The following is a 137,264-nucleotide window of genomic DNA, read 5'->3' on the forward strand; positions in this document are numbered from 1 at the left end:
AGTTCACATGCTGTAGTTCTCATGATTCTGTACTCGGCCCTACAGTTGAGCGTGATACAGTAGTTTGCTTTTTGATTTTCCACGAGATCAAGGAAGCCCCAAGAAAAACAAAATAACCAGTTAAAGATCTCCTAGTATCCATATAAGTAGCCCAGTCTACATCGCAGTATGTAGTTAAGTTAAGATCACCATTTGCAGGGAAAATAAACCTCTGCAAGCTGTGCCCTTCAAATATCTGACAAGATGAATAGCTGCATCCTAATGCTGTTTGCAAAGATGCTACATATATTGACTTAACTGTTGCGTGACATGACAGATGTCAGGCCTACTAATCCCCAGATGAAGAAGCCTTCAGCAATTTTAAGCCTCTGGATTGGCTATCTGTTCCCTGCATTTGCTGTGAACTTAATGCATTGAAGGTAATGGAATGTTTGCTGCCTTGGCTTGACTAAGACCTGTGTCTACTACAATGTCTTTAATGTACTTGGTTTATGTGATAATATGCCTTCCTTCTGATGATGTGGAGTTTCCTAACCAAATCAATCGAAAAAAACTATAATTATCACAAACTTTAAAATTTCAAAATCAAATTATAAATTTTAATTTCAACAAAACCAAAATAACCACTCCTAACTTACATAATTAAAATAGCAACTTCTTCTTTCTATGCATCTACCGCACAAAGTTTCTTGGTACATACAACATATCAATAATCGATTTTTTTTTTAATGTTCATAAATAATTATTTTTCTTGAGATGGAAATTACAAGTTCAAAAACATATTCACTTCTTTTATCAAATTAACCATTGAATGAAATCTTTTAAATTATTTATCCAAGTTCACTAATTAGTATAGATAAGTAGGTGCACCAATGGGCATGGTAAAAGAAAGCTGAGCTGCTCATGATGGTAAACTATTTTCAAGCATGTCGCCAAACTAATAACTCTCTTCTTTTCAAATTAATTACTAATTTTGCATAAATAAATTGACAAGGCAAGAAATTTAGCTAACTTGAAAAAAAAAAAAAAAAGAATTTCATTAATCTTCGTATGAATTTTCAAGGGGAAATGACAACCAAAAGTTTTATGATTTTCTTCAAACGTAACAAGACTTCCAAACATTGTCTTCTTGTGGGAATTAATTTTTACATTTCATTTTTCTCCTAACTCAAAATATTGGTTAGAATATTACAGGTCATGGAGAAGTTAATTCTTGAAACAAGATTGTACTTTTTGTGAAGTTAATTTATTAGATTTGTAATATATATATTAGTGATACACAATTGTTGACTAATTGTATTATTCAATATTGGTACAAATATTATTTGTATAATTATGTGCATGTTATTTTATGATATTTTAAATATATTGATAATCCAAGAACACTTTCAATTATTAATCTAAATAAAATTAACAAAAATAAAAAATATCGAAAACAACGACATGATATTTATTGTAAGAAATACAAAATTAAATTCTAATTTTATTGCTACAACAAAATGGTCGTACTAAAGTTAATGTAACACGTTATTGTTACAACTAGAGTTCCGTAGCAAAATGTGATGATTTTGTTAGTTGTTTTTTACTATGAATTTGTTGTTGTAAGAAAAGTTATTTTTCAGAACAAACACCGAGTGATGGCTACCACTCGACCAATCATCGCAAAAGATGATTATTTTGTCACTTTTCTACTATGAAAATGGTACCGTAGCAAAAGATCATTATTTTTACGACTTGACAACCGTAGCAAGCCAATATTTCCTATAGTCGGAATTCGTAGAAAAAAAAGATTTTTGTTATGAATTTTGGCCTTCTGCTCATAAAATACTCTGAAATTCAGCACACAGAGCAATCGATAATGCATAAAAAATCCAATCATAAAATACTCTGAAATTCCAACTTGTTCTTTTTCTCTTTGTTGTTTTTTTTTTTTCATGATTGTGCTATCACACAATCACTAGACATTGGAGGAATCCCTTGTTGATGTCTAAACACATTCAAGGGGTCAATCATTGTCTTAGCTCTAACCAACCTATCATAGTTTTTCAAGAAGTACTTCTCCCCCCATGTCCTAGCCATCTCCACAGCATCACCACATGCTGCACTGCTGATGTTCGGCAACTCCATAACTCCAAGATCATAGTCCATGTAGTTCACATAAGCTGCCCTCGGACCCGACGAGACGTGTGGTGCCATAGCATCGTAAAAGCCTCTTATCCACTCTATGTAGTCTCGGCTTTTGAGGTTGTCTTCTTCTTCCCAGTCAACCAAGTACTGGATTGCGAAAAGGTTGCCTTGTCTGTGAGGGAATGCGATCGACTCGCTGCTGATTCTCCTCATTTCTCCACCGTAAGGGTCTAAAATGACATACCCCTTAGGCTGTTTTTCGAGTATTTTTATAGCTGATTTTAGCCCTGTTCTTGATATAGGATTCTGCACGTAGTCTGATTTTGCCTTGAAGTAGTTCTTGTGTTGCAGATTCCGATCGTTCAAGCCAGAAATGGAGCTCCCGGTTTTCAAATCTCCGAAGTAGAGAATGGACTCAATCCAACTCATTTCCTTGCAGTCATCTTCAAGGATTCCTAATTCTGGAAACACTTGATTCAAGATTGAGACAGCTTCTGTTTTCCTGCCTAAGTAGAACCCCTTAAACGTAGCCGAAATCCCAATAGTTGTCGTTTGTGGCAATCCGGCACCAACAAAGGCCGACAGGTAGAATTCATCGTCTAGCTCCGGGGCTACGTGCTGCCACATGTCGACTAGTTTCAAAATGTCATGTTTCGACCCTGGCCTGGAAACAGTGAAACTTGTCACGGTTTCAGGCACTCTCAGCAGACGGATTTTCCAGGCATAAACGATGCCCCAAACGCCTCCTCCGCCTCCACGGATGGCCCAAAACACCTCCTCTCCCATTTCTGCCCTGTTCAGCAACCTGCCATCCGCATCAACAAGAAGTGCGTCGACCACATTATCAGCAGCCAGGCCGTATTTTCTCGACAATAAGCCAAATCCACCACCCGCTACGTGCCCTCCTATCCCGACGGTGGGGCAAGAACCAGCTGAAAATCCGTGCACACGGCTCGCCTCAGAAATGGCATAATAGGTCTGGCCGAGTGTTGCTCCACCTTCAACCCAAGCAACTTCCGAGTCCATGTCCACAGAAACTCGACTCAGGCTCATCATGTCGATCACAACAAACGGTGATCCATCACCGGATACATACGATGACCCCTCGTAGCTGTGCCCACCACATCTAACTCTGATCTCCCATGCTCCTCTCCTGCAGCATACAACACTGTCCATCAGCTGCTCCCTGCTCTCTGGCACGATAATGGCCACCGGCTTAGGCGTCATGGGATCCGAAAAACGGAGATTTTGGATAGAAAAATCGAGTAAACTGAAGTAAACAGCTCGATCATTTCCAGAACTCGGGTACAGAGAGAAGTTATTCACACCATGATCAACCAAGCAAGATTGAAGCACGTCTACATACTGATGACAGACTGCACAAACGCAAATCGACATGCAAATGCTTAAAAGAACAAGTGCATTTACGCTGAACGCCTTCATTGTTCTGTCAATTTTTTTCTAGCTGCTGCTGCAGCATTGGGAGAAAATGGTCCTTATTAAGGAGAAGATCAGAGAATCGTTGCGCCGTTTGAGGACAAACGATGGAGCGATCATCGTCGCCGGCCTGGCATTTCTTTAGTGAAACATTGTAGAAAAACAAACAAACAAAACACAGAATCTTGTCAATTGTTTTTTGAGGTTGCTTAACTAAACCAGCCAAGTGCTACAAACAAGCCATGTCTTTATCCTTACTATTTTTTGAGTTTGGCTGCAAAGTCGTCCATAATGCAACGTGTGCAGAAAATACGAAAAAATAATTACAGCCCAGATACAAAAATTTACACGATTTCAAGAAAAGTCTTTAGTAAACGGTCGCTTATGATCAATTTCACTGGTTACAGCACCCCTTGAATGTTGTAAAATTATACATTTACCGTTTACATTTTTGCATCTTTTTAATTTTATTTTAATTTTACTTCCATCAATCAGAAAGCTGAACTCCGATAAGAAAAGGATTAAAATCTCCAAAATTGAAAAGATGTAGGGCTAAATGTCGCTTTAAGAAGTTAGCACAAAAATGTTGGCAGAAATTGGTTAATTGGAATAAAAGCCTCAATTCGAGATACATGCATTATTCCTGCGAGAATGTTGAACTCAGGCGATAAAAAAAATAAAACGTGAAAATTAAAAAAATGCTAACTTAGAAAGTTAAAGAAAGAAAACGCCGAATGGCCAAAAGTTACGCGACCAAAAGTGCATTTTACCGCCCTCCTCTGAAGTTGGGTGTAATTATATATAGATCCCATGTAGATTGAAAAATTCATCTAGCACTCCTAATATTTGTTTTCATATAACAAATAAATCATTCGCTAGTCAAAATTCATCGAATGTGCAAATATTTGCAAAAAAAAAAATTAAATAAAAATTCATATTTACTTATTACAGGTCAAATATATCTTTTCTAACGAAACTACCCTTATAAGAGTGGAGATATATACATTAGCATGTGAAGACGGATAAGGGTATTTTAGTTAGAAAAAAATTGTTTGATGTTAATAAGTCAGTAAAAGTCCATCGGGCTAAATATGGATTTTCATTCAATTTTTTTTGTAATATCAACAAACTCGGTGAATTTTAACAAAGGGCATATCTAGTTTATTAGATGAAAACAAATATGAGAAGTATTATATAATTTCTCAAACCACATTAAATTTATGTGTAATACATCAAACCTCAAGAGAAAGCGGTATACTTATTCCATTCTTTTATGGGCCTAATCTCAACATTGGATCTGCTTTGCTGCAACAACAAAAAAGTTTTATTTTTGTAAAATTTATTAATAATAAGTGTACAATTTAAAATTTTGTGCTGCAATTGAGCATATTTTTATCCTAACTTTTTATTGCATTAAAATTTTAAATTCTAAATTTAAACATTTAAGTTACTATATGAAGTGAGTCAAATAATTCATTCATTTTAATCCTCAAATTAGACTAAAAAAATAAAATCAAAGAGGAATAAAATAGACACATTTCTGTATCCTTGGACTGATAATTTCCTGTTTGGCAGTTGAGCAAAGGGATCAAGAACAACAAAAAAAAGACCAGAAAACACACTGATTGGACTGGCCAGCAGCGACCATCCTCATCAGCAGCCAAACGCATCTTTCATAATATTTCCAAGAAGAAGAATCCAAGTAGAGACGGATGGAAACTAATTGACAAAAGCTACAACATAAAATACAGAGTAATTCAGGTAATATATACTATTGAGATTATAGATTGAGGTTCAGTTTGGCTATCGATTTTATAATTGATAATGAGATAATTAATTATAAAAAATTTATATTTTAAAATAGTTAATTTAAAAAGATATAATTATAACATTAGAATTCACAATTTAATAATTAATTACATAAATGTAAATTGTAGTTAAATTTGAATTAACGTTTTCTAAAATTACGAAATTATAGTTGACTTCACTCCAACCCATTTTAATTTGGCTTACAGGCAATTTTCGTCCCCTAACTTCAAGCTATTCTCGTTTTAGTCCCCTAAGTTACTAGGGTTTAATTTGGTCCCGTAAAACTTAAAAATTCTCAATTTTGGTCCAAATTTTGCCGGAAAAATGAGGGGCTTGCCGAAAAAAGTCACATGCCAAGCATGTGATTTTTTAAATGGGAGCTGGATTGTGATTGGCTGGAAAACATGACGTGGCGCAAACATGGCGCCTAGTTGGAAATTAAAAAAAAAATGACTAACGTGGATATTTAATCCACGTCAGCTGTTTGCGTTGCTGCTGTTCCTGATGCATGACCGGGTGAGTCAACTCAGCCGAGTTGGCTGAGTTGACCATGTTAGCTTCCAAGGAGGCCGATTCTGTCGAGGCTCCGGTGGCCACTTCTGATCGGAGAGAAGGTCCGCCATTGTAGGGCGAGCACAGTGGTGGTTCTCCACCGGAAATCCGCTGTCATACGACGGAGAATCGAGCGCGCGATCGTCGGCGAAGGCGGAGGACGACTTTTGTTGGATCTTTGCACAGAGGTGACCAAAATCGATGGGACTGGTCTCAAAAGATTCGCCAGAACAAGAGGAGTTCAACGGTGGTCGTCCGAGCCGGTGGTTCGTTCAGACGAAGGAGAAAACGCCGACGGAAGGTGCAGTCCCATTAGAACTGCAGTAAGGAGACGAATCCAATAGTGTTAAAGTGTATATCATATTAAAGTCAAATTGATTGATATATTTAACTATGAAGGTGTTAAAGTGTATATCATATTATTTATTTCTTTTAATTAAAAGGTTATCGGAGGGTAATTGAATGTTACTTTAATATAGAGAATAATTGATAAGGATGGTATACTTTAAAGTATAAAATGTATTTAATCCTTAATTTTATACATGTAAAACTATTTCATACTTTCACAGTTATATGACTTCTTATGACAGCATTTTCTCATATTAATGAGTTGAAACCTTCAAAAAGGAACTTCCCACCACATCTATTCTCATTGATAATAAAATTAGTTTCTCATGGGAGAACAAAACTTAAACTCCTCCCGACAAGTGTGGTTTAAGATGCCAAATGTACTCATAAGTCGACCCCATCTACAACAACGGTTACTTAAACCTAATCACAAAAAAAAAATGAGTAAATATTATAATTGATTTCTTAAGTTTGTGTTCAAAATTATTTTAGTTTTTCAAGTTCATTTTTTTATTTTAGCATCTCTAAACTTTAATTTTAGTCCCATACTTGTTTCCTTGATCATTTTTTGGAAAGAATATGGCCGCCATTTTGCCTTTAATTTGGAGGATAAAATGACAAATTTAGTTTTTTTTCTCATTTTAGTATATATTAAATTTGTAAAATTGTCAAATTAGTCTTTTATAATACCGAAAAAGTGCTATGTTGTGTACTTGAATTTGTGATGTGGAAAAAGTAATGAGAGGGCTAAAAATGCAGATGTCGTACTAAATACATGTCGTATGTGAACTAACAATTGCTGTAAATAATGTATATAGTGTAATCAAATGAACGTATTTCAACTAAAATAAAACTTTTCTCTTAAAAGCATATAAATCGTCCTTAAATAGCTAGAAAGTTTGCAAAATCAAGATAGGAGGGGGATTCTAGTGGAACCTGACTTTGAAATGAAAACACAGTCTTGGAGGTAGAATCTGGTATGGGTATGTTCTTATCTGTTTTTGCGTTGAAGTTTTACTTTGAAAAATACAACTATTTTTTAACTTTCGATTCGATGCTGAATATGCTTGTCAAAGAAACACGTGTGTCTTAAATATGACTTGACCATGTTTAATATATTTATTTTTTTAAATAAAGAAAAATAATAAAATTGTCCCTATAAATGACGTCATGCATCGGTTACATAACCATTTTCCGGCCATATTCATCGATAAATAATCAGAGGGACCAAACTAAAATAATAATTTAAAATAAAAAATACTAAAAAATCAAAAAATAATTTAAATACGAGTAAAATAAGTTTAAATAAAAACTTAAGGAAAAACTATACTTACTCACCCAAAAAAAACAAAAAAAAAAAAAAACAAAAAGCTATGAAATCAAATCTAGCCAACTGCTAAGAAAATAAACCTAACCATAATAATAATAGATAAATAAATAAATAAATAAATAAGCCAAGCCTAACTAAATATTTAGTATCATTAATGTTTTCCCCACTATAATAAGGCGATATAATTTAAGTCTACGACATAAGTTTTGAAATTCGTATATCAAATAAATTGTTTCCTAAGCTATATAAAATACTTGTGAGCAAATCAATTTAATTTAGCTTTTGTGAAATTCAAGAATTTGATTTCACTATTCAAAATTTAATAAATAAATAAATAAAATTCTTCTATTCAACGATTAATTAATTTGCAACTAAATCTTTGATATACCATTTTTTGGAACTGCTTATTTAAATTTTCATAAATTATGTTAACACTTTCGAATTATCTCTAATTAGAAAACACCCCTTACTCTTTTCATAATCACAAGTATACCCTTTGAATTTGTATTCATAATTGCAAGAATGCTATCTATTTAGTGGCAAAATTTTATATAAATACCGTCTTATATGTATTATACTGAAGGGGTGTACATATAATTTTACAAAAATAAGAAATATTAAACTAACATCCCTTAAAAGGTATATTTGTAATCTTATAAAAGTACAAAATATTTGCATAATTAGATTTAATTTAGAATTACAAATTATGAAATATTTGTGTATTTAAACTTGATTTTAGACAACGTGATTGCAATTTATCCTTTAAAAAATTTAAATATTTCAATTTGGATGTGATATAAATAATTATTTTTTCCTCACATTATGGAAAGTTTTGGTATAAAATCACAAAAGATAATATTAATTTAAGCATGAATCGATTAAAAGAAGTGAGCATTGGGAGATCAACAAACCTTATCTTGTAGTTGTAGTCATAATAATCAAATAATTTCACCTTGTTCTTGTCAGTCGTCAGCATATACGCTAGAGTTGATCATACATTTCTTGACAGATCAACGAAACAGAAAACGAGCGACAACGAATTAACCAAAGCTTCTTCTCGTTACAGTTCAATTCCTGAAAGAGCGAATACGACAAGTAGTAATTCTTTGTTTTTGGTTCTTTCAAGAAGTGAGATTGACCAGGTTGAAGAAACTGGTGAGAAATGGCGAGCCGCACATCGGAACTTGTGGGTCGGGTCGACCCGGCTCAGAGCTTCGATGTTGATGCTTTGCTCCGTTATGCGATTGCGAATGTTGATGGGTTCCCACAAAGTCCTTCTCAATTCACTGTTTCTCAGGTTTTTCTTTTTTCTCCTTTTTGTTTTTTCCCCCTTTGTTTCTTAGTATAATTATACACATATCTGTGTGTGTGTTCTTCGGTTGTGCTTGGAGTAGCTTTTGGTATAGTTATTGTAGTTGATACTACTAAATTTAGATTGTGGTTGGCTGAAAGTTCCGATTTTGTAGCTCTGCAAAAATTACACACTGATTTTTGTGGTTGTACATCTTAAAATGTGGAAAAATGATTTCCATTTAGCTGCCAAAGTTTTATGAAATGGGAATTAGGATTCAGTATGAAAGGTTTTTGCTTCAAGAAAAGTATTTGGTTTCTTGGACTGCTAAGTCCGTAAAGTGGGAAAGATGAAAGAAGTTGAGTGAAAAAAGAAGTGTATTCAATTTATTTGGAGAAAAGCTGAAAATTTTACGAGTTGCGTTTTCTGGTTGTAAGGGAAGTTTTTGTAAGCTGATGGTGTGAAGTAATTTGCTTATATAATTGTAGACTGCAAATCTTATTACTGGTGTACTTTGCTATTCTATAATTTAACGTCAGTTTGGGCATGGCCAATCAAATCCAACATTTCTCCTGGAAGTCCAAAGTGGATCGTTAAAGAACTGGTATGTGATGAGAAAGAAACCTCCAGGAAAATTGCTTGAATCTGCACACGCTGTCGAGAGAGAGTTTCAGGTAATGTTCTATATAATTCTCTCTCCATCACAGATTGACAAACGTTTTTATTAATATTCTGAGTGTATTCAAGTGGTTCCATTGTTTTCTTTGTACTTGCTGCACATGCTGCTGAGAGAGAGTTTCAGGTTCTATATATATTCTCTCTCCATTGTAGATAGGCAAACATTGTGTCAATAATTCGAGTTCAAAATTTACTTTAAGTGGTTTGGTTATTTCTCGTTTAACTACTTGTCCCTTCTTAATTTGGTGAATCATTTTGGACACTGCAGGTTTTACATGCCTTAGGTACTCATACATTGGTCCCTGTGCCTAAAGTTTATTGTTTGTGTACTGATTCGAGTGTGATTGGGACACCATTTTACATTATGGAGTACCTTGAAGGACGCATATATATAGATCCAAAGCTTCTAGTAAGGGTTTTAGTCTTCTGATACCATCTTTCTGGTCTTTTGACAACTGAGCACCGGAGGTTTTATTATTTCTTGTCTCATTCTTCAGAATGTAGCACCACGACAGAGGAGAACATTATATCATGCCACTGCTAAAGTTTTGGCCTCTCTTCATTCTATTGATGTGGAAGCCATTGGTCTACGCAGCTATGGAAAACCGAACAATTACTGTAAGCGGCAGGTAGGCAATTGCTGTTTTTCTCTTGAAGGCATTACTCCTTACCACCTGCTTTTGTACTGTATTGTCGCTTTTGTAAATGACTTAGATGCTATAACAAGCTAATGAGATATGTGCACTTCCTTAGGTAGAGAGATGGGCCAAGCAGTATCTTGTTTCCACTGGGGAGGGCAAATCTAATAGAAATCCGAGAATGTTAGAACTTGCTGATTGGTTGCGCCAGCACATTCCGCTTGAAGATTCTTCGGGAGCAGCAGCTGGTTTAGTACATGGCGACTTTCGGATTGATAATCTTGTATTCCATCCCACTGAGGTCAGTACTTCAGAAGCATTATACATTTCAATATGCAATGTTCATACGTTGATGCAATCCAATGCTCCACTACAGTTTTTCTTGAGAGATCATTGAATTCTGTTTGGCTAACTGCAGGATAAAGTGATTGGCATTCTTGATTGGGAATTATCCACCCTTGGGAATCAAATGTGTGATGTTGCATACAGCTGCTTGGTACTCAATTCTATTGCAACTCTTATAAGTCTCTTTTATGTTTTTCCATCGAACTTATTTGCATTTTTCCAAGATAGAATTCAAATACTTCATTTCTTAAAACTAATTATATTTTCGTGATGCTTGTTTTCTCATGTCATGCCAGCATTACGTTGTGGATATTTCTTTGGACAAAGTGGAAAAGAATGGAGGTCTTGAGTTAACTGGAATACCTGAAGGAGTTCCATCATTGGCCGAGTATCTCGCAGATTATTGTGCTGCAGCTGTAAGGACAACTTGATTGATAGTTCTGAATTTCTACTTTGCTTACATGAGTCAATATTGATAGAAATAAAGCAATTTCCTATTCGATGCTTATCTGGGATTGTCTGGCTAATTTTTTAATTTCGTCCGAGCAAATTCAGATAAATATTGATGCCTCATCTGTGGGAAAACAATTATAGGTCAAGTAGGAGCTTGGTGCACTTTCATAACTGATGTTTTATTTTAGTTTTCTCTTAAAATCAGTCTGATTTTTTTTATCATTGGAATGTTTCAAACCTTAAAGGGTTCAAGTTTGCTAAAACACAGCTATTTGAAGTGTTGGTATGGCTTTCACTAGGCATGGTATTAGATGCAAGTGAAACATTCAGAGATGGACATTTCCTTCACCAGTTTTGTTATCAGTGATTTGGTTCTAAATATTAACAGATGTCATGAATTTCTATATTTTGCTAAGCCCTTGAGAGCTTTTACGTCTAATGATGATTGCAATGCAGGGAAAACCATGGCCGGCCAGTCAGTGGAAGTTTTATGTTGCCTTTTCCTTGTTCCGTGGAGCATCTATCTATGCAGGAGTACATTGTAGATGGATTTTGGTATTAGCTATTAAGTTAGTTTACTTGTGCATGTTAGATGATTTTGCTGGTTTGCAAGTCACGATTTTCTTAGGACCTTACTAATAATCTATCTTTTTGTAAATATCTCTTTCTAGGGAAATGCTTCAGGAGGAGAGCGTGCCCGCCATGCTGGAAAGAAGGCTGATGCTATGATCGAAACTGCATGGGCATTTATCCATAGGGATTCAGTTCTTCCCCTGCAACCCCCACAGGGTAATGTCAATTTCTGATATATTCCCTTGAGATTTGATAGTCGGAGAAGATAGTCTGTGTGACAATCCATCAATCTTGACTCAATTATCTAATAGGGAGGTTACTACAATATGATCTTTTAAACGGCTATAACTCTTGGCATGCTTTCCGCCGATTGACTTTTCTGTCAGATATGCAAACAAAATTTAACCTTTTACATTGTCTTTCATGGTCTGTTGAGGTATTCATAAGTTTTCCTTTTCTCAGCTTTTTCCAAGTGAGTCAGTTGTAAACCTTTTTTACAAATAATAACTTGTAAATCTTTTTAAAAATGAAACAGTTAACCATCCTATCTATCTGTATGACCCTTGCATCTGTAGCTGGGCACAATCTGTATGCATCAAAATATAGTACTCCTAAAGTCGCTGCCCATGCTTCTAAAGAAGAGTTAGATGTCCTTGGACATTTTATCATTACGCATGATTTTGTTAAAGTCCATAGAATACACAACTGGTTGCTTTGTGTGATAACATGGGCTACATTTAATTTCAGTAAAGAGAATTGGTATAGACTCTGATATTAATTGTAGTTGGAAGCTTATTTTGTTTACTGAAATTCAATCCTTCCTGAATTTCTTTATTGCTTTCTTTATATCAGAGTCAAGTCCTGAACAACACGTGCAGCAACTTGGAAAAGAAAGCAGAAATAGCCTCCATCCAAGTGGAGGAAGATTTGTTCCAAGTCAAAAGGTTCAAGAGTTGAGAAACAAATTGATCAAGTTTATGGAGGATCACGTATACCCTATGGAACACGAGTTCTACAAACTTGCTCAGTCTAATGATCGTTGGTCCATTCACCCTGATGAGGAGAGGTTAAAGCAGTTAGCCAAGAATGAGGGACTCTGGAACTTATGGATACCTGTACATCAGTTGTCAATATGTTTTTTTTTTATTATTTCATTTCATTAACCATGAGTGCTAAATAATACTTTCATAGTCCTGGTGCACTTATAGCATATAGTATAAACTGTAAGGTTTAACACCTTGACTAATGTCTAGATTTTTGTATGCAGTTTGACAGTGCTGCTAGGGTTAAGCAAGTCATTTCTGATCAAAGAAGAGACAGTCCCGTTGACAAGGCATTTGATGAATTACTAGGTGCTGGTCTTTCGAACCTCGAGTATGGGTACCTTTGTGAGATAATGGGCCGTTCGGTGTGGGCACCACAGGTGTTTAATTGTGGAGCTCCGGATACTGGAAATATGGAGGTTAGCAGAAATTTATTGTTCATATATAACAAGCTTCGAAGAATATGAAATATAATTTTCTATCCTCTGGTAGAGAAATCACCAGATGACAAGCCAACCATGTTTAAGCTGGCTTTTGAATTTATTCCATCGTATTCCTTTACTTTTCTAGAATTGAACAACTATTTTGTTAAGTCTACTTGCAAAAAGGGGGGAAGGGACTCGCAGGACTTGCAGCTGAAAATGATCTACTGTTGTGTAAACCTCGACGATTTTGAAATTTGTTTCTATCACCATTGCAACTCAGCATACAATCTTTTGCTTTGTTATCAAGAAAGCAGTCTATTTGCCTTTAGGATATGTTATTCTGCAAATATCACGATGATTTCTGCTCTGGCATATAGGATTACATTATATAACCTCTTGTTATTCTCTTCTTCTTACAACTTCTTTCTTGTAGGTGTTAATGCGCTATGGAAATGCTGAACAAATACGTCAATGGCTTGTTCCCTTGCTTGAAGGAAATATCCGGTCTGGATTCGCAATGACAGAGCCACAGGTGGCATCTTCTGATGCCACCAATATAGAGTGTTCCATCACAAGGTACACAACCACAACTTTTAAAAGTGACCTGCTGTGCAATCACACATTTTGGTTTGATATTTATTCTAAAAAATTTTATGATGGTTTCAAGAAACGTGAGTTTGTTAATGAAGATGGAAGAATCTATTATTGTTAAAACAAACTAAAAAAGAGGCAAGTGTGTTGGTTTATATTGACATAGGATCTAAGCATACCTCTCCACCCTGTATGATTCTAAGTGGATTTAAATTGGACTTAAATTAGCGAACATGGTGTTTTGTTTATACTCTCATTCTTGTTGAATTTTTACATGTTTTTAACAAATGAATCTTTCTATGTTACATCATTAAACTGGATTGATTTACCTGAAAAATTGTTTAAAACACATCAAATGCTAACAGACATGGAGATTCATATATTATCAATGGGAGGAAGTGGTGGACCAGTGGAGCCATGGATCCTAGGTGCAAAGTCCTTATAGTCATGGTTAGTTGTGCTTTGTTATATCTCATTGTTTGAAAGTCAACATTCTTACTCGAAACATATGTAGGGAAAAACCGACGTGAACGCCCCCAAGCATAGACAGCAATCCATGATCTTGGTAGACATCAATACTCCGGGTGTGAACATAAAGAGACCATTGATGGTGTTTGGATTTGACGATGCCCCTCATGGACATGCAGAAATATCATTTGAGAATGTGTGTGTACCATGCACTAATATCCTGCTCGGAGAGGGTCGTGGATTTGAAATTGCACAGGTGAACAGTTACATTCTCAAAAGCCCAGCTCGAAATTATTGTTGCCAATAATGTCAGTTTAATGGATCTAGTTTTAAGGTATTGTTGTCATGCGAGATGGGGTTCTCAAAATGGTGCTTTTTCATTTGTTTGTTCTCTTTATCAGGGTCGGCTTGGCCCTGGAAGATTACACCATTGCATGAGGTTGATCGGCGCTGCTGAGCGCGGCATACAGATGATGATTCAGAGGGCTATAAGCAGAAGAGCATTTGGGAAATTGATCGCAGAGCATGGATCATTCCTCTCAGACATTGCCAAGGTCAGTGCAGAATTGCTTCTGGTTAAAAATAGAGATTAGGATGTAGGCAGTCCTGGGGTTTTGGCAAATAACAAAAAGAACCCGATTTGAGAAAATTACATTGACATCTCTGCCACCATGGCATCTAGCTCGGCCAGTATGTTTAGGGTTTAGTCGTGTGAGGTATCGCCACTTCAGTTTGACCCTGAGAGTTCAACTATCTTAGATCATATCACATTGAATTTGTGTGACATGGTTTGATATTGATATATCATCATTTGTTGCGTCTAGCATTGATATTTCTCATGCTGCAGTGCCGGATAGAGCTAGAGAGCACTAGATTGCTGGTTCTAGAAGCCGCAGACCAACTCGATCAACTAGGAAACAAAAAGGCCCGTGGGACTATCGCCATGGCCAAGGTATTATTAGCATTCGTCTGTGCTTGCCTTTACGAGCTTATACAATGTCTTTTACTCGCGTCTTGGCTCTGTCTGCATCCAACGGAATTTCTTGCTCTGAGCAGGTTGCAGCTCCGAATATGGCCCTGAAAGTGCTCGACATGGCAATGCAAGTGCATGGTGCGGCTGGCTTGTCGGGCGATACCGTTCTTGCTCACCTCTGGGCTACTGCGAGAACTCTGAGGATTGCAGATGGCCCTGATGAAGTCCACTTGGGGACTATTGGGAAACTTGAGCTAAGAAGAGCTAAACTCTGAAACGTTTTCACAGTTAACAGCGAGAACTATTGTGTTGAATTGTGCAAAACAAGCTTTGAGATGGTTGATAATAAAAGAATACAAGAACTATTTTCATTGCCATGTATTGTTAGTAAAAATATACAGGACAATTACACTTGCACTCATTTATGATTCATTTGCACAATTACCCATAAATTTTTTAAAAGTTATACATATACTCATCAGAAACTTCAATACATATCACTCATATTTTTTTTAAAGATTACACTTCCCAAAAACTTCAACTATATTTCTATAAATTATTCTTATTTTTTATTATTAGGAATGATTATATAATTATGTAAAAGACTAGTAATTTATATAAATAAATTATTAACTTAAGTCTAAATGCATCGAGTAATAATTTAGTTTTAAATTAAAATTTATTATAAATTTAGGTTTTACATATTTTTAAGATGACTAAGTAAAATTTACGTTAGGTGTGCGTGAAGCATAAATTTTTTAGAATATATATTAAATTTATGTAGGATCTCATAGAAAATTTAATAAAGTCTTCTATTTTATCTTTAAAATAGAAGATTTACAAAATAAGAACTGAAAGTAAATGAATTCATCAGTTAATTTTGAAATAATTGCAATATTAATATATGTTTCATAGTATCTATAAAAATATTTATGCTTCTTTTAATTTTTTATAGTACAACTTTTTGTTTTTTCCATTTTTAAATTGTATTATGTACACTACAAGAAAATAAGAATGCGAAGGGTTTCAGTCACCTAAAAATGGGAACCGGCTGAGATTCCCAGCTGAGATAATGGGTGGGTCGAATCAGACCTTCCAAGTGGTGGGTTGGAGCTGTGGGTTTGGGTTCACTAAATTTGATCGTAGGCCAATTTTCCAACATATTCACCCTTAAACCAAGACCTAAACGAACCTAGTCCAAGGAATAGATCTGGTAAAGATCATCGCCAAAATGAACCTGCAAAATAGAGATGTTAGCAATCAATGCAAATTAATATAAACAAAAGCAAAATATTAACTAGTAATATTTGCACATAGCAGATAAACTTGCATACGACAGGATTTACGGATTTCAAAAATAAACATCAAGCACCAATCACATAAATCGCACAAAGAAAAAAAAGTACAGAAATCTCACAAAGTGTAAAGGAACGATCTTACCGATCACCAGAAGAAAAGAACCGAAAGCCTCTGATACCATATTGGGAACTTATCCCTGCAGTAAGCCCACAAAGAGATACAATTATTATAACAAAATACAAACCAATATAACAACGATTACAAATTAATAGGAACAATGAGAAAAAGCAATAACGAAATGATTTCGACTTAGGGAGTCAGATCTGATGGGGAAGTCTACAGCCACAAAGACCGAAAACCCAACCACCGGTGCTAACCCACACCACCAAGGCGCACACACACAAAATACAATTATTACTGATTAATTGTGGTATGACGTGATATCTGTTGTTGGACATGGAGTTTAAATATTAATATTATTGAGTTGTATTTAGATTTAATTTGGATATAGAAATTTAAATTGAAAAAAATAAAAAAATTACTAGAGACAGAATTAACAAAAATAAAATTGGCCATTACTGAAAAGGTACTTAGGGACGGAATTGCTATCAATAACTAAGAAATAAAATATTATAACCGACAGAATCGAGATGAAATATTTTTGTTCTTTGACTCTTAGACGGAGATATTCCATCCTAAATATTTGGCCGTGGAGAAGCTACAAAGTATGACAACGGATTTTTTTATGGCTATTAATTTATAGTGGAAAGTTTGGCTGCAAAGACGTAAAAAATTATCATCTCTAATACCCTTTGTAGTGTTAAGAGTGAAAACATTAACTTCTAATTTGCATGTCACACTTTGGATAATTTTAAGATACTCAAACAGTAGATAAAGAAAAGTGTGGTAATATTGGAGCAAGGTAAGCATCACCTATAATTTGTACAATTTTTCTTACAAAATAGAGAATCTATGCTGTGAACGAATCTCCAAGAAAGGTTTAAAAATCATACAAATTGTTACTAGAACATAAGGAAGAGCTCTAGTTGCTAGACGACGAAAACCTGCAAAAATTGTTAGGAAATCAACTTATTAGACTTTCATCATGGTAGGTACGTATGGAACCCCAGAGTTCCTGATCCACTCATCCCCTTGATACATTTTCGCTCCCGTCCAGCTCTCAGCCATTTGTGGACTGAAGTGTTGGATCCCCGGCCACTGCACCCGGTTCTTCGTATCCGACCCTGGCCCGCGGTTCTGGTACTCAGCATAGTACAGTGTGTTCAGAGCGAAATTTCCGTCCCATACCGACCAACCTTCAGGTAAAACGAACCCGCCAATGTTGGATTGCATGATAATGGTCCTTGAGAGCTGCTTCCATGGGCGGCCAAGGTAAACCTTAACGGGTGGTGCAGCCTGAAGCAATGCTGGCTCAGCCACGAAATCGCCATTCTGGATAACGGTGGCGCCCAGACTGTGGCGCTCGACGCGGCCTTGGGCGGTGACCATGCAGGCCTGGTTGGGCCCTGGCTTCCGGACCACGAATTTGCAGTTCTGGAAAAGGGCTTGGGCGTCGCCGAAGATGAAGTCGATGGTGCCCGAGATGGAGCAGGCGCGATAGTACTGGCGGTAGGTGTGAGCGTAGAGAGTGTCCTGATAGCCGTCAATGTGGACATTGTGGAAGATGGCACGATCGCCAGAGACGCGTAGGGCCACGGCTTGGTGTCCCTGGGGACCGGCTGTGTTTTCAAATCCGATGTCCTTTGCGAAGAATTCGTCAGCATTAACAGCTGAAAGCGAGAAGGAACTTTCAATTTTATCTCTACATTTAAAGGACTGTGATAATCATAGTGTCAGCAGAATACATTTAGAAAGAGATGAAGGTCAAAGAAACTCACAAACAGTGGCAGTGTGGAAGGTCTTAACACCTTCAGCATAGTTCTTTCTCCCACTAATTCTTGTCTTCAATGGACCATCTCCGATCAGTACAATTTTGTTCACCTTCTTGGGGATTTCGACATACTCCTTGTACACACCAGCCTTCACATGAATCACGAACGGTTGGTTATTCTTCTGAGGCACAGATGCAATGGCGGCGCTAATGGTCTTGAACTGCCCGCTTCCATCTTGGGCCACCACGGCATTGGGCTGCAACCCCATGAGACTCCTTTGTTTCATGGATATGAATAGGTCGGCTTCTTCCTCGGAGAGAAGCTTCCGGCTGGCAGAGCTCCCCACCTGTAACGACGTAAAGATTGATGACATATTGGATACCATGGCAAGGCCATTGCTCGACATCTGCCTGGCAGTTTGCAGCACGTTCTTCATCTTTTCCCCAGTGTCGCCTAAAATTCAACAAAATATGTATATATAAGAATTCTGAAACAGTGAGTGACCTGTTGATAGAGATTGCTGAATCTTTTTTGATATACATGCATACCTGTGGTGTTCTCAAAGGCATCAATGCAAGTTTCATGGTTCGTGATTACAGCACTAAGCCACGTCTTGAGGTCCTCAAGGTACTCATTGGCCTTCAAGGCGTCGAATTCACCAACCTTGTCGAATGACCTCTTGAGATCATCAATGGCTGTGTCAAGCACTTCTTGGCAGATAGCCAATGCTTGTTTGGTGCCATCATCATTTGCTGCTTCTTTGAACAGAGGCGAGTTCTTGATCACGTCGCCTATATTTTTCTCGGTAAATTCAAATGCGGCCTTGATCAGCTCCTTCGGGTCTGTGGTGTTGGCATTGGAAAGGCTCTGTTCACAAGTGTCTTGGTAGTCAGTGGGGGCGCAAATGTTCTGCACGGCCTTGGTAGAGCCGGCACTGATGGAGCCTGATTCACTTTCTCTCTTTGTAACACCAACTGCCACAGCGACAACCATCGCCACCACGAGGATGGCAGCGAGCCCGGCAACCGCTGCTTTTGCAGCCATTTTTATTGTACGTCTCTACCCTGGAATTTATTCGAGGTTTCCAGAGTGGAGACAAATCTCTAGATTATTATTATTGAATAAAGCTTAGAACTCTGAGTGATGGAAGATGTGGGGGTAAGCCAGGGTATTTATAGCGTTGAGGTAGTTAATTCTACTCAACATTAGAGACAGTGCGAGGTTTTCGAGGCCGGGAAGAAAGCTGGCCATGCATGCAAATCAGGGGCGCCCGTGAATGGAGGATATATAGTTTGAACTCTTGTTTGATCTTTTCAGCATGAACGAATAGATTAATAAAAACTTTTATATGTTTAATTTGAAGGTACAGTACATCTAGTTGAAAAATATGTTTAATTTCAGCTAGTAAGATTGAAGCGTATTTCGAATTTCGTCCCATTAATTTTAAGAATTATAACTAATACTTAAGATTTTAAATCTTAAGTGAAAATTTTGTATTGTTAAGGTGATTTCTACCAAAACGGGCTGTTTGATAATTGAACGTACAAAAACTTTGTGGAATGAAATAATATCCGGTTGTTGAAATTATCAAAATTAATTACTGATTCTAACAATTGTAATAATAGTGGAATCAGGTCAAATCTTAAAGTACGGGGAAATGATAGAATTGGTCCCGTAGGATTGCGGTAGTTCTCACTTTTGGTCCTTTACTGTTCGGGCCAACAGTTTTAGTCCCATAGGTTTTATGAAATTGGCACGTTTATTTCCGCTTCATCTCTAATTGGATGCTAATGCCTTGCCCACGAAAATGGTATCAGAGCCTAGGTTTATTAAGAAAATATATGTTTATATTATATTTAGATATTATTTATCCACTAATAGATGAGACTATTTTGATGTTCAATAGGTACTATCAGGAAATGCGGTGAGGCGTTTACACTCCCCTGAAGTCCATGGTAGAATCTCAGCCAAGAGAAGCAGAACGGGTAAATTCCTGCATAATTGCAGTTCTAAAAATTATGATCAAATGAACTGATTGGAAAGAACTCGAGTCGAATAGATCGAAGATCTCCTAAGATTTGAGAGAAATACAAAAGACAATTCAAGAGTAGGAACATAGGTTAATTCATATACCTATAAAAATAGAATTTTTGAGCCAGAAGGTGGACGAGGTCCTTAAGATCCTTCCCGATCTACACGAGGACCTTACAGATCTAAAGGCAGAAATTGCAGATCCGAAGAGAAGCCAAAGGGAGAGTCCTGAGACATCAAAATTCAGACAATAGGGATGTCCTTGGGACAGTACATGTTCTACATCAGAAGGGTAAGGCCACGAAGATTCCAAAATCGAAGACCAGAGAAGATCTGATCATCGCATCTATCAGATCTATAAAATAATGGAGGTGACGAGAGCAGATTTATCAGATTTATAAGAATTGGAAGAATCCTTTTCCCAACTTGAGATTGTGGATTTAGTCAATATCCAAACCAATGAAATCACTCCAGCACTACTACTGCTGGAATGCACAGGTTCTATGATCCTCTACTGGATCATCCGATGAGAAAGTACGGATTTCCACACTAATGTCACTCCAACGTTCGTGGGAATCAGGCTAAAAGAAAATCCAGAAAGAAATCTGAGAAAAGTGCGTGAAAATAAACCTTGGGCGAGGACCATACTCCAGCCCTTGCATCCATATGGCACTATACCTAATCTGGATGTTATCGATTTTTGAGATACTGAGAAGTTGATAGATGAATGGGTTGCAGGCATCAGGATAACAACAACTACCTTAGAACTCGACAAGAAAAATTTCATAAAACTTGTGGAGTTGAGCTTGGAGAGATATATGAAGATTAGATGAGATAATAGCCCAGATAGGAAAGACAGTATTTTTGCTGGAGATTCGACAGGCGCAATAGCAGACCGACTAATTTTCAATGGAAGTTATGACCACTTGATAATTTTTTGTGACAAAATATAACAATTATGAAGATATTTGGGCTACCCTCCAATGCATACTGGGACACTAATGAGTTCAAGAAAAAGTAGGCCAACGAACCATCTACCACGATGGGTCCTCGGGTGGCATGCATAAAAGAAAGCTTGTAAGTAAAATTTAACTTTTACAACTTTAATTGTTTTCAGTAATATTGTAAATTTATAAATTTCTAAGTTATTCGTATATCTGTGCATGAGGTTTAGCTCGATCGTCCACTTTGATTGATTATTGAAATCGTCAAAATTAATTACTAATTTTAAAATTGTAGCAGTAGAAGATCAGGTCGAATCCCTAAGAAATTATGACTTCATTTCCTAGTTTGGTTGTGGTAATCAGAAAAGGAGATTTGAATTGAGAATTAACTACTAATAAATATAAACTAAATAGACAGGAGAAATAATCTAGGCTAAACTCACTGCACAAGGATTTCAATCCAAGGGAGAGTATCATTCATTTTTTATGTCAATCTGATCACAAAATATTCATTTCACAACCAAACATTCAACTTTAATTCTATTAGGATAGTCATAATAAAATCTTATTTTTCTACTGCAATTAATTTTATTCAAGCATCTAAATCAAAATCTAGTATCTCAAAGATTGGACAGGATAGCGTTCAGTATCAATTTAGTAATGGAGCTTGCATAAGTGAAAATAGTTAAATTTACATCAAACAGTTGAAATAGCTGCAATTACCTAACTTAGTTTTCTTATCCCTACAAATAAATCATACAAAATGTAAAATTAATTTGCTTGCTACTCATACCACTTATTCATGACAATTACGGATTACTCAATTTATGAATAATAGTACAATAATTAATATTGAGTCAAATTGTCGAATTTATCAATAATAATAATTAGATTATAAACAATAAACCAAGATGAAAGTACTTGACAAAATCAGATAAGTTAACATCTCAAACCATAACAATTAGGTTCGACATTTTTCTTGAATCATAAATGGGATTACACATGTTCATACAAAAACCAAAAATCCTATTAATTCCAAAACATAAAACTAAAGAGAAGGGGAAGAAAAACTGATGGATGTAACCGACGTCCTTCAACTCCTTCCTCCAAACTTGCTGAATGAATGTTCTCTTCTCATCTTATCCCTCAATATGCAACGAAGAGGCTCCGAATTTCCTTCATTTCACATTATTCCCAGTCAAAAGGAAAGATAGATTGCCTAAAAGCTTTTCGGGAAAAGTATTATTTTAGTTCGCTAAGTATGCCTAATTTTAATTTTAGTCGAATAACTATGTTAATTTTTGTTTAGGTCCAGTAACTTACGAAATTACTTACTTTTAGTCGTCTGGTAGATTTTCGGACAATTTTACCTCTATGCAACTTTCAAAGACAGTTTTAGTCCATATGGACTCATAGGGGTAAAATTGGGGTAAAATCTGCCAAAGGATTAAAAGTAAGCAATTTCGTAAGTTACTAGACCTAAACAAAAATGGACATAGTTATCGAACTAAAATTTGAATTAAGGATACTTAGCGGACTAAAATAATACTTTTCCCATTTATTTATTTTAGTTGGATATATTTATCATTGTACAAGTAGATTAGTGGTATTAGAAGTCTTAAATAGTCTTCTTCTGATAGAATTCTTATTCGTTTATAACTAATTTTGATTTATTATTAATAAGATTAGTTACGCAAGGAGAAGAATTCAAACCCTAGAATTCGAATTCTCTCTCTAGATTTTCCATGGGAATCACCGAGAAGCTGATGCAGCAGATCATGGATCTGAAATTAACCTCGAAGATCCTGCAGCGTCAGGCTCGCAAGTGCGAGAAGGAGGAGAAGGCGGAGAAGTTGAAGGTGAAGAAAGCGATCGAGAAAGGTAACATGGACGGAGCGCGGATCCACGCTGAGAACTCCATACGCAAGCGCAACGAGCAGATGAACTATCTCCGCCTCGCGTCGCGGCTCGACGCTGTGGTAGCGCGTCTCGACACGCAGGCGAAGCTGACCGCGATCAGCAAGTCAATGGGGAGCATCGTCAAATCGCTCGAATCGTCGGTCGACACTGGGAACTTGCAGAAGATTTCGGAGACGATGGACCAGTTTGTGAGGCAGTTCGTCAACATGGAAGTTCAGGCCGAGTTTACGGAGAGGTCTATGGCTGGAAGCACTTCTCTCTCCACTCCTGAATGCGAGGTCAACAGCCTTATGCAGCAGGTGGCTGACGATTACGGCCTGGAGGTGTCTGTGGCTCTGCCCCAGCCCGCGGCTCATGCAGTGTCCGTGAAGAACAGTGAGAAGGTCGATATGAATGCTTTTCCACGCACCATGGGAACAAACACATCAGAGATATTCACATTTTTCTATAGAGTATAGATTTGCGCTGGAAAAACGTACATCATTTACTTTTTTTTACTTATAATTTTATCGCACAAATTATTATCTCCAAAATTTTATTTTTGATAAAATATTAAAAAAACAAAATTATTTTTTTTTGTTAATACACAATAAATATTTAGAATAGATTTTGACACAGATTTTGGGACAACTGTCGGAAATGCCACCCTAATAACATTACGTCTCATACTACTTTGGGACAAATATGGGGCGTCATCCATAGAAAATTACACAGAATATTTTTGGATGTCAATTGTGATGAATTCCATCATAAATTCTATCTCAAATATATTCCAACACTCAAAATTTTTGGCTGATTTTTCGATTACATTATATAAATTTTTATGCCCAAGATTCGTTGAGAAGTCATTATTTTTATCCCAAATCAAGCATTAGTTTTTCATCCTAGAGACAAAAGTTTAATGATAATTATCCAACTGTTGAAAAATCATTACAAATATTTCGACCACAATGCTTTTCTGTTAGGACTTTTTTTTATAGTGGTATTTTGTCTTTTATTACCAGAGTTATAAACTCCACTTTCGTTAGCCAATTATCAAGATTTGTAGCTAATGTTGCTATTTTGAGAATATTCTGGGGAAATTGTCATGGAACAGTTTGCATCATTGTGGAGTAATATACATGTGTATTATAAAATTGTGAATAGTTTGAAATGTTTAATTGTTTGTTATAGCTAGTACTCTCATAGAATATAAATTATTGATTTTTTTTGGTACTAATAAGTAGTTTAATCAGCATTTTATGAGGTGTTAAACACATACGAACTTGGGGCAAAATGCTCTTTTAATCCAATAAAATAAGGGTAGAATTTTTTTTAATATCACAACTATATGATAGGTGACGGTTTTAGTCCCATAAAACTCAAAATTACATTATTTTAGTTCCAAAATATGTGATTTTGGGTCTTTTTAGTTTTAAAATTACAATGCCTTTTTAATCCAAAAGCACAACGCGCGTAACTTTTTGAGACTAAAATATATAATTATGAATTTTATGAGACTAAAAGCGATACCTGCCATAGTTATTTTATGAGACTTAAAAAAAATATTTTGCCCTATAAAGTTAAATGGTGGCGGAATTCTAACAGATATTCAGATAAATTATTTAGAGTATATACATCTACTATGTATTACTAATTTGAGATATTTTTAATTTTTAATATTTTCTGCAATGACTAAATTATTCTTATAATTAAAATTTACATCATAGAAATAATTTTATATGGATAATAGATATATAATGGTGAAATTAAAATCGAGGACTGCAAGAAAGGTAAATGGACGCTTACCTCTTATTTGATTTTTTTCGAACCTTCTTTTGTTGATTTGTTCACATGAGATTCCAACGTAAGACATGTCCACACCACATCGAAAATAGGGATCCTTTAATTCCCTTTACTAGAAGAGAATAAGGGAGAAAACACACCAAATGTGTTTAGAGAGGGGGACGACCGAATTGGAGTTCTAGGATAGGAGGGTTATTTTATTTGTATTGTGTAATAATTAGTTATTTCAAATAACCAATTCGAATATATATATATGTACCTTGTATGAATGTACTAGAATGTGTTTAGGTTCATTCCATTATCCATAAGGCAATATATTCTTTATTCCAAATAAAGAATGACCTACAAGCACTTTCCAAAAGTGAAAATTACTAGTCAATTATTTTCTTCCCTAGAATTATCCAATGTGTTTAATTAGGGGGTGCTTGACATTTTATTGAAATAAAATACAAGGCCTAACTAATTTTAATTAAATCTAAATTAATTAAAAACCCACCTAATTAAGCCCATCTATATTTAATCCAATTAAATACATGAGCCCAATAAATTTTTATTAATTAATAAGTCCAACTTATTAGAAAATAAGGGCAAGCCTAATATAAATTAATCTAACTTATCCAGATGCTAAGTATGGGTAATTTGCGACATCGACTTGGTAAGTGGATCCGTTGTGTTTTTTGCTGAAGTGACTCGGTCCATCCTGACATCACCTCTACTCACCATCTCTTTAAGCAGATGGTAGCGTCTAAGAATGTGTTTGGAACGGTGATGAGATCTCGGTTCCTTTGCTTGTGTTATTGCCCTGTTGTTATTGCAGAAGATAACTACGGGCTCAGCTATGCTAGGTACCACATCCTTTTAAGCTCCTCATTAGTCTTGGAAGATTGTTTCTTGGACATCTTAATCCCATGTCTCATTGGAAGGAATCCTCGTTTGGAGTTCTCCATCTTGAATCTCTTCAAGTTTTCCCAATATACGAGGATTGGGTTACTTCTAATATCCTTCTAGATCTATCCCTATAGATCTTGATGCCAAGGATGTAAGAGGCCTCACCCATACCCTTCATGAAAAATTATGTGGACAACCATGTTTAATGCCATCCAATATCTTGACATCATTCAATGAGCAAGATGTCGTCTACATAAAGCACAAGGTACAAAACCGTGCTCCCACCGATCTTCTTGTATACACAAGGCTCGAATTCATTTTTTATGAAATCATAACCCCATATAACTTCATCAAAATACATGTTCCAGCTTCGGGAAGCTTGTTTAAGGCCATACATAGACCTTTGAAGACAACAAACCTTCTGTTCTTCTCCCATGAAAGTGAAGCCCTCCAGCTGATCCATGTAAATCTCTTCCTCAATGAAACCATTAAGAAAGGTCGTTTTCACGTCCATATGGCATATCTCATAGTCATACCATGCTGTTATGGCAAGCAGATTACGAATGGACTTGGCCATGGTTACGGGCGAATAGGTTTCCTCAAAATCAACCCCTGGTCGGTGAGTGTATCTTTTGCTACGAGCCTAGCTTTGAAGGCTGTAACCTCCCGGTCAGCTCCAAGCTTACGTTTGTGGACTTATTTGCATCCAATAGGTTTAACACCTTTAGGTGGGTCTATGAGGGTCCAAATTTGATTTGAACCCATCGAGTCCATTTCGGATCTCATGGCCTCAAGCTACTTATCCGAATCAATGTTTAACATCGCTTCTCCGTATGTATTTGGATCATTTTTCAATTGACAAGTCAATCCCAAAAATCCATACCTATCAACCCAATGTTTCTAAAATCCCATAATTCCATAAAAAAAAAGACACCATTAGCAAAGTCAATAACTATGCACAATATTATAATTTCTATAATAACTAATATCCAATGAAATATAGAATTTTGCCCTTTTTTTTTTAACAATTTGTATAAGAAAATTTATTTTTTGTATTTCTAGGGGCTAAAATATTTATTTTTTCATTGTAACTCGAACTTTCATTTGGTTTATACTTTGAAAACTCCTTTAGTGGTTAAAATATCTAAAGTAATATAAATATTTTTTTAATAAATCTAAACTATGATAACATTATAAGAGAGCATGTTCAAGCATGTGCATTAAAATGCAAAAAAAAGTGAAGATGAACTAAAATGCTCATTTTAAAGCTATAAAAGGGTAAAATCATTCAAAGTTCAACCTTTGCTTGGAGGACTAAAATTGCAGCTTTTATGAAATTTACAAGACTTAAAGTTACTAGACCAAAAACGTCACTGTCCTTAGTTACAGGACTAATTCTCCAATTTTCTTATATATATTTAGTGACAAGAATGTTTACCTTGTCACAATAATGAATTTCATGATTTTTATAATTATTATTATTTTATAAAAAATGTTATTACCAAAAATTAGTGACAAGAATGTGCACAAAGTGATAACTACACAAATTGTCATGATTTTATGGTGATTTCACCCTCCTTTTTGGAGTAAAATATTCTTAATCATGTGGATTTATTGCATTTTTAGCTAAAAAAGTTTGATATGGAATAAATATGGCAAAATCAAGCTAAAAATAGAAATTGAAGGCACCAAAAAGGAAGAAAAGATTTCAAGACAGTTTCGCAGAACAGACTGAACGTGCCTACGCTCAGTGCTTCAGTCAACACTGATAAAGAAAGGACATATGCGATTTTTACAAGAGAAAAAGGAATGATTTGCTGAATCTTGGAAAGGATCCCTTTAAATATGTGATTGATATAATGGATTGATTTGTTGACATTTTAGGAACCAATTATGTACTTAACCCCCACCCTATGTATAGATTCGTAGGAGGCTTTTATTATAAATAAGGGGGTCTCTCCATTTGTGGACACACTTTGAATTAAATAGACAATTTTATTTTTATATTCCCTCTTTAATTTTAACTCATTGCCTAGAGTTAATGGAATTCCACTTTCTAGTGTGTTCTTCCATTAATATGTCCGACTAATTTCATCATTTTCTGGTTAAGGTCAAGGTGATTGTTTGATTCGTAAATTTTTGTGAGATCTAATCTGTGACGTCCCAAAAATTATAATACATAATTGTAGGATTAATTGGTAAATCCTTATGATACCTAGTGATTAGTAAATAAGTTATAGATCCTAATTGGAATATAATAAAATTTGAACAAATTAAATTGGAGTACGATATAATATTTGGGGGCAACTTATATTAATTAAGAAAATTTAGGAGGGACGTGATGGGTATTTTAAAAAAGTCTAATTAAATAAATAAAATAATAAAAAATTATATATATACTATATATATATATATATATATCTCAATATATACATAAACACAGGAATTAGTTTAAGTATAACGTTTAGAGAAGATATAGCCTAGTAGCGTTAGAGGGTGCTACATAATCTGCGCTTTTTACGCTTGTTAAATAAGTATTCATGTTGTTCTCTATGCCTTTATTAGAAACATCTGATTTAGGAATAATGTGGTTAATTGTTCATTATCAAAAAGGTTTGCTTAGCTAATTAAACTTTAGAAATCCGTATAATTGTTTGTTTAGTTCAACACTCAGTAGCAACGTAGCATAATTAATTATGTCAAAGTAGTTAGTTATGTTATGGGGAATGCATGATCTAATTTAAACGAATTATCCTCATAAAAATTTAATTTAGTTTTTTCTTTATTATTCTTCTCTACAATCAAAACCCCCCAACTATTTTCTCTTTTATTAAAATCAACTTAACAGCAGTCCCTATGGAATCGACCATACTCCCACTTTTACAAAGTGTTTGTAGACATTATTTTTTATGGTATCGACACCCATCACAAATTTATCACTAAATACAATCAGTGACACATGTATAGTGACGACCTAGCAACGACAAATAATAGTTATCTAATCGTCCAAAAATAAAAAAATATTAATTTTAGGGTACGGGTGCGGTGGCGTAGCTGAGCTTAAGGCTTCAACAATCTATCTTTTAGTAGTAGGAGAAAGAGGTTGACCTCCTTGCTTCTCTCATGTACACGCCGAGCCCCTTTTCTCCTCGGCCCACAGAGAAAAAATGTAGGACTGGTGCCAACAGTCGTTTTGTGAGACGGATTCGGCTAAAGCTAAACTCAATAGGATAGTGGAGGAGAAGATTTTGCAGATGGGCTTACTGGCTTATTTTCTTGCTGGCTCGTTAGAGAGGGGAGTATTTAAACCGTTTAGCTCCTTGAGCCCATTAGCTCTCGGAAGAGAGTTCCGGCACCTCTCACTATATTGTGTTGTCACTAAGTTTTCACTATAGATGTGTCACTAATTTTATTTAACGACAACTTTTACATACGATTGATGTCACTAATAATTATATATACAGTAACAAGATAAAGAATTTGTCACTCTTTATATATTTTTAGTGAAATTTTTAAAATTATCATTTGATATTTTACCACTAATATCATATTTTCTTCTAATAAATTTCTTTTTCCCGACAGTATCATAAATTCCTCTGCCTTTCAAATGCAATGAATTTTCTGACTATTTTTGGCTGTCCAAAAAATTCATCCTAATAAAATAATTTTTTCGTAGTGTTTTAATTTGGCCAAATATTCTCAAAACATGTATTAAATCCCCAATTATTTTCATAAAGTGTAATCTAAAAATCCATTTTTTCAGAAAAAGGTGATCATAAAGAAATCTTAATCCAATATTTCTCTAAAATCCCAAAATTCCATAATAAAAATTCAACATTAGCAAAGTCAATACTAAGTATTGAGAATATTATAATTTTCATAACAATTGATATCCAATTAAATACAGAATTTTGCCTTTAATATTAATCCATTCAATCCACGCTGAAATGATCAAACAAGACTTCAAACAATTTACCCTCCATTCAGGGGCGCTCCTAATTTGTATGCATGGCCACCTTTCTTCTCAGCCCCGAAAGCCTCTAACAGTCCCTAATTCGTAGTAGAATTAACAACCTCCAGCTGCTTTGATGGCTTCCAACGTTGTTTCTCTAGCTATAAATACCCTGTCTTACCCCCACATCTTCCATCACCCAGAGTTCTAAGCTTTACTTAATAACAATCTAGAGACTTGTCTCCACTCTGGAAACCTCAAATAAATTCCAGGGTAGAGACGTTCAATAAAAATGGCTGCAAAAGCAGCGGTTGCCGGGCTCGCTGCCATCCTCGTGGTGGCTATGGTTGTCGCTGTGGCAGTTGGTGTTACAAAGAGAGAAAGTGAATCAGGCTCCATCAGTGCCGGCTCTACCAAGGCCGTGCAGAACATTTGCGCCCCCACTGACTACCAAGACACTTGTGAACAGAGCCTTTCGAATGCTAACACCACAGACCCGAAGGAGCTGATTAAGGCCGCATTTGAATTTACCGAGAAAAATATAGGCGACGTGATCAAGAACTCGCCTCTGTTCAAAGAAGCAGCAAATGATGATGGCACCAAACAAGCATTGGCGATCTGCCAAGAAGTGCTTGACACAGCCATTGATGATCTCAAGAGGTCATTCGACAAGGTTGGTGAATTCGACGCCTTGAAGGCCAATGAGTACCTTGAGGACCTCAAGACGTGGCTTAGTGCTGTAATCACGAACCATGAAACTTGCATTGATGCCTTTGAGAACACCACAGGTATGCATGTATATCAAAAAAGATTCAGCAATCTCTATCAACAGGTCACTCACTGTTTCAGAATTCTTATATATACATATTTTGTTGAATTTTAGGCGACACTGGGGAAAAGATGAAGAACGTGCTGCAAACTGCCAGGCAGATGTCGAGCAATGGCCTTGCCATGGTATCCAATATGTCATCAATCTTTACGTCGTTACAGGTGGGGAGCTCTGCCAGCCGGAAGCTTCTCTCCGAGGAAGAAGCCGACCTATTCATATCCATGAAACAAAGGAGTCTCATGGGGTTGCAGCCCAATGCCGTGGTGGCCCAAGATGGAAGCGGGCAGTTCAAGACCATTAGCGCCGCCATTGCATCTGTGCCTCAGAAGAATAACCAACCGTTCGTGATTCATGTGAAGGCTGGTGTGTACAAGGAGTATGTCGAAATCCCCAAGAAGGTGAACAAAATTGTATTAATCGGAGATGGTCCATTGAAGACAAGAATTAGTGGGAGAAAGAACTATGCTGAAGGTGTTAAGACCTACCACACTGCCACTGTTTGTGAGTTTCTTTGACCTTCATCTCTTTCTATATGTATTCTGCTGACACTATGATTATCACAGTCCTTTAAATGTAGAGATAAAATTGAAAGTTCCTTGTCACTTGCAGCTGTTAATGCTGACGAATTCTTCGCAAAGGACATCGGATTTGAAAACACAGCCGGTCCCCAGGGACACCAAGCCGTGGCCCTACGCGTCTCTGGCGATCGTGCCATCTTCCACAATGTCCACATTGACGGCTATCAGGACACTCTCTACGCTCACACCTACCGCCAGTACTATCGCGACTGCTCCATCTCGGGCACCATCGACTTCATCTTCGGCGACGCCCAAGCCCTTTTCCAGAACTGCAAATTCGTGGTGCGGAAGCCAGGGCCCAACCAGGCCTGCATGGTCACCGCCCAAGGCCGCGTCGAGCGCCACAGTCTGGGCGCCACGGTTATCCAGAATGGCGATTTCGTGGCTGAGCCAGCATTGCTTCAGGCTGCACCACCCGTTAAGGTTTACCTTGGCCGCCCATGGAAGCAGCTCTCAAGGACCATTATCATGCAATCCAACATTGGCGGGTTCGTTTTACCTGAAGGTTGGTCGGTATGGGACGGAAATTTCGCTCTGAACACACTGTACTATGCAGAGTACCAGAACCGCGGGCCAGGGTCGGATACGAAGAACCGGGTGCAGTGGCCGGGGATCCAACACTTCAGTCCACAAATGGCTGAGAGCTGGACGGGAGCGAAAATGTATCAAGGGGATGAGTGGATTAGGAACTCTGGGGTTCCATACGTACCTACCATGATGAAAGTCTAATAAGTTGATTTCCTAACAATTTTTGCAGGTTTTCGTCGTCTAGCAACTAGAGCTCTTCCTTATGTTCTAGTAACAATTTGTATGATTTTTAAACCTTTCTTGGAGATTCGTTGACAGCATAGATTCTCTATTTTGTAAGAAAAATTGTACAAATTATAGGTGATGCTTACCTTGCTCCAATATTACCACACTTTTCTTTTATCTACTGTTTGAGTATCCTAAAATTATCCAAAGTGTGACATGCAAATTAGAAGTTAATGTTTTAACTCTTAACACTACAAAGGGTATTCGAGATGATAATTTTTACGTCTTTGCAGCCAAACTTTCCATTATAAATTAATAGCGATAAAAAAATCCGTTGTCATACTTAACCCCCCTCCCCCCTGATGTCTAGATTCGTAGGAAACTTTTATCATAAAAAAGGGGAGTCCCAAACACACTTGGAATTGAATATAATACTTTGAATTCAATAGATTACATCACTTTCGTACTCTCTCTTTTAGTTTTAATTCATTGCTGTGGTTAATGAAATTCCACTTCTTACTGTGTTCTTTCATTAACTTGTCTGGCTAAATTCATTATTTTCTGGTTAAGGTTATGATGATTGTTTGATTTGTATATTGTTGTGAGATTTAATCTGCTCTTTTTACACTTGTTAAATAAGTATTCATGTTATTCTCTATGCCCTTATTACAAACATCTGATTTATGGATAATGCGGCCAATTGTTCATTATCAAGAAGGCTTGCTTAGCTAATTGAACTCTACAAATCCGTGTAATTATTTGTTTAGTTCAATACTTTGTAGCAACATAACATAATTAATTATGTCAAAGGAGTTAGTTGTGTTATGGGGAATGCATGATCTAATTTAAATGAATTATCCTCGTAGAAATTTGTTAACTAGAATCAGGTCTTTCTAATTCTTAATGTTGTTAATAGATTAAAATCTTGTGGATGTTTCTAGGATTGTCTGTTAATTAGCGATCTAGCCAACGATCGTATCTTGGCTGACGAAAAGATAAGAAAAGGTGAGTTCGTTAGGTCATACCAATTAACATAACTGATTTATTTGTTTATATAAGTGTTATATTTGCATCAATTATCAACTCACAGAATCAAGTATGAATCTAACCTTAACCGGAAAAGTACACTCTCATAGCTTCACCTCGTAATTTTAATTGCTCTCTAGTTCATTTTATTTTTTTTATTATTTTTCTCTACCATCAAACATCCCCCCAGCCATTTTCTTTTTCTTTTAAAGAAATCGACATAAACCAGTCCCTATGGAATCGACCCTACTCCTACTTTTGCAAGTGTTGTCGGAATTATTTTTTGTGGTTTCGGCATCCATCAAATTTTGGCGCCGTTGCCGAGAATTGGCGTTTTTAAGAAGATTTCTTTTCTTGTTACTTGGTTTAATACTACAGTCTTCTCATATAGGTGAACTTGAATCTGATTCGAGTTTGAGAAGGCTAGACGGAGATTTCAATAGGAAACCAAATAACAAGTTGAAAGGATACCCACTTCTTCCCAGCTAGAGTAGCACAAGAGGTATTGGAACTTGGAGTGAACCATAGCACACAACGTAATTACAATCATGTGGTCCAACGCTCAACAGTTTGGGATTAGATACGATAATCCGCCAGTTAATGACGTAAACGAATCTTCCATTTATGATCGTTTAGATAAACTTTTATCCCTCGTTGAAAGAGTTGCCGAAGAAGAATTCCAACGAGTGAAGGCTTGTCGAATATGTAATTCTATGCCACATCCCATCGATTTATGCCCTATGCTTCAAGAAGAAACCGTCGAGCATGCCAATGATGTAGGAGGACTTTTTGGACCACCACAAAGAGAATATGATCCCCATTTCAACATGTACAATCTAGGAAGGACAGATTACCCCAGTTTTAGCTACATTTCACAATTTCAAAACTGGCCACCACCTCGATCCGTCTCCAAGCCAGGTACGTCTCTCGGAGATATGATGAAAGCACTTGTCGCTAATAATCAATAATTTCAACAGAATACTTAGCAATTCCAACAGCAAACTCATATGAGCATTCGGAATCTAGAGTTTTAAATTAGTCAACTAGCGTCATTTGTTAGTAAATTGGAATCCCAAGGTAAATTACCTCCCCAATCTATTGTTGACCCCAAACAAAATACTAGTGTTTTGTCCTTCGCAGTGAAAAGGAGTTGCAACCAAACATGGATGAAAATGACACTAAGCATGAAATGTCCAGCACGGTGAACCAGACCAAAAGATGGAGATTTCTCAAAAGCAGACCAACAAGCCCAAAACAACCAACAGTGAACATCACAAGATGTTGATGGCCAAACCTCCATTACCAAAAGGATTTGCCGAAAAGGAGGAAGGAGAGAAGAAGAGAACACTTGAAACTGTTAGCAAAGTGAGGGTAAACATTCCATTGATCGATGCAATCAAAAGAATACCTCACTAGGCAAAGTTCCTCAAGGGATTGTGCACCAGCAAATGCAAATTGAAAGATTTTATTGATCCATTGGTGCAGAAAAAGTTAAGTTCGATGGTTACAAAAACTTCAGCTCTGGTCTAAGAACTTATAAGAACAAGGTATTTCATGACAAAATAAGTTCGAGGAAGAATTCTCTCATGAGCCTCAAAGTTTACCTTGGTCCACACCATCTCTGGGTGCATTACGAAGAAGAGGAAGTGGATTTAAAGTGCCTAACTTATTCAAGTTGAGGCACAATAATGTCTAGCCAAAGACATTAAAGAAAGGCGCTACATGGGAGGCAACCCATGAATTTCTATCCCTTCTCCTCTTTTTCATTTCATTTCATTTTAGTGTTAGTGTTTTTATTGAGTTTTGTGAAGCGTGCCGACGTTTAATGAAGCATTAAAATCTGTCTGGAATCCCAACTTGAGGAGATTTATTGATTTTATTACGCGTGCCCACGTCTAAAGGATCATCCTAATCTGTCAGGCTCACCCTGCAAGAACACATTTGTTGTTTTCTTTAAACATGCCCACGCTTAGTGAGACGAAGTGGGCTGTCAAAAACACTTCCACACACCTACTTTTATTTATTTATTTTAATTAATCAAAAAATAAAATTGAAAAATAAAAAAAAATCAAGATAAAAAGGAGAAAGTGGGTCAAAACCCTTGATCAAGTCTTCATCTTTTTCAATTGCTTTGACCGAAATTCCTTCTCTCTCACAGTTGCTCTCCCCCGCCACCAAGAAACCTCTCCAAAGCTTCCACCATTCCACCGCCGGCGTGACGCAAAGACAATCCACCAATGCCTTGACCACTTGATAGCATGCACTCAGGGACGTTTTCTTAACCTTCTTAATTTTTATTTTATATATTTTTGAGTTGCATGTCAATGTCCATATTAGGGCAATGTGGATTTTAAGTGTGGGGGTTTAGTTAGTTGTTGTTGGTTTTGTTAGTTGTTGTTGTGCTCGTTGAATATACTTGTTGAATGTGCTTGGAAGGATTTTTGTGCTTAATGAAAAATTTTGATATGCTTGATGAAAATTTTGAGGGACGAACTTAGTGAAAAATCTTCCTTTTCTTTTTCAAGTTGACTTGAAATGAGGAGCTTTTTTACAAGTTTTTGTGCAAAATCTTGGCATGATGAAACCCTTTCAATTTTGGACTATTCTTGGCTTAATGATGAAACCCCTTGATTTTGACCCTTCCAAGGATTATTAGAGCATCAAGGAAAATGGGTTTATATTCAAAAGAATAAGTTTTCAAAATGGAGGAATGACTATTGTGATTTTTGTAATATCTCGAAATAAGTGTGGGGGTTCCAAAATTGTGCTTTTACACTATGTGGGAGCTAACATTGTTTCCTTATTTTATGCCTATCACAAAAGAAAAAGAGGAGAAAAAGAAAAGAAGAAAAAAAACCCAAGTGGCAAAAAGAACAAAAAAGAAAATAATTTTCTTGCCACCAAAAAAATGAAAGAAAAAGAAAAAGAAAAAGAACAAAAATGTATCAACTCTTCAAAAGAAATAGAAAGGCATAGTTCAAGGAATTGTCAAAAATTTTGAGGGGAGAAATGGGTAAATGAGTAAATTTTGAGAGCTTCGATTTATTGTTCACTCAATTTTTTGGTGTTCTAATTGGTTTTTTGGAATTTAACCTCGTTACCCTTAATATCTTACCCCCAAACCAAAGCCCCATTAAAATCAAAATCAAAGACCTTTTGATCCATGTATGTGCATATTTCAAAATGGCAGAGATGTGGTGTATAAGCAAGCCTATGGCGGAGCATTTTCGTAGTAAGTGTCGAAGGAAACACTTGAGCCATATATACACTTGAGAGAATGGAAAGCGCAAAAAAAAAATTGTCCACTAGTTTTATATATGATTGGTTTTGATAATAGTCATTATGTGAAAACTTGTTTGGATACATGTTGAAATTTATTTTTTTTTTTTATGAAATAGGTCATTTACTTTGTACATAATTACAATTTGCCTTGAGTATGTTCAAGTTTGGAGGGATTTTGAATGCATAATTGATTTTGATCTTGCTTGAGGACAAGCAAAAAGCTAAGTGTGGGGGTATTTGATAACTACACAAACTGTCATGATTTTATAGTGATTTAATCTTGCTTTTGAGCCAAAAATATTCCTAATCTTGTCAATTTATTGCATATTCAGCTAAAAGGGATGATATGGGATAAAGATGAAAATATCGAGCCAAAAACGGATATCGAGGACACCAAAAAGGTAAGAGAGGATTTCAAGACAGTTTTGCGGATTCACTAAACGTGCCCACGCTTAGTGATATAGTCAACAAGGGTGAAGAAAGGAAAGATGCAATTTCCGCAAGAGAAAAAAGGGAATGATTTGCTGAGTTTTGAAAAATGACTCCTTTAAATACGTGATTGATGATTTGTTGACATCTTTTGAACCAATCATGTAGTTAACCCCCCCCCCCCATGTCTAGATCGTAGGAGATTTTTATTATAAATAGAGGAGGTCTCCCCATTTGTCAAACATACTTGAAATTGAATAGAATACTTTGAATTCAATAGATTACATCACTTTCATACTCTCTCTTTTAGTTTTAATTTGTTGCTGGGGTTAATGGAATTCTACTTTTTAGTGTATTCTTCCATTAACATGTCAGGCTAAATTCATTATTTTCTGGTTAACGTTGTGATGATTGCTTGATTCGTAAATTGTTATGAGATCTAATCTGCACTTTTTACACTTGTTAAATAAGTATTCATATTATTCTCTATGCCCTTATTACAAACATCTGATTTATGAATAATATGGTCAATTTGTTCATTATCAAGAAGGTTTGCTTAGCTAATTGAATCTACAAATTCGTGTAATTCTTTGTTTAGTTCAATACTTTGTAGCAACGTAGCATAATTAATTATGTTAAAAGTAGTTAGTTATATTATGGGGAATGCATGATCTAATTTAAAAAAATTATCCTCGTAGGAATTTGTTAATTAGAATCAGGCTTTTCTAATTCTTAATGCTTTTAATGGATTAAATCTTGTGAACATTCTCAGGGTAGTCTGTTAATTAGAACAAGTGTTATATTTGCATCTTCTCTACAATCAAAACCCCCCAACTATTTTCTCTTTTATTAAAACAACTTAACATCAGTCCCTGTGGAATCGACCCTACTCCCACTTTTACAAAGTGTTTGTAGAAATTATCTTTTATGTCTCGACACCCATCACAAAGTTATCACTAAATACAATCAGTGACACATGTATAGTGACGACCTAGCGACAACAAATAATAGTTGTCACTAAGTTTTCACTATAGATGTGTCACTAATTTTATTTAATGACGACTTTTACATACAATTGATATCTCCAATAATTATACATACAGTAACAAGATAAAGAATTTGTCACTCTTTATATATTTTTAGTGAAATTTTTAAAATTATCATTTGATATTTTACCACTAATATCATATTTTCTTCTAATAAAATTTCTTTTTCCCAACGGTGTCATAAATTCCTCTGCCTTTTAAATGCAATGAATTTTCTGACTATTTTTGGCTGTCCAAAAAATTCATCCTAATAAAATAATTTTTTCGTAGTGTTTTAATTTGGCCAAATATTCTCAAAACATGTATTAGATCCCCAATTATTTTCAAAAAGTGTAATCTAAAAATCCATTTTTTCAGAAAAAGGTGATCATAAAGAAATCTTAATCCAATATTTCTCTAAAATCCCAAAATTCCATAATAAAAATTCAACATTAGCAAAGTCAATACTAAGTATTGAGAATATTATAATTTTCATAACAATTGATATCCAATTAAATACAGAATTTTGCCTTTAATATTAATCCATTCAATCCACGCTGAAATGATCAAACAAGACTTCAAACAATTTACCCTCCATTCAGGGGCGCTCCTAATTTGTATGCATGGCCACCTTTCTTCTCAGCCCCGAAAGCCTCTAACAGTCCCTAATTCGTAGTAGAATTAACAACCTCCAGCTGCTTTGATGGCTTCCAACGTTGTTTCTCTAGCTATAAATACCCTGTCTTACCCCCACATCTTCCATCACCCAGAGTTCTAAGCTTTACTTAATAACAATCTAGAGATTTGTCTCCACTCTGGAAACCTCAAATAAATTCCAGGGTAGAGACGTTCAATAAAAATGGCTGCAAAAGCAGCGGTTGCCGGGCTCGCTGCCATCCTCGTGGTGGCTATGGTTGTCGCTGTGGCAGTTGGTATTACAAAGAAACACAACGAAGGTGAATCCGTCAGTGCCGGCTCTACCAAGGCCGTGCAGTCCGTTTGCGCCCCTACTGACTACAAAGACACTTGTGAACAGAGCCTCTCCCATGCCAACACCACAGACCCGAAGGAGCTGATCAAGGCCGCATTTGAATTTACCGAGAAAAATATAGGCGACGTGATCAAGAACTCGCCTCTGTTCAAAGAAGCAGCAAATGATGATGGCACCAAACAAGCATTGGCTATCTGCCAAGAAGTGCTTGACACAGCCATTGATGATCTCAAGAGGTCATTCGACAAGGTTGGTGAATTCGACGCCTCGAAGGCCAATGAGTACCTTGAGGACCTCAAGACGTGGCTTAGTGCTGTAATCACGAACCATGAAACTTGCATTGATGCCTTTGAGAACACCACAGGTATGCATGTATATCAAAAAAGATTCAGCAATCTCTATCAACAGGTCACTCACTGTTTCAGAATTCTTATATATACATATTTTGTTGAATTTTAGGCGACACTGGGGAAAAGATGAAGAACGTGCTGCAAACTGCCAGGCAGATGTCGAGCAATGGCCTTGCCATGGTATCCAATATGTCATCAATCTTTACGTCGTTACAGGTGGGGAGCTCTGCCAGCCGGAAGCTTCTCTCCGAGGAAGAAGCCGACCTATTCATATCCATGAAACAAAGGAGTCTCATGGGGTTGCAGCCCAATGCCGTGGTGGCCCAAGATGGAAGCGGGCAGTTCAAGACCATTAGCGCCGCCATTGCATCTGTGCCTCAGAAGAATAACCAACCGTTCGTGATTCATGTGAAGGCTGGTGTGTACAAGGAGTATGTCGAAATCCCCAAGAAGGTGAACAAAATTGTACTGATCGGAGATGGTCCATTGAAGACAAGAATTAGTGGGAGAAAGAACTATGCTGAAGGTGTTAAGACCTTCCACACTGCCACTGTTTGTGAGTTTCTTTGACCTTCATCTCTTTCTAAATGTATTCTGCTGACACTATGATTATCACAGTCCTTTAAATGTAGAGATAAAATTGAAAGTTCCTTCTCGCTTGCAGCTGTTAATGCTGACGAATTCTTCGCAAAGGACATCGGATTTGAAAACACAGCCGGTCCCCAGGGACACCAAGCCGTGGCCCTACGCGTCTCTGGCGATCGTGCCATCTTCCACAATGTCCACATTGACGGCTATCAGGACACTCTCTACGCTCACACCTACCGCCAGTACTATCGCGCCTGCTCCATCTCGGGCACCATCGACTTCATCTTCGGCGACGCCCAAGCCCTTTTCCAGAACTGCAAATTCGTGGTCCGGAAGCCAGGGCCCAACCAGGCCTGCATGGTCACCGCCCAAGGCCGCGTCGAGCGCCACAGTCTGGGCGCCACCGTTATCCAGAATGGCGATTTCGTGGCTGAGCCAGCATTGCTTCAGGCTGCACCACCCGTTAAGGTTTACCTTGGCCGCCCATGGAAGCAGCTCTCAAGGACCATTATCATGCAATCCAACATTGGCGGGTTCGTTTTACCTGAAGGTTGGTCGGTATGGGACGGAAATTTCGCTCTGAACACACTGTACTATGCTGAGTACCAGAACCGCGGGCCAGGGTCGGATACGAAGAACCGGGTGCAGTGGCCGGGGATCCAACACTTCAGTCCACAAATGGCTGAGAGCTGGACGGGAGCGAAAATGTATCAAGGGGATGAGTGGATCAGGAACTCTGGGGTTCCATACGTACCTACCATGATGAAAGTCTAATAAGTTGATTTCCTAACAATTTTTGCAGGTTTTCGTCGTCTAGCAACTAGAGCTCTTCCTTATGTTCTAGTAACAATTTGTATGATTTTTAAACCTTTCTTGGAGATTCGTTCACAGCATAGATTCTCTATTTTGTAAGAAAAATTGTACAAATTATAGGTGATGCATACCTTGCTCCAATATTACCACACTTTTCTTTATCATCCAAAGTGTGACATGCAAATTAGAAGTTAATGTTTAACTCTTAACACTACAAAGGGTATTAGAGATGATAATTTTTTACGTCTTTGCAGCCAAACTTTCCATTATAAATTAATAGCCATAAAAAAATCCGTTATCATACTTTGTAGCCAAATATTTAGGATGGAATATCTCCGTATAAGAGTCAAAGAACGGAAATATTCCATCTGGATTCTGTCGGTTATAATATATTATTTCTTAACTATTGATAGCAATTCCGTCCCTAAGTATTTCATCAGTAATGGCCAAATCTATTTTGTTAATTCTGTCTCTAGTAATTTTTTTGTTTTTCAATTTAAATTTCTATATCCAAATTAATATCTAAATACCACCCAATAATATTAATATTTGAACTGCATGTCCAACAATAGAAATCACATCATACTAGAATCAATAATATTTGAGTTGTTATAATATTAACCAATCATTTCTTACTATCTATAACAATACAAACAAAGTATAAAGTATCATCAAACAACTAAATTTGCAAGTATGTCTAAACATTCAAACCAAACTGTTATAGGTAATGCTTACCTTGCTCCAATATTACCACCCGTTGTTTTAAATATTGTTTGAATATCCTAGATGATAGGGTGTTGGCCCTCGAGCGTCTACATCAAAAGCATTTATCTCAATTGGCCCGATCGTCTAGCATCCGAGCCTCTAGACGGGGATGAAGACGATGATGAGCACACGGACGCTGGGGATAATAATTTAGATTAGGATTTATTTTTTGTATTTTTATAAAAATACAATTTTGTACTAATATTTTTATTTTTATAATTAAATTATGATTTTTTTATGTTACATTATGTGTTTTTTTTATATAAATATTAAAATATATTAAATAAAATAAATATTAAAATATATTAAATAAATAAATAATTTTTGTAACTGCATTTGTAACGGGTTTTTGTAATACACCAAGAACAGATGAAATCGTCACGCCGTTACAAAGACTGTGCCAAAATAGTTATCGATTTTGAACGTGGCCATTCAAAAAACAGTAAAAACATCAGCGAATTACAAATACAGTGGCAAAAACAATTACAATATAATTCAAAACCATTACAAAGAGTATTATAAAACTTGTTCCAAACATAGAGCATAATCATACCTAAACGTGTTATAAAGGCCGTACAAAAATAACTAAATCAAATTCAATCAAGCTGTTACAAAAGCAGTTTCAAATTTATTTGTTTCAATATGACTAGTTTTGTAACGGCATACAGTGGCCGATACAAAGACCTTTACAATTTCTGCTAAGCCGTTACAAATAGTTTGTAAGCTCCATTTAACCGCGGTAGGTCAGTCTTAAAAAATCATTACATATTAATAAAAAAGTCATTCAAATAAAATAATTTTTTTGTAGTGGTCGGCTGGCGAGGAGGAGGCAACTTTAGGATAAGATTCTTTTATTTTTTTATTCCTCAATTTTAAAAAAAAAAAGCTGAATTTTGTTATGTTTTTTATTAATACATATTTTTTATTTATTAATTCTATGTTTAATTTAATTGCATTCCATTTTTACTTTTAAATTCAATTTAAAAACACAATTAAATAAAATAATAATAATAAATTTAATATATAATTGCCATGGTCTTAGTGACGACCAATCCGTCAAAAAGCCAAAAATACATAATAATCTTGTCATTGAAAATCAAGAGACTGTTGCAAAAGTTTATCTCAATTTGTGATAGGAAGTATCGTCACTAACCCGTCCCTGATTTTGCCACAACTTCCGTCTCCAACATCGTCTCCCGAAATGTGAAAATTGAGTTTTTTTTTGTTATAATTGTTTATCTTTTAATTTTTAGAATAGTATTTTGGCCCTATATTTTATTAATTTTTTTACGATTTCAACTCTTTTATAGAATCATAATAATGCAGTTAACATTTAAATATATGATACATTTAGTAGTGTTGCAAGAAAAAGAATTATTATTAACTATAGTATTAATCACTATAGTTGAAAATTATGGTAAATAATTATTATTAATCATAATTAAATAAAATCGATTCAAAATAAATTAATTTTTCATCATGAAAAATTATGTGTAACAGCTAAGAGTTATGATAAAATACTTGTCATGACTTTTAACAATGACAAATATTTTAGTCACCCTTACAAAACCAAGACCAATAAACATTACTTGGCCATAGTGAATAATTATTTGATACGATTATTTATTATTACCAATAACAATTAATAATAATTAAATATAATATTTCTTGCGATGTGTCATTATAAAATTAAATAGTACGTATGTACTTACGTTTTTAATAGTATTTAATACTTACCTTTTAGTTATAGATATTGTATTTTACATTTAATATATTATTTTAATTAATATCTAAATGAAATTCCTAAATCCACCAATTAAAGTCGAGTTTCATGCATGGCCAATTTTGCCCTCTAATATTAATCACAGGCACCCCTGATTTGCATGCATGGCCACCTTTCTTCCCAGCCCCGGAAACGTCGAACAGTCTCCAATTTTATAATAGAAATAACAACCTCTCAACCTGCTTTCATGGCTCCAACGTTGTTTCTCAAGCTATAAGTGCCCTGTCTTCCTCCCACATCTTCCATCACTCAGAGTTCTGAGCTTTATTTAATTAAAATCCAGAAATTCCTCTCCACTCTGGGAACCTTGAATAAATTCCAGGGTAGAGAATTAAAAAAAAAAAAAGGAAATGGCTGCCAAAGCAGCAGTTGCCGGGCTAGCTGCCATCCTCGTGGTGGCGATGGTTGTTGCTGTGGCAGTTGGTGTTACAAAGAGAAGTGAATCAGGCTCCGTCAGTGCCGGCTCAACCAAGGCCGTGCAGTCCATTTGCGCCCCTACTGACTATAAAGAAACTTGTGAAAGCAGCCTTTCCCATGCCAACACTACCGACCCCAAGGAGCTGGTCAAGGCCGCATTTGAATTTACAGAGAAAAATATAGGCGAAGTCATCAAGAACTCGTCTTTGTTCCAAGAAGCAGCCAAGGATAATGGCACCAAGCAGGCGTTGGAGATCTGCCAAGAAGTGCTTGACACTGCCATCGATGATCTCAAGAGGTCGTTCGACACGTTTGGGGAATTCGACGCTACCAAGGCCAACGAGTACGTCGAGGACCTCAAAACGTGGCTTAGTGCTGTAATCACGAACCATGAAACCTGCATTGATGCCTTTGAGAACACCACAGGTATGTACATACATATATCATAAAAGCTTTAGCAATCTGTCTGCTGGATTAGTCCTGTTTCAAGATTTTTATATACACGTGTTATGTGTATAAAGATATATTTTTTTTAAATATGCAGGCGATACTGGGGAGAAGATGAAGCATTTGATGAAAACTACTAGGGAGATGTCAAGCAACGGCCTCGCCATGGTGACCAATATGTCATCGATCCTTGCATCGTTGCAGATTGGGGGGCTTTCCAGCCGAAAGCTTCTCTCGGAGGAAGAAGGCGCTCTATTCTTATCCAACAATCAAAGGCGTCTCCTTGCCGCATCATCATTGAAGCCGAATGCGGTGGTGGCCCTAGATGGAAGCGGGCAGTTCAACACGATTAGCGCAGCCATTGCATCTGTCCCTCCCAAGAATAACCAAACATTTGTGATTTATGTTAAGGCTGGTCTGTACAAGGAGTATGTCCAAATTCCCAAGAAGATGAACAAAATTGTATTGATCGGAGATGGTCCTTTGAAGACAAGAATCAGTGGCAGAAAGAACTACGCTGAAGGTGTTAAGACCTTCCACACGGCCACCGTCGGTGAGTTTCTTAATTCAACCTTCATCTCTTTATGCATAATCAGTATAGCTTTTCTTATATACATCAGTATGATAATATTAAAAATTGAAAATTATATACAATCACGTAAGTAGAAATTTAGTTGATGTTCTAAATGTAGAAATAAAATTGAAAGTTAACTGTCTTTTGTAGCTGTAAGCGCTGATGAGTTCATGGCAAAGGACATCGGATTTGAGAACACAGCTGGTCCTCAGGGGCACCAAGCCGTGGCCCTGCGCGTCTCTGGTGACCGTGCCGTCTTTTTCAATGTTCACATCGATGGTTACCAGGACACTCTCTACGCCCACACCTATCGCCAGTACTATCGCGACTGCTCCATCTCCGGCACCATCGACTTCATCTTCGGCGACGCCCTAGCCCTTTTCCAGAACTGCAAATTCGTCGTCCGGAAGCCAGGGCCCAACCAGGCCTGCATGGTTACCGCCCAAGGCCGTGTCGAGCCCCACAGCCTGGGCGCCACAGTCATCCAGAACGGCGACATTGTGGCTGAGCCAGCATTGCTCCAGGCTACACCACCCGTTAAGGTTTACCTTGGCCGCCCATGGAAGTTGCTCTCAAGGACCATTATCATGCAATCCAACATCGGCGGGTTCGTTGCACCAGAAGGGTGGGCGGAATGGTCGGGAAATTTTGCTCTAGACACACTGTACTACGCAGAGTACCAGAATCGCGGCCCCGGATCGGATATGAAGAACCGAGTCAAATGGCCGGGGATCCAACACTTCACTCAACAAATGGCTGAGAGCTGGACGGGAGGGAGAATCTATGGAGGGGATGAATGGATCAGGATCTCTGGGACTCCATACGTACCTACCATGATGAATGTCTAATAAGTTGAGTCAACTGATTTCCTAACAATTTTTGCAGGTATGGGTGGTGTAGTTAACTGGAGCTTAATTTTGCTCATGTTGTCTAGTAATAAGTTTTATGATTTTATGCTTGTGATGGAGATTAGTTGACAAAACAGACTCTCTATTTTAGTTGTAAGAAAAGCATTTGTACAAATTATAATATTAAAAAAAAGGGAAAGTAACATTTTTGTCCCATAAATTAGATCTGTTTCATTTATCGTTCCATTCGCTACGGGATCAATAGTTTTAGTCCCGTAACTTACAAAAATTAGCAATTAGCATTTTTTGTCCCCATCCACTATTTTATTTACAATTTAGCTATGTGACGAGCACGCCTAGGCCTAGCATGTGATTGTTAAGTGTTTTTTGCTGGATACAGAATTGATTTGTTTTCCAGCTTGGGACCATTTTTCGGAAAAAAATATAACTACATGAGGAAAAATAATGGGATCAAAATTACAAATACACTAAGTTATGGAATGTAAATTACAATTTTCCCATACGAGTTGTGTGTTATTTGGTGTGATTGATGTGGCACATCATATGAGCTATGTGCTTTATGGTATGACTGATGATAGGGTATCATATGTGATATCAAAAAAAGGTAGAAAAAAGAGAGAGAGATGAGATATTACAATTGAGATGATGATAGCCAATGAAGATCATTAAATGATTTACCGTAACTTAAGTAAGCAGGACTCTTAGAGAATAAATAGTACTTTTGTAAGGAATTGCCTACTTTGTGATTCTGTGGTGATTGCATGATGATAGATTGTTGGTTGGTGTCATTACATGATACTTCTCTTACTACGTATGTATACTAACCGTTATGGCACACCGTTCCTACGTACTATAATAAATAATTATTTTCGCTTTAAAATATATTATAAATTAGAATAAAATATATAAATTAACATGTTACATCACTACAAAAAAATACAGAATATTTACTGGTTTTGGAATGATTTTTGTGCCTTTTGGAACGGTTTAAAATTGAAGAAATTAATTTGAACCGTTCTTTGGAACGGTTTGCATTCCGTCATTATAAATGGCATTCCTAAAATTTAGAAACGATTGGTGAAGGACCGTTCCCAACGTGAAAAAGTTGTTGTACCACATTGTCCTTGACCGTCTTAATAGTACAGTTGAATATGAAAATTTGATTTGTTTGATTGAAACACATTGGATATGTTTTGGAACAGTCATGTAAATTAATTCAGGATAATTTTGAAATGGTTGTTCTAATACTCTTGGCTGAATTTTGGAACTGTAATTATTTATAATGGTGATATATTTATGAAAGGTCATTGGAATTGTATAGTGCTCAATTTTTGAATAGTATTAGGCATGATTTATTATTTGTTTGGAATGGTCTCTTGTATGCATTAGTTTGAGTTGGAATGCATTTAGGAACAATCAATCCTTTATAGGAATACTTATTCAAAATTGTTTTAGCAATGGTGTTTGAAACGTTGTTGTTTTTTAAATTTGTAACATTTTATTAACAATTACTAAAATCGTTTCTATTTTTTTAATTATAAATTTTTAAATAATAATTTAATTTTATAATTAATTATTAAATTTATTTATATATATGAGTTTAATTAATTGAATAAATATTAAATAATAAAATGTAATAAACATTATGAAATATGATTAATTAGAATAAAATTATATTAATATAAAATATTATCCATTATAAAGTTTTAAAAAATAAAATCAAATTTAAACCCTCTTATCAACGATGTCTATATCGTCCTTGTTCGGAGTAGGGGGTCTGTCGGAGACTGTGCTGGGGCCCTAGTGGAAGTGGTCGGTTGTGACGGTTCCTTAGTCGAGGAGGTGGCTTATATGGACCTCTTCATAGCCATCATCTCAACCATCATCATCTCCAGTTGGACCATGGGATCCTCCATGTCCGGGTTTGGCAGTGACAGTGCGGTGGCAACGGTTACGTGTAGGTCAGTTGGAGACGTGGGCTTAAAAAATAAAGCTGAATACACGGCCCTTTTTCTTGCCCTCGATTGTAGCCAGGCACAACTACTGCTCAGTCATCGCCACTGAAGCCTCTGATTCGGCCGTGGTAATACGTCTTCGGCTATGGGCTGAGGCTGATAATCCTCATTCAGCTTCTGGAACATCTCCTACAAAACAAACAAAATTATTAGTACTTTACCCTAGAATTATTTTTAAAAAATAATAAAATTACTAAGGTGGAGGTTGATAATCCTCCACCTCAGCCGCCCTCAGGCTGTTGCAGCCAACGTCCGCTTTCTTCTTGTAGCATCTTGCAAACAATTCCATCTACTTGGTTGGCCGACTGAGTACTGCCTCCTATATAAGTATAAAACAGTTAGCACATTATTACAAAACAATGATAAACTTTATAAAACAATATAAATTATTTACCATCTTCCCCTTGTGCATGCCAATAGAGGAAGATCCACTTGTGATACATAATACAGGACGCCACCCAATTCACCTTATTCTTGGTAGGCTCATCCTGGAAGTCCCCATTAGCCCAGTATGACTAGAGCTGGAGCAATACCTCGTTGGCCAAACCAAGTGGTTTGACTAGCTCTTTTCGAGCGAGGGCAAATCATTTTTGGGTGAATTTACCCGCCCACATGTGAAAAACTTGGGATATGGACTCATTGTCATAGTCTTACCAGTAGGTCATTTGAAAAATATCAAATTAGAAAAAAAAAATATATTAGTAAAATTCATTAAACAATTTAGATTATAACCTAATACAACATTTTGTAAAAGTACATTACTTTTAGGCTCTCGAACCAGAACTGTTGGTGCTCTGGTGACATCGACCTCAAACATCCCAAAGGGTGAGGAAAGTGTCCTCACACTACCGCATTAATGCGCTCGTGGTCTTGTGCAATCGGTACTTGAATCCGACGCTACAGATCTACAGCCCTGTACTCCAAAGGCATGTTTGGGGTCATGCTTCCTCAACTCGTGAGTCATTCCAGAAGGTGATGCCTACCGAATTGGTTCTAGTAAGTCATTCCATAGCGAGGTGGATGCTAATAAGGAACTCCTTATGGCGACCTGGATTTTGCTAGATCAGCTCTTTGAATTTGTCCGGCAACTTGGACATTTATCGCTAGATGCCCGAACTTCTTGTTAAGCTCCTCGAGGTTTTCGAAGGTGCCTGAGCCTCATCACGATGGAGTTTGCTTCAAATGCCTCCATATCTCATTAGGAAACTTGCAAGAACATTTTCATGAAATTCTATAACGACAATATTATAACAATAATATTGGCATTCAGCTTACCATGTGGTAATATGAGCTTTCTTTATCTTTGATTCTAATTTATTTTTGAAGAATACCTTAAGATTAGTATTATCAACCTTTAAAGTAAATTCATTAGCAAGTAAAAAAAAAGGCCATTTCTTAAAAGCCTTTCAAACCGCAAAAGATTTGGCTTGTTGTTCTGAGAACAATCTTCCTGTATATCTACAAGGTTCTTCCCCTGTAACTGTCTTCTTGATGACCATTGTTGTCCATCTATAACCATCGGCGTCTGTGTAAACTAGCAATTCATCCTCGTCCTGTGGTATAGCAAGCTTCGACAGGTTATTGCAAACCTATTTCAACTTACAAACCCTTTTTGTGTGGATTTCTTCCCATTTCCACTTTGAATTTTCTCTTTCTTTTAGAAGTGATCGAAAATCCTTCTTGTATCTTGCAAGATCATTAATGAAGATACCTACAAAATTAACAACTCTCAAGAAGCTCTGCAAATGCTTCTTGTCTTTGAATACGTCTGGAAAATGCAAATTTTTTCCACAATATGGTCCTGTAACTCAATTCCTGCTTCATCAATAAGAATTCCTAGAAATTCAATTTTATTTACACCAATAGTAGTTTTCTTCTCAGAAAGTACTAATCCTTCTTTATGGCATGCATTAAAAAATATTTCAAGATGTTTAATATTTTCTTTCATATTTTTAGATGCAATCAGTATGTCGTCAATATAGACAAACATGAATTTGAAATAATCTTTCAAAAGATTATCTATTGTTAAATATTTGGGGTCAATTAGCTAAACCTATTGGAAGCACATTCTAGATATATTGTCCCTATGGTGTGGAGAATGCAGTAAATTTCTTTGTTTCACTCTTCATCTTAATCTGATAAAACCCAAATTTGTAATCGAATTTAAAAAACACTTTCGCTCCTTTAATGCAATTAATTAAGTGTTCTCTACTAGGAATGTAATAACTATCAAACTCTAATATTTTGTTAATGCCTTGATACTTAATTATCAACCTGGGTTTACCTCTTCTTATCTCACCATAGTTTCTTACAAGAAATCCAAGGCTACTGTATGTAGAGACTCCAGGTTTGATGAGTCCAAGATTGATATACTCCTTGATAATCATCTGCATATCCTTCTTATCTTCCATGTTCATCTAGACAGGTTTGTATCGAACGTATTCGTACTTGCATTCTTCTTTGACTTTCAGAGTAGCCTCGATCTTATTCCTATCCCACTAGGATAGAGGGTTTTCACTAAAGTTCCTCTAAATAAGTCTCTTGATGTTTTCAGGAGAAAGTTTGCTTTCCTCGCTAATCTCTAGCAATTTCATTTCCTGCAGTGTTTTCTTAAGGTTCTTAATTTCTTTCTCGGATTCCTTGTAGAAGCTATCGCTGTCGATGAGTCCCTGTTGCTAGAAAGATAAAAGAACCTTACCAAATTTCCTCTTATCCTGCATTTTTGGATGAGTTAATTTGGCATCGAAATCACCACGTTTGCTACGAAAATTTATGGGCATTATCTTATTAAATGTCTTTTCTCTTTGCAAAACCTGTATTTCACTACCACAGTTAGTACTAAAAATTAACAGATTCATTTGATTATCTTGCACATATCTTGCAAATGTTTGAATGAAATTGTTACCAAGGAAGATATCAACACTTGATCATGAAACTAAATAGGAGGTGGTTTTACCCTAAACCAAGGTGATCCAAATACTCCTCCGATCAGGATTTTGACTTCTCATATTCTCTTATTGAGTATTAGGATCTTTTGTGAAAAATCCTTTCCTGCAATAACGGCAAGGTTTCCGTTGCTTCTTTAGGGAAAACTCTAGATTTTGCCATGCAAAATCCTGATCCTGAATCAATATAAGTTGCAAAATACTCTGTTTTATACTGATCATACAACATACCGACAGATATGTATATAGAAAATGGACTCGTCATTTAATCCTTATGGTAACACTAAGACTGAATTCCATGTCGTTACCTTTTCTTCCCCATGGTTTATGATCTTCAAGGAAACATAAACCCAAAGTCATACTCCCATTTTCTCGTCCTGCAACTAGGATTTCATAGTCTGCTATTTCTAACATGCCTTCACATCTACCAACAATAGGTTGCTGCAACTGATATAAGTCATCACAATTGAAAAAAAATTCTTTATTAGTGATGTCAAATATAACTTGTATTTCTTTCCATTCTTTAGGGCATCAAAGTTCTACGTTATCTACTCTAATCTCTTGAGAAGTTAATTTTTTTAATAAATCTATCTCCTTCCCTTTATAGCCTGTAATCCTATCTTCCGAAAATGACATCCTGCTACTAAATTCAGTTCTAGAGCTAAGTATTTTATTTAAAACTAGGTGATCTTTTTTTATGATATCAACACCACCTATTCTAGGTATCCTTATAGGATTTGGTGTTATTATCTTTGTAAATTCCTTTAAAGTTCTAGGAATCTCAATATACTATTTCCTAAGAAATAAATCTGAATGATGTGTATTTGAAAGGGCATGAGCTATTCTATAAGTTATAGAATATGGTTTATTACTTTGTTTCATTAGATCTTTTCTTTCAGAATCTCGATGAAGGGTTAAGACTCTATTGAAATCTTGGTCGGCTAGGTTGTATGCAATTCTAGGATAAAATCAAACATTAATTTTCCTGCATATAGATTCTCTATCATTGTTCCAAGACAATAATCTCTTTCGTTATAGATTCTTCTATCCGTTATAGATAAATGTATTTTTGAATCAATTTCTTCCTCAAAAGTTGCTTTTATACTACTTCAATAGTTCCTATATGGATCCATTTCATAGTAACAACTACTTCTTTTCTAAGCTTACTTAATTCTTTAAGAATTTCTTCTTTAGGAATTAATTGCATTTTCATTACATTACCAGTAAGTTCCATAGGTAAAGCAAACTCACCTGAACTTATTTTGTAGATTATGTGATGCTTCCTTTGGTTCTGTCCTATCTGGTTGAGGACTTCTCTAATTCCTCTATCCTAAATCCATCGTATGGGCTGAGGTTGGAATCTTGTCGCATGATTCTTTCCATAGTTTTGTTTGACACCGTCATTCTGGAAAAGAAGCCTGACAGACTTTCAGAGGTTTGAATTTTATCTCTCTCATTGTAATTATTCTAACTCGGTTGAAGATCCACCTGAATCAGTCTCTATTTACTCCTCATAGACACTTTCGTCTGACAGAAGATCTTTGAATTGGTAGATGGTTACCAAATCGCCATAGTAGACTGCATCTAGAATACCATCATGGCTTCAAATTTTCTCAACTCACTATGTTTCTGCGGACAATCGGGAGATATATGTCTTCTTGCTCTACAAGTCTAGCAAGTGCAGTCTTTGAAATTTTTATTGGCTCGGGTATGGGCCCATCTAAAAGTTCTTCTCGTAGGGGTTTTTTCGGTGGATCTTGCATCTGTTCGTTTAGATTCTTGGGATATAGTCCTTGTTTGTCCTGTTTTCTGCCCAGATTTTTATGATCTGGTTTCTGACTTGGACCACCATGATCTTCGTCGGGAAAAAGGTTCGTCTGGAACTCCTAGGATAGGAGTCACTATATGTTTCCTCTTTTTCCTTGGCTTGCTTGATTCTCCTATAATTGTTGGACAATCAATGTTATCACAACAGAGGGTAGTTCCTTTGATTTTACCACTCATTCATTTCATGTTTTTCTGGATAGATACTTGATAACACCAATCCTTCAGTTTGTCTTTAAGGAAAGATATTTTACTTGCAACTGAATCTAGTTGTCTTTCAGGTACTTTGTATGACTGGATCAATATTTCCCTCCATGGACTGCATAATTTTGTAAAGAACATTGGAACTGCTATTTCTGTTGCTACTCCACTCTGGAATAAATACTTACGAAACCGATAGATATATTCATCTATTGCCCAAATATTTCTTATTCAATGCTGAAGAGAGCTTGTGTATATTCTTTAGCATTTTCTACTCTACTTCTTCAAAATAACCATCTTCGATGAAGTGTATTTTGATAAGCCATCCCAGTCGGTTTGTTATCGCGCCTTTCGAATCTCCAGCAAGGATGCTGGATTTGGTATCTTCTGGGGTATTATCCGATTCGATCTTCACAGATCCCTCCAAGCTCAACTCTACAAGTTTTATGAAGTTTCCCTTGACGAGTTTTAAGGTAGTTGTTGCTATCTTGATGCCTGCAACCCATTCATCTATCAACTTCTCGGTATTGTGGAAATCGATAACATCCAAGTTAAGTATAGCGCCATATGGATGCAAGTGCTGGAGCATGGTCCTCGCACAAGGTGTGTTTTCAAGCACTCTTATCAGGTTTTTTCCTAGACTTTCTTTTAGCCTGGTTCCCACGAATGTTGGAGTGTCATTAGTATGAAAATCGACACTTTCTTTCATCAGATGATCCTGTGGAGGATCACTAGAACATGTGCTTCCCTCCAGCGGTGGTAATACTGGAGTGATTTCATCGGTTTGGATATTAACTAAATTCACAATCCCAAGTTGGGAAAAAGATTCTGTCAATTCTTGTAAATCTGATAGATCTGCTCTCGTCACCTTCATTATTTTATAAATGTGATAGAAACGTGATCAGATCTTCTCTGGTCTTTGATTTTGAAATCTCTGTGGCATTCCCCTTGTGATGTAGAAGAGGTACTGTCCTAAGGGCGTCCCTGATTCGCTCTTGTCTAGATTTTGATATCTTAGGGCTCTTCTTTTGGTTTCTCTTCAAATTTGCAATTTCTGCCTTTAGATATTTAAGGTCCTTATGTAGATTTGGAAGGATTTTAAGGACCTCGTCCACTTTTTGGCTCAAAGATTCTAATTTTATAGGTATATAAATATTTTCATGTCCATAGTCTTGAGCTATCTTTTTGTATCTCCCTCAGATCTTGGGAGATCTTCAATGTATCCGGCTCAAGTTCTTTTAATCATAATTTTTAGAACTGTAATTATCTAGGAATTTACCTGTTCCACTTCTCTTGGCTGGGATTCTACCATGGACTTCAGTGGAGTGTAAACGCCTCACCGCATTTCCTGGTAGTACCTATTGAACATCAAAATTCCTCAACCATTCTTGTTCTAGCGTGAGCAATTTTAGGTCAATCCTCTTGGGACCGTTGTAACATTTGTCAAGAATTTTCATGAGAAATTCTCTTCTTTGTATATCCAAAATCTGGAAATACTTCATATTTTCATCGTAACTCGAACTTTCTTCGATTTCATTTTCTCGAAGAGTCTCCATTAGTGGATAAATAATATCTAAATACAATATGCACATATATTTTTTTTAATAAACCTAGGCCCTGATGTCATTTTTCGCGGGGAGGGCATTAGCATCCAATTAGAGATGAAGCGGGACTAAACATGTCAATTTCATAAAATCTATGGGACTAAAATTGTTGGCCCGAACAGTAAGTGACCAAAAGGGAGAACTACTGCAGTGCTACGGGACCAATTATGTCATTTTCCTGTTCCTTAGGAATTCAACCTGATTCCACTATTATTACAATTATTAGAATCAGTAATTAATTTTAATAATTTCGACAACCGGATGGTATTCCATTCCACAAAGTTTTTGTACGTTCAATCATCAAACAGCCCATTCTGGTAGAAGTTACGTTAACAATACAAAATTTTGACTTAAGATTTAAAATCTTAAGTATTAGTTATAATTCTTAAAATTAATGGGACGAAATTTGAAATACGCTTCAATCTTACTAGCTGAAATTAAACATATTTTTCAACTAGATGTACTGTACCTTAAAATCAAACATATAAAAGTTTTTATATTAATCTATTCGTTCATGCTGAAAAGATCAAACAAGAGTTCAAACTATATATCCTCCATTCACGGGCGCCCCTGATTTGCATGCATGGCCACCTTTCTTCACGGCCTCGAAAACGTCGCACTGTCTCTAATGTTGTAGTAGAATTAACTACCTCAACGCTATAAATACCCTGGCTTACCCCCACATCTTCCATCACTCAGAGTTCTAAGCATTATTCAATAACAATAATCTTGAGATTTGTCTCCACTCTGGAAACCTAGAATAAATTCCAGGGTAGAGACGGACAATAAAAATGGCTGCAAAAGCAGCGGTTGCCGGGCTCGCTGCCATCCTCGTGGTGGCGATGGTTGTCGCTGTGGCAGTTGGTGTTACAAAGAGACAAAGTGAATCAGGCTCCATCAGTGCCGGCTCTACCAAGGCCGTGCAGAACGTTTGCGCCCCTACTGACTACAAAGACACTTGTGAACAGAGCCTTTCCAATGCCAACACCACAGACCCGAAGGAGCTGATCAAGGCCGCATTTGAATTTACCGAGAAAAATATAGGCGACGTGATCAAGAACTCGCCTCTGTTCAAAGAAGCAGCCAATGATGATGGCACCAAACAAGCATTGGCGATCTGCCAAGAAGTGCTTGACACAGCCATTGATGATCTCAAGAGGTCATTCGACAAGGTCGGTGAATTCGACGCCTCCAAGGCCAATGAGTATCTTGAGGACCTCAAGACGTGGCTTAGTGCTGTAATCACGAACCATGAAACTTGCATTGATGCCTTTGAGAACACCACAGGTATGCCGGAGATTCAGCAATCTCTATCAACAGGTCACTCACTGTTTCAGAATTCTTATATATACATATTTTGTTGAATTTTAGGCGACACTGGGGAAAAGATGAAGAACGTGCTGCAAACTGCCAGGCAGATGTCGAGCAATGGCCTTGCCATGGTATCAAATATGTCATCAATCTTTACGTCGTTACAGGTGGGGAGCACTGCCAGCCGGAAGCTTCTCTCCGAGGAAGAAGCCGACCTATTCATATCCATCAAACAAAGGAGACTCATGGGGTTGCAGCCCAATGCCGTGGTGGCCCAAGATGGAAGCGGGCAGTTCAAGACGATTAGCGCCGCCATTGCAACTGTGCCTCAGAAGAATAACCAACCGTTCGTGATTCATGTGAAGGCTGGTGTGTACAAGGAGTATGTCGAAATCCCCAAGAAGGTGAACAAAATTGTACTGATCGGAGATGGTCCATTGAAGACAAGAATTAGTGGGAGAAAGAACTATGCTGAAGGTGTTAAGACCTTCCACACTGCCACTGTTTGTGAGTTTCTTTGACCTTCATCTCTTTCTATATGTATTCTGCTGACACTATGATTATCACAGTCCTCTAAATGTTGAGATAAAATTGAAAGTTCCTTGTCGCTTGCAGCTGTTAATGCAGACGAATTCTTCGCAAAGGACATCGGATTTGAAAACACAGCCGGTCCCCAGGGACACCAAGCCGTGGCCCTACGCGTCTCTGGCGATCGTGCCATCTTCCACAATGTCCACATTGACGGCTATCAGGACACTCTCTACGCTCACACCTACCGCCAGTACTATCGCGACTGCTCCATCTCGGGCACCATCGACTTCATCTTCGGCGACGCCCAAGCCCTTTTCCAGAACTGCAAATTCGTGGTCCGGAAGCCAGGGCCCAACCAGGCCTGCATGGTCACCGCCCAAGGCCGCGTCGAGCGCCACAGTCTGGGCGCCACCGTTATCCAGAATGGCGATTTCGTGGCTGAGCCAGCATTGCTTCAGGCTGCACCACCCGTTAAGGTTTACCTTGGCCGCCCATGGAAGCAGCTCTCAAGGACCATTATCATGCAATCCAACATCGGCGGGTTTGTTTTACCTGAAGGTTGGTCGGTATGGGACGGAAATTTCGCTCTGAACACACTGTACTACGCAGAGTACCAGAACCGCGGCCCCGGGTCGGATACAAAGAACCGGGTCCAGTGGCCGGGGATCCAACACTTCAGTCCACAAATGGCTGAGAGCTGGACCGGAGCGAAAATGTATCAAGGGGATGAGTGGATTAGGAACTCTGGGGTTCCATACGTACCTACCATGATGAAAGTCTAATAAGTTCTGTCAACAATTTTTGCAGGTTTTGGCCGTCTAGTAACTGGAACTCTTCCTTATGTTGTCTAGCAATATTTTTTTATGATTTTATCCTTACCTTGGAGATTCGTTGACAATACATATTCTCTATTTTGTAAGAAGAAACTTCTACAAATTATAATATTAAGAGTTTCATTTCTAGCTAGCATAAGTACTCGTGAAATATGTTTGGCAAAGTACATATAGAAATCAACTGTATAACTCAAGGTAAGTGAAATGTACTTGCAAGAAATTTATTAGTACAATCAGGCTGGATTAATAATGAGATAAATAGCGTACCCAAAATAAGTAAAATTAATAGTTAGGCAGAATGAATACATAATTTACCATTTGGTTTAGATGCATTTTTGTCTCATAACTGTCGATGATAATTTGATATTTTTAAAGAGATTGGTCAATCTTCATGATTAATATGATGTCATAATGGAAAAGTTTTGCTCAAACCTGATTTGGCCAAACTAATGCAACTACATAATAAGTGTGATACACTATGTAAGACCACTTTTCCTAAATTGTACAATACACTTGCTATTGATTAGTTCAAGTTTAATCGAGTCGGGTCCGGGCTAAAATCGAGCTAGGGGAAGAGGAAGAAAATAAGCATCCACGACAACAGAAAATTAAGATTATCTTATCCTCACCTAAAGTGAGGGAAAAAGCAGGCCAAGTAAAGAAAGAGAAAATATTGTTTGTAGGAAGGGCGGGAAAGTACATCATCAATCAAACTACCCCACACTCGAGGTCTTCTCCTTCTCATCAACCTAGACAAAGAGGACTGGGTCTCCCGAGGCTCTCTTGGGGTACTGAGGGCATCCTCCTCCATCGGCTCTAAAGGTACCTCTCCTAGGACGTCCCCGTTAACAAGAGTTGGCAAAGTAGCTTGAGGGGGGGACTCCTTACTTCCGCTTTGAAATCTCCCAGAATATGATCAAGATCTTGTTTTGCAAATTTTTCTTAAAATTGAGTAAGCAGGCCAAGGAAACTTGTCATAAAAAATAAATTTGACAATGAAAGGATTACTTGATTCCACGAGTGGAGTCTCTGTCATAGGAGAGGGAGGATTGGCAAAAAGGTCCGAACCCCCTTTACCATTGCATCAAAATTTTAGAAAAGAAGTTCTTTCTCTGGAAGGGGGGGATCCTTGAGCCGCAAACTGCTCACTACAGGCCTGCAAGCCGTATTGGAGTTAAGGCGCCGCTATCTTAGCAACCTCCCTTTGGAACTCTTCAGACTTTTGATACTCCATGAAGCGGTTTGCCTAGTCAGTGTGAGGAAAGTTAAGCTTGGCCTGATCAATTTCCCTCATAATCTCATTTGACTAGTCCTCCTTTAGCGCGAAGATCTCCCTCTACAGCCTCTTTACCTCCTCTTGTTGGTATCGCTCCACAGTCTCTTTCTTGGCATCCTTCAATTCTGCATTCTCAACAGCCAAGCACTTCACCCTATCCTCCAACTTCCTCCTCTGGCATCCCTTTGAGGAGGAGGAGAAGGCACCTGAGAACGTGAGAGAAACTCTTCTCATAAAGCCGGCACCTAAAACAAGAGGGGTGCAATCTAGAAAAAGAACAAGCAAAAAACAATATACAAAAGAGAATTGGAACCATGTATCTTGGCCAATCTAGAAGATATCATCTTATTAAGCTCTTCTCTGGACTCCGGGGAAAGGAGGCGCTTGACCCTTAGGGTGAACACCCCCTTCAGGATTTCCATAGCCAAAGAGGACTTTTACTCCTGGTCAACTAGATGATGGGTATACAAACTCTCAGCGGAGGAATGGTGGGGTTTAAAGGGGGTACTCCCTATGTCTTGAGGAGGAGGAGGAGTGGTACAAGGATGAGTGGAGTTAGTTGTAGTGTCACATCAGCAGGACATTTGCCCTGCAACTTGCTTGAGGAAGGGGTCTCCTTGGAGCCTTGGACAGAAGAGGGGGCAGCCGCACGAACCCCCCCAGACATCTAGTCGCGTATCAGCTTATTAAACATGATGTCCTCTGCCAAAAGAGAAAAATAACAGTTAGACCCACATGAAGAAAATATGAATATCAAAGGAAAAACAAAATCAAGAGTAATGAGTATACCCAAGGGTTCCTCAAAAGGTTTGAATCGAGGGCTTAAACCAAAGTGGCCAAGAAGTCTTTTATCGATTAAGCCCTTACAATTACAGGGCTTCTTGTTTAATTCCTCCAACAAGGAGGAGACAACGATCATCCTATCAGGCGAAGAAAAAGGAATGATACAAAGAGACTTATAAATCGACCTATTAGGTAAAATCCAGGGGGGCAAGGAGGGAGGACATAGAAGAAGCTCCCCTTGCAACGTTTTGGAGGACTAAAAGCTGAAAGGTTGGAAAACAAAAAACCCCAATCTCGGTGCGTTTCATCTAGAAACACTGGGTGTAGGCTTTAGCAGTCACAAGAGCATTATTAAAACGCATAATCATAAAAAACCAGCTAATATGCAAAAGGAGTTTGGGGCCAATTGATTCAAGAGAACTTGGAAATGAGCCATCTCTTCATAAAAATATGGGATAGGGAACCGAAGGCCAGCCCTAAGAAGGAAAGAGAAGAAACTTAAGAAATTAGGTGAAGGGAATGGGGATGACTGTCAGGTAAGGGTACATAAATAGTGTACTCTAATGAAATCTCGAACTTTTCCACTAGTTGACAGACGGCTAAAAGTTTAAGGCATGAGGGCCCTAGTCCACCATAGGTTGAGTGACCCCTCTCTCCTCCACCCTAGGAGAAGAGTCTTCCTCCTCGTTCCCCCCTACCTTCTCTTCCTCATCAATAAACTCATCCAACAGTCGGCCGACAGCTATTGCAGCCTGTCTCAGGCTCCACCTCCAGCCACTAGCATAGTCAAACGAGCCAGGATCTATCCTCCTAGAAGTACTTCAGAGGGATCATCGACTAGCGGCACCTCATTTACAAATCTAATAGATTCATCTAAAGATGCCATGGAAGCTCAAGAAAAATAAAAGAGAAAGATGCAACGGAATAAGGAAATAAAAAATGAAGAAGGAAGTAACGAGGACAATTTACTAACGAAGAAAAAGATTTCTCTCTCTTCAAAGCGTGGGACAAAGAAGGAGGAGACTAGGCATTAAGGCTGGAACAAATGAGGAGTGAGGTGGTTAAGCCCACTCCCAAACCCAATAACCGCGCCTCATTGGGCAGTTACCAAAGAACATAGGCGCTTGAGGGGGTCAATTATAAAAACTCCCCCCAACAGAAGCAATGATGGCTACGCTTAGCCCTAGCCTTCACATAAACTGTAAAACCCCCTACTCGCTAAATCTAATTATTACTATTTCATCTTTTTTTTAATTAATATAATTTGCTTTCAAATATTATAACGAACTCCAATTTAATTCGTTCAAGTTTTATTATATCTCAAATTTAATCTATAATTCATTTACTAATTAAATTTAAATTTTTAATAATTACCAATTAGTCTCTCAATTACATGAAAAATTCTACGGACGTCACATAAACTCTAGTGAAAAAGCGAGGTGCAAAGCCCCAAGCAGCAGACTTTGTCAGAAAGAAAGAAAGTGGAAGATACCTAGTAAGGGAAAAGCTCTGGCAAGACAATAAGGGGGAGCTCTCCCAAACATGAAGACCTCCTTTCTAAGAAGGAGTCGACATGCATGTTCATCCTCAGAGTGGGGAGAACTGAATGATATGTGTGCTTGGGGTGGCCCAATCCAGAATGACATGGTTTTCTGCTTTATCAAATTTTCAAAATAGTCTTAGAATTGATAAAACTGGACACATTTATTCCTCAGCTTTATGGGATTTAGCCAACTAGATGTATCAAGCTTTCTCAATTTTGAAATTATTTGAAAAATCCAATAAAAAATAAATATATTGAATTTTCTCAATTTTGAGACTATTCTAAATAGGTTTGTTCAATTAGATTAACCGAACATAATCGAACCGACTTTTTGGTGAATCAAAAATTCGATATGCTATACGAAACTGAATTAACTGGTTCGATTTTTTAATTAAATTTTTTATTTGGTTCGATCAACAATCGACTTTAAAAAAAAAACTGCCAAATTATCATTTTTAATAAAAATCATAAAATGGTAGAAATTTTATAATATAATTTATATATAATATAACAAAGCAACCAGTAAATTAATATCTAGTATAATAATATATTTATAATATCATTTCTATATTATAATATTAAAATATACAATATATATTTAATCATTCGATTATTCGATCAATATGATTAACAAAACCAAAAGTATTGTACTGACCGAATTGTACCCATTTTTTAAATAAAAAAAAATGAATATTGAACCAAATTTTTTTATTCAGAATTAGGTACAAATCAAAAATTCAATCGACCAATTTTTAGTCGGTTAATCAAATTTTGAACACTCCTAATTTTGAGAATCTAAGTGGTGAAAAACTAAAAGTGTTGAACCCTATTTTATGAGACTTAAAAAGTGCGATTTCACACTTAACTCACTTATAATTAACAAAATCAGAACTAACTAATTAATAATTATTAATCATATGGAACTTTTCACAATATAATAATTTTCACAATAATTAACATCCAAAATCGAGATTCATGCATGACCAATTTTTTCCTTTAATATAATCCATTTATTCCCCGCTGAAAAAGATCAAACTAGAGTTTAAATTGCATATCGTTTCATTCATGACCCCTGATCTGCATGCATGGCCATCTTTCTTCCCCACGTCGAACAGCCTCAAATTTTGGAACAGAGTTAACAACCTCAAGCAGCCTCCATGGCCTCCAACGTTGTCTCTCCACTATAAATACCCTGTCTTACTCCCACATCTTCCATCACTCAGAGTTCTAAGCTTTATTCAATAAAAATCCTGAGATCCCTCTCCACTCTGGAAACCTCGAATAAATTCCAGGGTAGAGAGAACCTGATCTCTGTTGAATAAAAATGGCTGCAAAAGCAGCGGTTGCAGGGCTCGCCGCCATCCTCGTGGTGGCGATGGTTGTCGCCGTGGCAGTAGGTGTTACAAGGAAAAACGCCGAAGTTGAATCAGGTTCCGCCAGCAATGACGGCGGCTCCATCAGCACCGGGAGTACCAAGGCCGTGCAATCTATTTGCGCCCCTACTGACTATAAAGAAACTTGTGAAAGTAGCCTTTCCCACGCCAACAGCACCAACCCCAACGAGCTAATCAAGGCGGCATTTGATTTTACCGTGAAAAATATAGGCGACATCATCACGAACTCGCCTCTGTTCAAAGAAGCTGCCAATGATGATGGCACCAAGCAGGCGTTGGAGATCTGCCAAGAAGTGCTTGACACGGCTATAGACGATCTCAAGAGGTCATTCGACAGTGTTGATGAATTTGACATCACAAACGCCAGCGAATACGTCGAGAACCTCAAGACGTGGCTTAGTGCTGTAATCACGAACCAGGAGACCTGCATTGATGCCTTTGAGAACACCACAGGTATTTTTATATATCAAAAAAGCCTCAGCAGTCTGCCTGCAAGATTCATTGTTAAATTCAAGATTTTTATTTATATATGTTACCTGTATAAAAATGTGTTTTTCCAAAATATGCAGGCGACACTGGTGAAAAGATGAAAAACTTGCTGAAAACCGCCAGGGAGATGTCGAGCAACGGTCTCGCCATGGTAAACGAAATGTCATCGTTCCTTTCATCGTTGCAATTAGGGAACGCTGCTAGCCGAAAGCTTCTCTTGTCAGGAAAAATTGGATACGGTGGCGACCCCACAGATTATGCTCCGGGTGAAGAACCACATTTCAACTTGGACAGCAATAGAAGACGTCTCCTTTCAGCAACATCCTTGAAGCCAAATGCCGTGGTGGCCCAAGATGGAAGCGGGCAGTTCAACACGATTAGTGCTGCCATTGCATCTGTGCCTCCAAAGAATAACCAAACGTTCGTGATTCATGTGAAGGCTGGTGTGTACAAGGAGTATGTTCAAATTCCCAAGAAGGTGAATAAAATCGTCTTGATCGGAGACGGGCCCTTGAAGACCAGAATTAGTGGTAGAAAGAATTACGCTGAAGGAGTTAAGACCTACCACACGGCCACCGTCGGTAAGTTTCTTTGACATTCATCTCTTTCTACATATATTCTGCTGACGTTCTATGATTATCAGTGTCCTTCAAAACTCAAATCTTGTGTAATACGCGAGTAAAAAATATAGATAAAATTGAAAGTTCATTGTTGCTTGCAGCTGTCAACGCTGACGACTTCTTAGCAAAGGACATCGGGTTTGAAAACACAGCCGGTGCTGCAGGACACCAAGCAGTGGCCCTGCGCGTCTCTGGCGACCGCGCGGTCTTCTACAATGTCCACATTGACGGCTACCAAGACACTCTCTACGCCCACACCTACCGCCAGTACTACCGCGACTGCTCTATCTCCGGCACCATCGACTTCATCTTTGGCGATTCCCAAGCCCTCTTCCAGAACTGCAAATTTGTCGTCCGAAAGCCGATGGCCAATCAGGCCTGTATGGTCACAGCACAGGGCCGCGTCGAGCGCCACAGTCTTGGAGCCACTATAATCCAGAACGGTGATTTCGTGGCTGAGCCAGCATTGCTCCAAGCTTCGCCACCCCACAAGGTTTACCTTGGTCGGCCATGGAAGCTACTCTCCAGGACCATTATCATGCAATCAAACATTGGCGGGTTCATTGCACCAGAAGGCTGGGCGGAATGGTCGGGAACTTTTGCTCTAGACACATTGTACTACGCAGAATACCAGAACCGCGGCCCCGGATCGGATCTGAAGAACCGGGTCAAGTGGAAAGGGATCCAAACCTTATCTCCGCAAATGGCTGAGAGCTGGACCGGAGGGAAATTCTACGGAGGGGATGAATGGGTCAAGAATTCTGGGGTTCCCTACATACCAACCATGATGCAAGTCTAATTAGTTCTCAGACAGATTAATTTTAACTAATCAGGACTGTAGATTATGTTTGGATGTGTTTATAATTTGACTTTTCATATTTTTTGTACGATAGGGAGAAATATAGAGACATTGGAATGTGTTTTTAAGTGTTATATAAGATCGGTTTTGCTTTTTTGCAAGGGATTGTTTATTTTTCTTGCGTTGAATAAATGGTTGATTGGATAGAATTGAATTATTTATGGGCTATGATCATTTAAGGAAAAATTGCAACTTTTTCTTCCTAACATGAACAATGAGTAAAAATATTTTTTGTAAAAAATAAAATAGCAAAATATTTTTTATTTAAATTATTAATACTTGAGTAATTTGTTTCATTTTTTAAAACACAAGAGAGGTAATTTAATAATTCTTTTTTCACCGATGTTATTTGTTCATTTCACAACCACAGGGGTAAATACCCGATAAATTAATATTTTTTATTGAGTGTTTAGGTGAATCAACTAAATGATGGATACAAGAATTGTGCAAAATACTGTATTGTTTAATTTATATGATAAACTTTGAAATACCGTAGTGTAATTACATTTACGCCCTTCAAATACAATTTTAGCCTTTTTTTTTCTTTTCCTTCTTGCAATTTTCATAGGACATTTTTAGTTGTTTTTTGTTTTTTTGGGTTAGTTCCAAAAAAAAAAAAAGAAAACACAAAATAAAAAGTAAAAATGAGAGGTTAATTGAGGTATTAATTTCTAAAGATATTCTCTCATAACCATGCATGTCAAGCTAACAAAATAGAAGATACAAAACATGAAGAATGGTGAAACTGCTTACAAAAGATAGGGTTTGGTTCTCTCATGGAAGACAGGGTTCGCAGCGATATCGGTTAGAATTTAACTATCGCACCATAAAAAGAGCTCCGACAATTGAGCCCATGCTTCAGTATCAAGTGTCCATGAAAGACAGAAACAGTGGCCTATTTTTTGGTCTTCCCTGAGAAGATGAAAGCACCCAGGAAGGCACAATATCAACGGAGCACCGGGTGTCAATGCATGAAGCCCAGCCAGCGTTTGAATAGGCTTGCAAGTGGAGAAGTGTTAGCTGCCGGAAAGAATAAACCAAGATAAGGTGTTCCCTTCAAATGTTTTGAGGGGATGGACTACAACATTCCAATGTTCATGCACTATAAAAAAAACAGATCTATAGCAATGGGTTTCATAGAAAATTTGTTGCAAATTATATTTGCCACTGAATTTTGCAACAGAATATCATCCGTTGCTATAGGTACCACTACAAAAAAAGGTGAGATTTGTCACGGTCAGGGCAACTGTTCCACAGCCTGTTCCATCTTGAAACGGTCTTTGGAATACTTCAGTAACGGATATTGAAACATGACGTTAGATGCAATATTTTTTTTTGAGTTATAAATTTGGAACGGTTAAACCATTACAAGATGAATTCCAACGTAACAGTTACTAAACCTGTTCCACAATCCGTGCCAAAATAGTGACGAGAAATCTTTGAAATTCAGTTTGGAACACTATACTAAATTTAAGAACGATCACAAACAAATCGTTCTTATATCTGATGCAATATATGTCCCAAAAGTGATAGTTTGAAAATATATTCTAAAATAATGTACAATTTGGAACGATGTTTGTACACTCTTAATAAAATATGCCAAAAATCGTTCCAAAATATGAATTTTATTTAAGAACCAATGTATTTCTAAAATCGTTCCAAAAGCTGGTACAAATTGGAACGGTTCATTTAAATTATTTCCTAAGTGTTACTGAGTCCGTCAACGGCTATATCTCAACTGTTTCACTAACCATTCAAAAAATCATCTCAACTGTCGTCCCAAAAGTATGAATTAATGACTATTTTTTAACTGCTAGGTATGTGTTCCTATGCCCGTTACAAAAATTCTTCCAAATTTTTCTATATAAATGTGTTCTGCTTTTTTCATTTAATCTCACTATCTCCTTCCGTTCTTATTTTCTCCCTATTTTCTCAATTTCTCTCGAATTTTTTTATACTCTCACTATCTTGCTAATATTTTTGTACTCTAGCTTGTTCGCCAATCTATCTCGAATTTTGGTTGATATCTGAAGTTCTTTTGACCAGGTAACAACTTTAACCTTTTATTTATCAATTGATTATATTTTTGTTGTAATTTTGTTAATTAATCAACTTTGATGTTATAATAATATATATAAATGTGTGTGTGTAGGACTAACCATCATGTTAAGACAGTTGAGATGGATATATGAGAAAAAACTATCGAATAGAGGGGGTCTTACTCCGGAGTTTCAGAATGGTGTTGTTACATTTATAGAATGGATGAAATCTCAACATGCATATATGGGTGGTGAAAAAATTAAGTGTCCTTGTCGGAAGTACAAAAATGAAGTTTTCAAAACTACGGAAGGGGTAAATTTCGACCTATTTATGAAAGGTTTTATGCTAGAATATTATAATTGGACTTCTCATGGCGAGGAGAAGGTGCATGAGTATATTGTGGCCGTTACGATGACCCCATTGCGGGAGGAGCAAACTCCCGTTTCTCATGTTATGCAAGGGATGAGTACGCCTTAAGGTGATGCAGCATAGATTTGGCACAGATGATGGTTTTTTATGCCATTGGGTCGACTGTCTGGTCTTCTAATTATAACCAAGATTGTGTACCTTATGATCGTACGAGGTCGTGTCCTACTGATGTAGGGCCTAGTTCATATTACGATGGGGGCCCTACGATTATGTATCTGAGCTGGGAGATCAATTTCACGATGTAGTGCATGTTGTCGAGTGGCCGTTGTGGACAGTTGCACCCGATCTCAACTGGGAGCTATAACTGAGTTGGTGAATAGTTGAGGGCTATATTTCTCAGTATATATATGCTCAAATATCATAGTGGGCTCATCATATATTGCCGCGCGATCACATCCTGCCCCAGGATTACCATGGGAGTCCATTTTTATAAAGTTATATGTGTAATGTATATAGTTATATCATGATTAACACACATTAATGTGTATTTTTTAACTTAATTTATTTTGTAAAATATAGTTACATATATTGAGCTTGTAAAATATTTTATTTGCATTATATAAGTTGCAATATATCAATAAAATTTTAAAATCACTAAAAAATAATTTTAGGGGAGATATTTTAATAAACATACTTGGAAAAGTAAAAAAATATAGGTTCTAAGTGGTATTTTGTCCAATCTATATCAACTATTTATTTTGTGAAAGGAGTTTTTTTACCTTCCTTTATAGGGTGAATGCCACTATATAAATACTATTTTATAGGTGCAAAATGTATTTAACCCTAATAATATCCAATGAAATCCCTTAAATCCTCCAAAGTCAAGTTTCATGCATGGCCAATTTTGCTTGTTAGGGTTAAATACATTTTTCGTCCGTAACTTAAGTTATTTGATATTTTCGTTCTTTAACTTTTTGAGACAGTATTTTAGTCTTGCATTTTTTTAATTTTCATAATTTCAGTCTTTTGTTCGCGGAAATTCAACTCTACCTGTAAGAAGGATGAACTCCAACAAAAAAAAAAGATTGAAATCGCAAAAGCTAAAATAATATAGGATCAAAATGCTACCCAAAAAATTAGAAAAAGTATTATTTTAGTCCGCTAAGTATGCCTAATTTTAATTTTAATCCGATAACTATGTCCATTTTGTTTAGATCCAGTAACTTACGAAATTGTTTACTTTAGTCCTCTGGCAGATTTTCGGACAATTTTACCCCTATGCAACTTTTGAAAGACAATTTTAGTCCATATGCACTCATATGGGTAAAATTGTCCGAAAATCTGCCAGATGACTAAAAGTAAGCAATTTAGTAAGTTACTGGACCTAAACAAAAATAGATATAGTTATCGGACTAAAATTAAAATTAAGCATACTTAGCGGACTAAAATAATACTTTTCTCCACAAAATTTAAAGGATAAAAGTATTGGAAGAAATGAGCCTCTAGGATCAAAAACTCAAATGTTAAATATCATACGAGAAACACATGTATTTTTCTAACCAGAAAAGTGAACTCCGATAAATAAAGGACTAAATTATGAAAATTAAAAATATGTAAGGCCAAAATACTATTTTAAAAAATTAAAAAATAAAAATACCAAATAATTTAAATTAGATGACCAAAAATTCATCAAAGCCCCTATAATTATATTACTCCATTCTTTCCACACTCAACAGATTAAAACAAGAGCTCAAACTATATATCCTCCATTCACGGATCCTGATTTGCATGCATGACCACCTTATTTTGAGGCCCCGAAACGTCGAACAACCTCTAATTTTGGAACAAAATTAACAACCTCAAGCTGATTTGAATGGCTTCAAATGCTGTTTCTCCAGCTATAAATACCCTGTCTTACCTCCACATATACCATCACTCAGAGTTCTAATAATCCATAGAATATCCTTCTCCATACAATAAAAATGGCTGCAAATAAAGGGGCGGTCGCCGGGCTCGCCGCCATCCTTGTGGTAGCAATGGTTGTTGCCGTGGCCGTTGGTGTTACAAGGAAAAACGGTGAAGCTGATTCAGGGTCTGCCAGCAATGGCGACCGCCAAATCAGCGCCGGCTCCACCAAGGCCGTGCAGTCCATTTGTGCCCCAACTGACTATAAAGACACTTGTGAGAAGGGTCTTTCCCATGCCAACACCACCAACCCCCAGGAGCTGATCAAGGCGGCGTTTGAATTTACCGTGAAAAATATAGGAGACGTCGTCAAGAACTCGCCTCTGTTCAAAGAGGCATCCCATGATAAAAGCACCAAGGAGGCGCTGGAAATCTGCCAACTAGTGCTGGAGATAGCCATCGACGATCTTAAGATGTCGTTCGATAGTGTTGATGAATTTGACGTCACAAACGCCAGCGAATACGTGGAGGACCTCAAGACGTGGCTTAGTGCTGTAATCACGAACCAGGAGACCTGCATTGATGCCTTTGACAACACCACAGGTATGTATCATAGTCAGTCTACAAGATTTACTATTTCAAAAATTTTATATTTACATATAAATATAACGTGTATAATAATATATATATATATATATATATATATATGTTTTAAAATATCCAGGCGACACTGGGGAGAAGATGAAGAACTTGCTGAAAACTGCGAGGGAGATGTCGAGCAATGGCCTCGCCATGGTAACCGATATGTCATCAATCCTTACTTCGTTGCAGCTAGGGAACGTTGCTAGTCGGAAGCTTCTTTCAGAGGAAGGCAGGTTCGCGTCGAAGCCTAATGCCGGCCGAAAGCTTCAATTGTCAGAAAAAATTGGCTACGGTGGTGACCCCACCGATTATGCTCCGGGTGAAGAACCCCATTTCAACTTGGACAGCAATAGAAGACATCTCCTTTCAGCAACATCCTTGAAGCCAAATGCCGTGGTGTCCCAAGATGGAAGCGGGCAATTCAACACAATTAGCGCCGCCATTGCGACTGTGCCTAAGAAGAATGACCAGACGTTCGTGATTCATGTGAAGGCTGGTGTGTACAAGGAGCAGGTCCTAATTCCCAAGCATATGAACAAAATTGTATTGATTGGAGATGGGCCGTTGAAGACCAGAGTTACTGGCAGATTAAACTTTGCTGAAGGTGTTAAGACCTACCACACAGCCACCGTCGGTGAGTTTCTTCAACCTTCATCTCTTTGTACATAATTGATGAAGTTTCTTTTATATACATCAGGTGAGAAAATACTAAAAGTTGAAAACTATACACAGTCACGTCAACCGTGAACACATATTCTGCTAACGGGCTATAATTAACAGTCCTTTAAAACTCAAATCTTGTATAATACACATGTGAAAAAGTTCATTGTCTGTTGCAGCTGTCAGCTCTGACGACTTCATGGCGAAGGACATCGGATTCGAAAACACGGCAGGTGCTGAGGGGCACCAAGCCGTGGCCCTGCGCGCCTCTGGCGACCGTGCTGTCTTCTACAATGTCCACATCGACGGCTACCAAGACACTCTCTACGCCCACACTTACCGCCAGTACTACCGTGACTGCACCATCTCCGGCACCATCGACTTCATCTTTGGAGACGCCCTGGCCATTTTCCAGAACTGTCGATTCGTCATCCGAAAGCCATTGCCCAACCAGGCCTGCATGATCACCGCTCAAGGCCGTGTCGACCGTCGCAGCGTGGGCGCTATTGTTATCCAGAATGGCGACATCGCAGCTGAGCCGGCATTGCTCCAGGCTTCGCCACCCCACAAGCTTTACCTTGGCCGACCATGGAAGCAATTCTCCACGACCATTATCATGCAATCCAACATTGGCGGGTTCATTGCACCCGAGGGCTGGTCACCGTGGGCTGGAACTTTTGCTCTAGACACACTATACTACGCGGAGTACAAGAATCGTGGCCCCGGATCGGATGTGAAGAACCGAGTCCAGTGGAAGGGGATCCAGACCTTGTCTCCTCAAATGGCTGAGAGCTGGACAGGAGGGAAAATTTATGGAGGGGATGAATGGATCAGGATCTCTGGGGTTCCATACGTACCTACCATGATGCAAGTTTAATTAATTCTCAATAAATTGTATTTATGTATTTTTTTAAAAAAGTACGTAAATTAATAAAAATGTATATTCTTTCATCATAATTATTCATTGTGTTTCTTATTATATCACGTGCAAAGAAATAACCCGTTTAGATAATTGATGTAAACTTACATACCTAAAAATTAAGAGGAATAAAAGAAATTAAACAAATTAATTAAAAGCAATTTTTAATTAATAAAATTATATAATTTGTCTAGCAATATATATGGACTTTTATGAAATTAATTATAATCTACAATAATTGATTATGGAGAAGCATAAAATTGGAAAACAAATTCTGAAATTCAACAATTTCATTCTTAATTTATTCCTGTATACTAATCGCCCCAAAAGCAAGTGAAACATTTTAAATTCGGGAAAAATTTAAGAACCTCTCTTTAATATTGAAAATGTTCAAAAAAATTCATTTATAAAATAAAGTATCAATCACACTCCCCGTGTATAAAAGAACTCAAAAAATCCCTGAAACTAGAGAGTATGGGTCTGAATTTTTTTTTTTTTTTTGACAATTTTGCTTTTACATCTCTATAATAAAATATTATATAATAATATAATTTAATAAATCTTAAATAGTATATAAATAATTTATTATATAATCAAATATACTTTAAAATATTATATTAATATTTTTTAATATAATATTTTTAATTATCTTAAAAAAAAACATGGAGGCAGCACCTGCAGAGGAGGGCCCCCCATCCCCGGGAGATGGCGGTAGCCTAACGCAGCGAGGGCAACCGCCATCGCCCAATCATTGAGGGTGACGCCATCGCCCATGGGAGCAAGGATCACTCCGTCCCCCAGTGCATCTGCAATCACCCTCAGCTTCCCGTTGCCCCCTTCTGCAGGGGCCGCAGAAGGGCAATAGGGGTGGGGGGTTGGGAAGAGGGAAGGGGAGCTGCGGTGGGGTGGGGGGTGGGTGATTATTTTTTTGAAATAATATTTTTATTTTTATAAACTATAATAATACATATAATATAATTGTATGCAACGTGTCATCTAACTCATTTTCTAAAGCCACATAAAACTAAAAACTCGTAAAAAATATTTAACTAGCATGTTATGTCATTTTTTGATAAAAAAAACAAAATTTCAATCCATCAAAGGATTAAAATTCATTAATTTTGAAATTTAATGCATAAAAAACGGTCGGTCAAAATAGAGGTCGAGTATTCAATCTCGGCATCGGGGCCCACCACACAGTTGTTGGACCATCACAGTCTAGTGGGTTCATTGCTCCATCGCCCTCGCCATTACAACCGTTGCGCCCCGACCTTGATGATCGGGTAATGAAGCTCGAGGAGTGGATGCGGGGGATGGATCCCACCTGGCCCAATCCTCCAAAGCCCTAGCCTCCAGCTGATCTCCCAGTACCCGACGGCGATAATGACGAAACCAAGATCGAAGGGAGCTGTTGATTTAAATTTAGATTAGGATTTTTTTTGTTTCTATAAATACAATTTTTAAACAATACTTTTATTTTTATAATTAAATTATTTTTATTTTCTTGTTATGTTATATACTTTTATATAATATTGCACATTTAAAAAATTAAAACTACCTAGATATAATAAAAATTCAATAACTTATTTTTATAAAATAAATTAAATACAATTAAATATTATAAAAAGAATGTCATTGCTTTTGTAACGACTTTTATAATAAGAGTTGTTGTCATAGAATCACGAAGTCATTACAAAGACCGCGTAAAAAGATAGTTATTAATTCTAAAAAAAACGGCCAAAAAACCAGTCTAAAGCAGTGTAAAACACAGTAATATAAATGCATATGCAAAACTAAAACCAACATACGCATATGGAGTCACAAAGGTCGTTACAAAAATTGTTGCAAAGAGAAATATAAAGCTCATTACAATATTAAAATATAATCCAAAGCAATTATAGAAAGGTATCCCAACAATCGATTCAATATTCAAGCATACCTAAAAGTGTTATAAAGACCGTTTCAATAATAATTAAATCAAATTTGATTTTGATGTTTCAAAAATAGTCCAAATGCATTTCTGCAATTGTACTACTAGTGTAACGGCCTATCAAGGCCGTTGAGATAAGACTGTTACAAATTATAACAGCACCAAGCAAGTCATAACAAAACTCGCGATAGGGTGTACCATTACAGAGACCGTTACATTTTCAAAAACTGTTTCAAATTAATAACTTGACCATTATAAAAGCGTTCTTATAAATTTTTTTATTTTTTATTTTTGGCAATGAAAGCATTCGATTTTAATAGGCGTTTATATAGATTTAATTTAGTTTTAACTAGAAATATTCTGCACAGAACATGTACAATGTGCATGGGTTATTTTAAATAACTCTTATTTACCATGCAATGAAATAAGAGAAAACATTTCATTCATTGATAATAATTTATGAAAAACTAAACAAGAGTATCTGAAAATTGTAGATTCAAGATATATAGTCATATTATTAGAAATTATCACAGCAATTAATGGGAAAAAAAATATCAAACATATATATCTTTAAATTAATCAGAGTTTGGATAGTAATTTTTTGGGATAATTACATTTTTCCCTGAGGTTTGGTGTAATTACACATAAACCCCCTGTAGTCTAGAAAATTACATTTAGGATCCCTGAGATTTGTTTACATTTAACAAATAAGTTTCTATATTAGTCAAAATTCACTTAATTTGTTGATATTAATAAAAAATTAAATAAAAATTGATATATTTACTCTCAATTGACTTATTACTGACTTATTGCATGTCAATAATTTTTTTCTGACCAGAAAAAAATAAACCAGAGGATGGTATTCATTTCAAATAGAAATAATTATATTTACACTCCCTAACTTATGGTTTGTTTACACAAGCCACTCATACTTTTAACTAATTATATATACACCCACCAAAAATATTAGTGTAGGCATATAACAAAGTGATAATTACATTTACGCCTCTGATCTATGGGTAATTTACACAAACCATCCCTATTTTTAGATAATTATACATACACCCACCAAAATGTCATTATCAATACAAACTACCCCTTACTTTTATGAAAAATATACACACACCCTCTAAAAATGTTAGCATTATTACACAAACTACCCTTAGTTTTTGGTTGTCGAGGGTAGTTTAATTAATCAAAATATAGTGGTAGTTTGTGTAAATAGACCATAAATCAGAGGGTGTAAATATAATTATCTCTAAATAATCATTATATAATATAACGAAAAAGGGGATCGATAAAAACAAATTACTCATAAGATAGATAGAAAAAAAATTATATTTTTATAAAAAGAATTTCTTAAGAAGATAAAAAAATGTATATAGGGGGGTATAAACAAAAATATTTTGATATTATATTTTCAAATGCACAATATTGCTATTAAGGAGTTGCAAATGCTAGAGAATAACTTTTATAGTTTTATAGAAAACATTAATATTTGGATCTATATCTATTAAAATTAATTCCTTAATGCATTTCAATTTATCACAAATAAAATATTTGGTATTGCAATTAAAGATAAAAAGAGAAACAAAACGAAAAACTTTAATCCAAAGTAGAGTTTCATGCATGGCCAATTTTTTTCCCTACAATATCAATCCACTGATTCCACACTGAAAAGATCAAACAAGAGTTCAAAGTACTATATACCCTCCATTCACGGCGCCCTGGCCTGATCATGCATGGCCACCTTTCTTTCCGGCCCCGAAAACTTCGAACACCCTCTAATTTTGTAGTAGAATTAACAACCTCAGCCTGCTTTCATGGCCTCCAACGTTGTTTCTCCACTATAATTACCCTGTCCTACTCCCACATCTTCCATCACTCAGAGTTCTAAGGTTTATTCAATAAAAATCAGAGATTTCTCTCCACTCTGGAAACCTCAAATAAATTCCAGGGTAGAGAATATCTGATCTCCCTTGAATAAAAATGGCTGCAAAAGCAGCGGTTGCGGGGCTCGCCGCCATCCTCGTGGTGGCGATGGTTGTTGCCGTGGCAGTTGGTGTTACAAGGAAAAATGCCGAAGTTGAACCAAGTTCTGCCAGCAATGGCGGTGGCTCCATCAGCGCCGGCAGTACCAAGGCCGTGCAATCGATTTGCGCCCCTACTGACTATAAGGAAACTTGTGAAAGCAGCCTTTCCCACGCCAACACCACCAACCCCAAGGAGCTGATCCAGGCGGCATTTGATTTTACCGTGAAAAATATAGGCGACATCGTCAAGAACTCGCCTCTGTTCAAAGAAGCAGCCAATGATGATGACACCAAACAGGCGTTGCAGATCTGCCAAGAAGTGCTTGACGTTGCCATTGACGATCTCACCAGGTCGTTCGACAAGGTGGGGGAACTTGATGCTGCAAAGGCCACAGAGTACGTTGAGGACCTTAAGACATGGCTTAGTGCTGTAGTCACTAACCAGGAGACCTGCATGGATGCCTTTGAGAACACTACAGGTATGGATATATACATATATATGTATATATATGTCTAGAAAACATAACCTTGAGCTTGTGCAGAATTTGATGTTTCAAGGTTTTTATATATAGAAATTACGTGTGTAAGATTTTTATTAAATATTCAGGCGACACTGGGGAAAAGATGAAGAACTTGCTGAAAACCGCCAGGGAGATGTCGAGCAACGGTCTCGCCATGGTAAACGAAATGTCATCGTTGGTTTCATCGTTGCAATTAGGGAACGCTGCTAGCCGAAAGCTTCTCCTGTCAGAGAAAATTGGATACGGTGGCGACCCCACAGATTATGCTCCGGGTGAAGAACCCCAATTCTCCTTGGACAGCAATAAAAGACGTCTCCTTTCTGCAACATCGTTGAAACCGAATGCCGGGGTGGCCCAAGATGTTGTCTTGTCAGAAAAAATTGGCTACGGCGGTGACCCCACCGATTATGCTCCGGGTGAAGAACCCCATTTCAACTTGGACAGCAATAGAAGACATCTTCTTTCAGCAACATCCTTGAAGCCAAATGCCGTGGTGGCCCAAGATGGAAGCGGGCAGTTCAACACGATTAGCGCTGCCATTGCATCTGTGCCTCCAAAGAATAACCAAATCTTCGTGATTCATGTGAAGGCTGGTGTGTACAAGGAGTATGTCCAAATTCCCAAGAAGATGAACAAAATTGTATTGATTGGAGACGGGCCGTTGAAGACCAGAATTAGTGGCAGAAAGAACTTCGCTGAGGGTGTTAAGACCTACCACACGGCCACCGTCGGTGAGTTTCTTTGACCTTCATCTCTTTCATCATATATTACTCCGATGTTCTATGATTATCACATTTCTTTAGAGATCAAATCTTGTGTAATACACAAGTAAATACAGAGAAAAAATTGAAAGTTCCTTGTCACTTGCAGCTGTCAACGCCGACGACTTCTTAGCAAAGGACATCGGATTTGAAAACACAGCTGGTGCTCTGGGGCACCAAGCCGTGGCCCTGCGCGTCTCTGGTGACCGCGCCGTCTTCTACAATGTCCACATCGACGGCTACCAAGACACTCTCTACGCCCACACCTACCGCCAGTACTACCGTGATTGCAGCATCTCCGGCACCATCGACTTCATCTTCGGCGATGCCCTAGCTCTCTTCCAGAACTGCAAATTCGTCGTCCGGAAGCCAGGGCCCAACCAGGCCTGTATGATTACCGCCCAGGGCCGCGTCGAGCGCCACAGTCTGGGTGTTACCGTCATCCAGAATGGCGACATCGTGGCTGAGCCGGCATTACTCCAAGCTTCACCACCCCACAAGGTTTACCTTGGTCGCCCTTGGAAGCTACTCTCCAGGACCATTATCATGCAATCCAACATCGGCGGGTTCATTGCACCAGAGGGCTGGGCGCCATGGGCAGGAACTTTTGCTCTAGACACACTATACTACGCGGAGTACCAAAATCGCGGCCCCGGATCGGATCTAAAGGCCCGGGTCACATGGAAGGGGATCCAGAAATTGTCTCCGCAAATGGCTGAGAGCTGGACCGGAGGAAAACTCTTTGGAGGTGATGAATGGATCAGGGGCTCTGGGGTTCCATATGTACCTACCATGATGCAAGTTTAAATAATATTCCTAATAAATAAGAACATATATTCTTTTATCTTAGTTATTTTTTGTGTTTCTTATTATATTCGGAATATCAAGTATGTTTTTAAAAAAATTCTAGTTTGGATCGGGTTTCACTGAACTTGAACCAATTATATGGCAAGTGCAATAACTTACCGTATGATTGGTTTTCAATTCAGGAAAAGTGACTAATCATATAACAAGTGTGATACACTTACTTTGTAATTAATTTGATTCGACCAAAACCTAATTAATCACGCAAGAATTTTCCATGATGTTAATTGTTAGATCATCCTAAGAAATATATTTAACATAAAGCTTTTTGTGGGCACTTTCACACCTATTCAACGAACTAATCCTATTATCGAATTCCTACCCTAGAAGGGGTAGGGGACTAAAGTATTCAATTCGATTAATCGAACTTAACCAAAAATTCAATTAATAGAAATTTGAGTATGCTGAAATGGTGTATCAAATACAGAACCAGAAGGTTTGGTTTGGTTCCATACAAATCAAACTTACTTTGATTCAATTCGATTACGTTTTTGTACCAAATTAACCAAAAACTATAAAAGAATATATATATATACATAATGTCAATTTATTAATTATGAATTATTTATATAATTATAATAACTAAGTATTAACTATAAACTATTATTCTTTGTTATAAATACAAATATTAAGATATTTAGTATTTCTATATTATTTTTTTATAATATTTAAATATATTCATAATATAATTTTTAAAAAATTTGATTTTGATTTGATTAACAGGCATAAAAAATTAAAATTCAACCAATAACCAAAATTTAAAAATAAAAAAAAGTAATATAAAGTCTAATCGAAAATTTTAATTTGGTTTTCAGTACAAACCAAATCTTTTATTTGATTGATTTTTCAGTCTGTTAATAGCAAAATTGCACAGCCTATGGGACCGCGTGCAAAGTAGAGGTTGAATTATATGAATGCCTACCTCTCAAGTGTGATTGTTGTGAGGCTTGGGGTCATATGGTTGAGCAGTGCCCGTAAAGAAAGGAAATTCACAAAACCCACCCACGCCAATTGGAGTTAATTGCAAAAATTGACTTGTGACTTTGGGGTAGCATTTTAAGACTTTAAGTTTGATCTTGACAATTTTGCCCACTTTTTAAAATGTGGCAGTTGCTGCCGTCCGCCTAAATCTGAATAACTTATGAATGATTTTACCCCTTTAGAGCTTTAAAAGGAGCAATTTAGTCGTGTTTCGGTATTTTCACATTTTGCTGCATTATGCTCGCCTAGAATGGTATCAGAACCTAAATTTATTGAAAGTTATTTATTTACATTGCATTTAGATATTTCTTTTCACTAACAGAGGAGACTCTTTAAGAGAATGGAACCGAATGAAAGTTCGAATTACAATAGGGAATACTTTCAGATTCTGAAAAAATTGAAGATGGAATTTCTTTATGGAAATTCTAGAATACATTGGTACCTAAGGTCCAACTTACCAAGTAGTTTAGCGAATTTCCGACCTATTATATGCCGTAATGTCCTATATAAAATTATGCCCAAGGTGCTTGTGAACAAAATGCACTAAGTTGAATTGTGGACCCTAGCCAAAACGCATTTATACCGGGAAAAAAATTAATGCTAACATTCTATTAGCACAAGAACTATTTTAGGGCTATAATCAATCGCATTTGCCTCCTAGTGTGAGTGCAAAATCAGAAAGGCCTACGACACGATTAGTTTGGGATTTTTTGCTTGCGAAAATGAGGCTTGTTGGATTTCATAATAAGTTTGTTGGTTAGATAGTTGTGTGCATCTATATGCCTTCATATTTTGTGGTGATTACTAGCGGTCTTCGGCAAGGAACCCTATCTCCCTGTATCTATTTGTTGTGGTGATGGAAATATTGCATGCTACTCTTAAGATGCATATACTCCATAACACAACCTTTCAACACCATTGAAGATGCAAGGACTTGAACTTATTCATATTGAGCTTTGTTGACGAAATTCCCCTATTTTTGCAAAGCTACTACAGACTCAATATCTATTTTAGAGGAAGAAATGCAACAAATTTTCGGACCTCCAGGCTTGTATCCCAACATTGGCAAAAGTGAGCTCATATTATCTAAATCTGCTGACCTTGTTGATGTGCTGCAAGGTATATTTGGGTTTTACGTTGGCCAGTTCCCTGTTCGGTACCGAGGGCCCCTCTCCTCTCGAACCAACTTTCGTTAATAGATGCATGGGGCTTGCTCCAGCTATCATTTGTGGGTAGAGTTCAAGTGATTAAGTCAATTCTATCAGCGTACCACACTTATTGGTCATTAATGTTTGTTTTACTGAAGGGCATGATCAAAGAAATTGAGCAAAGGCTTAGGAGATTCTTGTAGGTTCCTTCCAATGAGAGGTTTACAATCAGGGTTTCATGGAACCAATTCTTCGACCCATCCCCCTTTCGCTCCTTCCAACCTGGTCTTTAAGTGTTGCAACAGGGTTCGGTTGGTGACCTCTGCCTGACCGTTCGCTTGAGGGTTCCCGACCGCGGTGAAATTCTGCTGAATTTTCAGTTCTTTGCACCACGCCATGATCTTCTTTCCTTGGAACTGGGTTCCATTGTCTGATACAAGAATGCGGGGGATTCCGAACCTGCAAATGATATTTTTCCAAATAAAATTAATTACCTCTTTCTCTGAGATCCTGGCGAGAGCCTCAGCCTCGACCCATTTGGAAAAATATTCGACCGCCACGATCAGGAACTTCTTCTGTGCCGCCGCTTGGGGGAAAGGGCCCACGATATCTATCCCCCATTTATCGAACGGACATGCGACCTTAAGAGGTTCGAGAGGGGTCGCTGGTGAGTGCAGCAGTCCAGCATACCTCTGGCAACTTTCGCATTTCTTGGCAAAATCCTTCGCATCCTCCACGACCGTAGGCCAGAAATAACCCTGCCTCAAAATCTTTTGTGCCAGCGATCTCCCACCTGAATGATTTCCGCAACTGCCTTCATGTATTTCTCTCAAGACATACTGCGCTCTTTCCGCATCCAGGCATTTCAGTAGAACGCCTTCCGGGGTTCTTTTGTATAGGTCGTCCCCGATCATGGTAAATCGATTGGCTTTGAACTGTAATCTCCTTGCCGCAATCAAGTCCTCCGGCAGTTCTCCATGCTTCAAGTACCTGATAAAGGGTGTTTTCCAAGACTCCTCCGTCTCGACCAGGTGGACTTCTGCCTCTTCAATCGTTGGTCGAGTTTTCACCATCACAGCGATCTTTCTTTCTCTAACCCCCTCGATCAGCGACCCGAACCGTGACAATGCATCCGCACGCATATTTTCGTCTCTCGGTATCTGACTGATCGTGCATCGGTCAAATTTCTTCATCAGCTCCTTTACTCTCGCTTGGTACTGTGCCATGGACCGCTCTCGCGTTTCGTACGTACCTTGCACCTGCATTGCAACGAGCTGTGAGTCCGTGTACACATCTATTTGCCTTATGCCCCCATCGATTGCCGTTTGCAACCCTTGAATCAGAGCCTCGTATTCGGCTTCATTGTTAGTGGCCGGGAAATCTAAACGGACCGCAATCTCGATCTCGACTCCCGCTGGTCCTTGCAGATAAATGCCCGCTCCTCCGTTCTTTGAGGTCGATGATCCATCTACGTGTAAAAGCCACTTTTCCTCCTTTGGTGGTTGATCCCCCGCGAACTCGACCAAAAAATCGGCAAATACCTGCGCCTTTATCGCGTTCCTTGTCTGGAACTCAATGTCAAACTCCCCCAACTCCACGGCCCATTTGACCATCCTGCCCGATGTATCCAGCTTCGCCATAACCTGCTTCAGAGGGTGATTTGTTAGTACGACAATGGGGTGGGATTGGAAGTAAGGTCGCAGCTTCCTTGCCGTAATCACCAAAGCTAGCGCTAGCTTTTCTATCTGGATATACTTTTTCTCTGCCCCTTGCAGCATCTTACTCACATAGTATACCGGGCTCTGCCTGCCTCCTTCTTCGCGAACTAACACTGAGCTCACTGCATAATCAGAAACAGCCAAATACACGTACAGCTTTTCCCCCACCATGGGATTAGAGAGCAAGGGCGGGGTGGTTAAATATACTTTAAGCTCTTGGAGAGCTCGTTCACATTCTTCATTCCATTCAAAATTGTTAACCTTTCTCAAAATTTTAAAGAAGGGTAAGTTGCGATCTGCAAACCTGGCGATGAAACGGTTCAGCGAGGCGATCCTTCCTGTCAGCTGTTGCACTTCCTTTATAGATTTTGGTGATTCTAGCTGCATAATTGCCTTGATTTTTTCTGGGTTCGCTTCAATGCCTCGTTCGCTGACCATGTAACCTAGGAACTTGCCACCCCGCACCCCGAAGGTGCACTTGGACGGGTTCAGCTTCATTCCATACGATCGCATGATATCGAAAGCTGTTCGCAAGTTTGTCAAGTGATCGTCCTCCTTCTTACTTTTGACCAGCATGTCATCCACGTACACTTCCATCGTGTTCCCAATTTGGTCCTTGAACATGCGGTTAACCAATCTTTGGTAAGTTGCTCCTGCGTTCTTTAACCCGAATGGCATTACATCATAACAGTATACTCCCTTTTCGGTTACGAACGCAGTCTTTTCAGCATCTTCCTTCGCGTGAAAATTTGATGGTAGCCTTGGTATGCGTCCATCATGCTAAAGAGCGCGCACCCTGTCGTTGAATCCACCAGCAGGTCAATCCTTGGCAGCGGGTATGGGTCTTTAGGGCATGCCTTATTAAGGTCTGTGTAGTCCGTGCACATCCTCCATTTTCCTGCCGCTTTAGGGACCACCACAACATTGGATAGCCAGGTCGTGTATTGGACTTCTCGAACAAAACCAGCACGCAACAACTTGGCGACCTCTTCTTCGATTATCTTATTCCTCTCGACCCCGAAAATTCTCTTCTTCTGCTTCACTGGTTTGACCTGTGGGTCAATATTTAGTCTATGAACAATAATCTCAGGATTGATACCTTGAAAATCAGATGGGCTCCACGCGAACAGGTCGTGGTTGCTCCGTAAGAAGTCGATCATCATTGTCTCCATTTCTGTAGTCATCTGCGATCCAATCCTGGTCGTTTTCTGGAAGTTCCCAGAAATCAACTCTACCTCCTTATACTCGCCCGAAGGTTCAATCCTTTCCATCTTTCCTCTCTTTGCCGTCTCTCGGCTTGCCTCCTCCTTCCTTTTTTCTTTCTTAGACTCTCCCTGCTTCACAGCTAGATTATAGCATTGCCTTGCCGTTCGTTGGTCGCACTTGACTTCCCCAATTCCCTGCGGCGTCGGGAACTTCATCTTCAGATGGAAGGTAGATACCACCGCTTGAAACTTGTTCAATCCTGGTCGTCCCAACACAACATTATACGCGAATGGGCTATCAACGACCAGGAAAGAGATCATGCACGTCTTCCTCTTGGGCTCCTCACCTAGCGACACTGGCAACTCGATTACACCTTCTGGGATGATCTCATTCCCCCCGAACCCAACTAGGGGTGTTCGTACGGCCTTTAGTTTCACATCTCCCAAATCCATCTTCCTGAGGACATCACTAAAAATAATGTCAACAGAACTGCCGTTATCAATCAATACCTTATGTACCTGGTAGTTCGCAATGTCCATCTTTATGACGATTGGGTCGTTTTGTTCCACCATGTCAGCGCTTAAGTCCTCGTCACCGAAGATGATGCTCTCCTGTTTTTCAACGTGCATCATTAGCCCATCATGTTTCCACCTGCTTTCTCGCGCGTATCTTTTCCTTGCTCTGCTTGAATCTCCACTTGTGGGTCCTCCCGAGATAGTGTGGATGACACCTTTGTTAGGAGCGTTGTCTCGGGCTCCGCTCGCCCTCGCTTCATCCCTCTGGAGCCTTTCCCGGCTCCGCGATCTACTGCGATCTCGCTGTTCTGCCCTCCTGTCAATCAAATGTCTAAAATATCCTTGTCTTATCAACCGTTCAATCTCGTCCTTTAGTTGGTAGCAATCCTCCGTGTTATGCCCCCTATCCCTGTGGAACCTGCAGTACCTATTCGAGTTCCTTTTTGCACGGGAATCCCGCATCTTCTCTGGTCGCTGCAAGAGGTCCTCGTTTTCCACCATCATCATCACCTTTTCTCTGGTGGTCGTCAATGGGGTATACCTATGGTAGCGAGGCACATAAGGTCCTTTCCGCTCGCGATCTCCTTCCGCCCGTTGTTTTCCTTCTCGCGATCTTTCTCCCTTCATCCTGGTCGGATCTCTAGACCAGTAGTTATCCTTCATGGCGTTCATTTCTTCCTCATCAATATACTTTTGGGCCATCTCCATTAATTGCTCCGTGCCCGTAGGCGGGTCGCGGGCGAGCGCTGATGCGAAAGGACCTTTCCGCAAACCATGGATCAGAATACTAACCATCATGTCGATCCTTAGGTCCTGCACCTCCAGCACTTCGTTGTTGAACCTCCCCATAAAAGCTTTTAGCGTCTCGTCCTCCCGCTGCCGGATCGTAAACAGGTGGGTCGCCGATCTCTTTGCTTTTCTCTTACTGGCAAAATGAAAAGAGAACTTATGAATTAACTGTTCATATGAATCAATAGTTCCACTACCTAAGCTTGTGAACCACTCCTGAGCTTTTCCCTTCAGCGTAGTGACGAACAGTTTTGCCTTGATCGGATCGGTCTGGCCGTACAGATTCATCACCAGGTCAAAAGCGGCGACATGCTCCCTTGGATCCTTGCTTCCATCATACTTGGGCAGGTCGGGTAATCGGAAATTGTTATCCACCACTTCTAGCAATATTCGATTAGTGAAGGGCGAGCTCCGATTCTGCGACACCAACTCTCCCCTCTTTTTCAGCTCCTCGATTTGCTTCCCTAGTCGTTCAATCTGCTTACCAACACTGTCCACCTCTTCGCGCGAGATAGCTGGCTGTCTCGCAGCAGTTTTCCTGCTTACCACGGTTCGTTTACTAGTCACTTCATTGGATAAGGTTCTCTCCGGACCTCTTTCTGGTGCCCTCAAGGTCTCTCTTCGCTGTTCCGTCTCCAACTCCTGGAACAGCTGCCGTTTAACCCCTTCCCTGGCCGGGGTCACCGTTCTGCGTTCATACTCAACAATGGCCTTCCTGCTCGCCTCATCAATCATGTGCTGCAATTCTTCTCTCGTCATCTGAATCATCCTCTCATCTCCTTTCCTCGGAGTCTCTTCTGCTGGTTGATCCCGTCTTGATGTCCCTTCCATTTTGACTTGTCCTCAATTTCCCACAGACGGCGCCAAATGATGTAGGTCGCTAAAAATCAGGATGTCCGGATCGGGGTCGCTAGGTCGTGATCGCTGACTCCCTCTTTCAAGCTACCTGGGGCGGTTCCTGAGAACACAGCAAACGTCAGACTAGCCGAGAGGCCCTCGGCGATGGCCCTCCGATGCTTAAGTCAGAAAGGATGGGATCGAAAATAAGGTAACGTGATCGAATTAGATCACAAAATTGGCGGTAAAAGTAGATAGTGAAAACGTATTTAAAATACCATAAATGAGGGTATTTATACTGGTACGGCACCCTCTGCGCGCACCACACGTGGCTCTAGTGAGGGCGCGCCACGTCACCCTCTGTCGGACCTGCAGCCGCCACTGCTGCAACTGTGCAGTGGGCCCCACCAAGCTCAGTCATAGGCTCAGTTATAGGTGCAGACATGATTACTGCCTTGGGTGTGGTGCTTGTGCCCAAAATACGAGGGGCATTTTGGTAATTATGCAAATTCCCTCATCAAGGACTAAATTTGGGTAAAGTGGATTCATCAGTACAGGCTGAGGAGCATGAGAACTAGGCATTGACGTATAATTGATTGTTGGATAAAATCGAATGAAAAAGTTATTAGTGAGAAAATAATTGTTATAGAGAACCGAATGATGAAGTTAGTGATATTGTTGTTGTGAATTAAAATAAAAGATGGTGCTTGTCTAGTCGGAACATAGTGAATGATTTACGATAATGTGATTGATGGTGATATGATTGATGATGTGATATGAAAAATAAATTAGTTAAACTAGGTACCATGACATGAAGAGTACCGGGGTATTCTAGGTAGTAGGGAATATCCTATGTTGTTAGCTACACACTAAGTTGGTGTGGAGATGCCATATTTGTTGTGATGTTTTGTGCTAATATTGATATACACTGAGATGGATAGTGTGGATATATCACATACAACAAGTTCCTGTATTGTATATGATATGACATTGATATAGATGATAATGATCAGCAAAATGATGTACTCCAATTAGAGTAAGTAGGGCCCTTAGAAAATAAACAAAAACATCAAATACTATATCACGGACTGATTTACAGTTGTGGACTTGTATTATTCCTTACATCTGTTGTTGCTATGTTACAAATATTTGTTAGTTGATGTGATTGCATTGTATGTGACTTGTTGCCTGTGTGGATATATATAGACTGGTTAGTTATACTTATTAAGTAGGCAGCTTATTCCTTACCACGCACTTTTCAGGAGATAGGCCACACTGACTAGCCACACTGGACTTGAGCCGTGATGTTATTCTTATTAGGTGGGTCAGTCGCGACATTTGAAGCTGAGTTTTTTGGTTGTGTGGTTATTACATATACTAGTCTTTTTGCTAGGTTTATGTTTAAACTTTTGTATTGTTGATTGTTGCACTATTTTCCTTCGAGGTTATGTATATGAGGATATATGGAGAGAGAGTAAATATAAATTTTTTGAAATATCTATTATCTCCTGTGATATCTATATATTATATTGACAAAAGATAATTTATTTTATGAGTTGAAAAAAAAAATGCTTATAGAAAGAGTTGCAATTAAGGAGAGGGTGACATAATGATAATTAAATATAGTGAAGTAGGGGATGCTACATTGGGTGCTATCAGAGCCAAGTTTTGATCCTGGGATCTATGTGGGTTATGTGCCCAACATGCTTCCACTGCTATTTGTAAGAAGAAAGATGATAATATGAGGTTGTGCGCTGATTATCGCTAATTTAATAGAGTAATAGTGAAGAATAAATGTTCATTGTCGATGATTGAAGATATGCTAAACTAGTTAAAGGGGGCTACTATATTTTCAAAGATCGATTTGAGGTGTGGGTATTGGCAGGTTAGGATTGCAGAGAAAGACATACCAAAAACAACTTTCCGCACTCATTATGGTTATTATGAGTTTTTGAGGATGCCATGTTCATTTTGATATCCTGTGCTGATATGCTACACACTGAGCGGTGTGGGGATATCACATTTAATAGTTATCCTGTGTTGTATATTACATGATACTGATTGAGACATTGATGGCAGACAAAATCATTGAATCATGTACCCCAACTTAGGTGAGCAGGGCCCTAAAAATATAAACGATAACATAAAATATAATGTCGTTGATTAGTATATGATAGTGGGTATATGTTACTCTTATATTTGTTGTTATTATATGACAAATATTTATTGGTTGGTGCCCTTGTATTGTACTTTACTTGTTGTGTCTTCATATACATAGACTAATTAGTTATATTTATTAAGTTGGCAACTCATCATTTGCCACGCATTTTTTTCAGAGGATAGGCCACAGTAACTAAACAATCATCAGTATTAATAGGTGGGTCAACAGTAAAATCTTGAGTTAGAAGTCCTAGCTACATAATTACTTATGTATTAGATTTTCAGTGAATTTGTAAAATTTTGAAATAACTAGAAACTTCATTCCTCTCCTTTCCTTATGTTTATAAATACTAAGATTGAGAATTGAATATAAAATTTTGATGACATATGGCCTTTCATAAAAGTTATATAATATATTAGTAAAAATAAAAATTATCTTATCAGATTAAATAATTATTTTTATAAGATGAACTGTAATTAGGTAGGGGTATCACTGTTGATTATTGAAAAGCATAAGATTAATTGGAAAGCATATTTTGGAGTAGATGGTTTTAAATATTCTAAGTTCAATCGAATACTTCTTTTCAAATAATATAGTGCACTAGATGACACTTGTTTCCAAAAATAGGACCGACAAGAAAATATATTTAATTTAATTAAATATTAAATAGAACATAATTAAGTTAAATTAGCAAGATAAATCTCGATTAGCATACTTAAGCTTAGTCCAAGAATATCCTAATTTATAGAGATGATTACACTCCCTTCCCTCAGATTTGGTGTAATTATATATAAACTTTCTATGATTTGAAAAATTACATCTACTATTTCTTATATTTGCTTTCATATAACAAATAAGTCCCCCCATTAGTCAAAATTCATTGAATTTGTTGATGTTAATAAAAAAAAATGGAATGAAAATTAATATGTACCGTTGATTGACTTATTACTGACTTATTGCAAATCAAATATTTTATTTTGGACTAAATTACCTTTATAACTGTGAAGATATAACTTCTCCGATGTATTAATGCATGAAGATATATGAGAATAATTTGGTCAGAAATATATTTATTTTACGTATTATAAGTCAATAATAAGTCAGTCGGAGGTAAATATAGATTTTTTTTCGATTTTTTTGTTAATATAAAAAAATTCGATAAATTTTAACTAATAGAGGGACTATATGTAATTATACCAAATTCTAGGGGAGAGAAGTGTAATTATCCCTAACTTACTATTATAAAAAAAGAGGTGCTGTAGACGCAAAATGACAGTTTTGAGACCGTTGTACAATTCTTTTGTGATTCCAAAAATGCCCTTCAACTGATAAGATAACTAACTTATTCAACTTTTCAAATTTTACATTAACTTAACTGCAAAATTAATATATTTAATACATTTATTTAATATTTATAATATACTTTTAAAATGTGGAAAATTATTTATTATATGCACGCAGAGACGACATGCCACGATGTCTAGTAAATGTATAATGGAAAAGTTTAATCCATTTTTATTTGAAATTTTTATGAGAAATTAAATTAACTCAAAGTTTGGAAATTAATTAATGGTTCAAAATAGAAGAAAATATATAAATAATTTTCTTTAAAAAAAAGAAGAGAGAAAAAGAGAAAATGTAAAGCCCAGACATGAGAGGACAAGTGGACTAATATGGGAGGCCCAGCCCAGCCCATCTCTGTCTCTCTCTCTCTCTCTCTCTCTCTCTCTCTCACATAAGCGGGAAAGCTTTCACCCAAAACTTTCAAAATCTCTCTCTCTCGCTCTCTCTATCTCTCGCTCTCTCACACACACACACACACAAATGCTCTTTCTGTCCATCTGGAGAAGCAGATAGTAACGAGCCCAGTTGTCAAAATTCCCCAATTTTCCAGCCCTAGGTTTCTTGTTGTGGTATAACTCAGCGGAAAAGAAGGGGTATCTGTAATGGAAGGTTTGAATTTATGTGCAAGAAATGAATAACGAGTGCGAGAATCCTGAGTCTTCCTCCGGGAGATTTCTTGAAACAGTACGGCCTCTTCGCGACCTCGAGTCGAATTGGACCGTTGATTTGGCGAAGAATTTGGAGGAGTATTTACTCAAGATTTGCTCAGGGCATATCTCCAGCGACGAGGATGCCATATTCTCTGTAAATTTTGCGGAAGGTAAATTAATTTACTTAAAGAAAGTCATTTTTATGAGGGTAAATTTTTTAGCTCTTTGAACTTATTTATGAACTGATTTCGGTGTTGGTCGAATTTCTAGCTGCATTGCTGCTTCAGGGATCTGTGCAGGTGTATAGTAGGAAGGTGGAGTATTTGTATTCACTGGTTCTGCATGCTTTGGATTTCATTTCCCAGAAAAGGTGCGGTTTCTTTCTCCTTTATGTTTTTTGTCTTTTCTTCAATTATTCTGTAGTTTGTGGCTTTGTTTGAGGGTTTTGAAGGTGTAGCTCTCTTTCGTTGGAGTGGAAGTTCCATACTTTCTCTATTGCCTTTTGATTTTACAGCTTTGGGCAAGATTTTATTTGTCTTCTGTTGGTTTCTATTGTTAACATATGCAAGCTTGGCGTGAGCTAGAATTATGATAACAAAATTTCGTGAATGTTATTCAAATTCTTAAGGAGTGAGCATTCTTCAATTCTCCACACCCTAAGAGATTCGAGGGAGAGTGTTAAGCTAACTTTTACCTAGTAAGGTATTGTACTTCGATAGCTCAAAGAAGATTTGCAGCAGCTAGAAAGGTGTTGTATGTGGAAAAGCCAAACAAGATTTGCAGCAGTACCATTAAATTTTCTAAACTTTTCCATAGTGTCCTTGGTGAACAAGGGTTAACTCTTTGGATGTGGCTTCAAGGCTTCTGGTTGGTCATCTGAGTGTAAATATTATTGTGTAGCATCAGGGTGTAGGAATCTACTGGATTCAAAAGGAGCATTAGACTGAGTTTGTTTGCTTTAGCGTCTTAGGAAACATGGCAAACTGATGTATGTGGCGAAGCTAAAGCCGCTTGCTTGGCTTTTCAATCTCATTTTGGAGAGGTGATGGGAAGTAGATGATTATTTCTGTTTAATTGCTTCAGAAAGTAAACCGAAAACAATATACAAGTGATACGTTTGTCTATCAGGGTGGTTTCCTCAATGTTGTAAAAGAAAAAAATTTCCTATCCAAAACCCTACAAATGTTAACCTTTGGTTACTTTAGTTTGCAAGTCCTGGGGTATCTGTGCAAATAGAAAATTTCAGTTTCCGGAGCTGTAGGTGGATCTGGTACCCGTAAATTTCTTTGGAAGCTTCTTCGGGAGCAAAACTGGGATGTGAATGTTTAGTATGAGATAGAAATCTTAGTTACAAAATGCATATTGTATCTAGTTACTTGAATAATAGATTTGCAAAAGTATCAATTCTACTGGTTGCCAAAGTCCACTAGCTGAAAAAAGATTATTGTGAATAGGGAATTTTTTCATATTCGCTATCCCGAAATCTTATGGATGAAATTCAATATGGGATGTTTTATCCCTTGAACTCGAGTTGGAAAACTATTGTTTAATGGGCATTATTCTAACAGTCAGGAAGATCAAGCAGCAAGCGCATCTGCTGAACAAGGTGCAAGTGGTGCACATTCTGCAAAAGATGAAGTGGATGATCCATTTTGGGGGTTAGATAACATACAAGGTAGTTTGTTTATTTCGTTGTAGTTTGCAGTAATGATAGTATATTGCATGAGTTGAATGTGTTGGATTAACTCGTGGTGTAGTGGAAGCAAAGAATTTGCTGGATAGGGCCACCTCCAGAGATGTGCTACCCAGTCACTTTGTGAGGCCACCAGCAAATCTAGTTGTGCTTGAAGGTGATTGCTTAGACTCTGGTTGTGATGCTGGGGAGCTAGAGTCCTATCTGGTACATACTTGTTGCATTGTAGGACAACTTTTGCATATCCATGTTGAAAAATAATAGATTCTTTTATCATTGCAGTTAGCCACGAATGATCTTTACCGGGATTTCATTCTGCTGGACCCCTGTGATGCTGTTGCAGTTGACAATTTTCTTGATTCTAAAGTTGGCAAAGGGCAAAGTAATGTCTACAGGGCCAGCTCTGCAACTTCTAAGGGCCGCAAGAGCTTTCAGTCACCATCAAGACAATCTGAGGGAAATGAACCCAAGTTATCAGTTAAAAAGAAACAGGATGCAAATCTAGCCCAGTCACCTCGTGTTGATCGTGGATTTGAATCTAATTACTGCAGTACTGGGTGTTCTCCTCCTGCCTATGATTTTCCTTCAGACAATGATGGATTTAGAATGCGAGATGGGAATTCAGAACCTGGAGATTTTGATGATTCTGATGATGATGACGATCCATGGAAACCTTTGAATCCGCATGAACCAGGGAACTTGAAAGTCAAACCTTACAAAAGAGGTTATTCTGGATTTTTCTGCTTTCATCAAATTTACAAGAATCTGGTGTATCTCCCACATACTGCCTTCTAAACTCATTCTTGCCCACATGCAGTGAACACCAATAGGAGGCCAGAGATTGGTTCCAGGAAACATCTTTCTTTAAGTGTGGAATTTCCTCTTGCAAAACTTCGTGGACCTATTAGCACCGAGTTAATTGAAATTTGGGAAGCAAAATTTGGTGTAAGGGAAAAACTTGGAAATTCACAATCTCTTTCACATTACGAAAAGGTTGCTGCTTTGTATTTTGTTTGCATCTTAGCTTTCTTTTCTTTTATAAACAATAACTGAAATTTGGGAAGCGAAATATGGTGTCTCGGAGAAACTTGGAAAATGAGAATCTCTTTCACATTACGAAAAGGTTGCTGCTTTGTATTTTGTTTGCATCTTAGCTTTCATTTCTTTCATAAACGAAACTGCTATTTGCAGCTGCGGCAATCACTAGTTGTGGGGAAGAGGGAAATAAACGATGCCTTCTCTAATCTGGAAATCAATACTGAGGATGATGGATGTGATGGTGGGGATCCAGATATCGGGCCACCAGATTTTGACATACCTGATGGTACTTTCAACGGTGAAGATGTACCTCCACGTCCAGAAAAGGTTTGACTAATTTGCTTAGACCTACTCTGCATTAAAAGCAGAAACATTAGCAGGATGCCTTCACGGACTTCTAATACGTCGGTCTTCTACTTATGCAGCATGAAGATCCAGATGCTCATGCAAATCTTGAAGACCTTTGCCGGTCTCATTTGGTAAGAACATATTTTCCAACTTTCCTCCATTAACAATGACAATAGATATTGCTAATGAAGGAAAATGTGAGTAATAATCTAAGACTATTTTTCTTGGAGGGAATAAGTCCAGCAATGATTATTTTGTACCCACATCTACCACTGTAATTGCTACTACGTGCAGACAATAATTTCAATTAGCAAGATAGAAACATTAACAGGGGTTGAGTTTTTCTCATATCATACATGCTTGTAAACCTATCATTGTAGGATGCTCTTCTTGCTACCCTTGCTGAAAATGAGAAGCAGACTGAATTGGCCACCAGGGTTTCTACGTGGAAGCAAAGAATTGAGCAGAACTTGGAAGAACAAGTGTGCATTCATTTTAACACTTTAATCCTTGGCAAATGTTCCCACCCCTCCCCAAGTATTTCAGGTTCACATCATCTTCTGATAATTAGCCATTTATGGCAGGATGCACGTCCCCCATTTGACATTCACAAATATGGTGAAAGAGTTTTGGACAAGCTATCTGTGGAAGGAGATGGTGGGAATGATGCCTTGTCGTTTGGAGAAGTAGTCAAGGGTCAAGAGAAGCATGATGTTGCTAGAACATTTTCTGCTCTTCTGCAATTGGTAATCCTTCCATTGAAGAATCTGACCTTTCTTTTCATTGAAGGAGATAAGTTAGTAAACATATGTTGCTTTGCTTGGTATTACAAAGGTGTTCCTTTATTCAGGAATGGCTTTAGATCCAAAAAACAGTAGCTTATAATTTAGGCTTCTCAATTAATGTACTGCTGGATTTGGTGAAGTGGGAAGTATTACGTAGCTTGGCATGGATTACCTGTAGATTTCTCTTCATATTTCTTTGTGCAGGTGAACAATGGAGATGTTGATCTGGTCAGAAGCAGCCCAAATATTACATCGACTTGCCACTCAGATGTGAATCCTTTCTATGTTCGATTGCTCAGTAATGACAGGAAAAAGGGAGTACCACTTCAGTCTTCTAGAAAGAGAGGCAAAATCAACGGCAAGGAGAATCGCCCTGCTGCTAATTCATCACCACAAGGATCTTCCTCAAGTTACAGATTCTCAGTAACTCTGGGAAAACAAAGCAGATCCAGATGCACCCCTGAAGGCAAGAAGAGACGGAAGTCCAGAATAGTTGCACCATTGGACATGCATTTTGTGGGGTGACCCCGGCCCTCTTAACAAGGCAATCTTATATATTTTCTGTAATCTGACTGTATCTCCATATAAATTGAAAATGACGATGACAAGGTGACTTATTCTTTCTGTAACCTTAAATCATTGACATAACGAATTAAAAGCTGATGTCTGTAACATTTGTTTCTCTGTAACTCGGTCACATGTAGTTGCATCAGAAGGATCATTAGTCTCTTACAGGTTATTAGGTTCTTGTTTCTTCCTTGTAAAGAAGTGGTATGAAGCTCTCAAATTATTCTGAGAATTCAATGTATGTTATATAGAGTTATAACTTATTGAAGCTAATTTTGGCTTCTAGATGTGCTAATAAACAAATGTTTTTAACACGTTCAAACGATCTATAATTTCCAAATTCCAATGACCTTCAGCAGCCTGCTTCTACAAAAATATAAACCCTGAATGCTGTTACGATGGGTGCGTTTAGCTCATGAATGCCTATGGCGTCTTCCAACATCAAAGTGCACATCCAACAGGCCTGTTATTCCAGCTTCAATCTTTTGACCAACCTTAACAGGACCAACACCTTGAGGAGTCCCTGCATGGTAGAACAATAACACCATGGAACCCAATGAGAAGGTGAAGGTCCAACAGATGTAAAAGTTATGAAGGGTGGATGACAGGTATCCAAATTACTGGTAATGTCTTATTGGATGAGTCGGATGATATGCAGCCAGAATTCAGTTTAATATCTTGGAGTTGGATTAACAGTATAAACAAGGATATGAATGCTTGCAGATGGTACAGAAAATACAGCCACAAGATAAGAATGCCGCAATATGATTCATGTGTTTGACAGATCAGACACAGAGAAAGTTGTGTAGTTACTTAAGCTGATGCAACCGCAGGCTACAGCCATCATATCCTCTAACGTGCTTGACATTCAGCAGTATCAAACGAATAACTTAAATATATGGCACTGTATAGGTATATATAAATTTGCGACTAGCATATAAACATGTAGTTGAGTCAAGCAGCAATCAGCCTTTCTTTTTACCTGTCAGGATGACATCACCCTCAAGTAGTGTAAAGATAGAACTGATGTGGCTAATCAAGAATGGGATCTTAAATATCATATCACTAGTTGATCCTTTCTGCCGTATTTCTCCATCAACCTACAAGAAAAAGGATGAATTGACAGCACTGGAGTATGAAGCAGATGCAAGTAAAGAACAGGTAGTACCTTTAACCACAGTTCTACGTTGTGAGGGTCTGGCAACATGGACTTGGGTAACTGCAGAATTACAGTTAAAAAATTTAAGGATAAAGAAGTTTAGAAGAAAGAAGTGATTACAAACATGAACGTGAACAAAGTTAGATGTGTTATAACATAAGCTAAGATTCAAGACCAAAATTTCATCCTCCACCATTACTCTTTGAAATGAAATTGCTTTTCTTTCAATTTCCCAAAAAAAAGGACAAAACTTATCTTCTGGAAGGCAATAGAAAGCAGGAGTTAGGCTAAATCCTTTGTATAACAGAGACTGCAGATACTTTTTTCCTCTTTTTCTTTAAATGCTTCTACCAAAATATAAGTTAAGACAACAAAGAACAATCATACTTCTCACTTTCAATCAGATGCAAGATTGACTATAATTAGCACTATATATCAAGAAATGAAAGTCAAAGAGTACAAAGTTTGAGTTCTTACAAGAGAACTGATTGGAGTGAAGGTATCTTGGCCCTTAGCCACGGACCATGGAAGACCTGCAGACTTTAGCAGAAAATTGAAAACGTGAAAAAACTACAAGCAAGTTAAAAAAAACAAGAAAAAGGAGAAATATAAAGACGGTCCACTAAAAGCAAAAGAAAATATTAAAATTCAAGACACACGCAGAAAAATATGGTGAAAAGAAATCATCTATTTGAGATGTAGGGTGAAAGTGCACTTCTAAACTAGATAATACAGATGCAGAAATGGTTCACTACAAAATGCTAACTTTACACAAACCTTAGCAGTAGATTGGATCTCCCTTGCCGTCATATCCAAAGCAAGAGCATAACCTGGAACCCGGAAAAGAGTTGCACACACATTCAATAACCTATTCAGATGATGAGACAACTAGCAGACTTTCATCTGACAAAAAGGTTGGAACTTTACAGCGTCTCAAGAATTCTGGCGTCTATAAGAGATTGCTTTATTCAGTTATGTCTTTCAGTTTTTATGAAGGATAAAGAGATTGTGATCTTGGAGTCAGTTTATGCGTTGGCTTTAGCTAGACATATCAAGAATACAGCATGAAACTTGAACCAGACACCAAGTCACAAAGGCTTCTACTTTGGTATCCCTAGCAGGTCTTGAACAAGTAGAGCATTTTCCCGTCAGCAACGAAATTATTTGATCCGCATAACAAAACTGGCTACATCTTGACAATGTTGGGAGGAATAGAAATATACCAAGGATTGGAATACTAAACAAGCTAACAAATTATTGCGTTGCAAAACACACTAACACACATATGTATGCGTGTATGTGTGTGTACCTCCAACATAGTCCATGGCCGTAGCTTCAGGCACGTCTCGAGCGCGTTGACCGATGACCACAGCCAACTCAACTTCGTGATCCAGCGCCTCTAGCGGCTCCGGCACCTCGATTTTAGCGCCGTTCTCCAGATACGACGACGTCGGCTTTAGAAACAGCACCGGCTCCTTCAAGAACGCATCAAATCAAATCAAAGGATCCAAACATTTCAGCATGAAAATGCAGATAAATCCAATAGATACCTTAGGCACGGCATTCCCGAGTTCCTTCGCATGTGCGGCATAGTTACGGCCGACGCCGATGATTTTGGTGCCGACGGTCAGAAGCTTCTGGTAAGCCGATGCTGACGCCGCCATCCTCGGGGCTTTAAAGGTTGTTTTAGTGGCTCTATTGCTGGCGAAAAGTGCGCTACGACAGGGCGGCGATGGTCTGATGATCGAAGCACACATATGCGATCGGCGGCTTGTACGTATAGGTTCAGAGAAAGAGAGACAATTCAATTTTATCGTTCAGTTGTACTGCCCGCAGAACTACTTGTACGTTCCAACCGTGTTGTGCCTTGCGCTTCATTAGTAGTACATCTGTTAAGGCCTGTTCGGTAATAATGTTTTCTGTCCGTTACCTTAATACTCTTGTTCGATTTGCATGATTTCTTGTATTCTTTGTGTTTTCATTTTTCATTTTTAGCATAAAATATATATTTTTAAGTTTGCACAAATTTTTGTGTAAAAATGACAAAGTGTTTAGATTAATTAATGGGATTGTGTTTTATATTTAATAGTGGTGCGAAATCAATACAAGTTGTGGTGGACATTCGGACTGTAAATACACCTTCAGCAAATATTGTGATGATCAACACCCAGGCAATGCTAGATTCACAAAGATGATTCCCTTATTTGGAGAAAACTCTGCAAGATTAGATCAAACGCCTAAAACAATATGTTCTGGAGTTTAGGGGATGGAACTATCTCATTTTGGCATAAGGCTGGGCATGAAGATACAACATTTGTTCTAGTGAACCATTTATGTCTTAATTTTGAGTGGGACATCTTACAGGTGCATAGTCTCCTGCCTGCTCACGTTGTTGAAATGGTGGCTTCTGTTCCCATCACACTTCAAAAAATGGCAAGTTTTCAACCAAGTCAGCATGGGAACATATATGGTCTCCACTAATTCTCCTCACCATTTCCATCTTCGTTTGGAGACTGTTCAATTCCTGGATCCCAGTAGCCAACAGATTTCAGAAAAGAGGTATTCTTTGGCATCCAAGTGCTGCTGATGTTCTGATATAAAATCAGTTGAACATTTGTTTCTTGATAGTGTACATGCTCTTCAAGCCTGGAACTACTTCGCCGCCAGACTTAATGTCACTCTGCCACACACCACAAACATCACCACTTTCATGCAAGCTTGGAAATTGAGGGAATCGCAGCATCAGCAGCTCAGAGAAATCATCCCTATGTTAGTCGTGTGGAACATTTGGACAGTTAGAAATAAAACAAAACAGAGGAATGTCTCATTCAAAGCTTCTTCTAGCATCGTCAAAACATTATTATTTTTTTTGGGGGGGTAAATGTAAGTTTTATTAATAAAACAAGATCGTACAGTACAACAGTACTCAACTGGTGGTTTCTTCCTCGACAGGCCAAGAGATACTCCATAATCTATATAACGCACATGAACTAGCAGAACGAGATAAATTAACACTAATAATCCTCTGTCTAATATCTTCCACAATAATGGTGGCTATTATATTCGGTGGTCGCTCCGTATGCTTAAAGTGTCTCAAATTTCGTTCCCTACAAATGTGGTAAATGCAAGCAGCCAGGAGTGCACGATAAGCCAAGTTAACCATATGTTTTCCTCTCCATTTCCTTGCAGCCCACTCAACGTCTCGTAACCACTCTCTATCAGGTCATTCAAACCGAACAATCCATCGAATCGCTGTTTGGCAGTTTCTGGCATAACGGCATCGAAAGAATAGATGAGTATGTGTCTCCATTGCGTCCTCATCACATAATATACAGGCGCCTAGGTATGATAGCCATGGTTTATCAGCTGTGGATAGTTTTCCCAAAATCACAAGCCATACGATGAAATTATGCCTGGGGATCTTCAGAGAACCCGAGAGTAATGAAGACCAATCTACCTTGGGTCCTGGTGGGTCCAATAGCCTATAAAGAGATGCAACTGTAAGTCGTCCCGTCTCAAATCGCAAAATAATGCGATATGTCTCGCCATGAATTATTGGCAATGCATGCAAAATCTCCAAGCACTCAATGTACATAACAAGAGGCCAATGCCATTGCCCCTCTATAATAACACTGCTGAGCTTGTCCGTAGTCCGAAGCCCAAGCATACGTGGACCCTGTGGGAATCTCTCAATAAGGGGACCAAGATGATGCCATGGATCATGCCACAGATAAAATGAATTCGCATTACCAATCTGATAGTCTACCATCGATCAAAGGAGTTTCCTCCAGCCCCACGAACCACCATGTCAGTGACCGTTCATACAGATTTATCATGTAGCCGCCCGTTATATAACTATTCTACCCAGATTGATGTTCTATCACATCGAACAACATCACACAACTTCTTGCTCATCAAGGCACGGTTTTAAGTTGCGATGTCCCGTAGGCCCTGACCCCCCTCCGACACCGGTCTACAGACATCCCTCCATGCTACTTTGGCATATCCACTGGTTCTTGTGCCCTTCCACAGAAAAGCTCTCAGACGCTTCTCAATCTCCCTTATAACACCTTTAGGTAGGATGAATGCAGAAGCCCAATATATACTTAACGCCATAAGGACAGATTTAATAATATATACCCTCCCAGCATACGATAATCTCATTCCTTCCCAACCTTTAATGTGTCGATCGATTTTCAATAATAAAGGCTGGCAGTCTGTTAATGATAATTTAGAGGAAAGTAGAGGAAGTCGAAAGTATCTCATCGGAAGATGCCCTTCTTGGAAGCCGAGCATCTCTAACAGCTGCTCCCGTATCTCTTGTGCAGATCGAGAGATGATAAGATGACTCTTATGCACATTAAGCCGGAGACCTGACCAGGAAACGAATAGGTCCACTCGTGCTTAAAGACCCCTATAGAGTCCATATCAGCTTTGCAGAACAGCAACAGATCATCTGTAAATCCAAGTTGAAATAATCGAGAAGGCTCACATTTCCAATGAAAAGAAAAACGCATGTCCTGATCAATTATCTACAAAAGAATCAAATGCAGAACCTCCATTACAAGAACGAACAGATATGGCGATAAAGGGTCCCCCTGCCGTAGCCCTCTCAATCCAGTAAAGAAACCATGAGGTTTCCCATTCAACCTGACAGAAAACGAGGGTGTCGTGACACACTCCTCTATCCACCTAATGAACGTAGTTGGGAATCAAAACAGGTGTAACACTGCAAGTAGAAAATCCCATTCTACCATGTCATAAGCTTTTCGGATATCCACTTTCAGTGTACATCTACGAGATAGGCGCGCCTGATTGTAGCCTGTAAATAGTTCTTGTGCTAATAGTATATTGTCTCCAATACTACGACTAAGAATAAAGGGAGCCTGACAAGGGCTTATCAACTTATCCAACACCCTACTCAACTTTTGCACAATAAGTTTGGCAATAATCTTATATAAAATATTACAACACGAAATAGGGTGAAAATCTGTGACCATCATAGGGGCATGTACCTTAGGGATAAGTGCCGGAAGTGTGGTGTTGATTTGCTTCAGCAGTTTTCCCGTGGTAAAGAACTCCAAGATTGTCTTCGTAACCTCCGGACCCACGATTGGCCAGGCAGCTTTATAAAACCTCGATGAGAACCCATTCGGTCCAGGTGCTTTATCTTCAGCAATGTCAAACACTGTCTGTTTGACGTCAACTACAGTGACGGGTGTAAGGAGCTGAAGCCCTTCCTCCTCATTGAGGACATGTCTAGCCTATGACCTCAGATACCGGATATCTATCACCTGCCTCCATCTTTCTTCGCCTAACAGAGCCTAATAGAAGGAGACAAACTCATGAATAACCGTTCCTGGCTCTGAGTAGGTGGTCCCGTGTTCATCATTTATTTGCAAGATTCTCCGAGTGGCATGTCGCTGAGCTATCTTGCAAAAGAAGACTCGTGAACATTGATCCCCATCCTTCATCCATTGCATCTTTGCTCGCTGCTGTAGCATGATTTGTTCCATTTTACCGCCTTGGCGTATACCAAACGACAACAGTGTTTCAGGAGTAGAAAGAGGTCGTTTTATCTATCCGAGCTAACCAAGATCTGTGCTTCTTCAAGAAATCCTTTAGCCAGTCGTACATTCTCCGAAAGATCTCCTTTATTGCGCTGTTGCTGTCGGAATATTGGCTTAGCTTTTAGTTTCCGCGTAATCGCGTACATAGGCACTCCAATAATGTCGTTTTTCCATATATTCTGCACACTAGGAATAAAATTTAGTGAAAGAGTAAGGTAATTATCAAATTTAATCAAATTTGGTTCGACTAGAATTTTCTGTTGGTAGCTATGGATAACTTACATGAAAAACATGTACATGTATTCTGCTTGTCAATTCTCTCTCAAGGGCACTTGGATCATTTATCATATGATTGCGTGTCAGGAAAAACTCCCATCATGTTATAAAGGATTTCAAAATTTTGGATTCCTATTTTGTAATATTTCACAGTGTTGAATTGCAAATTCATTTAGTATGGATTTGGAGTCATTTGAAATTCTTTTATCCAAACATAGCTTTATCTCTTTTTTTTTTTTTTTTTTAATTTTTGTCTCATGTTATTTTCTATCGCTATCACCAACCAAACACGCCTTCAATACTGTATCCAATTTATGGGTGATATCAACATGGGAATGGGCCCAGTGCACCAACAGTCCTTATAACCACACAAACGTGGCCCAATAATTCACAATAGTCCAAATGATGATGTCAATTACAAGATGGGGCCCAATCTAGTGAAAAATGAAAAGTCCGATGTATTGGTTTTTCCACTCATTACTCTTTGGCTGCGAAACCTAAAAATTGCCACTTTGACCCCTTATCTTTTCTTATATTCAAAATTTAACCCCATTATTTTTTTTCAAATTTTTTTTTTGTTCTAAGATTTTCTAACATTAAATGTGAAAAGTATCAAGATGTTAATCTCATTTATCTACATTATACAATTTTATGGTTTATTTTTTATATTGTTTACCTTTATCGACAATAAAATATAAAGTTTTCGTAAAATAGAAGTACTTAATCTTGTATATTAATTTCCAGTAAAGTTCTTGATATTGAAGATACCTCCAATATATTGAAGTAAAGAACTAAATTATCCACCATCAAACTTGAGAAGATAGTCTTATGGGTATCGGAGTTTTAAAATATGATAAAATATTGAAGGGTCGATCGAGAATCCTAAAATTTTTTAGGGAATTAACCTATAAAATACTAATTAGCAATTCGATGCTTAAATCAGTAATAATTTTGACAGTAATCAAGCAAAAATACATATGAAATGCATGGAATTCAGTAGGTTATGTGATGAAACGCGCGAAGAAACAAAGGCAACATAAATGAGTGGATACTCCCAAGTTCTTTGGTAAAGTAGGTTTCATAGGATAAGATCGGTCCAACTGTATGTCACGTCATTCACGTTCACGAGTAGGAACATAATTTGCTACATTCAAAAAGTTGGACAAAACCTTTATCAATCTTGATTTATTTCATTCTCCATAAGAGGAATAAGTTGGTACATTCTATCAACTACACTTGTTGAAGTGATGGGCACCTACAAATTCAATATTATCCCATAAGTGTGAAATTTTGGAATAATTGTAGAAAATTACAAAACAAGATAGAAAAGGTATATAGTTTCTTGGAGTTCAAATTCTTGTACTTGTTTGGAATGACTTTAATGGTGAGTGGCAAAATATTCTTCCAAATGATGTTATATGTTTACAAGAGTTACTTTCATAAATTAAAATAGGTGAAATTATATTTTTAGTTTGATAGAGAAGGGGGTTCGATATTTTTTATTTTTTATTTTACGAAATTTTTAGAATGATCCCAAAATTAAAAAATTAGACACATTTAGTCCCATAAAATAGAGAACTAAATTTGTCGAGTTTTTGTAAATTTGGGATCATTTTCAAAATTCCAAACAAAAGACTAAATGTGTTGAATTTTTAAATTTTAGAACTATTTTAAAAGTTTTATAAAATAAAAAATTAAAATATTAAATCCCTATTTTATGAAACTAAAAATATATTTCCTCCATAAAATATATATGCTCTTAATCCAAACACATATGATTTGATTGAAAACAAATATGTGTGGTGGGACTGAAATGAACCTATTCAATCAATATATACTTGCAATTAATTATATTACAAAATTAAATCATATTATAACTACATAAAAAGCAAGTTATTCCCTAGCTACACTATATAAATGAATATGATTTAAAAACTATGAAAAATTAATATTTTTTACAACATGAAGCAAAATCAAAGCGAAAACCTAAAATTTTGATGCTATTAATCAATATTTGACACAATTTTAGCTATGATCATAATATTTTAGCACGATTTTTAACGATGGCTAATATTTTACGTCACCTGCAGAAATATATAACTGCTAGTGACAACCATAAATAATTTGTATTTCTTGCGGGCTTTTTTTATTTTCTTTTGATCATGTATGGTAATATTGATCATAACGAAAAATCGTATTTCTTCGAATTATTTATATATATAATCATTGTTGTATCTACTTGATTGATAAGATTGATGTGTTCCAATGATATTTGTGATGGCCAAACAAGGAATGAAGAAAAAGGTTGAGTAATGACATAATATCTATGTATGAAACTGAAATAACTTGCAAATTTTCTAGTTCATGTTTGGATGTATATCCAATTGTTTATGATAAGGTTGAGTGGGTAGATGTGGCACATAGGTGTTACTTGTTCTTACAACCAAATTCTTGCCTTTATTGACTTTAAATAACCTTTTAATTAAGTGGGGTCTCCTTTATGTATAGTACTCTCCTTATTCTAAGTTGGGAAAAGTATTATTTTAGTCTGCTAAATATGTCTAATTTTAATTTTAGTCCAATAATTATGTCCATTTTTGTTTAGGTCCAGTAACTTATGAAATTGCTTACTTTTAGTCCTCTGATAAATTTTCGGACAAGTTTACCCCTATACAACTTTGAAAGGCAGTTTTAGTCCATATGCCCTCATAGGGGTAAAATTGTTCGAAAATCTGTCAGAGGACTAAAAGTAAGCAATTTCGTAAGTCACTGGACCTAAACAAAAATAGACATAGCTATCGGACTAAAATTAAAATTAGGCATACTTAACGGACTAAAATAATACTTTTCCCTTCTAAATTTGATAAAAAAAAAATTATCTTTCAAATTTTCCTCAAATTTATAATTTAGATACGATCTATATATAAAATTATTTTTCACTTGCTATTTTAGGAGTGATATTTAATAATTTAAATATAATAAAATTATCATTTTAAATTTTTTTTATTTAAAATTTTATTTGGAATCAAATAAAAATAATAGATTTGGGATGTGGTTAGGGATGTATTATTTTGTCCCTGATCAATAAAAGACAAATTATTAAGCATATGTGGGGATTATGGAGAAATTATGTGGCAACTTGATGAGTAGGAAATGCAATTTGTCTATTTTCTAATTAAATGAAAAAAAATTGCATGAAATGTATTTTTAATGTTTAATTTTATTCAATATATGACAGATTTTGTGTTTGAATTTCATTATTTTCCAATTTTCTAACCTTACGGTATCGTGGTTTTATTTTATTAAAAACTATATATAAAAAAAAGAATCGTTATTTTATTTTATTACTTTTGCTTCGAAAAATTATATTTAATTTAATATCCTATTGTTTTTATATTGTTGCAAAATTAAGTTTCCAAATTTCCAATCTTAGTCCTTTCTTGATTATAACGTATGATGCCTTTCACACTCGATTTTTTTTCAATAATATTCTTTTTCTCTATATATTATTAATCTTAACAATATATTTCTTGGCTTTATTAATTTTTTTTTTTGAATATTATACTCTAAAACAATCATAAATAAAGACCCTCTTTCCAAATGCTCCCCCTAACTATTTGGGCTCATAATTATCCCACTCCAATATATATATATATATATATATATATATATATGTGCGCGCGAGAGAGAAAATCATTGTATTTGGTTTCATTTTCAAGTTATCTCCACGACGAGTCAAAACATACCCAATATTTGTTATAATTCAAAAACACTTTATTTGGATGTTTTTAACTATTTTAGCATAAATACATATAAATATATATACACACACATATACATAAATATATATAAAAAAGACATGATTTGAGAATGAATAGTAATTTTTGTCTCCCAAAACACAACATTAAACATACAGAACTTATTTTAAATTATCTCCAAAAACAAATCCGAACATACATACTATCTCTAACACGCACTTATTTATCTTTGTTTTTCTCTCTTCATCTCCATAAAACTTAATTAATAATAAGTGAAAAACCTCAATTATAGTACATAGACAGTTCCCCAAGCAATCAAAAGTCTATGAGATGTGAAAGTGTAGGAGATGGTCAATCTAGCTAATTAATTATTATTCAACAATGTCTATCCAAATGCTACATATATAGAGAGTTGAAATGTCTCTTTAGTATAAGCTCTAGGAATCATATGATTAAGTGGCCAATGATAATATCTTATTTTTATGAAAAATAATTCATAATTAAGTTTAAGCCTAAGGGGTTTGGTAGCCAGCTTTTATCCTATTTTAAAGATTAAAAAAAAAATCTAGCCTAATTATTCATATAGAAGTAAATAAAAACGTAATAAATTAGAACGGCGTAAAAATGAGGTCCAGATCAAGTAATAAAATCGAGAGTTTATAATTTCAAGATATTCAGTTAAATGTTCTGCTCGTTGGACGTTGTTTATCACTATAAGAAAATAGTTTAATAGTTGCGAAAAAATTTAATATTAAATTCAATATCGAACAAATTAGTAATAAAAATTTCGTTGCTAATATATATGTATATATATATATTAAATAATTTATTAGAAAATAATTTTTGTTGCTAAATTCATTAGCAAGTAATTTTTTGTATTTTATAATATAGATTAACAATGAGAATTTTACTTGTTAATTTGTTCGACGCTGACTCGTTTATTCCCATTGCTATTAAGCCATTTTTTGTAGGGTATTTTTATGATAATTAATTGTTAAAAATTAATAAGTGACTTTGGGCTTCAATTCAAATTAAATATATTTTCTTTAAATACACATACAATATTTAAAACTTAATAAACCAAAACTCGAACCATAACAATTCAAATTAATAAAGTGCCTTACAATGTGATGAAGAATGAGAAATATTGAATACAAAGTTCTTAAGTTCATGAAATAATAGTATATAATATATTTATTATGTGATTTATTTATATTTAATTAAAAAATAACTAATTGCATCTACAATTGATCAAATTCAATTTGATAAAGAATTTCCCTTAGTGAATGGCATGAATAAGGCTAAATTCACTCCAAAATTCAATCACATTGAATATTCAAATTGGTATTATTAATATCTTTTTAATATAAATTCCATATAATTAAATGGTTGTAAATGGATAATTTTTAAAGAATTAATTTCTAATTTAACCATAAGTGAAATATAAATCCACTAGAAAAAAAAAAATTACTATTGTCTGCATTTCTAATGGCTACAGACTCAAATCAACCGTAAATAATTATTAATAACCATGATTAGATAAAATTGATATAAAAATTTAATTTATTCAACTATATATGATAAATATTTTTTGTCATGATTATGAGTTATTTAAATTACAACCACAGTTAATTAATATTTTACTATGATTTTAATTGTCCCAAAATGGTAACTATGGTTTTTATTTAATTGTAACTAATATTTTGATCTTATTTGCAGAAATAATAATTAATAGCTGATGCACAGCTGTAATCAATTAGTAAAGTGTGATTTTTTATTTTTAATCATAATATAATTAATTATAACAAAACATTATAATTTAATTTTAATCATTTATATATACGTAAAATTTCCATTTACGTGGCAATTAACAAGCAGGTAATGTTAGCTCGTAGGCTACGCTAGCTCTCATATACTACTTTTTTCTTTATATATCCTCTGTTGGCGGGGCAGCCCCCAAACCCCCCCCCCCCCCCAACCCACCATTCTTCTATTTAATTTTCATCAGCAAAACCTCCTCCTCCACCACCAGCACTGGCCGGGAATTAAGATGCATGAAATGGTGGGACTTAGTGTAATATTGGAAAACTACAGGGACCAATCTGCAAAGAAAGCTCCACAGTTAGTGATGAGCAGCAGCAGCAAAGGAAGCATCATGATAAAGTTACCAGCTGTAGCACCCTCCTCTCCTGGTTTTGTAAGAAGGAAAAGCCTATGTAGTAGTTCAGCTGCGTTTCTTGATCATTGTTTCCTCTGCAAGCAGAAGCTCTTGCCTGCCAAAGACATCTACATGTACAAGTAAGCTAGCTAGGGTTTGATCCATGTTTGTCCCAATTCTTACAACCTTTTTCTGCTGTACAGACAATCTTTCTTTTGGAATTGGGCAAATCAAATCAGCAAATCAAAACATATTAATACGGCTCGCGCCTCGATTGCTACCCTATTGCGCGAGTTATTGTCGGTTGTAGCTTCGTATGAGTCTTACGAGTTTACCCTAAAAAGACGTATTGCTAGAATGAAGAGTCACTGGGGCATATATATTGCTTAAACCTTTCAAATCGATGTGAACGTTTGCTTACATTATATATATATATAGTGAGGAAAAATTGCATTTTACATCCCCATTAATTAGCACTTTGACATTTTAGTCTCATTGTTATTGATTTTGTTATTTGCATCCCACAACTCAAATTTTTTTGCAATTTCAGTCCCAAGTCTTATTTCGTTAAATTTTTGGAGAAAACATCAGATGCAGCGCACAAGCTCCGTTAAGTGTTGAGGGACGTTGACTGATGTTTTCTCAGAAATTTAACGAAGTTAAAGTTTTGAACTACAAACTACAAACTAAAAAAAAAAATTGAAAACAAAATTAGAAAAATGACTAATTTATGAGACGTAAAATACAATTTTTCCTATATAATGAGTTATAATCTTGTTTTGGGATCATATCCAGAACTTTAATTATGATATTGGCTATTATTATCTTATTTCATTTCTTTTTCAAAATAAGGGTTTTTTTTTTTTTTGTTAAAAACAATGAATTATTACTAATAAATATTGTACTGTACTTGAATATGTAGAGGGGACAGGGCATTTTGCAGCGTGGAGTGCAGGTGCAGGCAGATGTTCATGGACGAAGAAGAGACTAACACTACCACTGCAAAGAGTGGTTGTACCACGAGAGAGTACAACTGCTCATTGGCTGCCATGAAACCACCACCGCAACTGCCCACCACCACCACCACTTCTTCCCGCAGTGGCAAAGGCCCAGGAAATTCCTTTTCTACCCTTGCTACATTTTGTATATGACCTTTTCATTTTAGTCCTCTCCCCCCCCCCCCCCCCCAAAGTTTGGAGTAGTTTTGTCATTTCACTTATGTGCAATTTTCTTGTCATCTTTTTGGATGGTCGGATTGGATTTTTGGTTTTAAATAATGTAGTATTGTCTATTCCATTTAATATATGCATGCCATGTATATAAAAAAAAATAAATAAAATAAATGACATCATTTTTGTATACATGGCATGTATATATAAAATGGAATAGACAATGCAAAAATATTGAGAATAGTTGGTCATATGTATCTTTATGAGTACGTAAGCGTGTAAATACGGGTTAAATGTATTTTTGATCCTATAGATTATGTTATTTGACGTTTTTGTCCTTTAATTTTTTAAAATAACATTTTAATCCTGTATCTTTTTAATTTTTATAAATTCAATTATTTTTTCTCCATAGTTCACTTCTATCAACGAGAATGGGTTTTGATTCTGATATCAAGATTCTCGTGCACGTTAGGGATCAAATTTACCCAAGAGTTAACACAATTAATAAAGTCACGAGAAACAAAAAATCCCTTAAAACTCCCAAATTTTCATAAAGAAGTTGAAAGTTGAGGGACTTTATGATGAGAAAATTAAACATCATATAGTAAAAAGGGAAAATCCTAAATAAAATCCCTAATTGTAATTATATGGATTAATTGGATAGAAGTAAACCAATGTTGACTAAATCAAAAGAATACCTAAAAAATTGTAGACCACATCCATATTTATTTAGGGATAGAGGAGATTTTTCACCTAAAAAGCATTAACAACAATATTGATATCATCCTTGCATGAAAGGCCTATAAATATCATAAAGGTATGAATAGAAAAGGACATTGGGGAAATTGGTAAAATTGTGCTTATTTTTCATATTCTCTCTACTCTACATTTCTTATCCACGTCAACAAGATAATTTATTTCTATATATAGGGAAAGGTATTATTTTAGTTCGCTAAGTATGCCTAATTTTAATTTTAGTTCGCTAAGTATGCCTAATTTTAATTTTAGTCCGATAACTATGTCCATTTTTGTTTAGGTCCAGTAACTTACGGAATTGCTTACTTTTAGTCATCTGGCAGATTTTCGGATAATTTTACCCCTATGAGTGCATATGGACTAAAACTGCCTTTCAAAAGTTGCATAGGGATAAAATTGTCCAAAAATCTGCTAGAGAACTAAAAGTAAGCAATTTCATAAGTTACTGGACCTAAACAAAAATGGACATAGTTATCGGACTAAAATTAAAATTAGGCATACTCAGCGGACTAAAATAATACTTTTTCCCTATATATATTATCCTTCTATATATTACAACAATATTGATTCGGGTCAAGGTACTCAAGACTTAGTGATGATCTGGCAATAATTTGGTGTTGACATGAATGCCTTCTAAATTAGGGTCCATTAATTTGATCTAAATGGATGAGGTCGGCCTGTACATAAAGATTAGGTTTGCCAATGTGGCCTTCAACTAAACCCTCTGATCATAAAGTCAGAGTTCGTTCGAGATTATAGGAGTCACATAGGACAATTCTAGTATCATAAATGGATATTTGTGAATGGCCCCCCAAAGTATAAAACTTATACGTCAGAGTCCGCATTAATCATATGTCCTGTAAATAGCCATCACATGGGTCGGATATCAAAATCTGATAATTCGAGTTAGACGAATTAGGCTAAAAAAGATGCGGATCTATAGAGTATTTTGACATTTTCATATTGTTAGAGGACAATTTTGTTCTTTAAAATGTATTTATTGTATTTCCCCTATCAAATGTAAAATAAAAAGAAGAATAGAGCATAATTTCCATTCAATTCAAATACTTCTATTTGAGTAAAACAAATTTTAAAAATCACACAATTCAATAAAATAGAAGAACATGTTTATGACAATATTATTGTTGATAGGAAAAACTTGTGAATCTATTGGACCACGTGGTTGAAGGAGATGAAGATCAACACGATCAACGATAGGAGTGTTTGTACAAATTTCTGCTTTTGAAAAAAATGATTTTTTAATAAAAAATAATATAAAAAATCAAATGTTGGTAGCGTGTTAAAAAAGTGAAACGCAAACAACACCTAAATGGACTGTGTTTTGGGAAAAAATACTTTTGAAACAAACTTTATAATAAATTTTGAAAAACAATAAATTTTATAGTTGACTAAAGATTGTTTTGTCTACTTAGGTTAAAGAGATATTATTTTCACTTATATTTGTACTTGTGTTTTGTTAATAATAATTGGGGTAAAATATATTTTGCCCCCTAAACTATTCTTGATGTAACATTTACCCCTCTTAAATTAATAAATATAACATTTACCCCTTATAATTAAATTTTTGAACAATCTTGCCCTTATATTATATATGAAAATGAGGGCAAAGTTGTCCAAATAAAAAGTTGGATTTATTTATGAAAAAAATCAAAACAGCTAGAAGCACCTCTTAACTTTTGGCTTAAAAATATTTTTTATAGCAATTTCAGAAATAGAAGTTGACATCTCAAATATCTCAAAAGTATTTTTTTAAAATAAAAAACTAATAAAACAGTATTTTTCTAAAACACTCACAAACCCTTCCTACAACCAATTCCTCTGAGATCAGTGAGAAGGGGGACCATTCAGCATACTTCACCTAACCTTCACTCTTCGTTGTAGTATTTCTTACCATCTTTCACATAATGTCATTATGTCAATTTTCATTCTCATCTTTTCGTTTACTGAATAACTCATTTCGATACACTAAATAATATCTGAATTCAATCGAATACATCACCATAGTACTAATAATAATATACATAAAGTGAGACAAATACCAACACGTTTGGTGAGGCTAGAACCCATGACCCCACCTCGAACTTGTTTTTGGAACCTTCATGTTAACCTTAACTAATAAATTAAGACAATTAGTATTTTTATACTGACGTAAACATACGAGTATCCATCTTTGTTTCACGAGTTCCCTTTTCCTAAATCTTATTGTAGTACAAGTACTTAAAAGCAATCGGGACTTGAACGTGACCTATTGAACTCAAATATTTTTTACTCGCATAAATGTAAAGTTTGAAAATTATGACAATATATATTTCTAGTTTCTTTATATTTAATTGGAATGATACACTACCCTTTAAGGAAAACAGAATTATTTTATACGAAGCATCCAACAAATATCTTTAAATAAATTAAAATATAAGTATAGAAACACTTGTACGGGCCAAACTTAGGGGCGTTGGCTGGGTAAATCGAATCGAGTACTTTAAAATAGCTTACTGAATACCAAATTGAATAAGAAAACAAAGACAATAATATATAAGGGTGCAACAAGTCGAGCTCGAACTGATGAGCTCGACTCCTATATGTTGAGCTCGAGCTCAAGCTCAAACTGATTTTTATTTATTTATTTATTTATTTATTATTATTATTATATTAAATTATGAAAATCACCAATATTTTACATATTTTTATAAGTAATAATAATAGATTGTATAATACATGCTATATTATTATTATTATTATTATTATTATTATTATTATTATTATTATTATTATTAGATTAAATAATGGGAATCACCAATTTTTTTACATAAATTTATAAGTAATAAAATAGATTGTATAATGTATACTATATTATAAATATACCAAAATATAGTACGAAATATTGTTATAAAAATATAAACTACTGATTAGTTTAGTAGTAATATAATTAGTAAATTATACAAAAAAAAAAAAAAGAATCATTCTGAATAGTTTAAAGTTATTGGGAAAGTATCAATTATCTGAAATAATGCAATTGAAATATATAAAAATATTTTATAGGTGAGATTAATATATGTTCACAATTTGCAGTAAATTTATATATTTATAAATGTTAATATTACATTGATGTAACTATCATCTTACATTGTTGAACAACATGGTTAATTGGACCATCAAAATTCAGATCAGACCGTTAGATATGACCAAACTTACAGAAAAATACACTTGATAAAGTTTTAGAGTTATTAGTTATACGGATGTCAAGATATAGTACTCGGAACATAAGAATAATCATTCAAGTCGATATATCGTAGAATCAGGCCATGTGATTTTAAATCAAACCGTCTGATATGATCTAATGGACACGGTCTTATATATATATAAATTTGGTGTACATCCAGTCTCCAGATTTTAAGATATCGTAATTATTAATTAAATTTTTTGATCTCATTATATATAATAAAATAATAATTAAAATAATTAAAATTGTTCAACCATCACTATTATTATCATTATCATTATTTTTAGATTAATTCATATGAATCACTAAATTTTGACATAAATCTATAAATAATAAATAGATTGCATAATGCATAGTATGTGTCCTGATAATAATATAAAACTCCAAAATAGTATAAAAAAATCATAAGTGAATTACTTGTCAATTTAAAAAAATTATAACGTACTACAAATATATATTAAAAATATAATATAAAGTTTATATATGTCATATTAAATAATAATTTTAATTACAAAAAATATTATAATTTACTAAGTTGCTGATTAAATTTATTTTTGTATAAAATTAAATGTATAAAAAAAATACCATAATTTATTTTTATTCAAAATAAAATATATGATATTGATTAATAATTATAATATATGGTCAATTTTGATTATAAAATTGATCAAATATAAAATATAAAATTTAATATATAAAAAATTCAAAAATAAAAATATATATAAAAAATAAAAAAAAATAAAAAGAGCTCGCGAGCTCATGAACAGGCACAATTGAGCTAGAGCTTGAATTTTGCGAGCTCGAGTCGAGTTCAAAATCGAGCTGGCTTGCGAATCTGCCACCCCTAGTGATGTATACCAACACTAATTACCTATATCATACTGAATATCGAATTTTTTCAAAATTAATTACCAAATACCAAATCATATCATACTGAATATCGAATTTTTTCAAAATTAATTATCAAATATCAAACCAATTTTTTTTCAAAATTAATTACTAAATACCAAATCATATCATATTGAATATCGAAATTTTATCAAAATTAATTACCAAATATCCAACCAAACTTTCGATATTGGTACGATTCAATCTGTTTACCAAACTGTACACACCCTAAACAAAGCCAGACTATAAATTAGTTGCCAATAATAAATAGCACATTTAATTTCCCAATGTAATGTCTTTATTAGTTCTTTTAGAGAAATATACGTATAGTACAAATTATGGTAAATTACAATAAGTTTTACTAAAATTTAACATAATTATAAATACTCTCTTATTATTTAAAAATTCGAATATCAACTTAGTTTTAACGATCGTCCATTAATTAGTCAAATTTGTTAGTCTTCATAAATTTGCATACATTTTTTTGTAGTAAATTGATCGAAGTTTATGGAGTATGGACTATAAATTATGAGCTTACTTATTTTTTTAAATATTTTTAAATTTTTTTGAGGATTAAATGGATAATTTTTTTATAATTTTTCTATCGATCTCATTCGATTTGTTTATTCTTTTTTAAAAAAAAAAGTGCAACTGACTCCAAATCGACAATTTCAAACCTCGAAAATAATATAATTTTATTAAATATAAATAATAAAAGATATTCTTAATTATATTAAATTCTAAAAAAATAATTATAATTTACCCAAAAATAATTAATATATAATTTGTAAACGTGGAATGATAGATAGCCTTGAAAAGCGTGCGCATAGGAAATATCACCTTCTCCCATACTTCTAACCTCCAAAATTAATTCAAAAGATTATCCCAAGAATTGTTAAAATACACTTGCATGTGCCCCCCCGCTTAACGGGAACTTTCGTCTTGAATCATATAACGACACGTCAATACGCTTGGTATTAAACAGATGGTAATTCGTTGGAAATCACAACCGGTCCATAAACACCGTCCGCAGCTCTCCAAAACACAAAACCGTATAAATTGAAAAAGCCTACGTATCAGTGACCGTACATCAAAGAGGAAATTGCGACGCGCTCGGGACGCGTGGATATCACTCTCTTTGGTATATGAAATTAATTAATTAATGTCATAAATAATTAATGAGCAAAGTACTATGGATCCTTCAGGTTGGTTGTAATAGTCCAGGGCTACTAATACAGGAGATAGAAAATAGGGTTAAATACATTTTACCCCTTCCATTATGAGAAATTGCATTCACCCCCTATATTAATAAAAATTTAAATTATGTAAACTTCTCGATATTTTAAAAATTCGACTAAATTTTTTTTGTATTTAGAAAATAGGAAAAAAAATTCATTTCTTTATAAAATGTAACATTTACGTACCGCTTGAATTAATTATATGTATTTATATTGCTCCCGACGTATATTTATTATTTGTCATACTAAATTACTATTAAATTATTTTTTTTATTAGATTGGACAATTATATTTGAATTTTATATTAGGAAAAAAATTGATCTTATGACTTTGGTTTGAATTTATTTTGATTTTTTATCTTTAACAATATTAGATTTAGTCCTTTATCTATTAGTTTTGATGATAAAAGGCTAATAGTCGATGATTATACTTTAAGTGTAATATAAATAAATATTTTTTCAATAAATCTGAACTCTTACACCATTTTAGGCGAGCATTAGTTACGAAATGCAAAATTAATGAATATATATGGATTAAAATTGCTCTTGAAAAGTTGCGTAGAGGTAAAATTGTCCGAAATTGAGTCAAAGAACTAAAATTAAGCAATTTTGAAAGTTACCGGATTAAAATTAAAATGAGTAAATTTAAAAAACTAAAATTAATAGCAAGCAAATTTCAAGGACTAAACAAATAATTTTTTCTAATGCTTTAACTAGTTCATATTAAAATTAAAATAATAAAATAGTGTAACAAATATACGACAAATACTACAGATAAAAACTATCTCGTACTGCCTAACCTTAAAAAGAAGTTAACAATTAACCAGCATAATGAGTTCGTCTTTAACAACCAATAAATAATTATATCTCCATTATAGGAACGGGATGAGACAATTGGAGAATTAGTAGATTATGATATGAATATCGACAAACTCTTAGTAAGCTATTTACGTGGGATATCATTGATCCAAATATATATATCTATGTCCTAGTTAGAGGTCGGTGTGACCTAATCCAGAAACTCCACATGGTATGCTTATCACTTGCTAACATGTCTCTGAGCGCAATTAGTTGGCGGACCAGCTCAATTTGGCTAGTAGGCCTCAACTAGGCTGTAAGTGATATTTTGTTATTTGTGATTTTGTGAATTTTGGCCTATTGATTTTACCTTAGTTAAATTTGAACACTTTAATTGATTGGGTGATGGCCGTCGAACACTTGTCTAGGCCACCGCTGTTGCCCAGATCGAAGGTGATGGGAATGGTGACCGCCATCAATGGCGGCAGGAGGTGAGGGGAGGCAGAGGGAAAAAAAAATCATTTTATTTTTTTAAAAATAAAATAGAAATAAAATAATTAAAATATATAATTATATATTAGTACATAATTAATTTAAATAAAAATATATAAATTATATAAAATTAAGTATATTATATTTTTGTATTATGAACTTTAAATTTAAATTTACAATTTTCAAATTTTTATATTTTCCAGGTGTTTTGGAATTTGATTTATATATTTCATAAATAAACATAATTTATTAAAATATATTTAGATTAAATAATAATTAATAATATATAATCTATTAAAATATACATAAAGGATCAAAATGGGGTAAAAATGGTATTTGCATACATAGAGTAACTCTCAAAAAGGTAAAAAAATGAAGCCCACATGCGCAATTTGAGAATGTCAAACACTATATAGTTTCTGTATGGGAGAGGCTTTTTTACCGTATTTTAAATAATACAGAGGTTTGTTGCTTATAAAATTAATATATAAAAATTTCATGCTATTTTACTAAAATATAGGGGGTGTTATGCAATTTATCCTTATTTTTTTCCTTTTCTCAACTCCCAATTATCTCTCTCCCTCGAAATTTTCACGTTTCTTTTTGTTTCCCTACTTTATCTAAATACTCACAATTTCTATCTTTTCAATATTTTTATTTATTTAATTAAAATGTATATTTTAAAAAAAGTAAAAATTATATTACTTATATTTTAAATTAATATTTGAATGTGCCACACACCCTAATTTAAGAAATAATTTAGAGCTTTAAGATGAAAATACAAAACATGTGAATTTCAAAATTCAATTTTTTTTATAATTGCAATTTCGTGGTGTTCAATTTCTTCCCTCGACCGTGAACAATGCAGAAAGAAGACACAGCGGCAATAATAATTATCGTTTATCAGGATAACATTACAAATACACACACACATACCAATCAGTAGGTGTATTTATGTATACATACAGCATATATATATATAACAAGGTTATCTATATCTTGATTAACAATCCAAACCGCACCCCAACGTCACTGTTCACACTCCCGGGCACGACACCTCTATCTTCCTTGCATTCTTGTCACAATAAATATCCACAACGTTCATCTTTCCAGAAAGATCCCTTTTCTCTTGAAAGTAAAAATCAGTAATTTTAGCAGAGTGTTGGAGAAAGCAGTGGGAAACAAAAAAAAAGGGGGGAAATGAACAGCGCAAAGGGAAGGACGACTCTTGATGTGGGAGCTGATGGGGTTGCCATCATCACCATCATCAACCCGCCTGTCAATTCTCTTTCATTTGATGGTAATCTGATTCTAAAGTTTGAATTGTTTTTGAAAAATTCAGATCTTTTTTGTCTTATGAGTCTTGATTTTGGTTCTTCTTTGATGGGTTCTTTCTGAATTGTGCTGCTACTTATCATCTCTGTGAGTAATGTTAATTCATGTTTGTTTCTTTTTTTTATTAAAAATATTTGTTTGTGGATCAGAAGGAATATGTATTTCATTGTGGAGATCTAATTATGATTGATCATGGGTTTATAAGTTTTACCTTGTGTGTGAAACTTTAGCTTTTGGGGCTCAAAAAAAAAAAAAAACAGAAAAAACAGAAAGAAAGAAAGAAGTTTGGTAATTTTCTTTTTCCAGTTTTTGTTTAAGGTAGCTGGAGAGTGTTTTTAGATTGTTTAATGCTTTGGGTATCAAATGCCTTGATTGGAGTTTAAGAGCTGCTTTTTGAATTTATTGAAATGATTAGGGTTAAGAATTTTAGGTTCAAGTTTGCATTTTCATGGGAGAAGTTAGTATGGTGGATTGTTACTACAGAAGTGCGTTGCTCGCCTTGTATGTTTTACATGTTTGCCAAAGTTTATGCTTTGGATGTTTTAGCTGTAAGAGGAATCGGTTGAAGTGTTACTAGTGTAATAAAGTTGATGGTCGCGAAAAATTTCTTCAAGACAAAGGCATGCTTGATAATTGATGTTGACAATTTAGTTGTGAAGTAACTTAGGCTCTGTGAGGTAAATTGATGGATGATTGATCTGAGCCTTTCGAGCAAACACTTACGCCTTTGATTTGTTCTGTATTCAGTGTTGAACAGCTTAAAAGAAACCTGTGAGCAGGCATTGAGAAGAGATGATGTGAAGGCAGTTGTTATCACAGGTAAACAGAAATAAACTATTTAGGCATTGCCTCATTGAACACTTGGGATGGGTGATGTATGAGGGGTTTGCTTTTCATGTTGAGCAGGTGCACAAGGAAAGTTTTCTGGTGGTTTTGATATTAGTGCATTTGGGAAAATTCAAGACAAAAGTGGTACGTTGTACTGTTTGAGTCATTTTCTCAATTTGTTGCTTAAGAATTATGTCTGAGCTAGTGCCCTGTTTGATCACAGTCCAAGCTCCAAAGCCTGGTTTTGTATCTGTGGAGATTCTCAATGATGTTGTGGCAGGTATGTTGTTGAGATTTTCTTCTCCTTTCAAAGTCTGGAAATGTTTTCCATCAAACAGGGTCTTTTCTTATTTTGGTTTTGTGTTAATCATCATTTTTGTTCAATTCACGGGATACGTTGTTTTCAGCTGCAAAAAAGCCCTTTGTGGCTGCCGTTGATGGTCTTGCCCTGGGTGGAGGATTAGAGGTTGCAATGGTAAGTTCTACCATCTGTTTCCGTTGAAACACTTTTCTTATTCGTGAGATGACTTTTATTTCTTGATTCAGGCCTGTCATGCACGTATATCTACCCCCACTGCTCAATTAGGATTACCTGAGCTGCAGCTTGGGATAATTCCTGGATTTGGAGGTATGCTATAACTCACTAACTTGATAAAATCTGCTGAATACAACTTTCAATTTCCAATAAACGCAACAATTAAAGAAGAGCTCTTGTGGGGTACAGTGGGCCAATGAGTAGCCAAGTTTAGTTGATGTCTGGTGTTGTCATTTTGACTTTCTACAATTTGTGAGTTGTAGCTAAAGCTTACTGGAGCAGTTTTTAGTAGAATGTTACAGTTGTTATTTGTTTCAGGAACACAGGCACTTCCACGCCTCGTAGGTATAGCTAAGGCCCTTGAAATGATGCTGGTAAGCTTCGAATTTGTGTATGAACTGGTCTAGTATTTCCAATTTGCAAGCTTGACCTTTTTCTGTTTCGCATCTACGATCTATTTATATTTTGTGTTTCTCTTTCTTGCATAGACATCAAAGCCTGTGAAAGGGGAGGAGGCCTTAAATTTAGGCCTTGTGGATGCTCTTGCTTCACCAAATGAATTGGTGAATACTGCTCGTCAATGGGCTCTTGATATTTTGGAGCGGAGAAGACCTTGGGTTATCACTTTTTACAAAACTGACAAGTTAGAACCTCTAGGCGAAGCAAGGGAAATACTAAAATTTGCTCGAGCTCAGACCCGCAAACGGGCTCCAAACCTCAAGCATCCATTAGTTTGCATTGATGTTATCGAGGAGGGTATTGTTTCTGGTGCTCGTGCTGGTCTCTGGAAGGTATCTTCTGTTCCGATGCTATACTCTTGAACTCGTGTTGCTAGAATCTTTCTAAGATATGTGAATATCTACTTTTATCAGGAAGCTGAAGCATTTCAAGCCCTCCTGGAATCAGATACTTGCAAGAGCTTGGTTCATATTTTCTTCGCCCAGCGTGGCACCACAAAGGTTGAGAGAAGTTCCATTCTTTTTCAGCATCAATTTCAATGCATTTAGAAGGATCTAAACTATAACCATGAAATAAATGTTCTATTATTAAATTAAGAACAATTTCCAGCTCTCACTCCTTGTCTGAACTGTTTTTTATATGATTGCAAGCCTTTTGATGATGTTCATAAGGGTTAGTGTATCATTTATAGAGTTCAGATCACAAGCTGGTATCTGCATGCTCTGTATGTTCCATGTCTAGCATGACGAGATATTGGGATTATAATTCTGGATATAGACCCGCGTTTTTTTCTACATTACTTTCTTTTAAGCTTCCAGAACTGGTTAATATGTGATTATGAATTTATGCTAGTTACTTTTTGAGTTTCATCACTTAAAGTGATCCTTTCAGATTAACATTAGTAGAGTAGGAATTTTGGACGATGCAAGTATGTTGTTGGTGAATGATTGTCTCTTTGTAAATCTTCCCAAAATATCTTCTTTGATCCTCTGATCGCTTATTGTTTTCGACCTGAAGCTATGAATTTACTGGGGCCTTTCTCTCTACTTGTGAACAGGTACCAGGTGTCACTGATCTAGGGTTGAAACCAAGGAGCATCAAGAAGGTTGCTATACTTGGTGGAGGGCTTATGGGCTCTGGAATAGCAACGGCATTGATTCTTTCAAATTACCAAGTTATCCTGAAAGAAGTCAATGATAAGTTCTTGCAAGCTGGGATTGGTAGAGTAAAAGGTGAGTCTGCTGGCCAATTTCTTGTCTTGACATTACCAACCATGCTAATTAAGTATCTGTATATCTCCATTTTGACTTGTATTTATGTCTATCAGGAAATCTGCAAAGCCGTGTCAAGAAAGGGCAAATGAGCCAAGAGAAGTTCGAAAAGACTCTTTCTTTGCTCAAAGGTGTTCTCGATTATGAAAGCTTTAGAGATGTAGACATGGTTATTGAGGTACATTGAAGTATATATCAATTTGTATCTGTCCCGAATCTCTGCTGTTTTTAGGTGAACTCTTCATTGATACTCGTTCCTGACTTGTGAGTAGGCGGTGATTGAGAATGTATCCTTGAAGCAGCAAATATTCTCGGATCTTGAGAAATTCTGTCCTCCACACTGCATTCTTGGTAGTAACACTTCTACTATTGACCTCAATTTGATTGGAGAGAAAACGAGGTCTCAGGATCGTATTATTGGAGCACATTTTTTCAGGTAAAAAGTTGAAGGGATCTTCAAGTTTCCGCCCTTGCATATATCATGGGATGTAAATCTTGTTTTATAACTATTGCAGTCCGGCTCACGTGATGCCGCTTTTAGAAATTGTCCGCACTCAGAAGACTTCTCCTCAAGTAATTGTAGACTTATTGGATGTTGGGAAGAAAATAAAGAAGACGCCTGTTGTAGTTGGAAATTGCACGGGCTTTGCCGTCAACAGAATGTTCTTCCCTTACACTCAAGCTGCTCTTCTGCTCGTCGAACGTGGTACAGATGTTTATCAGATTGATCGTGCGATTACCAATTTCGGGATGCCTATGGGTCCATTCAGGTAGACTTCTAATGTACAAACAGACCTAGAGCACTCCAAATCACCTTTGTGGCTTTTAATACGTAAATAATTGAATTTTAAGCATCATGATTGATTGTTTCATTACATGTTATTAGATTGTGCGACCTTGTTGGTTTTGGTGTTGCAATTGCTACTGGGGGACAATTTGTTCTGAATTTCCCAGAAAGAACTTACAAGTCGATGCTGATACCGCTCATGCAAGAGGACAAGAGAGCAGGTAAATCTCTCTTCTAATATAAAAACTTATTTCCAGCTAAAGTTATTTCATTTCAAGTTTTAACGAGCAAAAATGCTGTCTATTCCAAAAATCAACTTGCTTTAGGCGAAACTACTCGCAAGGGGTTCTATGTCTACGACGAGAAGCGCAAGGCGAGCCCTGATCCGGAAATAAAAAGATACATTGAGAAGGCCAGAGAGCTTTCCGGTGTTACCATCGACCCTAAGGTTACCCCCACATCTTACATCATGAATTAAGTCGTGCACGTGCGTGTGTGTGTGTTTATAGTCATCTAATTTTGTTGTGGATGAGCTTGTGTTCAGTTAACGAAAATGTCAAATAAGGATATCGTGGAGATGATATTCTTTCCAGTTGTGAACGAGGCATGCCGAGTACTTGCTGAGGGCATTGCCGTAAAAGCTGCTGATCTCGACATATCAGCTGTCATGGGAATGGGGTTTCCTCCTTACAGGTTCGTTCACTGTATCATTTGGGGAAACAACTCCTCAAACACAGAACCATATTTACGTAATCTTTTAACACATTAACCAGGGGAGGTATCATTTTCTGGGCCGACACTCTGGGATCGAAATACATTTGTGCACGACTGGAAGAGTGGTCAAAGTCTTACGGAGGATTCTTCAAGCCCTGCTCGTATTTGGCCGAACGAGCCGCAAAGGGTGCTCCTCTGGTGAGATTCTATAACTCTATTCTGCACTCCATTCAAGCCAGTGATTGTATGCTGATGTACATTATTTCTGTTCATATAGAGTTTAATGACAGATCCGGCAAAGTCCCGGTTATAAGGCGGATACCCAGTTTGCTGGTTGCCGTATCTCGTCTCCCATCGTTGCTGCAATTTCTTCGTTATATGCTTCTATGTTGATCCCATGTTTGAGAGGGTTAGTGGGGAGCAGAATAATGGGAATATGAAGGAGAGTAATAATGTAACTGCAAGAATTGAGAACAAACTTTTATATGTAGTGAGAACAAGTTTTCTTAAATGCATTATTCCCAGTTTTATTTACTAGCAATTCTCTCGATGAAACTGCAGTTCAGACTCTTTCGATCATATTCATCTTTTGGTACTTTGTCTTCCCCATGTTGGATCTTTTATTTCACTTGTATGTTATACAATGTTGTCATATCAAAACGACGATGATATGCGCCCGTTTTGTTTTCTTATGTGATTTGTAAAAAGTGTAGTTAAATAATGAAAGATACTCAAAAAGATTATCGTAACATAATGTTTGGATTTGTGTTTTTAAAAGTGTTTTGTTTTGTATTGTGGAGATACAGAAAGCAAAATAGAGATAAGTAAGTGTGTGTTGAAAATAGATGGTATGTTTGGATTTGTGTTTTGAAGGAATTTAAACTATTTTAAAATAAGTGGTGTAGGTTTAATATTGGGATTTAGGAGAAAAAAGTTACTGTTCATTGTCAAATCATATTTTTTATATATAAATATCATATGTTTAATATTGTATTTTTGAAAAATAAAAATTACTGTTTATTGTTAAATCATGTCTGTTTTATATTATATATATAAGTTTATATATAACATATATAGAAAGTTGAAAAATAAAAAAGACACACAGATAGGGTGTTAAAATATAAAAATAAATATTGGGTGTGTTTTATCTTATTTCAAAAAATAAAAAAACATGAATCCAAACATAGTGTATGTTTTCCGGATTTATCTAATCGTTCTATGGTAGCTAAATACTTTCCGGCCTGGTTTATCAGTTGGTATTGGGATGGAATATGGATTGCCGTTTGCATTGGTAGGAATTTTGTTAAGCTGTTTATTAGAATTATGAAAGTTTATGAGGGCAAAAAACATGGGAGAGAAAAATCGAGTAGTGGGTTGAGAGGAAAAAAAAATATAATTATAAAATAATTAAAAAAATATTTATGAGTAATTTTTTGAAAGAATAAAATGAATGAAAAGGTAAAATGAGACAATAGAAAACTGGTACGATCAATGAATTTTCTTTTATAATAGTACAGCGATGAATGGAACCTATATTAATAAGCACATCTGCTCATAAGGATAATAAAGTAATTTTACTTATTTGCTAGAAATAAGACAAAACGTCTTGTCCCACGTTATGTAAGCATTCATTTGCTTATTTGAATATTTTAATTTGCCACAATCATTGGACCGTTCAAATAAGAATCCCACCTACATGCGTGGGATTCAAATCGAGCCGAACGGACCTTAGTAAACAAGGCCTCAAAGAATATTAATTACACTTTAATAAGGACGATTTGGCATACAACTGGATAAACGATTTTTCTACTAAATGTGGTAGGTTCTATTCCTGTTTGCATGAAATACGGATGATGTGGCATACAACTGGATCAATTTGATGAATTATCACAATTGCATATCCTCATTTCAGACTGAGTTTAACAAAATATAAAAATTTTGTTAGCTTCTTAAATGGTGAATGGTTGAACAAGAAATGAGCCTTTTGTCATAACTTTCTCATACTTGAGATATGGACACTACCTCTAGGTGTAACCTTTCGCTCAATACTAGAATCGAAAATTGAAACATAGCATCTGAGGTATGGAAGAAGATGAAGATTGTATTCACTACTACCACAACCCATCAAGTCATATCGAGTTGGGTTGGTATCGGCAATGGGTAGAGTCTTATCTTATTCAAATCACCCCGAAAGAATTCCATTCTATTGAATAATCCTCAAACCCCTTAACACCAAATGCCATTGTTTTAGATTGATTTTTTGGGTCCAGATAGGGCCTAGTCCCATTTTTCGATTCTTTTTTTCCTTCTTCTTATTTATTGAATAATATTCGATATTTTTATTTAAGATAAGATAATTATGATCAAAATTACCATGAGCAATATGCATTAGATTTTATAATATATTTTTAATCTTTCTTTTTTATTTTTATTTTTATCCATAATTTATCACTAAATTTAGGATTATTGGGACCTAATCCATAATAACTCTTTCTCGATAGACTTTTTTTAAAAAAAATATATATCATTTATCATATCGTTTAAAAAATAATTTAATAAAAATATTAAACTACATATTTAGTGACAATCGGATTAATATTATAGAACATTAATCTTCAATTTTATTGCTTCAACCAAATATTATTGCCTATCAAGATGTCTGGAAAATATTGCTATCATATTCAATATATTTAAATAACTAGATATCCAATTATTTATTGATAAAAAAATATACTTGGTTAAAGAATTACACAATAAATAATTTTATGAGTCTAAAATTTTTTTGGGTTCAAATTGAATCGATAAACCCATGAGTACTGATACATAGAGATCCAACTCAAACCTAATTTTTATTTTTTAATAAGTTTGGATCTAGATTTGGGTCTAATAATATTTATTGGATCTGAAAATAAAATTTTAAATTAGTCTATGAATTTAGATTGAGTCTCACTCTACCTACGGATATCCCTAATATCAACCAAGGTAAACATGACCTGAGAGGAAAATAATAGTTGGAGAGGGATATAATAGTAATCCATTGATATAGGCTAGTGGGCTGGAGTAGGGAGGAGACAAAAAGGCTTTCTCTTTTAATATTGTGCTTATTAAATTAGATTGGATTTATATTTTTTATTTTATATATAAACTACATTAATTTTTTTCTTAAGTAAAATAAATTGCATAAATATATTTACATTATATGTATATAATAAATTAATATAAAAATACAAAAATAATTAAAAATAGCAAATTCAATCTAATGCATGCAAAAAGCATACGGATAGAATAGTCTGTGGACTTGAGCTTCTTGGTAGGATGAGTTCTTTGCAAGCCTAAAAATGAGAACCTGTAAAAAAATGTTATCGCTCCAATACACAAGTCTGCATATAATATTGGAAGAATAATGTTAAAAGAGAAAGCACAAAAATAAGATAGTAGGTTATGTTGAAAGAGTGAGTGAAACGAGTGTGTATGGCAGAAATTGTTTGTGTATGCTTGAAAGAAAATGTCCCCCACTTGAGGGCGCTAAACCTACTTTTATACTCGCAGTCCCCGGCCGAGGAAGAGTCTTGCTCCCCAGGGAGTCTGGGAGGCTGTTGCTAACAAATAAGTCTCCTCCTCATCCTAGTGTTGGTTGGAGAGGTTCAAAAGAGTCCACCCTTGGTTGAGGAATCCCAGTTAAATAGGAGTCCCTCTCTTCCGAGGTTTCGACCATATGGGCATCCTCATCACTTCCTGAATGAATAATTTCTAATCACCTGGACAAGTTCCTTCTGGTGGATAGAACAGTGTTGGGATTCTTGAGTCCTCGTCGGGTCAGCAATTTTCTTCCTGGGCCTTGTCTCATTTAGGCCTTAGTTTGAGGAAAGCTCCTTAGAGTCTGGTGCCCCATTGGGCCTCCAAGGTCTATTGTTAGGCTGGTACATAGGCTAAAAATTGGGTTGCTCGTTTATGGCCACATCATTCAGTCTCCCCCCCCCCCCTTTTAAGGAGGATAATGCTCACCCAATCCTCCTTCGAGTAGAGAATTTCTTTTGGTGAAAGGGATGCCTCTACCTCTACCAAGGAGGATCTTCTTGACGGGGTTATCCTTACTCCTAAAGGAATTGGGGAACATCCCCCTCGAATTTCAAGATCTGTTCTGTCAGATATGGTTTGATGGCTAGGGTCTAGCCTATTTTGGGGAGCATGCAAGTGTCCACCAGCACCTGATCCTAATGGGGGAATGTTAAGCACCTTTGCGCTTTTCCCACATCCTTAGTAATCTCCCCTCACTTGACCTCGTAATTAACCATCCCCATCCTCTTCATCTCCTTCCTTTAGCAGCATCTTTCCCACTTATTCCCCCCCCCTCCCCCGATTTTGAGAGAGGTTTTTAGCTCTGGAGGTTCTGCCTTTTGCCAACTCTTCATCTTATTTTCGTAAGTTTCTTTCTTTTACTTAACTCTTTCATCTTCTTTTTGGGTTTTCTTCTTCTTTTAGATTTTAAGTTTTATTTATGGCTTCCTTGGATGAGTTTGTGAGGTCTATGGGCGAACGGGTGATCGGTGATGATCCTCTAAGGCCACTTTTGGGGGGACGGGCTTGGCTTTTAGGCCTTTGGTAAGGCCCGAAGTGGAGCCTAATGAAGGCCACTACTACTCCTCACCGCTTATTGGATGATTTCTCAGAGGAGGAGGATGAGGATGTTAGGGAGAACGAGGAGGATGGTCCCTTGGAGAGGAGGAAAAAAGGAACCAAGGGTGAGGAGCGATGAGAAAGAGAGGATGTCTGGCCCTGCTGTGGGGGACTTTGCCCCCCTCTTCCCTCAAGCTTGTCGATGTCTGCCTTCTACTGGAGTATGGGATTCTTTTAGATTATACTATTTATATCCCTTCCCCCAATAGTTAGTCGGATTCCCCTCACCCAATTATTTGTGTTTTTTCACTGCCTAACTGAGGGCAAGCGTTCTTTTCCCTATCCCTCATTTCTACGAGGATGTCGACCATCATTTTCAAGTCCCTCTTAATCAATGGGACCTACGCCTTCTATCTAGTGGCTAGTTTTGCCATGTTACTTTGGTTTTAGAGCCCCTATTCAGGAAAAAGTTTTTTCCAATATTTTCAGTTAAAGAGGTCTAAGCCAAGTGTCCTCGTCGTGGGTTGCATTTTCTGGTTGCCCCCAGTACTCCTAACAACTAGAAAGATAGCTTTATCTATGTTCTTCCCCTACCCTGTAGGTCTTCCCCATTAGATGGATTTATGATTTTCCTATGCTGCTTCTTTTGCTATAAGGGATAGGACCACCACCTTTTTCTTTTCTGTTGGAAAAATTAAATGATCATACTTATGATTGTCGAGACTTGATAGACAAGTGGCTCATTTATGATTTCAGAGCGAGTCCTAGGACCACCCCTCTGGGGGAGCCTTCGAGTATTCAATATTGTTTTTCTGAATTTTATTTTAGGTATTTGGATTATGTTGGTTAACCTTTGCTTGTTTCTCTTCATGGAGAAAATCATGTTTGATAAGTTGCTCAAGGATCATGCTTTAGGAAGCCTAGGGGGTTGTTCTACAGCTACTCCTTCTTCTAGGGCCCCTCCAATGAGTTAAAAGGGAAACATCCTGTTTCTTCAACCCTAGGGGGATCTTCCAAGAGGGGGAGGGGGAGCTCTTCAGGATATCTTTCTACAGGAGTTCCCCCGTTTACCGCTTTCTAAAATTTTTAGGGTGGGTGCCCACTCCTGGAGATAAGTGCTCCTTTTCTGTTTTGCCTAAGGAAGATCTGGATAAGATGTTAACCTCCCGTGTTTCTAAGGTGAGCTATTTTCACTTTTAAGTCGACCCTTTTCCTATTTATAATTTTTTGTTTCATATTTTTCAAGGCGGTGGTGGTGTTTCAAAAGTTTCTATCCCATCCTCAGACTGCACCCCCTCTTCTCCCAAGGGACGGTCAGGGGAGGAGGTTAGAGGAAATGGTGGAGCATTTGCTGGCTGAAAATGCCAAGTTAAAGGAGGCCAAGACTTAGGCTGTGGGAGGTATCAGCGGCTGATAAGGAAGGTAAAAAGCTGCAGATTGAGTTATTAACTATGAAGGAGATTCAATCAGAGCTGTTATTGAAGGCAGCAAAGTGGGCTCGCTTGGACTTCCCCAACTCCATTGAGAGCCAGCAGTATTAAGAATCATATTAATAGAACCGCCTCCCCGAGTACAAAAAATCTGAGGAGTTTCAGGGGAAGATGGCAAGGATAGTTGTCCTAAGATATGGCTTTTTGGCCTGATGGGAGCAATTTGCGGCCTATAGGTATCCTCCAATAGGCGAAGAGACAACTTTCTAAACATCAAGGTGGTCCTGGATGGCACTCCCAATCCTTTTACTAATCCCCATGCTCCTGCTTCCTAGATCCCCAACTAATTCATGTAAAATAGATGATTGTCTCTTGTCCACCCTAAACAAGATTTTTACCAATTCATGAAATATCGAAAAATATTTTTTAGATGACGATCTAGACTATCTACTTCGGACGATCGAAATAGAGGTGTGGGATTGTCCTTCGACCGGTGCACCTGAAGTTATGGAGACAGAGATCCTAGGGGGAGGACCTTCAGAGCCCCATTACTGACAACGCCCCAATCCCCTCTGAGGAGCCTGTTACTAGAGATACCCCTCCCTTGTCCGAGCAAGAGCCTACCAAGAGTAATGAGAAGACCTCCTTTGTGGGGCAAAAATGTCTGTACTCCTTTCTTTCTCCTTGAAAATAATTTTTCCGTTCTTTGTTATTCCCCTAAGGGTCGGGATGAGACAATTTCTTTCTATTTTTTTATTATTGGGGCTTTGCCTACCCCCTGCAGGTCTAGCTAGCGGACTTTCAGTACATTATATTTTTACCTTAATATGTTTATATTGAAGGATTGCCATCTGCATATTTTGTTGGGTTATTACTTTCATATATTTGCCTTGAAAGCCTACTGCCTGCATATTTTCTTGGGTTACTGGCGAGCGAGACTAGCTACCTAGCTTTGTCCTGTCATGTTTATGTATTTTATGTTCTTTCCATAGGGAATGATAAAAGAAGAGAGAATTTACTTGAAATTTTTTATGATGAATGAGATAGGGTTACCTATATTTGTGCATCTGAAGTACCACTCTTCCTTGGGCTTTGATGGACCTCTATTGTTAGGGTCACAAGGGTACTCTGGATGAATGCCTATTCCGGAAACTAGGGCTTGGGGTATAATGATCATGCTTGTTTAGATACAAGATTTTTTTAGTATGCCTCTCCTTTACCAGGCTTATTTTCAAGTAATATTGGTAAGATAATGGGGCATTAGATGAGAGTATCTTTTAATTTTTTAAAAAGGTTTTATGAGAATTACTTACCTTTTTTAGAAGAACGTCTGCCTGGGGGGTGAGGTTTATTTTTTTGGAAAGGATGCCTATCTGGGGGGCAGGTCTTAGGGATGTCTGCCTGGCGGAAGGTTTATTTTTTGAGAGGGATGCTTCTTACTTTATGAGAGAGGGATGCCTGCCTGAGGGGGCATGTCATTTTTTAAGAGAGATATGCCTGCCTGGGTTAGATGTAAAATCTCTTGAGGTTATGTATATTTTATGATCGCAGGGATTGTCCTTCCATGTCTTCTAACTGGTAACCCCTATAGCCTAGTATTCCTGTGACCATGTACAACCCCTCCTAGTTGGGATCTAATTTGCCAACTAGTTTCGATGTATCACCTTCTGAAGAACTAAATCCCCCATTTGGAAGTTTTGGGGATTTACTCTCTTATTGTGAGAATCGATCATCATGCTTTATACCGTTATTGATAAGAAGGTTTTCTCCAATATTTATTCGATAAGATCTAGGTTTTTATGTTACTTTTCGAATAGTGTATGACCAGGTGAGAAACCATCCCTATTTTAGCGGGGATGATGGCTTCTGTCCCATATACTTAGGTAAAGGGGCTTTTCCCGTTGAACCTCTTAAGGTGGTTCGGTAAGCTAAGAGGATGCTGATTAATTCTGCCCGATTCCCTCTAACTCGTTCTAACCTTCTCTTGATTCCTTGTACTCGTATGCGGTTGGTGACTTCTGCTTGCCCGTTGGCTTATGGGTGAGCTACCAAGGTAAAACTTTGCTTGATGTGTAGGCTCTTACACCAATCCTGTATTTGAAGCCATTGGAATTGTCGGCTGTTGTCTGAATTATTTCTGGAGGGAGCCCAAAGCAACATATGATACTTTTTCATATAAATTTCATGACCTCCCCCTCCGGGATTCGTGCAAGGGGCTCTACTTCCACCTATTCCAAAAAATAGTCAATGGCTATCAATAGAAATTTTCTGTATCCTAGAGCCAAAGAAACGGTCTTATTATATCCATACGCCACTGAGAGAAGGGGCAAGGAAAAAGCAAGGTGGTTAGAGGCTCCGTCAATTGGTGTATGAAGTGGAGTTTTCTGGCATTGCTCACATTTGTCCTCTAGTTCCTTAGCGCCTTATTTTATGGTGGGCCAAAAATAACCAGCCCTTAGAGCTTTGTTGACCGGAATCCAGGTTCCTACATGAGCTCCACAGCATCCGCTATGGATATCTTTTAGTACGTGTCATCTTTGTTCCTGGGACATGCATCTTAATAAGGGGTGTGTAAATGACTTCTTATAAAGCATGTCCCATTTGACGTAAAAAATGGGAAGCTCATGCCTTAAGTCTGATGGTCTCCTACTGATCTCCCAAGAGGTGCCCTTTTTTTAACCAACACAAAATGGGTGTTTTCCAGTCCCCCCAAGGAGGACAACCTGAATCTCTAGGGTTCGCTAGGCCCGACAAATATTGTACAGTAATTTGTCGAGTTCTACAATCTTTTAAAATATTGGCTACTTTAGACAGATAATTAGCCTTAGTATTTTCTTTCCTGGGGACTTATATGAGCTAAAAACTTTTGAACATTACTTTTAGTTGCTCTATTCATTGTAGGTACTGGACTATGCTATCTTCCTTAGCTTCATATGTTTTGTCTCTTTGCTTGACTATTAGTTGGGAATTTTAATATGCATGTGAGCATTACAAATTTGAAGATGAAGGTGAGCATTAATTAATAAAAATTACAAGAAAACAAAAGAAAAGAAAAGACAAAATTGGATTTGGAGATCTCTCATCTCATGTTCAATTGTGTGATTATGGTTGTTTAAGTGTTAAATCAAATCTCATGGCTTGAAAATGACCCATCACCATCACTCATTAATCACTTGCTTAGTAAATAAGATAATATTTAACCTTCTTTTTTTGCCATATTTTATTTTATTTATGGGCTCTTGTGAATATTGAATATTTCATGAGTTCACGAGCAATGGTAGGAATATAGTCTCCTTCCCATTTCATTTTCAAATTCATCCATACAAGAACTCGAGAATTTAAACATTTTATGTCTGATGTTTCTTAGTATTTTGAGATTAAGTCTAATTACATAAATATTTTATGTTTATTGCACAATTATAAGTATACATATTGAAATTGTAGTTGTAATTATAAGTACACTTTCTATAAAATAATAAAAATTTACCCAAACACTACATTACACTAATCAGACATTCCGAGACCATACCTATATTTCACAAAGGTATATGATTAAATTTAGGGCTAAATAACATAAAATCCTCGTGTGTATTAAAAACTCGGCTAAAAGCTCCTATAATTTTAAAAATTAGACGAAAACCCCCCTCTATTTTGTTAAATGTAGCTTACTTTCTCCTCTCGTTAAATTGACTTAACGGTGTTAATTTTTTTATACGATCGTTATGCTCTTTTTATTATATATTATTTGCTATTTTAATGACTGTTGGATTTTTTTTTTTACTATATAATGATCGTCGGATCTAATCAATTAATCTCAATTATTGAATTTGCACAAAATGAACGGGTTGAATTCAATATATTATTTAATATTGTATGTAAATAATTAAAAAATTACAAAAAATAAATTATATATATATAAATTTAACAAAAAAAATCCTACTCCCACGCCCGTCGCCTACCCCCATTCCCACCCCTACCCCCTCCATCCCCCGATCTGACGACGATGATGACATCGCCCTCAATTTTTTCTTAAAAAAAATATTTTTTTAATTAAGTTAATTATAGTCATTAGATATATATTTAATTAATTAAGAATAGTTTTAGATAATTATAATAATTATTAGATGTTTAATTAATTTATTTTGTTTGATATATATATTCAATTTTTTTTATTTTAAATACATATAATACTAATTTACATATAAATATTATTTATAAAAAATAATATAATTAATAAAATATTTAACCTAAATAATAATTAAAATTAATTATTTAAATTAATTTATAAATTATAATTATTATAATATCTTAATATTTATATTCATGTATATATCTAAATTTGAAAATAAAAATTTAGTATATTAATCTTTGTAATGTAATTTTTCTTTTGTTTTGGTATTATATATTTAAAACAAAAGTATTTATATTTTTAAGAGAAAGAAAAAATGAAAAAAGAATATTAAAAAAACCAATTCGACCATGGTAATTTTAGATATAATATAGGGATATTTTAATCAATTAAGAACAAAAAAAATAATAATCAAAACACGCAAAAAAATCATGCTCAAACGCACTTTAGGCTCGTGCACCCCACCTTCCGTTAGTTTTTAATGAACAGAATATTTTTTGCTGAATTTATTAAAACATAGAGGAAGTTTTATCCCATTTTTAAAATACGATAAATTTTTTAACTATTTTTAAAAAATACAAAAGATAAAATGGAATTTAACCTTAAATTAAATTTTATAAAATGTGGTAGTAATTTATCCTAATAATAAATGTAGCCCATACTTTGAAATATTAAAAATCAATAAAGAGGGGTAATTTATAACAATAAGTTTGACCTCATATTATGTTTTTTAATGCTCATATTATGTTTTTTTTTTTCAAATTCCCCAAAAATGAATAAATAAATTCACTTATTAAAAATTTAAAATTATTTTTGAAAATACCCTTTTAATACAAAAAATAATAATATATTGTGTTTAACTCTATCTTCTCAATTATTATTGATATGGTTTGCGACTCGATCAGTACTCAAAATTTGCATGAAGTATTGTGCTTTCGAGCTCTATGAGGGTCTCATAATTTTATTTTCGGAAAACATCTCACTAGAAATATAAGGTATTGTGATTTATAAGCCGCTTAAACTATTCATAAGTTTACGATCAAAATACAACGCCTATTTACATCAATTATTTTTTAAATAGATCACAAAATAACTCATTATTTTCAAATTTCATCAAAAACTCAAATTGAATTTGAAATTGAAAAGGGAAAGTATGGAAAAATAGTGAGGTTTGTTGATGTTTATCCATTTCTATAAGTAAGAAAGGACCTGTTTGATGGATGTACGTTTCCCTTTTCAGAGGATAACATAAATATTCACTGCAGTTAGCAGAAGAAGCAGAGGGCTTTTCTCTTCACATGAATAATTAGTTGATTTGAATGACTCACAGATTCTCTCTCATGTAAAATCCTCTTTCTGTGTGTGTGTGTGTGGAAAAGATAACTCTATGGTGTGTTTGGTAGGTGAGATGGGAAAATGGGATTTAAGTAAGAGGGTGTAAGAGGTAAAAAATAAATATTCAAAATCAATCACACGACTAGTGTATTGAAAAAATACGAGATCTTGACAAGCAATGTGCGTAGTGTTTGAATTTGTGGTTTGAGTGTTTTGTTTTATATTTTAGAGATAGAAAGAGAAAAATAGAGATAAATAACTGTGTATTGAAAATAGATGATATGTTTGGATTTGTGTTTTGAGATAATTTAAAATATTTTAAAATAAGTGGTGTAGGTTTGATGTTGGGATTTGGGAGATAAAAATCGCTGTTCATTGTCAAATCATATCTTTTTTATATATAAATATGTGTATATATAAATACTGTATGTTTAATGTTATATTTTTTGGAGATAAAAATCAGTTCATTGTCAAATCATGTCTCTTTTATATTATATATATACACTATATGTAGAAAGTTGAAAAATAAAAAAAAACACACAGATAAGGTGTAAAAATATAAAAACAAACATTGAGTATGTTTATCTTGTTTTGAGAAATGCTAAAAACATAAAACCAAACATAGTTGTGATGTTCTTGATTTTGAGATCGGAAATTTTAATCCCAATCAAGTTAGCGAAACTTGAGCAATGTGTATTGGGAATTGCGGATTGTAATACACTTATTATCCGATAGTTATACAGTTTAAGGAAATCAATCAATCATACGACAAGTGTATTATATCTATTGCGTTGTACTGAAAAATATGGGAAATTTGAACTCTAGATCAAGTCAAGCCAAATGTGGGCAATGTATATTAGAAACTAGGACTTGTAACACACTTGTCATATCATTGGGTACGATTTAAGAAAAACAATCAGTCAAATTCATTATGTGATTTGTTATGTTCGATCAAATTTGATTTAGATTGATTCATATATGACCAATTCTATTTGAATTAGAATTTTTTAAGTGATAACGTCTAATAACTCGAAGATTCAAGATTTAAGAATAACTCGTGTCAGGATGTAACTCGTATTATAGTATGTGTCAGATTTTATCTATCGAATTTTCCGAAGAAAAAAAAAAGTCATCAAGAAAACTTTCTCAACCAACCCCCGAACAAATAGATGTAGAAAAAATTCATTTTCTTGTAGCAAAAATTTGACGATTAGTTAGCAGTCATTTATGTCAATTCCGAGTGTTTTTTCAGTGTAGGGAAATAACAAATATTGAACAATTCTTGTTAATCAAGATAATGTTATCCTGATTAAAGCATTAGTGTTTGGGGCAAAAGATTGTAAAATCAAAATGGGGAAAAGAATTTCATAAGCACGAGGGCTAAGTGTTTGGTAAAAGTCCCCTCTGTAAAATCTTATCACAGGAATTCATTCCAATTCCTATCCGCTCATTTTCATGATACCAACCACGTCCCGTAGTCCTACCACTAAAAAAAGCCATTAGGGTTTTGCTTGTCTTATTCGTTTGTCAGTTCTTATTTACATAAACTAGTCTGGTTTCCACGTGCTCCTGGGAACTCTCTCCTCTCCTGCCCCATTCGCCATTCTCCACTCTTCTTCTCTTCCATATTTTTGCTCGTAATAACACCTTTGACCGCTCTCTCTGTTCTACCCCTTTTATTGATTGTGTGTTTCTGTTTGTTGAGCCATTTTCTTGCACGGGGGCAGCTGTAGTTTTCAAGATTTTTATGCCAAAAAGGGTGAAGAAAATCATTGTCCCAGATAACAGTATTGATTTTTCTCATCTGGGCTTGGGAAATCTTGGCCTGAAGTGAAATCTAGCCTGTGGGGTTCCAAGATTTTTGCTGAGAAAAATGGTGATGGAAGTGGTGCATGAAGATATGGGGGAAGGCAACATGCAATGTACAAATCATCCATACAAGAACAGCACCCCAGGAGGGATCTGTGCGTTTTGCCTTCAAGAAAAGCTTGGAAAGCTTGTTTCTTCTTCGTTCCCTGTAGCTGTTTTCCCCTCCTCATCTTCATCTTCTTCTCCTTCTTTTAGATCTGACTTTGGTGGTAGCACCAGCGCCTCCGCCACCGGAGGCGGCGGCTCCACCGGCTCCACTCTTCAAGTCCGCCACCTTGCTTCTTCATCTGTCAACTCTCAGACTGGAGGCAACGATTGTAACTATTACTGCACAAGGAGAGCAAGATTGCCGTTTGTGTTGACCCATAGGAAGAAGAAAAAGAAGGATGGAGTAGTGGTGGGGAGTTCAGACTCCAGCAGCATTGTTTTCAAGAGAAGTAAGTCTACAACAACTCCAAGAAAAGGTGTTCATTTCATGAATGGAGACTATGTTGAGGACTACAGCCCCCACAGAAGAGGGTTCTGGTCATTTCTTTACTTGTCAAAGCATTCTACTACCAAGAAAAGTGGTAAAAGCCTTAAAGATTTGAACTTTACATCATCCACACCTAGCACTGTGGGATCATCATCTGTGAGTGGTGTTGGTGGTCCAATTAGATCAAGGGAGAAGAAAAGAGAGGAGTTTGTGGTGGTGGATGAAAATGGGAGCCCTGATGAGGCCTCATTTGACAGAAAAGTTTCAAGATCCAGATCTGTTGGTTGTGGGAGCAGGAGCTTTTCAGGTGACTTCTTCGAGAGGATTTCAACTGGCTTTGGTGATTGTACACTCAGAAGAGTGGAGTCACAGAGGGAAGGTAAGCCTAAAGTACAACAAGTTCACAGAAATAGTGGAATTAATGGCCAAGATTGCATCAAGGAGAGAGTTAGATGTGGTGGGATTTTCAGTGGATTCATGATAGCTTCATCCTCATCCTCCTCATCATCTTCCTCATACTTGGTTGCATCTTCAGCTGAGGACAACAACAATGCTAATGGGAAGCCCACCAATCATTCATCTGTCGGCAGTCTCTCTCACGGGAGGAGTAGAAGCTGGGGATGGGCATTTGCAAGTCCTATGAGGGCTTTTGGTAAGAATTCAACTGGGAAAAGGGATGTTTCTACAAATAAAAACACAACTCCAAATTTGGCTGCAATTCCTTCTTTGCTGGCTGTGAGTAGCTGAAAAGGAGGGAAGAAAACAAAAGGGCTTAGATTAATGAGTAAAATTCAGCAGATACTACACAACTTTCTTACATTCTTGGTTGATGTTTTTCACTGTGGTTAATTACTCTGTTCATCCATGTTTGGTTGCATCTGAATTTACCTACCACTTGATGATGTTCATGTTGTTAATCGTGTTTGATTGTAGTTCAAATTCTGAGAGTTTGAGTTTCTATGAGCTGTGTGGAGTATATTGGGTTCATATTTGTACTTGGATGTTGTGTAGCTATGAGATTGATGAAAAGGTTGGGGAATAAATGGTTCAATATAGAACTTTTGCATGATTATTTGTCCTATTCCTCCATTCTTTACTAGTATAAAATTGGTAAGAGAAAGCATATGGAGATAGCAGTCCGTCTGATCCATTGCAAACCTCCTGATTTTGGAAACTTACACTAACATTTCTTTGTTATGTTTTTGGGATAATTATGTTTACGCTCTTTGATTTATAATCTATTTACATAAATCACCTTTATCTTTCGTGTAATTACAAAAAGTACGTCTAGCCTCCAAAAATCAGCAGGGATAATTTGTGTAATGATAATGATATTTTTTGCGAGCGTAGGTGTAATTTTTTCAAAAGAGATTGACACTAGTACCCCTTTATTATGATTTACATTATATATTCTTTTGACTATTTGACTTTTGGAGGAATTTGTAACGTAAAATATGATTGCCATCGCATTAGCCTTTGTGTGGAATTTTCCTTGATGGCAAAATGGATACTTGTGATTGGTCGGGGAGTTGATTGTTTCACTTTTAAGTCCAAGTTGGCAACATATTTTCATGCAAAAAAGATTGTAGGATTTGGTGTTTTAGATGCCATGTTTGATGTCTCCATGCAGGAGTATTGTTGTTTATGTGCTGCACTTTTGGTTGTCCTAACATTAAAATAAAGTTGTAAGAGTGTAAACTGTGAGGATGTGGAAGGACCCCATTTTGCCTTTGTGTAATGATTGTGAAAGAAAGAGGGGAGAGGAGAATCAAATGTTATAAGTCAAAAAAGTTGGACATGTTTGATGGATAAGGACACATTTGAAAAGACTTAATTTAGAGTCAAGTGGGGATCTAAGCTTATCTAGCTTTTGCCTAAGCTTAGTTGTGGAACTCAGACACAATGTCTGTGTGTGTGTCTGTATATGTATGAATAAAATTCCAAAATTAGTACTATAGTTTAGGATAATTTATACTTGACCCCACATTTCATGAGATTTTAAAATTAATCCCATAGTTCAATAAAAGTTGAAAAAGGAGTCCAACAATGTTGCAAAAAATGACCTTTTTCTACAACGTGTGGGTTTTTATTTTATTTTATTTATTTATTTATTTATTTATGGCAATGTGGGGAGGGGGGTGGTTTTTGCAGTTTTTAGACACTTTTATAATTTTTAATAAAACATGAGATTAATTTTAAAAACCTGTAAAGTATGAAGTCAAGTATGAAATATTCCTAAATTATGGGATTAGTTTTGCAATTTTTCCCATATGCATGTGTGTGTTTATTCTTGCAAACACATTATCTTTAAAATCTAATATTGTCGCCAGCATTGAGTTGAGTTGGCATCACTCCTCCCAGAGGTCTTAGGTTCAAACTCAAGTTTTTCTATTCCACCCCGACTACAGTAATAACAAAAAGAAAATCTAAAGTTTTCATTGGATGGATAATCTTGTTTGAGGAAAATGTATCTTAATAGAAAAGTTTCTTTAAATTCATATTTATTTGGTGATTGTCATAATAGGGGTTGCAATTGTAATTTACATTGACACTTCCTCAATGACAAAAGTTTACATCAACACCCCTAAAATTATGTTTAATTACACAAACATCTTCTGCTCTTTTGCAACTAAAGATTGTAATGTAATTTCTGTCGACTCCCTCAAGAGTAGAATTTCACTTACACCTCCAAATTAAATTATACCGACACTCACTCAAGTAATGCAGCAATAATTGTAAGAAGGATTGGAAGTGTTTGTGTAATTAAACTAATTTTAAGGGGTATTGATGTAATTTAAACAATTTTCATCAATGCAATTAAGGCTAGTTTGAAATCTAAGGTACACTTGTTCTTTGGATCCCTCTTCTTTTCTGTCCTTACACTATACAATTAAGAGTGCATCACATGCTATCTAATTACAACAATTTTGAAAAAGATAATAATTCAAAGAATGAATAATGCCATTATTCATTAATAGGAGCAGATGAACATCCCCTTTTGTCCATAAGCCACAAAAATTTGCATAATCAACCTCTAATAATTGATAAATTACAAAAAGCACCCATGATGACAAATAAGAACCATTTTTGTGGCAGAAAACCAGAGATTGAGATGGAGACTTATGAGGGAAGAATAGGACAGAAAATGCAGAAAGACATGTTGGGAAAAGACTGTCTTGGGAAGCAACAAAAGTAGTGGAGCAGATGATAATTACACAACAGATTGAGAAGGACATGTTCAACCCCACAAGCCTTTAAAAGCTTAGATATGATGATTCATCTGAGTGGGGCACTTTTGCAAGATATTTCAAGTTTTGGGGGGGGCCTGAAATTATTGGGAAAGTTTCTTCTTTTGGATTTTGAAGAGAGGAGAAGGGTGAAAACAAGGTAAATTAATACGGGCTCTCATAAAATTTTTTATAATTATAATTATGCCATCGTTGTTTGAAAAATTACAAACAGCCCCGTGATATTATCTTCTAACAAATATTCCATCGTGCCAATCCATTATATGAGGTATTTGTTAAACGGTCATTAATTCCAAGGGAGAATTTTAATCTTTCAAACAACAAGAAAGTATTTATAACTATGACAAATTTCATGAGATCCCTTTAAATTTACCCGTGAAAATAAATTTGTGTATGTAATATTTTGGTCCAGGTAGAAATATTAGCTCTTATGGGGGTGGATGGGTGATTTATGAAATTCCAAGGTTCTTTTTCCAAATAGCTCCAACTTCAAGAGATCAGTAAATTTTATACTGAAGTGGGTTAAAATGTCTACTTATATATATTTTTAATTTTTATCTTTTCTTTTAATTTGATTTAAGAAGACTAAAATGAATTTCTAAGTCCCCTACATTCTTTTTTTCCTACATCTCTTAATTATAGAAGATATTTGTAATTTCAAAAGTTAAATGGTACTTTTTTGTAAATAATTCAAACTTTTTGGGGGGAAATCAGTAAATTTGACACTTAACTGAGTTTTCCTTTTGAAGAGGATATAAACTCCAAGC

At 36.3% G+C, this 137,264-nt stretch overlaps 17 protein-coding genes and 1 pseudogene across 19 annotated transcripts; 13 read left to right on the top strand and 5 right to left on the bottom strand.

Annotated features, from left to right (window-relative positions):
• Window positions 1-1,835: 1,835 nt before the first annotated feature.
• Window positions 1,836-3,875, bottom strand: LOC105156870 (berberine bridge enzyme-like D-2). Its single transcript, XM_011073120.3, has one exon. The coding sequence runs from the start codon at window positions 3,568-3,570 to the stop codon at window positions 1,933-1,935; it is 1,638 nt and encodes a 545-aa protein (XP_011071422.1). The 5' UTR covers window positions 3,571-3,875; the 3' UTR covers window positions 1,836-1,932.
• Window positions 3,876-8,491: 4,616 nt separating this feature from the next.
• IBR3 (acyl-CoA dehydrogenase-like protein) lies at window positions 8,492-15,458 on the top strand. 2 transcript variants are annotated; one of them, XM_088879000.1, is made up of 17 exons: window positions 8,492-8,900; window positions 9,434-9,568; window positions 9,841-9,981; window positions 10,070-10,201; window positions 10,326-10,511; window positions 10,629-10,706; window positions 10,852-10,971; window positions 11,465-11,563; window positions 11,680-11,797; window positions 12,434-12,696; window positions 12,849-13,043; window positions 13,483-13,625; window positions 14,006-14,090; window positions 14,155-14,364; window positions 14,510-14,662; window positions 14,956-15,060; window positions 15,165-15,458. In XM_088879000.1, exons 1-17 carry the CDS (start codon window positions 8,766-8,768, stop codon window positions 15,354-15,356), a joined length of 2,490 nt encoding a protein of 829 aa, XP_088735126.1. In that variant the 5' UTR covers window positions 8,492-8,765; the 3' UTR covers window positions 15,357-15,458. The 2 variants fall into 2 exon arrangements, with proteins under 2 accessions (XP_088735126.1, XP_088735127.1); XM_088879001.1 differs by lacking the exons at window positions 8,492-8,900; window positions 9,434-9,568 and adding an exon at window positions 9,571-9,696.
• A 1,814-nt stretch (window positions 15,459-17,272) lies between these two features.
• On the bottom strand, window positions 17,273-19,424 carry LOC105157056 (pectinesterase). Its single transcript, XM_011073353.3, has 3 exons — window positions 18,821-19,424; window positions 18,279-18,725; window positions 17,273-18,170 (listed from the first exon to the last, which is right to left on the bottom strand). The coding sequence occupies exons 1-3, from the start codon at window positions 19,314-19,316 to the stop codon at window positions 17,473-17,475; spliced, it is 1,641 nt and encodes a 546-aa protein (XP_011071655.2). The 5' UTR covers window positions 19,317-19,424; the 3' UTR covers window positions 17,273-17,472.
• Window positions 19,425-22,816: 3,392 nt separating this feature from the next.
• Window positions 22,817-23,712, top strand: LOC105156872 (ESCRT-related protein CHMP1B pseudogene; annotated as a pseudogene).
• Window positions 23,713-29,974: 6,262 nt separating this feature from the next.
• Window positions 29,975-32,133, top strand: LOC105156875 (pectinesterase-like). The gene is made up of 3 exons (XM_011073124.3): window positions 29,975-30,580; window positions 30,676-31,122; window positions 31,231-32,133. The coding sequence occupies exons 1-3, from the start codon at window positions 30,085-30,087 to the stop codon at window positions 31,926-31,928; spliced, it is 1,641 nt and encodes a 546-aa protein (XP_011071426.1). The 5' UTR covers window positions 29,975-30,084; the 3' UTR covers window positions 31,929-32,133.
• Window positions 32,134-38,461: 6,328 nt separating this feature from the next.
• On the top strand, window positions 38,462-40,620 carry LOC105156874 (pectinesterase). The gene is made up of 3 exons (XM_011073123.3): window positions 38,462-39,069; window positions 39,165-39,611; window positions 39,720-40,620. The coding sequence occupies exons 1-3, from the start codon at window positions 38,574-38,576 to the stop codon at window positions 40,415-40,417; spliced, it is 1,641 nt and encodes a 546-aa protein (XP_011071425.2). The 5' UTR covers window positions 38,462-38,573; the 3' UTR covers window positions 40,418-40,620.
• Window positions 40,621-43,326: 2,706 nt separating this feature from the next.
• LOC105156876 (pectinesterase) lies at window positions 43,327-45,504 on the top strand. The gene is made up of 3 exons (XM_011073125.3): window positions 43,327-43,847; window positions 43,966-44,421; window positions 44,593-45,504. Exons 1-3 carry the CDS (start codon window positions 43,355-43,357, stop codon window positions 45,288-45,290), a joined length of 1,647 nt encoding a protein of 548 aa, XP_011071427.2. The 5' UTR covers window positions 43,327-43,354; the 3' UTR covers window positions 45,291-45,504.
• Window positions 45,505-54,606: 9,102 nt separating this feature from the next.
• On the top strand, window positions 54,607-56,708 carry LOC105156877 (pectinesterase-like). The gene is made up of 3 exons (XM_011073127.3): window positions 54,607-55,187; window positions 55,272-55,718; window positions 55,827-56,708. The coding sequence occupies exons 1-3, from the start codon at window positions 54,692-54,694 to the stop codon at window positions 56,522-56,524; spliced, it is 1,641 nt and encodes a 546-aa protein (XP_011071429.1). The 5' UTR covers window positions 54,607-54,691; the 3' UTR covers window positions 56,525-56,708.
• Window positions 56,709-61,407: 4,699 nt separating this feature from the next.
• Window positions 61,408-63,679, top strand: LOC105156878 (pectinesterase). The gene is made up of 3 exons (XM_011073128.3): window positions 61,408-62,024; window positions 62,141-62,641; window positions 62,782-63,679. Exons 1-3 carry the CDS (start codon window positions 61,502-61,504, stop codon window positions 63,477-63,479), a joined length of 1,722 nt encoding a protein of 573 aa, XP_011071430.1. The 5' UTR covers window positions 61,408-61,501; the 3' UTR covers window positions 63,480-63,679.
• A 4,212-nt stretch (window positions 63,680-67,891) lies between these two features.
• On the top strand, window positions 67,892-70,113 carry LOC105156880 (pectinesterase). Its single transcript, XM_011073130.3, has 3 exons — window positions 67,892-68,456; window positions 68,578-69,129; window positions 69,335-70,113. Exons 1-3 carry the CDS (start codon window positions 67,931-67,933, stop codon window positions 70,030-70,032), a joined length of 1,776 nt encoding a protein of 591 aa, XP_011071432.1. The 5' UTR covers window positions 67,892-67,930; the 3' UTR covers window positions 70,033-70,113.
• Window positions 70,114-73,900: 3,787 nt separating this feature from the next.
• LOC105156879 (pectinesterase) lies at window positions 73,901-76,168 on the top strand. Its single transcript, XM_011073129.3, has 3 exons — window positions 73,901-74,516; window positions 74,645-75,289; window positions 75,429-76,168. Exons 1-3 carry the CDS (start codon window positions 73,994-73,996, stop codon window positions 76,124-76,126), a joined length of 1,866 nt encoding a protein of 621 aa, XP_011071431.1. The 5' UTR covers window positions 73,901-73,993; the 3' UTR covers window positions 76,127-76,168.
• A 4,569-nt stretch (window positions 76,169-80,737) lies between these two features.
• On the bottom strand, window positions 80,738-83,371 carry LOC148788559 (uncharacterized). The gene has a single exon (XM_088878786.1). It carries the CDS (start codon window positions 83,369-83,371, stop codon window positions 80,738-80,740), a length of 2,634 nt encoding a protein of 877 aa, XP_088734912.1.
• Window positions 83,372-87,299: 3,928 nt separating this feature from the next.
• HEB2 (condensin-2 complex subunit H2-like protein) lies at window positions 87,300-92,085 on the top strand. 2 transcript variants are annotated; one of them, XM_011073133.3, is made up of 11 exons: window positions 87,300-87,702; window positions 87,803-87,902; window positions 89,101-89,207; window positions 89,290-89,432; window positions 89,508-89,949; window positions 90,043-90,170; window positions 90,417-90,590; window positions 90,689-90,742; window positions 90,992-91,093; window positions 91,196-91,357; window positions 91,601-92,085. In XM_011073133.3, the coding sequence occupies exons 1-11, from the start codon at window positions 87,513-87,515 to the stop codon at window positions 91,919-91,921; spliced, it is 1,923 nt and encodes a 640-aa protein (XP_011071435.1). In that variant the 5' UTR covers window positions 87,300-87,512; the 3' UTR covers window positions 91,922-92,085. The 2 variants fall into 2 exon arrangements, with proteins under 2 accessions (XP_011071435.1, XP_011071434.1); XM_011073132.3 differs by having other exon boundaries at window positions 87,301-87,702; window positions 90,043-90,218.
• Window positions 92,086-92,165: 80 nt separating this feature from the next.
• Window positions 92,166-95,005, bottom strand: LOC105156881 (oxaloacetate tautomerase FAHD1, mitochondrial). The gene is made up of 7 exons (XM_011073131.3): window positions 94,673-95,005; window positions 94,432-94,597; window positions 93,900-93,952; window positions 93,600-93,662; window positions 93,132-93,182; window positions 92,946-93,063; window positions 92,166-92,486 (listed from the first exon to the last, which is right to left on the bottom strand). Exons 1-7 carry the CDS (start codon window positions 94,877-94,879, stop codon window positions 92,377-92,379), a joined length of 768 nt encoding a protein of 255 aa, XP_011071433.1. The 5' UTR covers window positions 94,880-95,005; the 3' UTR covers window positions 92,166-92,376.
• Window positions 95,006-96,345: 1,340 nt separating this feature from the next.
• On the bottom strand, window positions 96,346-96,891 carry LOC110011768 (uncharacterized). The gene has a single exon (XM_020692984.1). The coding sequence runs from the start codon at window positions 96,889-96,891 to the stop codon at window positions 96,346-96,348; it is 546 nt and encodes a 181-aa protein (XP_020548643.1).
• Window positions 96,892-104,683: 7,792 nt separating this feature from the next.
• On the top strand, window positions 104,684-106,380 carry LOC105156884 (uncharacterized). The gene is made up of 2 exons (XM_011073134.3): window positions 104,684-105,024; window positions 105,807-106,380. Exons 1-2 carry the CDS (start codon window positions 104,777-104,779, stop codon window positions 106,033-106,035), a joined length of 477 nt encoding a protein of 158 aa, XP_011071436.1. The 5' UTR covers window positions 104,684-104,776; the 3' UTR covers window positions 106,036-106,380.
• Window positions 106,381-114,467: 8,087 nt separating this feature from the next.
• On the top strand, window positions 114,468-119,931 carry MFP2 (multifunctional protein 2). The gene is made up of 18 exons (XM_011073135.3): window positions 114,468-114,765; window positions 115,548-115,619; window positions 115,707-115,772; window positions 115,852-115,908; window positions 116,036-116,103; window positions 116,175-116,256; window positions 116,482-116,537; window positions 116,652-116,954; window positions 117,036-117,122; window positions 117,680-117,854; window positions 117,950-118,071; window positions 118,166-118,329; window positions 118,409-118,663; window positions 118,780-118,901; window positions 119,007-119,128; window positions 119,225-119,373; window positions 119,454-119,592; window positions 119,672-119,931. Exons 1-18 carry the CDS (start codon window positions 114,666-114,668, stop codon window positions 119,705-119,707), a joined length of 2,175 nt encoding a protein of 724 aa, XP_011071437.1. The 5' UTR covers window positions 114,468-114,665; the 3' UTR covers window positions 119,708-119,931.
• Window positions 119,932-132,390: 12,459 nt separating this feature from the next.
• On the top strand, window positions 132,391-134,315 carry LOC105156886 (uncharacterized). The gene has a single exon (XM_011073136.3). The coding sequence runs from the start codon at window positions 132,779-132,781 to the stop codon at window positions 133,994-133,996; it is 1,218 nt and encodes a 405-aa protein (XP_011071438.1). The 5' UTR covers window positions 132,391-132,778; the 3' UTR covers window positions 133,997-134,315.
• The last annotated feature ends 2,949 nt before the right edge of the window (window positions 134,316-137,264 follow it).

The sequence above is a fragment of the Sesamum indicum genome, linkage group LG3, assembly GCF_026168435.1.
Source record: "Sesamum indicum cultivar Baizhima isolate 11 linkage group LG3, ASM2616843v1, whole genome shotgun sequence".
Lineage (NCBI taxonomy): Eukaryota > Viridiplantae > Streptophyta > Magnoliopsida > Lamiales > Pedaliaceae > Sesamum > Sesamum indicum.

Excerpts from the sequence above, each read along its gene's own strand:
- LOC105156870 (XM_011073120.3), bottom strand. The coding sequence starts at position 3,570 with ATGAAGGCGTTCAGCGTAAATGCACTTGTTCTTTTAAGCATTTGCATG.
- IBR3 (XM_088879000.1), top strand. The coding sequence starts at position 8,766 with ATGGCGAGCCGCACATCGGAACTTGTGGGTCGGGTCGACCCGGCTCAG. Across the intron at positions 13,044-13,482 it reads CGGATACTGGAAATATGGAG|GTGTTAATGCGCTATGGAAA; the intron begins GTTAGCAGAAAT and ends TCTTTCTTGTAG. Across the intron at positions 15,061-15,164 it reads GGACTATCGCCATGGCCAAG|GTTGCAGCTCCGAATATGGC; the intron begins GTATTATTAGCA and ends TGCTCTGAGCAG.
- LOC105157056 (XM_011073353.3), bottom strand. The coding sequence starts at position 19,316 with ATGGCTGCAAAAGCAGCGGTTGCCGGGCTCGCTGCCATCCTCGTGGTG. Across the intron at positions 18,726-18,820 it reads TGCCTTTGAGAACACCACAG|GCGACACTGGGGAAAAGATG; the intron begins GTATGCATGTAT and ends GTTGAATTTTAG. Across the intron at positions 18,171-18,278 it reads CTTCCACACTGCCACTGTTT|CTGTTAATGCTGACGAATTC; the intron begins GTGAGTTTCTTT and ends TCTCGCTTTCAG.
- LOC105156875 (XM_011073124.3), top strand. The coding sequence starts at position 30,085 with ATGGCTGCAAAAGCAGCGGTTGCCGGGCTCGCTGCCATCCTCGTGGTG. Across the intron at positions 30,581-30,675 it reads TGCCTTTGAGAACACCACAG|GCGACACTGGGGAAAAGATG; the intron begins GTATGCATGTAT and ends GTTGAATTTTAG. Across the intron at positions 31,123-31,230 it reads CTACCACACTGCCACTGTTT|CTGTTAATGCTGACGAATTC; the intron begins GTGAGTTTCTTT and ends TGTCACTTGCAG.
- LOC105156874 (XM_011073123.3), top strand. The coding sequence starts at position 38,574 with ATGGCTGCAAAAGCAGCGGTTGCCGGGCTCGCTGCCATCCTCGTGGTG. Across the intron at positions 39,070-39,164 it reads TGCCTTTGAGAACACCACAG|GCGACACTGGGGAAAAGATG; the intron begins GTATGCATGTAT and ends GTTGAATTTTAG. Across the intron at positions 39,612-39,719 it reads CTTCCACACTGCCACTGTTT|CTGTTAATGCTGACGAATTC; the intron begins GTGAGTTTCTTT and ends TCTCGCTTGCAG.
- LOC105156876 (XM_011073125.3), top strand. The coding sequence starts at position 43,355 with ATGGCTGCCAAAGCAGCAGTTGCCGGGCTAGCTGCCATCCTCGTGGTG. Across the intron at positions 43,848-43,965 it reads TGCCTTTGAGAACACCACAG|GCGATACTGGGGAGAAGATG; the intron begins GTATGTACATAC and ends TTAAATATGCAG. Across the intron at positions 44,422-44,592 it reads CTTCCACACGGCCACCGTCG|CTGTAAGCGCTGATGAGTTC; the intron begins GTGAGTTTCTTA and ends TGTCTTTTGTAG.
- LOC105156877 (XM_011073127.3), top strand. The coding sequence starts at position 54,692 with ATGGCTGCAAAAGCAGCGGTTGCCGGGCTCGCTGCCATCCTCGTGGTG. Across the intron at positions 55,188-55,271 it reads TGCCTTTGAGAACACCACAG|GCGACACTGGGGAAAAGATG; the intron begins GTATGCCGGAGA and ends GTTGAATTTTAG. Across the intron at positions 55,719-55,826 it reads CTTCCACACTGCCACTGTTT|CTGTTAATGCAGACGAATTC; the intron begins GTGAGTTTCTTT and ends TGTCGCTTGCAG.
- LOC105156878 (XM_011073128.3), top strand. The coding sequence starts at position 61,502 with ATGGCTGCAAAAGCAGCGGTTGCAGGGCTCGCCGCCATCCTCGTGGTG. Across the intron at positions 62,025-62,140 it reads TGCCTTTGAGAACACCACAG|GCGACACTGGTGAAAAGATG; the intron begins GTATTTTTATAT and ends CAAAATATGCAG. Across the intron at positions 62,642-62,781 it reads CTACCACACGGCCACCGTCG|CTGTCAACGCTGACGACTTC; the intron begins GTAAGTTTCTTT and ends TGTTGCTTGCAG.
- LOC105156880 (XM_011073130.3), top strand. The coding sequence starts at position 67,931 with ATGGCTGCAAATAAAGGGGCGGTCGCCGGGCTCGCCGCCATCCTTGTG. Across the intron at positions 68,457-68,577 it reads TGCCTTTGACAACACCACAG|GCGACACTGGGGAGAAGATG; the intron begins GTATGTATCATA and ends TAAAATATCCAG. Across the intron at positions 69,130-69,334 it reads CTACCACACAGCCACCGTCG|CTGTCAGCTCTGACGACTTC; the intron begins GTGAGTTTCTTC and ends TGTCTGTTGCAG.
- LOC105156879 (XM_011073129.3), top strand. The coding sequence starts at position 73,994 with ATGGCTGCAAAAGCAGCGGTTGCGGGGCTCGCCGCCATCCTCGTGGTG. Across the intron at positions 74,517-74,644 it reads TGCCTTTGAGAACACTACAG|GCGACACTGGGGAAAAGATG; the intron begins GTATGGATATAT and ends TTAAATATTCAG. Across the intron at positions 75,290-75,428 it reads CTACCACACGGCCACCGTCG|CTGTCAACGCCGACGACTTC; the intron begins GTGAGTTTCTTT and ends TGTCACTTGCAG.
- LOC148788559 (XM_088878786.1), bottom strand. The coding sequence starts at position 83,371 with ATGGAAGGGACATCAAGACGGGATCAACCAGCAGAAGAGACTCCGAGG.
- HEB2 (XM_011073132.3), top strand. The coding sequence starts at position 87,513 with ATGAATAACGAGTGCGAGAATCCTGAGTCTTCCTCCGGGAGATTTCTT. Across the intron at positions 87,703-87,802 it reads CTCTGTAAATTTTGCGGAAG|CTGCATTGCTGCTTCAGGGA; the intron begins GTAAATTAATTT and ends TCGAATTTCTAG. Across the intron at positions 90,743-90,991 it reads ACCTTTGCCGGTCTCATTTG|GATGCTCTTCTTGCTACCCT; the intron begins GTAAGAACATAT and ends CTATCATTGTAG.
- LOC105156881 (XM_011073131.3), bottom strand. The coding sequence starts at position 94,879 with ATGTGTGCTTCGATCATCAGACCATCGCCGCCCTGTCGTAGCGCACTT. Across the intron at positions 93,183-93,599 it reads TCACTCCAATCAGTTCTCTT|TTACCCAAGTCCATGTTGCC; the intron begins GTAAGAACTCAA and ends GTAATTCTGCAG. Across the intron at positions 92,487-92,945 it reads GGGTGATGTCATCCTGACAG|GGACTCCTCAAGGTGTTGGT; the intron begins GTAAAAAGAAAG and ends TCTACCATGCAG.
- LOC110011768 (XM_020692984.1), bottom strand. The coding sequence starts at position 96,891 with ATGGTAGACTATCAGATTGGTAATGCGAATTCATTTTATCTGTGGCAT.
- LOC105156884 (XM_011073134.3), top strand. The coding sequence starts at position 104,777 with ATGCATGAAATGGTGGGACTTAGTGTAATATTGGAAAACTACAGGGAC. Across the intron at positions 105,025-105,806 it reads AAAGACATCTACATGTACAA|AGGGGACAGGGCATTTTGCA; the intron begins GTAAGCTAGCTA and ends TTGAATATGTAG.
- MFP2 (XM_011073135.3), top strand. The coding sequence starts at position 114,666 with ATGAACAGCGCAAAGGGAAGGACGACTCTTGATGTGGGAGCTGATGGG. Across the intron at positions 114,766-115,547 it reads CAATTCTCTTTCATTTGATG|TGTTGAACAGCTTAAAAGAA; the intron begins GTAATCTGATTC and ends TTCTGTATTCAG. Across the intron at positions 116,257-116,481 it reads GATAATTCCTGGATTTGGAG|GAACACAGGCACTTCCACGC; the intron begins GTATGCTATAAC and ends TATTTGTTTCAG.
- LOC105156886 (XM_011073136.3), top strand. The coding sequence starts at position 132,779 with ATGGTGATGGAAGTGGTGCATGAAGATATGGGGGAAGGCAACATGCAA.